Here is a 144,179-nt window from a genome sequence, read left to right on the forward strand (position 1 = left end):
ACACTGGACCACTGCTGTATGCTTTTAGCTGCTACACTGGACCACCGCTGTAGCAGGATGCTTTTAGCTGCTACACTGGACCACCGCTGTAGCAGGATGCTTTTAGCTGCTACACTGGACCACAGCAGTATGCTTTTAGCTGCTACACTGGACCACCGCTGTATGCTTTTAGCTGCTACACTGGACCACCGCTACAGCAGTATGCTTTTAGCTGCTACACTGGACCACCGCTACAGCAGTATGCTTTTAGCTGCTACACTGGAGCACCGCAGTATGCTTTTAGCTGCTACACTGGAGCACCGCAGTATGCTTTTAGCTGCTACACTGGACCACAGCAGGATGCTTTTAGCTGCTACACTGGACCACCACTGTAGCAGGATGCTTTTAGCTGCTACACTGGACCACCGCTGTAGCAGGATGCTTTTAGCTGCTACACTGGACCACCGCAGTATGCTTTTAGCTGCTACACTGGACCACCGCAGTATGCTTTTAGCTGCCACACTGGACCACCGCAGTATGCTTTTAGCTGCTACACTGGACCACCGCAGTATGCTTTTAGCTGCTACACTGGACCACCGCAGTATGCTTTTAGCTGCTATACTGGACCATCGCTGCAGCAGGATGCTTTTAGCTGCTACACTGGACCACCGCTGTAGCAGGATGATTTTAGCTGCTACACTGGAGCACCGCTACAGCAGGTTACTTTTAGCTGCTACACTGGACCACCGCGGTATGCTTTTAGCTGTCTGTTATATGCCCGGTATATGTCCGTTATATGCCTGGTATATGTCCGTTATATGCCCGGTATATGTCCGTTATATGCCCGGTATATGTCCGTTATATGCCCGGTATATGTCCGTTATATGCCCGGTATATGTCCGTTATATGCCCGGTATATGTCCGTTATATGCCCGGTATATGCCCGGTATATGTCCGTTATATGCCCGGTATATGTCCGTTATATGCCCGGTATATGTCTGTTATATGCCCGGTATATGTCCGTTGTTTTACGTCCATTTTACGTCAATCGTTTCACCTCTGTTGTTTTACAACACTTCGTGTGGCTGCTCTCTGAACTTACATTTCTAGGTAATACATTCTGAATCAATGATTTGTTGAACAGCTCACAGCCATCGCCATAACAACAAAACAAATCATCAAAAGGACCCCCCCCCCTAATGAGCACAGTTATACTTAATGAACACCGGCCTACTTAATGAACGCAGGTCTACTTAATGAACGCAGGTCTACTTAATGAACGCAGGCCTACTTAATGAACACCGGCCTACTTAATGAACGCAGGTCTACTTAATGAACGCAGGTCTACTTAATGAACGCAGGCCTACTTAATGAACACCGGCCTACTTAATGAACGCAGGTCTACTTAATGAACGCAGGTCTACTTAATGAACGCAGGCCTACTTAATGAACACAGGCCTACTTAATGAGCACAGTTCTACTTAATGAACACAGGTCTACTTAATGAACGCAGGTCTATTTAATGAACGCAGGCCTACTTAATGAACACAGGCCTACTTAATGAACGCAGTTATACTTAATGAACGCAGTTCTGCTTAATGAACGCAGGTCTGCTTAATGAACGCAGGCCTACTTAATGAACGCAGTCCTACTTAATGAACGCAGGCCTACTTAATGAACGCAGGCCTACTTAATGAACACAAGGCTACTTAATGAACGCAAGCCTACTTAATGAACGTAGTTATACTTAATGAACGCAGGTCTACTTAATGAACGCAGGCCTAGTTAATGAACGCAGGCCTACTTAATGAACACAGTCCTACTTAATGAACGCAGGCCTACTTAATGAACGCAGGTCTACTTAATGAACACAGTCCTACTTAATGAACGCAGGTCTACTTAATGAACGCAGGTCTAGTTAATGAACGCAGGTCTACTTAATGAACGCAGGCCTAGTTAATGAACGCAGGCCTACTTAATGAACACAGTCCTACTTAATGAACGCAGGTCTACTTAATGAACGCAGGTCTACTTAATGAACGCAGGCCTAGTTAATGAACGCAGGCCTACTTAATGAACACAGTCCTACTTAATGAACGCAGGCCTACTTAATGAACGCAGGTCTACTTAATGAACACAGTCCTATTTAATGAACGCAGGCCTACTTAATGAACACAAGGCTACTTAATGAACACAGTCCTACTTAATGAACGCAGGCCTACTTAATGAACGCAGGCCTACTTAATGAACACAAGGCTACTTAATGAACACAATTCTACTTAATGAACACAGGCCTACTTAATGAATACAGGCCTAATTAATGAATACAGGGATACTTAATGAACGCAGGCCTACTTAACGAATACAGGCCTAATTAATGAATACAGGGCTACTTAATGAATACAGGGATACTTAATGAACGCATGCCTACTAATGAACATGCAATGAGTCATACTAATAATAATATAATATGACATAACCTACAGTGCACCTACAGTTCCTGCAGCCCTCCCAATGCAACTCTCTGTTGGTGCACCTACACTCCCTGCAGCCCTCCCAATGCAACTCTCTGTTGGTGCACCTACAGTTCCTGCAGCCCTCCCAATGCAACTCTCTGTTGGTGCACCTACAGTCCCTGCAGCCCTCCCAATGCAACTCTCTGTTGGTGCACCTACAGTTCCTGCAGCCCTCCCAATGCAACTCTCTGTTGGTGCACCTACAGTCCCTGCAGCCCTCCCAATGCAACTCTCTGTTGGTGCACCTACACTCCCTGCAGCCCTCCCAATGCAACTCTCTGTTGGTGCACCTACAGTCCCTGCAGCCCTCCCAATGCAACTCTCTGTTGGTGCACCTACGGTTCCTGCAGCCCTCCCAATGCAACTCTCTGTTGGTACACCTACGGTCCCTGCCCCGCCACAACAGCAGATGGGATAAACCATGAAGTGGAAAATGGACCTCTTGTGTTTTTTTAATGGCAGAGAAGACTTCAAGCAAGACTTTGTGGTCTGCCAAACTCACCGTAAGACTACTGAGGTTATGCCGCGGTGGTGGTGATGGTGGTGGAGGAGAGGGTGGTGGTGGAGGTGGTGGAGATGTTGGTGGTGGAGGAGATGTTGGTGGTGGAGATGTTGGTGGTGGAGGAGATGTTGGTGGTGGAGGAGATGTTGGTGGTGGTGGAGATGTTGGTGGTGGAGGAGGGGGTGGTGGAGGAGATGTTGGTGGTGGAGGAGGGGGTGGTGGAGGAGATGTTGGTGGTGGAGGAGGGGGTGGTGGAGGAGATGTTGGTGGTGGAGGATGGGGTGGTGGAGGAGATGTTGGTGGTGGAGATGTTGGTGGTGGAGGAGATGTTGGTGGTGGAGGAGATGTTGGTGGTGGAGGAGGGGGTGGTGGAGGAGATGTTGGTGGTGGAGGAGGGGGTGGTGGAGGAGATGTTGGTGGTGGAGGAGGGGGTGGTGGAGGAGATGTTGGTGGTGGAGGATGGGGTGGTGGAGGAGATGTTGGTGGTGGAGGAGATGTTGGTGGTGGAGGAGGGGGTGGTGGAGGAGGTGGTGGTGGTGGAGGAGATGTTGGTGGTGGAGGATGGGGTGGTGGTGGAGATGTTGGTGGTGGAGGAGATGTTGGTGGTGGTGGAGGAGATGTTGGTGGTGGTGGAGATGTTGGTTGTGGAGGATGGGGTGGTGGTGGAGATGTTGGTGGTGGAGGAGATGTTGGTGGTGGTGGAGATGTTGGTGGTGGAGGAGGGGGTGGTGGTGGAGGTGGTGATGGGAGAGAGGGAGGGAGTCATATATATAGACTAGTTATTGTTATTTTATTGTATTACTTTTTATTTTATTTTTTAGTTTATTTAGTAAATATTTTCTTAACTCTTGAACTGCATTGTTGGTTAAGGGCTTGTAAGTAAGCATTTCACGGTAAGATGAAAATGCTGTTGTATTCAGTTCATGTGACAATTTTTTTTTTGATTTTTATGTTATTTGACTACATGCAAAGGTGTAGGCCTATAACATGACCAGAACAACATACTATTAATGACTGTACTGATAACAGAAGGCTACTTTATCAGAACTACATTATTGTATTCTGGTTTCAGAGGAAATACCTTACGTTGCACGAATATGCAATTAATTATAAAGTTTTACATTAAATATTTGGTTGAGAGTATCAAAACGGAATCAAATATATCAAATATATATAACGTTTTCATTATTTTGAAGTTGAACAAAATACGGAAATGCAGACAAGTTAGAGGAAACAGAGGATATAAAATAGCTCAAGGCTGCCACCATGTGTTGAGTTTATTATTCTTTTTTATTTTTTATAACAGTAGCCTACTTTCCCTTCTTCCCTCATATCTTGCTGCTTCACACCCCTGTCCCGTGTCCTGCTGTGGCCAGGTGGTTCTTGATTAATTCACTAGTCATCCAGATGAAAGAAATACAACATGGACAAACTATCAGAGAAAGACTTGTAGAGAGAGAGAGAGGGAGAGACAGGTAAAGAGAGAGAGAGAGAGAGAGAGAGAGAGAGAGAGAGAGAGAGAGAGGTAAAGAGAGAGAGAGAGAGACAGACAAAAGTAAAGAGAGAGAGAGAGAGGTAGAGAGAGAGAGAGAGAGAGAGACAGGTAAAGAGAGAGAGAGAGAGAGAGAGAGAGACAGAGGTAGAGAGAGAGAGAGACAGAGGTAGAGAGGGCGAGAGAGAGACAGAGGTAGAGAGAGCGGTAGAGAGAGCGGTAGAGAGAGAGGTAGAGAGACAGAGACAGTTGTGGACATGTCTAAATTGCTCCAAATGTAGTCTAGGTAGCCTATAGGCCTACAGAAACGTATAACAGACATATAACTGACATATACGCAACTACAACGTAGCCTAGGCGGGGACTACTGACCAAATATAGCCCACCTGACTGGATATTCCATAGGACAGGCGTGTTGAGTCAACATGACCTCCATTCTGCAGTCGTGGTCATGGTGACCGTGTTCTATCACCTTCATCATCCCTGACTGATGAGTTACATGGATGGGTCACGTTGTGTATCGGCTTCAATCTAATGCACATGATATAAAACTCTGAGGACATTGATGAAAAGTAGCCTGTCCAGATGCACAGAACAGAAGAACAACATGTTGATCCCATTTCATCCTCTTGTCAGCCCCACCACAAGGTACCTTTCGTAGCCTACTCTCATTGGCCGACCATCCATAAAGTACCAGCCACTCAATCAACGTGCTGCGGGAACTAGCCATGAGCATTCAAAAGAAAGCCCTACCCACAGGGCAAAAACTGGTAGGTACAGTGCCTTGCGAAAGTATTCGGCCCCCTTGAACTTTGCAACCTTTTGCCACATTTCAGGCTTCAAACATAAAGATATAAAACTGTATTTTTTTGTGAAGAATCAACAACAAGTGGGACACAATCATGAAGTGGAACGACATTTATTGGATATTTCAAACTTTTTTAATAAATCAAAAACTGAAAAATTGGGCGTGCAAAATTATTCAGCCCCCTTAAGTTAATACTTTGTAGCGCCACCTTTTGCTGCGATTACAGCTGTAAGTCGCTTGGGGTATGTCTCTATCAGTTTTGCACATCGAGAGACTGAAATTTTTTCCCATTCCTCCTTGCAAAACAGCTCGAGCTCAGTGAGGTTGGATGGAGAGCATTTGTGAACAGCAGTTTTCAGTTCTTTCCACAGATTCTCGATTGGATTCAGGTCTGGACTTTGACTTGGCCATTCTAACACCTGGATATGTTTATTTTTGAACCATTCCATTGTAGATTTTGCTTTATGTTTTGGATCATTGTCTTGTTGGAAGACAAATCTCCGTCCCAGTCTCAGGTCTTTTGCAGACTCCATCAGGTTTTCTTCCAGAATGGTCCTGTATTTGGCTCCATCCATCTTCCCATCAATTTTAACCATCTTCCCTGTCCCTGCTGAAGAAAAGCAGGCCCAAACCATGATGCTGCCACCACCATGTTTGACAGTGGGGATGGTGTGTTCAGCTGTGTTGCTTTTACGCCAAACATAACGTTTTGCATTGTTGCCAAAAAGTTCAATTTTGGTTTCATCTGACCAGAGCACCTTCTTCCACATGTTTGGTGTGTCTCCCAGGTGGCTTGTGGCAAACTTTAAACGACACTTTTTTTATGGATATCTTTAAGAAATGGCTTTCTTCTTGCCACTCTTCCATAAAGGCCAGATTTGTGCAATATACGACTGATTGTTGTCCTATGGACAGAGTCTCCCACCTCAGCTGTAGATCTCTGCAGTTCATCCAGAGTGATCATGGGCCTCTTGGCTGCATCTCTGATCAGTCTTCTCCTTGTATGAGCTGAAAGTTTAGAGGGACGGCCAGGTCTTGGTAGATTTGCAGTGGTCTGATACTCCTTCCATTTCAATATTATCGCTTGCACAGTACTCCTTGGGATGTTTAAAGCTTGGGAAATCTTTTTGTATCCAAATCCGGCTTTAAACTTCTTCACAACAGTATCTCGGACCTGCCTGGTGTGTTCCTTGTTCTTCATGATGCTCTCTGCGCTTTTAACGGACCACTGAGACTATCACAGTGCAGGTGCATTTATACGGAGACTTAATTACACACAGGTGGATTGTATTTATCATCATTAGTCATTTAGGTCAACATTGGATCATTCAGAGATCCTCACTGAACTTCTGGAGAGAGTTTGCTGCACTGAAAGTAAAGGGGCTGAATAATTTTGCACACCCAATTTTTCAGTTTTTGATATGTTAAAAAAGTTTGAAATATCCAATAAATGTCGTTCCACTTCATGATTGTGTCCCACTTGTTGCTGATTCTTCACAAAAAAATACAGTTTTATATCTTTATGTTTGAAGCCTGAAATGTGGCAAAAGGTCGCAAAGTTCAAGGGGGCCGAATACTTTCGCAAGGCACTGTATCAACGTTGTTTCCACGTCATTTCAACAATGAAACGCAACTTGATGACATTGAATCAACGTGGAAAATGATTGGATTTCTTTTTTAAAGTTATCAACGTATGGGAATTATTTTCAAGCAATTTTTAACTTACGTCCAATGTCACGGTGAAATGTATTGCTTATTTCACATCAAATTCCCGTTGACAACTAAACCAAATGTAAATGAAAACCAGGGGTTGAACTGACGTCGTCTGTGCCCAGTGGGGAGGCTATATTTTCACTGATAAAGCTTGGGTTACCAAACGCCGAGGATATCTGAGGACAGTTACAGATTTTTGGTGGCCTGTCCCCATGTAAAGGAGGGTACGTTGACTAAATGTTGCTAGTCATGAGAAATCTGGCAACTCCAGTTATGATATTTAATGGCAGGTTATGTTCACAGACAGTGTTCTATAACTGGTATAGAGAATATATAGACCTAGACAGTGTTCTATAACTGGTATAGATAATATATAGACCTAGACAGTGTTCTATAACTGGTATAGATAATATATAGACCTAGACAGTGTTCTGTAACTGGTATAGAGAATATATAGACCTAGACAGGGTTCTATAACTGGTATAGATAATATATAGACCTAGACAGTGTTCTATAACTGGTATAGAGAATATATAGACCTAGACAGTGTTCTGTAACTGGTATAGAGAATATATAGACCTAGACAGTGTTCTATAAATGGTATAGAGAATATATAGACCTAGACAGTGTTCTGTAACTGGTATATGTATAGAGAATATATAGATCGGACCAAGATGTGGTGTGGTAAGTGTCCATATCGTTTATTATAAAACAGAAACTGAACACTGAGAAATACAAAACAGTAAATGTGAACATGAACGAAAACCGAAACAGTACCGTGTGGTGACAAACACAGACACGGAAACAAACACCCACAAACCAACAGTGAAACCCAGGCTACCTAAGTATGATTCTCAATCAGAGACAACTAATGACACCTGCCTCTGATTGAGAACCATACTAGGCCGAAACAGAAACCGAACATGGAAACACAAACATAGACTGCCCACCCCAACTCACGCCCTGACCATACTAAATAAATACAAAACAAAGGAAATAAAGGTCAGAACGTGACAATGGGGCTTTTCAATTTGTGTGTGTGTGTGTGTGTGTGTGTGTGTGTGTGTGTGTGTGTGTGTGTGTGTGTGTGTGTGTGTGTGTGTGTGTGTGTGTGTGTGTGTGTGTGTGTGTGTGTGCGTGTGCGTGCGTGCGTGCGTGCGTGCGTGTGTGTGTGCGTGTGTGCGTGTTTCTGAAAGTACAATGAAGAGGAATTATAACGAGTAAATGTCAGGATATAGAAATCAACCACATTACAATGAAATAACATTAGTGAAGTGCTATCAGAATAGTAAAGTTCATTGACAATGTGACAGTTATAAATGCACCGTTGATTAATTTTAATTAGCGGTCAATTACCGTGAGACTGGCAGTTATTTCATTGACAGTCACCGGCTGACAAAATTTCATGACCGCCACAGCCCTCGGGGAGTGCAAGGCAATACGAGGAAGCTGTTCCTGAGGTTCGGTTCTCTCAAGAGGAAATGCAACATTGATTTGATAGGAAACAGTAAGTTGAAAGCTCCACAAGATGGCAGGGCAGGAATACAGTGAGCAGGCCAGTGACTAAACATGACAAAGGGCCATGACTGCAACTTCAAAGGAGGCGGCCTTAAGCTACCGATTCCTTGTCTCGTCATCACTAGCATACTGATTATAACTAATGAACTAGTGGGAGAATATACATCAGCACATGGAACATACTAGAGTAATACAAAAGGTTATGACACTACTATCCATAATAATAAAGAACACTGTCTAGGTCTATATATTATCTATACCAGTTACAGAACACTGTCTAGGCCTCCATATTCTCTATACCAGTTAGAGAACACTATCTAGGTCTATATATTCTCTATACCAGTTATAGAACACTGTCTAGGTCTATATATTCTCTATACCATTTATAGAACACTGTCTAGGTCTATATATTCTCTATACCATTTATAGAACACTGTCTAGGTCTATATATTCTCTATACCAGTTATAGAACACTGTCTAGGTCTATATATTCTCTATACCAGTTATAGAACACTGTCTAGGTCTATATATTATCTATACCAGTTATAGAACACTGTCTAGGTCTATATATTCTCTATACCAGTTACAGAACACTGTCTAGGTCTATATATTATCTATACCAGTTACAGAACACTGTTTAGGTCTATACATATACTAGTTAGAGAACACTGTCTAGGTCTATATATTCTCTATACCAGTTATAGAACACTGTCTAGGTCTATATATTATCTATACCAGTTATAGAACACTGTCTAGGTCTATATATTTTCTATACCAATTATAGAACACTGTCTATGTATATATATTCTCTATAACCAGTTATAGAACACTGTCTAGGTCTATATATTATCTATACCAGTTATAGAACACTGTCTAGGTCTATACAGTGCCTTGCGAAAGTATTCGGCCCCCTTGAACTTTGCGACCTTTTGCCACATTTCAGGCTTCAAACATAAAGATATAAAACTGTATTTTTTGTGAAGAATCAACAACAAGTGGGACACAATCATGAAGTGGAACGACATTTATTGGATATTTCAAACTTTTTTAACAAATCAAAAACTGAAAAATTGGGCGTGCAAAATTATTCAGCCCCTTTACTTTCAGTGCAGCAAACTCTCTCCAGAAGTTCAGTGAGGATCTCTGAATGATCCAATGTTGACCTAAATGACTAATGATGATAAATACAATCCACCTGTGTGTAATCAAGTCTCCGTATAAATGCACCTGCACTGTGATAGTCTCAGAGGTCCGTTAAAAGCGCAGAGAGCATCATGAAGAACAAGGAACACACCAGGCAGGTCCGAGATACTGTTGTGAAGAAGTTTAAAGCCGGATTTGGATACAAAAAGATTTCCCAAGCTTTAAACATCCCAAGGGGCACTGTGCAAGCGATAATATTGAAATGGAAGGAGTATCAGACCACTGCAAATCTACCAAGACCTGGCCGTCCCTCTAAACTTTCAGCTCATACAAGGAGAAGACTGATCAGAGATGCAGCCAAGAGGCCCATGATCACTCTGGATGAACTGCAGAGATCTACAGCTGAGGTGGGAGACTCTGTCCATAGGACAACAATCAGTCGTATATTGCACAAATCTGGCCTTTATGGAAGAGTGGCAAGAAGAAAGCCATTTCTTAAAGATATCCATAAAAAGTGTCGTTTAAAGTTTGCCACAAGCCACCTGGGAGACACACCAAACATGTGGAAGAAGGTGCTCTGGTCAGATGAAACCAAAATTGAACTTTTTGGCAACAATGCAAAACGTTATGTTTGGCGTAAAAGCAACACAGCTCATCACCCTGAACACACCATCCCCACTGTCAAACATGGTGGTGGCAGCATCATGGTTTGGGCCTGCTTTTCTTCAGCAGGGACAGGGAAGATGGTTAAAATTGATGGGAAGATAGATGGAGCCAAATACAGGACCATTCTGGAAGAAAACCTGATGGAGTCTGCAACAGACCTGAGACTGGGACGGAGATTTGTCTTCCAACAAGACAATGATCCAAAACATAAAGCAAAATCTACAATGGAATGGTTCAAAAATAAATACAATATATATACAATACTGTACACTTTCTTGAATTTGGTTTTGATTTTTGTGAAAAGACCCCTGGTGGTATGTCTGGTGAGGTAAGTGTGTGTATCAGAGCTGTGTGTAAATTGACCATGTAAACATTTGGGGATTTTCAACACATTAATGGCTAAGGGCGCTGTACTGCAGCGCCAGCTTTGCCACCAGAGACTCTGGGTTCGCTCGCAGGCTCTGTCGTAACTGGCCGCGACCGGGAGGTCCGTGGTGCGACGTACAATTGGCCTAGCGTCGTCCGGGTTAGGGAGGGTTTGGCCGGTAGGGAAATCCTTGTCTCATCACGCACCAGCGACTCCTGTGGCGGGCCGGGCGCAGTGCGCGCTAACCAAGGTTGCCAGGTGCACGGTGTTTCCTCCGACACATTGGTGCAGCTGGCTTCCGGGTTGGATGGCGCTGTGTTAAGAAGCAGTGCGGCTTGGTTGGGCTGTGTATCGGAGGACGCATGACTTTCAACCTTCGTCTCTCCCAAGCCCATACGGGAGTTGTGGCGATGAGACAAGATAGTAGCTACTAAAAACAATTGGATACCACGAAATTGGGGAGAAAAAGGGGTAAAATTCAACAACGAAAAAAAAGGAAAAAAATATGAAAAAAAGAAGAAGTGATGCAGGCAGTCTCTCCTCAACTCTTAGCCAAGAGAGACTGGCCACGAGAGACTGGCCAAGAGAGACTGGCCAAGAGAGACTGGCCACGAGAGACTGGCCAAGAGAGACTGGCCAAGAGAGACTGGCCACGAGAGACTGGCCAAGAGAGACTGGCCAAGAGAGACTGGCCAAGAGAGACTGGCCACGAGAGACTGGCCACGAGAGACTGGCCAAGAGAGACTGGCCACGAGAGACTGGCCAAGAGAGACTGGCCAAGAGAGACTGGCCACGAGAGACTGGCCACGAGAGACTGGCCACAAGAGACTGGCCAAGAGAGACTGACATGCATAGTATTTATAACAGCCCTCTGATTACAGTGAAGAGCAAAACGTGCCGCTCTGTACTGTTGCAGCTGCAGCTTAACTAGGTCTTTCCTTGCATCACTGGACCACACAACAAAATTGGAACCTGCAGAACTTGCTTTTTGGAGTGTGGTGTCAAAAAAGCAGTGCATCTCTTTCTTACAGACAGAACTCTCCTCATCTTTACAAGCATTGAATCTATACGTTTTGACCATGACAGTTTACAATCTAAGGTAATGCCAAGTAATTTAGTCTCCTCAACTTGTTCAACAGCCACACCATTCATTACCAGATTCAGCTGAGGACTGGCACTTAAGGAATGATTTGTACCAATTACAATGCTCTTAGTTTTAGAGATGTTCAGGACCAGATTATTAATGGCCACCCATTCCAAAACAGACAGCTACTCTTTAAGGGTTTCAGTGACTTCATTAGCTGTGGTTGCTGATGCGTATATGGTTGAATCATCAGCATACATGGACACACGTGCTTTGTTTAATGCCAGTGGCAAGTCATTGGTAAAAATATAAAGAAAGTAGAGGGCCTAGAGAGCTGCCCTGTGGTACACCACACTTTACATGTTTGGAATTAGAGAGGCTTCTATTAAAGAACACCATTTTAGTTATATTCAAATCAAATCAAATTGTATTAGTCACATGCGCCGAATACAACAGGTACCTGACAGTGAAATGCTTACTTACGAGCCCCTAACCAACAATGCAGTTTCAAAAATACAGATAAATATAAGAAATAAAAGTAACAAGTAATTAAAGACCAGCAGTAAATTAACAATAGCTATATACAGGGGGGTACCGGTACAGAGTCAATGTGCGGGGGCACCGGTTAGTTGAGGTAATATGTACATGTAGGTAGAGTTCAGAAAGTGACTATGCATAGATGATAACAACAGAGAGTAACAGCGGTGTAAAAGAGGGGGAGGGCAATGTAAATAGTCTGGGTAGCCATTTGATTAGTTGTTCAGGAGTCTTATGGCTTGGGGGTAGAAGCTATTTAGAGGTCTCTTGGACCTAGACTTGGCGCTCTGGTACTGCTTGCCATGCCGTAGCAGAGAGAACAGTGTATGACTAGGGTGGCTGGAGTCTTTGACAATTTTTAGGGCCTTCCTCTGATACCGCCTGGTATAGAGGTCCTGGATGGCAGGAAGCTTGGTCCCAGTGATGTACTGGGCTGTACGCACTACCCTCTGTCAGAGGTGGGACCAAGTCACTGTTTTACAAGTTACAAGTAAGTCTCAAGTCTTAGCACTCAAGTCCCAAGTCAAGTCCCAAGTCAAGACAGGCAAGTCCAAGTCAAGTCTCAAGTCAAGACCGTCAAGTATCAAATCAAGTCTCAAGTCCTAAACTTTGAGTTTCAAGTCCTAAACAAGTCATATGTGCTCTTCACCAAATGTTATACCATTTGATATTTTTAACAAGAGTAATAGTTAGTATATTACATTTACGCAAATCATGAGCTTTTAAAAATATCTATATATTTCTTAGTTTCCAAATAAACGTTATATTTCCATGGAAATACATGGGTAGGCTTGGACACAATCACCCAACCTTAACACACACACACACTCTCTCTCTGTGTGTGGTTACAGTAGGCTAACGTATGTCAATGGTTTTAGGAACAGCAGTAACATCAGGCAGGATTTAGGCTACCAACTGCCTGGCCAGATGTAGCTCAATCTTGGGTGCAATGATCACATTCAAGCACTGACTGACTGTGTGGAGGCTCATTGATTTAACGTTATGTTAGCCTACATGATACACAAGTAAAGTACTAAAATATATACAGTGCCTTGCGAAAGTATTCGGCCCCCTTGAACTTTGCGACCTTTTGCCACATTTCAGGCTTCAAACATAAAGATATAAAACTGTATTTTTTTGTGAAGAATCAACAACAAGTGGGACACAATCTTGAAGTGGAACGACATTTATTGGATATTTCAAACTTATTTAACAAATCAAAAACTGAAAAATTGGGCGTGCAAAATTATTCAGCCCCTTTACTTTCAGTGCAGCAAACTCTCTCCAGAAGTTCAGTGAGGATCTCTGAATGATCCAATGTTGACCTAAATGACTAATGATGATAAATACAATCCACCTGTGTGTAATCAAGTCTCCGTATAAATGCACCTGCACTGTGATAGTCTCAGTGGTCCGTTAAAAGCGCAGTGAGCATCATGAAGAACAAGGAACACACCAGGCAGGTCCGAGATACTGTTGTGAAGAAGTTAAAAGCCGGATTTGGATACAAAAAGATTTCCCAAGCTTTAAACATCCCAAGGAGCACTGTGCAAGCGATAATATTGAAATGGAAGGAGTATCAGACCACTGCAAATCTACCAAGACCTGGCCGTCCCTCTAAACTTTCAGCTCATACAAGGAGAAGACTGATCAGAGATGCAGCCAAGAGGCCCATGATCACTCTGGATGAACTGCAGAGATCTACAGCTGAGGTGGGAGACTCTGTCCATAGGACAACAATCAGTCGTATATTGCACAAATCTGGCCTTTATGGAAGAGTGGCAAGAAGAAAGTATTTTCTTAAAGATATCCATAAAAAGTGTAGTTTAAAGTTTGCCACAAGCCACCCGGGAGACACACCAAACATGTGGAAGAAGGTGCTCTGGTCAGATGAAACCAAAATTGAACTTTTTGGCAACAATGCAAAACGTTATGTTTGGCGTAAAAGCAACACAGCTCATCACCCTGAACACACCATCCACCCTGTCAAACATGGTGGTCGCAGCATCATGGTTTGGGCCTGCTTTTCTTCAGCAGGGACAGGGAAGATGGTTAAAATTGATGGGAAGATGGATGGAGCCAAATACAGGACCATTCTGGAAGAAAACCTGATCGAGCTGTTTTGCAAGGAGGAATGGGAAAACATTTCAGCCTCTCGATGTGCAAAACTGATAGAGACATACCCCAAGCGACTTACAGCTGTAATCGCAGCAAAAGGTGGCGCTACAAAGTATTAACTTAAGGGGGCTGAATAATTTTGCACGCCCAATTTTTCAGTTTTTGATTTGTTAAAAAAGTTTGAAACATCCAATAAATGTCGTTCCACTTCATGATTGTGTCCCACTTGTTGTTGATTCTTCACAAAAAAAGACAGTTTTATATCTTTATGTTTGAAGCCTGAAATGTGGCAAAAGGTCGCAAAGTTCAAGGGGGCCGAATACTTTCGCAAGGCACTGTAGCTGCCGGCTATATTAGCCACGACTTACCGTTCTTTGTGCATTTTCAAATGTCGAACAAAGTTGTAAATTGTTGCACCTCCGTCTGTAATTTTCTTTCCGTATGTTTTGTAAGTTGCAATCCAGTTTTTGTTGATACAGCGTTGTATTTATTTCCGAAAATAATAATTTGGGGTATCATCTTTCCAAGGGCTCCATCTGAATTCACCCGCCGACGTTCCTCTGCAATGCCATGCACAACTTTTTCTCAGCTAGCACAATTTGATTGGCTGCTGTCCGATTCAAACTGTAATCCGTTAAATGAAGAGTTGATGTGCTGCACACATTTTTTTTAATAGCATAATTTGTAATATTTGGGCTTGGGGAGGGTATCAAGTCAGGTCGTGTCATAAGGCTCAAGTCCAAGTCAAGTCACGAGTCATTGGTGTTCAAGTCAAAGTCGAGTTGCAAGTCATCATATTTGTGACTCGAGTCTGACCCGAGTCCAAGTCATGTGACTCGAGTCCACACCTCTGCCCTCTGTAGTGCCTTGCAGTCGGAGGCCGAGCAGTTGCCATACCAGGCAGTGATGCAACCAGTCAGGATGCTCTCGATGGTGCAGCTGTAGAACCTTTTGAGGATCTGAGGACCCATATCAAATATTTTCAGTCTCCTGAGGGGGAATAGGTTTTGTCGTGCCCTCTTCACGACAGTCTTGGTGTGCTTGGACCATGTTAGTTTGTTGGTGATGTGGACACCAAGGAACTTGAAGCTCTAAACTTGAGTGGGTCACTGATGTGATCTTCCTGTCTGGGTTGGCGCCCCCCCCCCCCCGGGTTGTGCCGTGGCGGAGATCTTTGTGGGCTATACTCGGCCCTGTTTCAGGATAGTAAGTTGGTGGTTGAATATATCCCTCTAGTGGTGTGGGGGCTGTGCTTTGGCAAAGTGGGTGGGGTTATATCCTTCCTGTTTGGCCCTGTCCGGGGGTATCATCGGATGGGGCCACAGTGTCTCCTGACCCCTCCTGTCTCAGCCTCCAGTATTTATGCTGCAGTAGTTTATGTGTCGGGGGGCTAGGGTCAGTTTGTTATATCTGGAGTACTTCTCCTGTCTTATCCGGTGTCCTGTGTGAATTTAAGTATGCTCTCTCTAATTCTCTCTTTCTCTCTCTCGTAGGACCTGAGCCCTAGGACCATGCCTCAGGACTACCTGGCATGATGACTCCTTGCTGTCCCCAGTCCACCTGGCCGTGCTGCTGCTCCAGTTTAAACTGTTCTGCCTACGGCTATGGAATCCTGACCTGTTCACCGGACGTGCTACCTGTCCCAGACCTGCTGTTTTCAACTATCTAGAGACAGCAGGAGTGGTAGAGATACTCTTAATGATCGGCTATGAAAAGCCAACTGACATTTACTCCTGAGGTGCTGACTTGCTGCATCCTCGACAACTACTGTGATTATTATTATTTGACCATGCTGGTCATTTATGAACATTTGAACATCTTGGCCATGTTCTGTTATAATCTCCACCCGGCACAGCCAGAAGAGGACTGGCCACCCCTCATAGCCTGGTTCCTCTCTAGGTTTCTTCCTAGGTTTTGGACTTTCTAGGGAGTTTTTCCTAGCCACACATGCATTGCTTGCTGTTTGGGGTTTTAGGCTGGGTTTCTGTACAGCACTTTAAGATATCAGCTGATGTACGAAGGGCTATATAAATGCATTTGATTTGATTAAACCTGCTCCACTGCAGCCCAGTCAATGAGAATGGGGGTGTGCTCAGTGCTCTTTTTCTTATAGTCCACTATCATCTCCTTTGTCTTGATCACGTTGAAGGAGATGATGTTGTCCTGGCACCACATGGCCAGGTCTCTGACCTCCTCCCTATAGGCTGTCTCGTCGTTGTCGGTGATCAGTCAACCACTGTTTTGTCATCGGCAAATTTAATGATGGTGTTGGAGTCGTGCCTGGCCATGCAGTCATGAGTCAACAGCGAGTACAGGAGGGGACTGAATACGCACCCCTGAGGGGCCCCTGTGTTGAGGATCAGTGTGGCGGATGTGTTGTTACCTAATCTTACCACCTGGGTGCGGCTCGTCAGGAAGTCCAGGATCCAGTTGCAGAGGGAGGTGTTTAGTCCCAGGGTCGTTAGCTTAGCGATGAGCTTTGAGGGCACTATGGTGTTGAACGCTGAGCTGTAGTCAATGAACAGCATTCTCACATAGGTGTTCCTTTTGTCCAGGTGGGAAAGGGCAGTGTGGAGTGCAATAGAGATTGCATCATCTGTGGATCTGTTGGGGCGGTAGGCAAATTGGAGTGGGTCTAGGGTTTCTGGGATAATGGTATTGATGTGAGCCATGACTAGCCTTTCAAAACACTTCATGGCTACAGACGTGAGTGCTACGGGGCGGTAGTTGTTTAGGCAGGTTACCTTAGTGTCCTCATGATCTTTCTCTTGCATTTCAAAGATTATGGTAAAAAAATATATTATCTGGTATTATCTTTTACCAGATCTATTGTGTTATATTCTATTACATTCATTTCACATTTCCACAAACTTCAAAGTGTTTCCTTTCAAATGGTACCAAGAATATGCATATCCTTGCTTCAGGGCCTGAGCTACAGGCAGTTAGATTTGGATATGTCATTTTAAGTGAATTTTTTTTTTTTAAAGAGCGTATCCTTAAGAGTTTTTAAGGACTTGTAAGTAACCTGTTGTATTTGGCGCATGTGACCAATATAATGTGATTTGATTTGAATAATATTAAAGGCTGCACTGAATTCTAACAGTACAACTCCCACAATCTTCTTATTATGAATTTCTTTCAACCAATCATCAGTCATGTGTGTCAGTGCAGTACATGTGGAGTGCCATTCTCTATAAGCATGCTGAAAGTCTGTTAATTTGTTTACAGAGAAGTACCATTGTATTTAGTCAAACACCATTTTCCCCAGCATTTGCTAAGAGCTGGCAGCAAGCTGATAGGTCTGCTGTTAGAACCAGTAAAGGCAGCTTTACCACTCTTGGGTAGCGGATATACTATGGCTTCCCTCCAGGCCTGAGGACAATGACTTTCCTCTAGGCTCAGATTAAAGATATGACAGATAGGAGTGACTATAGAGTCAGCTACCATCCTCAATAGCTTTCCATCATGGTAATGTCAGGAGGTTTGATCGATAACAATAATCTTTCCACCTCACCTCTTCAATGTGTCTTTCTGCCCATCATTTAATTTAAAGCACTCCAAAGTTTTTCTTAATTCTTTATATCATTGATCTTGGCTTCACTACAGTCCCTGGTTCGAATCCAGGCTGTATCACATCCTGCCCTGATTGGGAGTCCCACAGGGCGGCGCAAAATTGGTCCAGCGTCGTCCGGGTTTGCCCGGGGTAGGCCGTTATTGTAAATAAGAATTTGTTTTTAACTGACTTAAATAAAAACAATAAAACAATTCACAATATAGTTTATTCTTCTTCTTGTAGAGTTTAGTCACATAATTTCTCAATTTGCAGTAAATCAGCCAGTCAGATGTGCAGCCAGACTTATTAGCCACTCATTTAGCACCATCTCTTTCAACCATACAGTTTTTCAATTCCTCATCAATCTCATCGAGCCTTAAACAGTTCTAACAGTCAGTTTCTTAACAGGTGCATATTTATCAATAATTTATTTTATAAATTCATCAAGTGCAGTGTCTGGATGCTCCTCATTAATCACATCAAATATTTTCAACATTATCCACATCTTTTGTATGATCTCTTATGCACTATTTTAGGCCCAGCTGTTGGAACTTTGGCTTCTCTGGATATAGCCACTATGTTGTGATCACTCCATCCAATGGGTTCGGATACAGCTTCAGAACAAAGTTATACAGTATTAGTAAAAAATTGATCAAATCAAATCAAATTTTATTTGTCACATACACATGGTTAGCAGATGTTAATGCGAGTGTAGCGAAATGCTTGTGCTTCTAGTTCCGACAATGCAGTAATAACCAACAAGTAATCTAACTAACAATTCCAAAACTACTGTCTTATACACAGTGTAAGGGGATAAAGAATATGTACATAAGGATATATGAATGAGTGATGGTACAGAGCAGCATAGGCAGGATACAGTAGATGGTATCGAGTACAGTATATACATGAGGTGAGTATGTAAACAAAGTGGCATAGTTAAAGTGGCTAGTGATACATGTATTACATAAGGATGCAGTCGATGATATAGAGTACAGTATATACGTATGCATATGAGATGAATAATGTAGGGTAAGTAACATTATATAAGGTAGCATTGTTTAAAGTGGCTAATGATATATTTACATCATTTCCCATCAATTCCCATTATTAAAGTGGCTGGAGTTGAGTCAGTGTCAGTGTCAGTGTGTTGGCAGCAGCCACTCAATGTTAGTGGTGGCTGTTTAACAGTCTGATGGCCTTGAGATAGAAGCTGTTTTTCAGTCTCTCGGTCCCAGCTTTGATGCACCTGTACTGACCTCGCCTTCTGGATGATAGCGGGGTGAACAGGCAGTGGCTCGGGTGGTTGATGTCCTTGATGATCTTTATGGCCTTCCTGTAACATCGGGTGGCGTAGGTGTCCTGGAGGGCAGGTAGTTTGCCCCCGGTGATGCGTTGTGCAGACCTCACTACCCTCTGGAGAGCCTTACGGTTGTGGGCGGAGCAGTTGCCGTACCAGACGGTGATACAGCCCGCCAGGATGCTCTCGATTGTGCATCTGTAGAAGTTTGTGAGTGCTTTTGGTGACAAACCGAATTTCTTCAGCCTCCTGAGGTTGAAGAGGCGCTGCTGCGCCTTCTTCACAATGCTGTCTGTGTGAGTGGACCAATTCAGTTTGTCTGTGATGTGTATGCCGAGGAACTTAAAACTTGCTACCCTCTCCACTACTGTTCCATCGATGTGGATAGGGGGGTGTTCCCTCTGCTGTTTCCTGAAGTCCACAATCATCTCCTTAGTTTTGTTGACGTTGAGTGTGAGGTTATTTTCCTGACACCACACTCCGAGGGCCCTCACCTCCTCCCTGTAGGCCGTCTCGTCGTTGTTGGTAATCAAGCCTACCACTGTTGTGTCGTCCGCAAACTTGATGATTGAGTTGGAGGCGTGCGTGGCCACGCAGTCGTGGGTGAACAGGGAGTACAGGAGAGGGCTCAGAACGCACCCTTGTGGGGCCCCAGTGTTGAGGATCAGCGGGGTGGAGATGTTGTTGCCTACCCTCACCACCTGGGGGCGGCCCATCAGGAAGTCCAGTACCCAGTTGCACAGGGCGGGGTCGAGACCCAGGGTCTCGAGCTTGATGACGAGCTTGGAGGGTACTATGGTGTTGAATGCCGAGCTGTAGTCGATGAACAGCATTCTCACATAGGTATTCCTCTTGTCCAGATGGGTTAGGGCAGTGTGCAGTGTGGTTGAGATTGCATCGTCTGTGGACCTATTTGGGCGGTAAGCAAATTGGAGTGGGTCTAGGGTGTCGGGTAGGGTGGAGGTGATATGGTCCTTGACTAGTCTCTCAAAGCACTTCATGATGACGGAAGTGAGTGCTACGGGGCGGTAGTCGTTTAGCTCAGTTACCTTAGCTTTCTTGGGAACAGGAACAATGGTGGCCCTCTTGAAGCATGTGGGAACAGCAGACTGGTATAGGGATTGATTGAATATGTCCGTAAACACACCGGCCAGCTGGTCTGCGCATGCTCTGAGGGCGCGGCTGGGGATGCTGTCTGGGCCTGCAGCCTTGCGAGGGTTAACACGTTTAAATGTCTTACTCACCTCGGCTGCAGTGAAGGAGAGTCTGCATGTTTTCGTTGCAGGCCGTGTCAGTGGCACTGTATTGTCCTCAAAGCGGGCAAAAAAGTTATTTAGTCTGCCTGGGAGCAGGACATCCTGGTCCGTGACTGGGCTGGATTTCTTCTTGTAGTCCGTGATTGACTGTAGACCCTGCCACATGCCTCTTGTGTCTGAGCCGTTGAATTGAGATTCTACTTTGTCTCTGTACTGACGCTTAGCTTGTTTGATAGCCTTGCGGAGGGAATAGTTGCACTGTTTGTATTCGGTCATGTTACCAGTCACCTTGCCCTGATTAAAAGCAGTGGTTCGCGCTTTCAGTTTCACGCGAATGCTGCCATCAATTGCTATGGGAACGACATCTTCAACGCACGTTCTAATGAACTCGCACACCGAATCAGCGTATTCGTCAATATTGTTATCTGACGCAATACGAAACATGTCCCAGTCCACATGATGGAAGCAGTCTTGGAGTGTGGAGTCAGCTTGGTCGGACCAGCGTTGGACAGACCTCAGCGTGGGAGCTTCTTGTTTTAGTTTCTGTCTGTAGGCAGGGATCAACAAAATGGAGTCGTGGTCAGCTTTTCCGAAAGGAGGGCGGGGCAGGGCCTTATATGCGTCGCGGAAGTTAGAGTAACAATGATCCAAGGTTGCGCAATCGATATGCTGATAAAATGTTGGGAGTCTTGTTTTCAGATTAGCCTTGTTAAAATCCCCAGCAACAATGAATGCAGCCTCCGGATAAATGGATTCCAGTTTGCAAAGAGTCAAATAAAGTTCGTTCAGAGCCATCGATGTGTCTGCTTGGGGGGGGATATATACGGCTGTGATTATAATCGAAGAGAATTCTCTTGGTAGATAATGCGGTCTACATTTGATTGTGAGGAATTCTAAATCAGGTGAACAGAAGGATTTGAGTTCCTGTATGTTTCTTCATCACACCATGTCTCGTTAGTCATAAGGCATACGCCCCCGCCCCTCTTCTTAACAGAAAGATGTTTGTTTCTGTCGGCGCGATGCGTGGAGAAACCCGCTGGCTGCACCGCCCCCGATAGCGTCTCTCCAGTGAGCCATGTTTCCGTGAAGCAAAGAACGTTACAGTCTCTGATGTCCCTCTGGAATGCTACCCTTGCTCGGATTTCACCAACCTTGTTGTCAAGAGACTGGACATTGGCGAGAAGGATGCTAGGGAGTGGTGCACGATGTGCCCGTCTCCGGAGTCTGACCAGAAGACCGCCTTGTTTCCCTCTTTTTCGGAGTCGTTTTTTTGGGTCGCTGCATGGGATCCACTCTGTTGTCCTGGGTGAAAGGCAGAACACAGGATCCGCGTCGCGAAAAACATATTCTTGGTCGTACTGATGGTGAGTTGACGCTGCTCTTATATTCAGTAGTTCTTCTCGACTGTATGTAATGAAACCTAAGATGACCTGGGGTACTAATGTAAGAAATAACACGTAAAAAAACAAAAAACTGCATAGTTTCCTAGGAACGCGAAGCGAGGCGGCCATCTCTGTCTGCGCCGGAAGTTGTCAGAGAAGCTCTTATGTCAAGTGTTATTGAAGTGTTGTGGTTGCGATACATGTGGATGATCTTGTTCCTGTAGTGTTTGTAAACACCCTGGTAGGTTGATTAATAACCTGACCCAGATTACAGGCACTGGTTACAGCAAGAAGCTTCCTCTCGAGCGGACACCTTGATGAAAACCAGCCAATATTCAGGGTCCCAAGAAAGTAGACCTCTCTGTTTACATCACATACACTATCAAGCATTTCACACATATTATTTAGATACTGACTGTTAGCACTTGGTGGCCTATAGCAACACCCCAAAAGAAAAGGCTTTAGATGTGCCAAGTGAACCTGCAAACACTTCAATAACACTTGACATAAGATCTTCTCTAAGCATTACAGGAACATGACTCTGAATACAGCAACACCTCCCCCATAAGATCTTCTCTAAGCATTACAGGAACATGGCTCTGAATACAGCAACACCTCCCCCATAAGATCGTCTCTAAGCATTACAGGAACATAACTCTGAATACAGCAACACCTCCCCCATAAGATCTTCTCTAAGCATTACAGGAACATGGCTCTGAATACAGCAACACCTCCCCCATAAGAATTTCTGTCCCTTCTTTCGATGTTATATCCTTGTATTGCTACTGCTGTATCATCACATTAACTATATAAGTGAGTCTCAGAAATGGCTAATTGATGAATGTTATCTGATGTTAGCAAGTTATTTATTTCATGAACCTTATTTCTAAGGCCTCATATAATAATATGGGCTATTTTCAGCCCTTTCCTGGGTATCTTATCAGCGATAGACATAATACTGAAAAGAGCAAACAAAGCAAGAGAAAAAAATTGACATTCAGCAGTCCATTAATCAATTGGTGTGTGTGTGTGTGTGTGTGTGCTTCGGGGTTGAAGCTACGAACCCATAGGCTTGACTCGCTCATCCCTTCCAGGCTTCTGGGAGGGAGGATGGACAATGAGCCTGTCATAGCGGATGTAAGCAATGTCCCCACGCGCACTCGGGCAGCTTTCATGACTGGGATAAGATCTTTCCTCTTCTGGCTTCAGGATAGTCCTCGTTGAGGAAGATATACGTTCCTCTCAAGTTCTTGGCTCTTTCCAGAACAGCTACCTTGTCCTTGAACCTCAGGAACTTGACCACTATCGGCCTGGGCCTATCGGCCTGGGCCTATTGACCTGGGCCTATTGGCCTGGGCCTGTCACCTGGGCCGGTGGTGGGTTTTCAAGTCCTGTGGACACTCTCCACATCAATCTTCCTGTGGCCCATACAGTGCATTCAGCAGACACCTTAACTTTTCACACATTTTGTTTAAGTTACAGCCTTATTCTAAAATTGAGTTAATAGTTTTTTTGCCTCATCAATCCACACACAATACCCCATAATGACATCACAATACCCCATAATGACATCACAATACCCCATAATGACATCACAATACCCCATAATGACAAAGCAAAAACAGGAAATTGTTGAACATTTATTTTAAAAAATACAAAAACTAAAATATCACATTTACATAAGTATTCAGACCCTTTACTCTGTACTTTGTTGAAGCACCTTTGGCAGCGATTACAGCCTTGTGTCTTCTTGGGCATGAAGCTACAAGCTTGGCACACCTGTATTTGGGGAGTTTGTCCCAATCTTCTCTGCAGATTCTCTCAGCTCTGTCAGGTTGGATGGGGAGCGTTGTGGCACAGCTATTTCCGGTCTCTCCAGAGATGTTCAATCGGGTTAAAGTCTGGTCTCTGGCTGGGCCACTCAAGGACATTCAGAGACTTGTCCGAAAGCCACACCTGCGTTGTCTTGGCTGAGTGTTTAGGGTCGTTGTCCTGTTGGAAGGTGAACCTTCACCCCAGTCTGAGGTCCTGAGCGCTCTGGAGGAAACATACACCATCCCTATGATGAAGCATGGTGGTGGCAGCATCATGCTGTGGGGATGTTTTTCAGTGACTAGTCAGGATCGAGAGAAAGGTGAACAGAGCAAAGTACAGAGAGATCCTTGATGAAAACCTGATCCAGAGGGCTCAAGTTCTCAGACTGCTCATGATGCATTTCTAAGTTATTTTCTTGGAGAATGAATGGATCATTCCAAAAAAAGTCCAAAACTGTATGTGGCAACTAAGGATTTTAACTTTAAAGTGAAAGTTTATTAATTAAGTAATCAGATGAATCCCAGAAACCAAAGACGTAACTACAATTCATGTTCACAAGGTAGAGTCAGAGCAGAGATAGTGAAATGTTATCTGTTACCCAGTGTCTTGTTCCCCCAATGTGACCTTTGATCTTCCTGTTGCTCCGTGTCTAGATCCCCCAATGTGACCTTTGATCTATAAAGTCAGCAGGAAGTACATGATAGACTGCATTCCAAATGGTACCACATTCTCTATGCAGTGCACTACTTTAGACCAGACACCACAGGGTTCTGGACAGAATAGAGTGCCATTTAGGACACATACAGAGTGTGTAAACTAGCATATCACCCTACTCTACCTAGCAACATGATGACAACTACTGATCTGTCAAAGTTATTAAAAATTAAACACAAGTGTCTATTATGCGAGAGAGAGAGAGAGAGAGAGAGAGAGAGAGAGAGAGAGAGAGAGAGAGAGAGAGAGAGAGAGAGAGAGAGAGAGAGAGAGAGAGAGAGAGAGATAGATCTATCTATAGAGAAACATACACTCTTACCCTGCTTGTCAGCAATAGGATCAATCTCTGCAGAATCCAGTTTTCTGGGCCCACTGACAGCCCAGAAAGAGGACATTCTAATGACTTGTCAGGACATTCTAATGACTTGTCAGGACATTCTAGTGACTTGTCAGGACATTCTAGTGACTTGTCAGGACATTCTAATGACTTGTCAGGACATTCTAATGACTTGTCAGGACATTCTAATGACTTGTCAGGACATTCTAATGACTTGTCAGGACATTCTAGTGGCTTTTCAGGACATTCTAGTAGCTTGTCAGGACATTCTAGTGGCTTGTCAGGAGATTCTAGAGACTTGTCAGGAGATTGTGGTCCTGATGTTGGAAAAAATGTACACACACACGCGCACTTGACATACCTTCCTTAGCCTTAACCTGGTTGAGCTGGTTTGCCAACAGGAAACCCAGCAGAGTGACCAGCACTAACACACCCTGGCACCTCATCCTTTCCTACACAAAAAAACACCCCCATCCAGGTTGGACAATAAGTCAATCAATTAACCAATCAACCAACCAATCAACCAATCAATCAAATTCATTTCTAAATCATTTTTTTACATCAGCAGTTGTCACAGTCATTGTACAGTAACCCGGTCGTTCCAGACTCCAAAGAACAAGCAAAGCAGAAGCAGACACACATGGTCTAGAAAACCCTTCCTCCTCGGACAACAATAATAATAAAGGTCAACTAACCTGGAGATTGTGGAGTTGGTAGAAACAGAAGCAGACACACATGGTCTAGAAAACCCTTCCTCCTCGGACAACAATAATAATAAAGGTCAACTAACCTGGAGATTGTGGAGTTGGTGGAAACAGTCTGCTAGGAGGTCCAGAGACTGAGTTGCCTCTCTGCTGTTACATCGGTCATCCTACCTGTCCAGGTCATTTCCACACCCCCAACCCCCTAAGAAGTTCCAAACATACCCCAAGCGACTTACAGCTGTAATCGCAGCAAAAGGTGGCGCTACAAAGTATTAACTTAAGGGGGCTGAATAATTTTGCACGCCCAATTTTTCCGTTTTTGATTTGTTAAAAAAGTTTGAAATATCCAATAAATGTCGTTCCACTTCATGATTGTGTCCCACTTGTTGTTGATTCTTCACAAAAAAATACAGTTTTATATCTTTATTTTTGAAGCCTGAAATGTGGCAAAAGGTCGCAAAGTTCAAGGGGGTCGAATACTTTCGCAAGGCACTGTATATATTTCACCTTTATTTAACCAGGTAGGCTAGTTGAGAACACCTTTATTTAACCAGGTAGGCTAGTTGAGAACACCTTTATTTAACCAGGTAGGCTAGTTGAGAACAAGTTCTCATTTGCAACTGCGACCTGGCCAAGATAAAGCAAAGCAGTTCGACACATACAACAACACATAGTTACACATGGAATAAACAAACATACAATCAATAATACAGTAGGAAAATCTATATACAATGTGTGCAAATGAGGTAGGATAAGAGAGGTTAGGCAATAAATAGGCCATGGTGGCAAAGTAATTACAATATAGCAATTAAACACTGGAATGGTAGGATGTGCAGAGGATGAATGTGCAAGTTGAGATACTTGGGTGCAAAGGCGCAAGATAAATAAATAAATACAGTATGGGGATGAGCTAGATTGGATGGGCTATTTACAGATGAGCTATGTACAGATGTAGTGATCTGTGAGCTGCTCTGACAGCTGGTGCTTAAAGCTAGTGAGGGAGGTAAGAGTCTCCAGCTTCAGAGATTTTTGCAGTTCGTTCCAGTCATTGGCAGCAGAGAACTGGAAGGAGAGGCAGCCAAAGGAAGAATTGGTTTTGGGGGTGACCAGTGAGATATACCTGCTGTATGCGAGTATAACAGAACTCATATGGCAGGCAAAAACCTGAGAAGAAATCCAAACAGGAAGTGGAAAATCTAAGGTTGGTGGATTTTCAACCCAGCCCCTATTGAATACACAGTGGGATATGTTGCACTTCCTAAGGCTTCCACTAGATTTCAACCGTCTTTAGAAACTTGTTTGAGGATTCTATTGTGAAGTGGGACCGAATGAGAGAGGAATGAGTCAGAAGTCTGCCAGCAGTCACGCGCTGGTCATGCGCATTTCCCATGAGAGGTAGCTGCATTACTTTGCTTTTCTGAAGACAAAGGAATTCTCCGGTTGGAATATTATTGAAGTTGTATGTTAAATACATCATAAAGATTGATTCCATACATCGTTTGACATGTTTCTACGGACAGTAACGGAACTTTTTGACATTTTGTCTGCAACTAGGGAACGCGCTTCATGACTTTGGATTTGTGCTAACAAAAGTAGCTCTTTGGACAAAAATGATGGACATTATCGAACAAATCAAACATTTAATGTGGAACTGGGATTCCTGGGAGTGCATTCTGATGAAGATCATCAAAGGTAAGTGAATATTTATAATGCTATTTATGACTAATGTTGACTACCCAATATGGCGGGTATCTTTTTGGCTGCTTTGTTGTCTGAAAGCTGTACTCAGATTATTGCATGGTTTGCTTTTTCCGTAAAGCTTTTTTGAAATCTGACACAGCAGTTGCATTAAGGAGATATGTATCTATATTTCCATGTCTAACAATTGTATTTTCATTGACATTTATAATGAGTATTTCTGTAAAATGATCTGGCTCTCTGCAATATCACTGGATGTTTTTGGAACTAGTGAATATAACGCGCCAATGTATACTGAGATTATTTTAATATAAATATGCACTGTATCGAACAAAACATACATGTATTGTGTAACATGATGTCCTATGAGTGTCATCTGATGAAGATCATCAAAGGTTAGTCATTAATTTTATCTCTATTTGTGCTTTTTGTGACTCCTCTCTTTGGCTGGAAAATGGCAGTGTTTATTAGCCTATTTGAAATCGGACACTTTGGTGGGATTAACAACAAGATTACCTTTAAAATGGTATACGCTATGTATGTTTGAGAAATTTTAATTATGACATTTCTGTTGTTTTGAATTTGGCGCCCTGCACTTTCACTGGCTGTTGTCATATCAATCCCGTTAACGGCCCCGTTATCCCGTTATCAGTCCCGTTGCAGCCCTAAGAAGTTTTAACCTCTACATCCCCAGAGGAACAGAGGAGAAGTAGGATAAGGGTACGGCTAAAGGCTATAAGAACTGGCCGTCTAGCACGTTCGGGAACAGAGAGTAAAGGGAGCAGGTTTCTGGGCACGATAGCATAGATTCAAGGCATAAGGTACAGACAAAGGTATGGTAGGAAGAGAGTACATTGGAGGTAAACATAGACATTGAGTAATGATGAGAGAGATATAGTCTCTAGAGATGTTTAAACCTTGTGATGTCATTGCATATGTGGGAGGTGGAACATTAAAGCATATTGAGCAGGGCTAGAGGCTCTACAGTGAAATAAGACAGTAATCACTAACCAGAACAGTAATGGACAAGCCATATTGATATTAGGGAGAGGCATGCATAGCCAAGTGATCGTATGGGTCCAGTGAGTGGTTTGGCTGGCTGGGGACGCGGCGATTCAGACAGTTAGCAGGCCGGGGCTAGCAAGCTAGCAGTTAGCAGGCCGGGGCTAGCAAGCTAGCAGTTAGCAGGCCGGGGCTAGCAAGCTAGCAGTTAGCAGGCCGGGGCTAGCAAGCTAGCAGAAGGGCCTTAGAGGGACGTGTCGAACAACATGTCGAACAGGCTTGTTCTGGCCTGTAGCACCAGGTCAGGTGTAACTGTCGTTTCAGGGCTCCCATGTTTGGCTTACAAGAAAACTCATATTATTGGCTGATCTTGGAAGAGAACACACTCAGGGCCAGGTATAAAAGTGTCATCATACTTCAGATCTGTCTCTAACTGGACATATCAATATATAATGTTGTATTAAATAATTATACAGTATATATATATATTTGTTATTGTCAACCATTTGTAATAAGACCATTTACCCAGCAGCATCCTTCCTGCCCATATTAGAAGTAGACGTGGATACATATCACTCTATACACACAGCCATTAGAGCAACAGGGTGTCCAGACTTTAGGTCCAGATCTGATCCTGGAGGGGTTCAAATAAGCAAACGACAACATTTAAAGGCTTTAATATAGCATACAACATGTCTTCATGAACACAAGATGTTTGACTAATTGTATAGGGATGTCATACTGTATGAAGGAACCTTTAAGTGTCCACTGCTTGTGGTCTGTGTTTAGGACTAGAGCAAAGTAACTGGCGAGGTACTGCTCTGTTTCTCCCGTTATGGGAGCAGCCTAGCTGTGTGGAGGTCAAAACTGTAACTAGGCCCCTCAGGAAGATTCAGTGTCGTCTTGGTATACAACTCCAGTGTGTGTGTGTGTGTTAGGGTATTGTCCAGCTGAAAGGTGAAGTCATCTCCCAGCGTCTGGTGGAAAGCAGACTGAACCAGGTTGTCCTCTATGACTTTGGCTGTGCTTTTAGTTCCATTCTGTTCATTTTTTATCCTGAAAAACTCCAGTCTAGTAGGCAAGTCAGTTAAGAACAAATTCTTATTTACAATGACAGCCTAGGACCAGTGGGTTAACTGGGGTGGCAGGGTAGCCTAGTGTTTAGAGCGTTGCAAGTAACAGAAAGGTTGCAAGTTCATATCCCCGAGCTGACAAGGTCGTTCTGTCGTTCTGTCCCTGACAGAACTGTCCCTGACAGAACTGTCCCTGACAATCTGTCGTTCTGCCCCTGAACAGGCAGTTAACCCACTGTTCCTAGGCCGTCATTGAAAATAAGAATTTGTTCTTAACTGACTTGCCTAGTTAAATAAAGGTAAAAAAAAAATATTTAAAACCGCCTTGTTCAGAACGACAGATTTTTTACTAGGATACCTGCCGCCCCCCAAAATCAAGGTAATATGATGTGCTTTCAATGATGATGTTCTCTCTCTCTCCCCCCCCCCCCCTTGTCATTTCGTGCTAATTTGATGCCTGATCCCAGATAGCACACAAACCTCTGCCCAACGTAGGCACAATGTAACCATTACGCATTGGGAAGATGCAGTTTAGACATAGTTTGTTAATTGGAAAGACGTCTTGCAGACTTTTTTTTTTTTTAATACTACATTTTAAATGATGCAATTCTACATCGTTTCTACATCGTCCAGACATCAACATTCTATTCTCAAAAGCATAACGGGCTACTCTGCCTCCTCGGGCATTAAGCCTTAGCTAACCCACAAGAACACTTCAAAATACACAACATTGTTCATATACAGTATTTGGTTACCTCAGGGACTGTCTCTGTATGTTTGTGCATCTTCCTTCAGATATTTACTGGCATAATATTCCTGTTGAGGTGTAACACTGGGTCCTCCAGCTAGTCAGAGAGCTGTCAGCATGTGAGGGTTCCTGAAGCAGGACCAACAGTGTTAAAAGTTCAAGTTGACTTCATTCAGCTTGTTGTTTGAGTGTTTGCTTGAGCCTGTGTGGGAGTGCCAGATGGGTGAGTGGGGTTTGCCAGATGGGTGAGTGGGGTTTGCCAGATGGGTGAGTGGGGTTTGCCAGATGGGTGAGTGGGGTTTGCCAGATGGGTGAGTGGGGTTTGCCAGATGGGTGAGTGGGGTTTGCCAGATGGGTGAGTGGGGTGTGCCAGATGGGTGAGTGGGGTTTGCCAGATGGGTGAGTGGGGTTTGCCAGATGGGTGAGTGGGGTTTGCCAGATGGGTGAGTGGGGTGTGCCAGATGGGTGAGTGGGGTGTGCCAGATGGGTGAGTGGGGTGTGCCAGATGGGTGAGTGGGGTGTGCCAGATGGGTGAGTGGGGTTTGCCAGATGGGTGAGTGGGGTTTGCCAGATGGGTGAGTGGGGTTTGCCAGATGGGTGAGTGGGGTTTGCCAGATGGGTGAGTGGGGTTTGCCAGATGGGTGAGTGGGGTGTGCCAGATGGGTGAGTGGGGTTTGCCAGATGGGTGAGTGGGGTTTGCCAGATGGGTGAGTGGGGTGTGCCAGATGGGTGAGTGGGGTGTGCCAGATGGGTGAGTGGGGTGTGCCAGATGGGTGAGTGGGGTGTGCCAGATGGGTGAGTGGGGTGTGCCAGATGGGTGAGTGGGGTGTGCCAGATGGGTGAGTGGGGTTTGCCAGATGGGTGAGTGGGGTTTGCCAGATGGGTGAGTGGGGTTTGCCAGATGGGTGAGTGGGGTTTGCCAGATGGGTGAGTGGGGTTTGCCAGATGGGTGAGTGGGGTTTGCCAGATGGGTGAGTGGGGTTTGCCAGATGGGTGAGTGGGGTTTGCCAGATGGGTGAGTGGGGTTTGCCAGATGGGTGAGTGGGGTTTGCCAGATGGGTGAGTGGGGTGTGCCAGATGGGTGAGTGGGGTGTGCCAGATGGGTGAGTGGGGTTTGCCAGATGGGTGAGTGGGGTTTGCCAGATGGGTGAGTGGGGTTTGCCAGATGGGTGAGTGGGGTTTGCCAGATGGGTGAGTGGGGTTTGCCAGATGGGTGAGTGGGGTTTGCACTTTTTTTGGACTATTCCATTGATTGCATTGCAACAGGCAAACTAAATCAAGCACAGCATCTAAAAGACAACAGGCACGGGGTTGGTACCATCCCCCTACTGCCATTGTGGCCTTGAGCAAGGCATTTAACCCCTAAAAACTGTTACAAGGGTAAGGCTGTAAAACTGACCCTGGTTGCATTAACAGTCAGGAGGCCGAGTACTGTGACAGTAAAAAATACCCCCCACTTCTCGATTCGCAGTGAAGCATTGTGGGATAATTAGAAGAACAGTGTCACCTTCCATGCCTGAATTTAAGTACGTTTTCACTTAAAGTTCAATGGCGTGCACATGTACAGCCATCTGTTTGTTACAGGAAGAGAGCATTCCTTCCGGTTGTAATGTTATGTTTACACAAAGAGAAGTCCTGTTCCTTCCAACTGCCACCCAGAGAACGTAGTAAGATAACTAGCAAGACAAAGATAAAAACGCTCATTGGTTATAGATAGTGCTTTATATTCTCAGATAGACATGATTGGATGGTCCCTTATTACACATGGAATACAACTAGTTTCAATACTGTAACTCCTCAGTGGAACAATACAACGTGGGGTGATCACATTAACATAGACTTTACACTGCATGTTCCTCTCATGTTTCTTCCCAGATGTAAAACTGAGATTGTAATATGTGACTATTGAAAAACAAACAGAAACGTGTCCTTCTTCATAGCCTAGCATATGAGAAAGCTTATGGAACTAAAATGTCGTTTTACATTCAACATGGAAAAGCAGATTTCCTGAAGTAAACAGGCAAAAAGGAGGATTTCAAGATCACGGTATCCAGAGTCTTATAACATTTTAAAACGACACATTTTAACAAAATGGTGGGCTGGGCCAAGACTGATCAGCTCAACTAACCATTAAAAAGAATATTGTACGAAGAGAAGAGTTTCAGTCAATGTAAGGTCAATGCAAACACACAATATAAAACATTTATTTACCGAATATAAAACATTTACTTACCTAATATATATAAAAGTTTACCTAGCTAATCTGTATGAGACATTTAGAGGTGTATGTATCGTACATTTAGCAGAGTAACATGTCAATAAACACACAAAAACTCAACAATATGCTCTTATAGTTACGGCTTCTCCTTTGGTTGGAACGGTCCTTTTTTTAAAAGCTATAGATCACAAGACCATCTAAAGTGTTGTTAGTGTGTGATGAGATACAACTTAAATACTGCAGGAATCTTTTGGACTCGTGACAGCGTTACTGAAAAGTGCACGGCTTCCTTCAGTCTTTTCCTAAGTGCATAATTATAATCTGCAACATCACTGTAATAAATAAAAAAGAGACAAGTTTCACAATATATTTGCCATATACATCCGTTTTTGTTTGTTTCTTGAATTGCTTAATTGATGTCCCAGCATACACAGGGTGTGTTTCAATTGAAACAGGTCATTCTCCTAGTGGAGGAAAACCTGCACAAAAAAAAACAATACCTCTGGTTACATAGACTGCAGAACATTAAAGTAGAGTCCAATATTCTGTCCTTTGTCCCTAAGAATGCACTGCTTTTACTGGTAAAATAAATATTGTGGAAACTGTCTAGACCGTACCTACACCTATCCAATACTTTACATATGGGGAGTAGTGAACAAGTGCACACTTCAGGAGATTTGTAGTTACATAGCATTTATACTGCATGAATACATAGGAACACACCTAAACAGGTATTTAGAGCAAAAATACTTAAATATTTAGCTGATTCTGAGAAGTGTTAGCTAGCGAGCTAGCCTACCTGTTTCCAATTGGTTGGATGAGTAATACAGATGTACTTTAGCCTAGCTAGCCTACCTGTTTCCAGTTGGTTGGATGAGTAATACAGATGTACTTTAGCCTAGCTAGCCTACCTGTTTCCAGTTGGTTGGATGAGTAATACAGATGTCCTTTAGCCTAGCTAGCCTACCTGTTTCCAGTTGGTTGGATGAGTAATACAGATGTACTTTAGCCTAGCTAGCCTACCTGTTTCCAATTGGTTGGATGAGTAATACAGATGTCCTTTAGCCTAGCTAGCCTACCTGTTTCCAATTGGTTGGATGAATAATACAGATGTCCTTTAGCCTAGCTAGCCTACCTGTTTCCAATTGGTTGGATGAATAATACAGATGTCCTTTAGCCTAGCTAGCCTACCTGTTTCCAATTGGTTGGATGAGTAATATATGTCCTTTAGCCTAGCTAGCCTACCTGTTTCCAATTGGTTGGATGAGTAATACAGATGTCCTTTAGCCTAGCTAGCCTACCTGTTTCCAATTGGTTGGATGAATAATACAGATGTCCTTTAGCCTAGATCTGGAGGTTGATGAAGGGAGCGAACCCCACCACATCCTGCAGTATCACCAGGGAAATAGACAAACAACAACAATACATTATAGATGATACTTCACATCCTTTCAGATGGAAATTTTGTTTTGTACGGTCCTTACAGTACAATTGCTTTCATCAATGCCTCAGTGAAACAATACAAGACACTGTGTGTTCAGCCATTCACATTAAAACGTATAAGGTACCAGATGTTCTTAAGTGTTAAAACTGAGGGGGGGGGGGGTGATATGTGATTATTCAAATACACTAATTGTTGTGTTATAAATGACAGCAGTAAGTGTACATGAGTGCATCCTTCGCCCTCATACCTGCAGCAGCACAAGGGCCCTCTGTAGTGGTGGCTCCACGTCAATCTCAACGTTCCTCTTCCGCAGGGGGTCCAGACTGGACTCAGTCACGTTGTGACAGTGGTTCACCTTCAGAGACTGCAGCTTGGGGCAGTACTCTGCAACAGTCCTGCACGCACACACACACAGCAGGACCAAAAGGTGTAAGGGCAGGTTTACCAGTGGATATCAAAGTAGGAGTGCCAGTCTCCCCTTCATCCAAAGCAAGCTGGAGCAGGATGTACTCTGCGACCGTCCTGGACACAGCACGAAGAGGGTTCTTACAGGTGTGCCATTGCAGATGATCTAAAAAATGTGTCATGACATTACCCTGTTGGGTGAGGTTTATGACCCCCCCCCCCCCTCCCCTCCCCTCCCCCATAAATACCTTTTCTCTCTCTACTCTACAGAATGGACTCTTGGAAAGCCTTTTTTTAACATAGAGATAGTATGGTAACATCAAAAGGTTGGGGAATGGGACAATATTTCTGTAATCCAACCAGTTGAAAGTGTCCGTTGTTACTTAAAGAATATGATGTCAGATCAGTTGTCGTCTGGGACATTATTACTGATGATAGGATGACATAAATTCTATCTTGGAAAGTCTACACATTCTAGTTATCAGATTCACATGAAATTGTTATGCAATTGAAATGTTTAAATATGAAACTATTTGTGAAAATATTAAAATGTAATTTTATCTTTCTAAATGAGAGAATTGTTTTCATAAGTCATTTTATGCTCACTCAGTGGCCACGCCCAACTGTCTGGAGAGGGATGAAACATGTCCTTCTCTTCCCCAGTATAAAGCCTAGACTAGTATATGAACCTGACTAGAACCTGACTAGTATATCAACTTGACTAGTATAGGATCCTGACTAGAACCTGTACCAGACTAGCATGTGAACCAAACATGGTAATGAACCAGACTAGAACCTGGCTAGTACATGAACCTGGTTAGTACATTAACCTGACTAGTACATGAACCAGACTAGAACCTGACTAGTATATGAACCTGACTAGTATATGAACCAGACTAGTATATGAACCAGACTAGTACATGAACCAGACTAGTACATGAACCAGACTAGTACATGAACCTGACTAGCATATGATCCTGACTAGCATATGATCCTGACGAGTATATTAACCTGCCTTGTACACGAACCTGACTGGTATATCAACCTGACTAGTATATGATCCTGACTAGAAGCTGATTAGTATATTAACCTGACTAAATATATGAACCTGACTAGAGCCTAAATAGTATATAACCCTGACTAGTATATTAACCTGACTAGTATACAGACCTGACTAAGTATATTAACCTGACTAAGTATATGAACCTGACTAGAACCTGAATAAGTATATGAACCTGACTAGAACCTAAATAGTATATATGACTAGTATGTAGATAACCTACATTAGCAAAATACAAACACACACAGACAGAGAGAGATTATACCAATGATTTGAGCAGTCAGTGTATCAAAACAACAGTACCTGATGGAGTCGTTCCTAACCCTCAGGCAGCCTGTCAGGTCCAGCTGTTCCAGCTCCCTGCAGTTCTTGGCCACTTCCTCCACAGACACGTCTGTAATGTTGGCGTTGACCGCCACAGACAGCGACCTCATCTTCAGACACTTCTTGGATAAATAGCAGATGGCCTCGTCTTTGAGCTGGCGGCAGGCAGTCAGGTCGATGGACCTCAGGCCCCCACAGTGGTCAGCCAGGCTGCGTATGGACAGGCTGTCCACCCATTCACAGTGGGCCAGGCCCAGGTACTGCAGGTGTGTGCAGCTCAACGACACCGCTACTAAGGAGTGACGGGTCAGCCGGTCACATCCCCTCATGTCTACTCTCAGCAGGTGCTGGTTCTGGCCAATCACAGGCAGCAGCTCCGTGTCTGTCACCCAATCGGAGCAGTTCTGGACGGACAAGTTCTGTAGGACTTTGTTGTCCCTTAGTATGTTGCAGAATGCCTCCTTGGGAAGGCTAGGCCCTATCTGTGAACATTACAGGAGTGTGATCTAAAACTGAGTATTAGGCTAAATAGTGTATGAGCATTTAAGTACAAGAAACTGTAAGGAAATCCTGAAATAAATAGAATGGGTCATGTGTGGCCTACCTGTGTGAGGTCAAAGGTGCGACAGTTGGCCAGGTACACCTGGATGAGGGCATAGAACTGCTTGCTCACTCTCTGTAGCCGCACCAGCTGGCGTAATGGCAGGTAGCAGAAGATGTGCGTTACCAACACATCCTCCCAGGGCAAATCCAAGAGGTGACATCTGCCAACAGACATTTCAAACTTGATCAACTGATGAACAAGTTAATGGACAAATTTAGCACAGTCACACATCAACGTCTGCCTCGCGTTCGAACTAGCTCTACAAAGATTGATGGCTAGATATGTAGCTAGCTAGCTCAAGCGTAAAGCATGTGATGATTCTGCAGGACATGCATTCTCCAACTGCCGTAGCAAACTACAGTAGTAAGAATAGGTAACTAACGGTTAGCTAGTTCTGCTGACACGTTTTTATTGTAACGTTAAAACAAAAATACGTGCTTACAAAATACATACTTGCAACACTCTGTTTCCGCATCCATTTTGAATCCGCAGAAATATGCGAGATAGCTACATGTACAACGACAGTTTGTTAGCTATCTTGTGAGCCTTGGTTGAAGCTTTCTGGATCAGCGACAGCTTTTTTGTCTGTATTCCCAAACTTCCGGGTTCGGACACTGGGTACGTTCCAGAATGCAGAGTCAACCTCTCTGCGCAGGAATAGGGAATCTATATCTCAGTAAATGTGTTTGTTTTGGGAGAAATAAAGCTGAGAAAAATAATACATTGGAGTAGTTATTGATGGTCTTTGACAAGTATGTGCGATATTTTGGTAAAAAAAAAAATATACGACCGAGCGTTAGGATCCAAGTGACATTCGACGCCTGTGGATTTTACCGATACGCACCCCCCGGTCAATGTCTGTTACACGAGAGGAATATTATCTTTGCTGTAACCGCTCCAAATAAGGAAAAGCATTGCTTTTCTTTTGTCATATTGGCAATCGTAGGAATGACTTGATCAGTTCTTTATCAGAAGGAATTATTTGTATTATCCAATGGTTGCTCACAATGTGAAGAGCTTTGATTCATGTCAGTAAATAAAAAGTGTTCTACAAATGCAATGTATTAATGTATAGCAAACAAAAGGTATAGGCCAATCTTTGACACAGCAATAACCAATAGGCTCAATTAATTAAATATTAAATTCCATCTAAGCTTTGGTTATGTTGATCATACTTATTTCTCTACCATGTATAAAATAATCAATAATATGACGATATAGTACTTTATTTGTTTATTGTAAAATAGATCATATGTCCTATAGTGACCCCAGGAACGGCACCAATATTAGTATTTATTAGTATATTATTAGTATTTCCAAGATATGCATCGATTTTCTTACATACCTGTCAAGTGAATAAGGAGAGATAACCAATGACTAACTGTCACTAACATGATCTGCATACCCATGCAAACTGCTGAACAAATAACCATCCTGTCAATTCATCTCTTAGCATGCCGCGACACAATGGAGTCAACCACGCTGAACAACTGCTGAGCCTATAGTTATGGTTCTCTGAATGAGGAGGACCAACCGGGTGGCTTTAGTGAATACCCACCGCTGACTGCTCTGCTCTGGATAAAGGCTACAAGCTAAAGAAGAAGTAGAACCTCTAATGGCGTGCGTTAAATCAATCTATGATTTCAGCGCTGAGACCTTGAACGGTCAGAGCGTTCCTCTCGGTATCTACAGGGGCAAGGTGCTCCTCATTGTCAACCTGGCCACCTTCTGAGGGTCAACGATAGAGGAGGTAGGCTAACGAGGATTCATGGTGCTAGCCTATACAGGCTAAAAGCCTAATGCGGGCATAGGCCAAACCTTTGATTGTGTTGTAGTATTAGAGATATTCTAGAGTCAGCCCAAGGGGAATGTTGAGGTGGTGTTCTAATTGTATGTGTCATCCTAACAGTACCACAGAATGAACGCACTCATGGAAATGTTTGGTGACCTCAACTTCACTGTCCTGGGATTCCCCTGCAATCAGTTTGGTCTTCAGGCACCTGGTAAGAGAGTCTTTTTGAAATAACAATAAAGGTTTTTGATCTGTTGTAACTTACTTTGTCTCTAGGAGTAATGCTATGTGTCAAAACGCTCATGTGTGGGGCAGCGGTCTAAAGCACTGCATCTTACTACAGACCCTGGTTCAATTCCAGGCTGTATTACAACCAGTTGTGATTGGGAGTCCCAAAGGGTGGCGAACAATTAGCCCATTGTCGTCCTGGTTAGGGGTAGGCCGTCATTGTAAATAAGAATCTGTTCTTAAATGACTTGCCAAGTTAAATAGTGTGCTTGTTTGTCATGCGTGATGACGAGACCAGTCTGTTTTTATAAATGCCTCTGTTTCAGAACTAATAAGCTCACTGGTCTGTTGCATTTGTTGTTGTTTCTTCCTTCAGAGGTAAATCATGAAACCCTCAACCTTCTCAAGTATGTAAGGCCAGGTGGGGGGTTTGTCCCCAAGTTCCCTGTGTTTGGCAAGATCGAGGTCAATGGGTTGAATGAAGAACCTCTTTTCGCCTATCTCAAGGTAGTATATTTGACATGTCCTCTTTTCGCCTATCTCAAGGTAGTATATTTGACATGTCCTCTTTTCGCCTATCTCAAGGTAGTATATGTCCTTATGCACTATTATGTACTGCACTCTGGGGACAAGTTGAATACCTTATGGACATTAGACCTCACTAACAGCATTTGTTAATGTCTTGTACAACAGGAGTCTTTGCCCTATGTGAACCCTGTCATAGGAGATATAAAGAAGTTCTACTGGTCACCCATCAAAGTCAACGATATTCGCTGGAACTTTGAGAAGTTTCTAATCGATTCTGATGGGGCGCCTTTCAGGCGGTAAGTTAAACACATGAATGAAAAATGATTTGACAGTGTATATAACATGTATCAATCATTCATGCATTCATTCATAGAATTAATTAATTAATTAATTAACAAATAAGATTTGAAAATACTTAATGTCCTATTCTATAATGGCCTCTCCTTTTCCCCAGTTATGAACTTCATGGCCCTACTGAGAAAGTGGAAAAAGACATTGCAGGCCTACTATAAATGGAGTCATCTGTTCCCTTTATGGCTGTCAAGAAAGTGGGTCCTTCATCAGCAGAGGCAGAGTGACGATCCCTCAGTAAATGCAGACTAAATGCAGCTGAGCTGGATCTGATGGAGAAGGGAGAAGGACTCTGAGTTTCAGTGCATTCACTCAGAATATTAGATCCCTCCAGCCCCTGTTGGTGACCAGTAGGCATATCACTATGGTCTCAATATAACTAACTACTCCCTTTTGTTATTGTTGCAAAACAGAGGAAGTCAATAAATCTTTTGGCTGAAATCTTACAATGTGTTGTCCATTTAATTGTTTAACATTGTTAAAACAACATGTGTAGGCTACAGTAGGAGAAACCCAAGTCTCCAGCTGCATAGAAACTCAAGCCTACTTGTATGGAAGGATATACAATATACACCATTTAACCGAGCACTGTGGATGTTTGAGAATAAAATAAAAAATTCACTATTTGGATTGTTTTATGTTTGACATTTCTATTCTTTGACATTTTTACGATCAAAGAGACTGCTATTCTGTAAAAAATACCCCCTTTTTTAAAGGTGGTAATGATGGTAGTAGACAAGGAAGAAAAGTGGAATATGTTTTGAGTGAATATGGAATGGAGGATATCACAGAACCTTTGGAAAAGCTACAGAAGAAGGAAATTGAACGTGACGAGAGTGAAGGTTGAATTAACTGCGGTGGCAGGTGGTGTGGTGAGGGAGCTTGGCGTCACGTGTACAAACAGGGACACGTCCTCCAGTAGCTCAGAGATGGAGCCTGAGAGTGAGGTTGAATTAACTGCGGTGGCAGGTGGTGAGGTGAGGGAGCTTGGCGTCACGTGTAAAAACAGGAACACGTCCTCCAGTAGCTCAGAGATGGAGCCTGAGAGTGAGGTTGAATTAACTGCGGTGGCAGGTGGTGAGGTGAGGGAGCTTGGCGTCACGTGTAAAAACAGGAACACGTCCTCCAGTAGCTCAGAGATGGAACCTGGGAGTGAGGATGCAGTATAGGGAGGACCGCCGAGTTTGAATGAAGTAGAATCTGGTCCAGTAGGACTGACATTTTTGGAGAAAGTGGTCGCTTGGCCTCACCCTCCAGTACAGTAGATGGCGGTGTATGCACCTTCAAGTTGGATGCAATCCACCAACCAAATCCCAAAGAAGAAGAAGCGAAGAGAAGAAAAAAAAAAGAAGACATTTCCCGAAGTTGTCACCGGACGCATGCGTATTTCACTGTTCAATGTCACAGCAACAATTGAACATGGCTGCCGTGGGTTTCAGAAATTGGGCTCGAGCTCTTTCCAAGGGGAAACAGCCAGGCTTCTCGGCGCTTTTCTCCCAAATCAGAGCAGGTTGGTTCATGGATCTTTATCGTTGTACTTATGCAAAATGCCTGTATCACGTTGGAATGGAAGTTAGAACATGCCAGGCAAAGTGTCGCTAACCTTGAGCTAGCCTACAACAGAGCTGCATCTCGTTCAGTGGTTTACTAACGTTAGTGAAAGCTTCATTCAGTATTATGTAGCTAACTGTCTACGATCAAATATTAGGCTAGATCCCATACACGGTTACCTGGCCAGCCAACGTTACTGTCTTTGGATAACTTGTGCAAGTAGCTACGCTAGGTATATACACTGTACATTTCTTAAAGCAATTCCTAACGTTACTCTCAAACGGCTAGTTAGCTAACAATCCCACTCTGGTTGATCATGGGGCTAAATGGTACTGTATTAACGTCTTTCCAAATGTTGTATAGCCTCTGGACCTTCCAAGGGCATGCTGCCAGGGCCATACCCCCAAACGCCCGAGGAGAGAGCAGCTGCAGCGAAGAAGTACAACATGAGGGTGGAGGATTATGAACCAATCCCGGATAATGGCGAGGGGTAAGGTAGCGTGGATAAGGAAGGGCACACATGCTATTGTTTTCCTGTCATCTATACACCACCCCATTACAGCAGGAGCTATGTTGCTTTGCCAGACAACTAGCAAATTGATTTGGTAATTCAACCTATGGGGTGAACTCTCACTGAAATGACTGAGGCTCTGCATCCCAAACAGTTTACAATTCCCTACATAGTGCACTAGTTTTGACCAGAGCCCTATGGGATGCACTATATATAAGGTATGAGAACAAATATTGGACAGCAATGGGAGTTTTAACATTTCAGGATATGTGCATTACCTAAGGTTATTCACCTACACACTTTTTTTCCTGTTGTGCTTCGGTAGGTATGGAGACTACCCACAATTGCCAGACAGATCCCAGCATGAGAGAGACCCCTGGTATTCCTGGGACCATCCAGACCTGAGGAGGAACTGGGGAGAGCCGGTAAGATAGAGGAGGAACTGGGGAGAGACGGTAAGATAGAGGAGGAACTGGGGAGAGACGGTAAGATAGAGGACGAACTGGGGAGAGACGGTAAGATAGAGGAGGAACTGGGGAGAGACGGTAAGATAGAGGAGGAACTGGGGAGAGACGGTAAGATAGAGGACGAACTGGGGGGAGACGGTAAGATAGAGGAGGAACTGGGGGGGAGATGGTAAGATAGAGGAGGAACTGGGGGGGAGACTAATAGTGTTGTCTAGATACAGTATCAGATCTCACTCTACTTACACTGAACAAAAATATAAATGCAACATGTAAAATATTGGTTTCATATGCACAAGGTAGTAAAAAAAAAAAAATGCATATTTCCAATTTTGATCATTTATTTACGTCCCTGTTATTGAGCATTTCTTCTTTGCCAAGATAATCCATCCGCCTGACAGGTGTGACATATCAAGAAGCTGATTAAACAGCATGAGCATTACAAAGGTACACCTTGTGCTGGGGACAATAAATGGCCACTAAAATGTAAAGTTTTTTCACACAACACAATGCCACAGATGTCTCAAGTTTTGAGGGAGTGTGCAGTTGGTATGCTCACTGCAGGAATCTCCACCAGTGTTATGTTAATTTCTCTACCATAAGCCGCTTCAATGTCATTTTAGAGAATTTTTGCAGTACTTCCAACCGGGCTCACAACCGCAGACCACGTGTAACCACGCAAGCCCAGGACCACCACATCCGGCCTCTTCACCTGCGGGATCGTCTGAGACCAGCCACCCGTACAGCTGATGAAACTGTGGGTTTGCACAAACAAAGAATATCTGCACAAGCTGTCAGAAACCGTCTCAGGGAAGCTCATCTTCGTGCTTGTTGTCCTCAACAGGGCCTTGACCTGACTGCAGTTTGGTGTCGTAACTGACTTCAGTGGGCAGATGGCCACTGAGAAAGAGGGGGAGGTGTGCTCTTCACGGGTGAATATCGGTTTTAACTGTACCGGGCAGATGGCAGACAGCATGTATGGCGTTGTGTGGGCGAGCAGTTTTCTGTTGTGAACAGAGTGCCCCATGGTGTGGTTATAGTATAGGCAGGCAGGCATAAGCTACGGACAATGAACACAATTGCATTTAATCAAAGGCCATTTTGAATGCACAGAGATACCGTGCTGCAGTCCTGAGGTCCATTGTCGTGCCATTCATCTGCCGCCATCACCTCATGTTTCAGCATGATAATGCACGGCTCCATGTCGCAAGGATCTGTACACAATTCCTGGAGGCTGAAAATGTCCCCGTTCTTCCATTGCCTGCATACTCACCAGACATGTCACCCGTTGAGCATGTTTGGGATGCTCTGGATCCACGTGTACGACAGAGTGTTCCAGTTCCTGCCAATATCCAGCAACTTCACATATCCATTGAAGAGGAGTGGAACAACATTCCACAGGCCACAATCAACAGCCTGATCAACTCTATGTGAAGGAGATGTCGTGCTGCATGAGGCAAGTGGTGGTCACACCAGATACTGACTGGTTTTCTGATCCACACTCCAACCTTTTTTTTTGGTAAGGGCGTTTGTGATCAACAGATGCATATCTGTATTCCCAGGCATGTGAAATCCATAGATCAGGGCTTAATTTATTTCTTTTTCAGTGTATATTAAAAATAAAAGACATCTGCCTACAAGTATTGTGACTACACAACTGACTGCTAAGACTATATATTAGGTCTGGGTCAATACCAGTATCCCGATACTTGTTTAGTATCGCGACTACACAACTGACTAATAAGACTATATAGTAGGTCTGGGACAATACCAGTATCCCGATACTTGTTTAGTATCGCAACAAGAAAACAACACAGCGGATTAACTAATTTATGAAAACAGCACTAATGTTGGAAACAAACATGTTACCCAGAGTCACATTTTGTATTTATTTTCCAAGCTATATACATTTTACACAAAGCAGGTTTTTATAAAGAACCAAAGAGTTTGAGCTGCTTCGTGTAAATGTTTTACCATGGGAAAATATGACAATACTGATATCATTACAGCCCTACTGTATATTATTCACAGTGCGCCACTTGTTGTTTACGGTAAAGTATTGTGTACATTTATGCACGTAGACATTTGAAATGGCAGGACGTGAATGTGTGTAAGCTACGACTCATTATCTGCTCATGTATTTCTCCCTGACTCATTGACAGTGGGTTGCCAGCAGCATACCACCCTGCATACCACTGCTGGCTTGCTTCTGAAGCTAAACAGGGTTGGTCCTGGTCAGTTCCTGGATGGGAGACCAGATGCTGCTGGAAGTGGTGTTGGAGGGCCAGTAGGAGGCACTCTTTCCTCTGGTCTAAAAAATATCCCAATGCCCCAGGGTAGTGATTGGGGACACTGCCTTGTGTAGGGTGCCGTCTTTCGGATTGGACGTTAAACGGGTGTCCTGACTTTGAGGCCATTAAAGATCCCATGGCACTTATCGTAAGAGTGCCATGTGTTAACCCTGGTGTCCTGGCTAAATTCCCAATCTGGCCCTCAAACCATCACGGTCACCTAATAATCCCCAGTTTACAATTGGCTCATTCATCCCCCCTCCTCTCCCCTGTAACTATTCCCCAGGTAGTTGCCGCAAATGAGAACATGTTCTCAGTCAACTTACCTGGTAAAATAACAGATAAATAAATACAAATCAAAAAATGGGTTCTCGTCTGTTGCATGTTTTCATTCTAGATCCACTGGGATTTTGACATGTTCATCAGGAATCGAGTGGACACGTCGCCCAGCCCTGTGGCCTGGCACACCATGTGCAAACATCTGTTTGGTTTCGTTGGATTCATGCTGCTGATGTTCTACCTTGGGGAGAAGTTTCCATCTTACCAGCCGGTGGTAAGTATTGCATTGAGCATCAGTCTTTGTCTCCGTTGTAATCGCTGTTGTAACCCCCTAAGATGTCACAGACCAGAAGATAATATAATTATATGTCTTTCCTGTTGTATTGAAACCCTTTCCCATTTTGGTATCTCAAGACATTTTTTACTATGATATCTGGATTTGAAAAGGGCTTATCCAATAACAGCCTTTGGGTCTACCCCTCATATGTGTCCCGTGGACACTAACATTGGATTTTACAGTTGGAGAAACAGATCTGATCCCTGAATACGGTTTAATGACGGGTGTACACGGAGTCGGAGATGATGCTACTGCTGTTAGTGTTTTCATTTGTTTCCTTGCCTTGCTACCAATTCAATAGTAATTGGTAACTGAAGTGCATTTATCCATATTTTGCTATTTCATTTCCTTATGATATATTTCTGGTATTTATTGAAGACCATTGAGCACCTCTCACACACTCACCAAACACATGTTTTTAAAAAGTACAAAGGTCTTCAAATGTCCTCTTCTGTAGGAAAGGTGAATAGGTACATCCTGTCTGATGCCCCCTGTTAGGTCATCCCTGTTCTCTATTCCAGGCACCCAAACAATATCCTTACAGCAACCTGCACCTAGAGAGAGGAGAGGATCCCGAGAAACAACCTGAAGAAGTCAAACATTTTAACATTTAAATATCTGCTTCTCTAAATGTGTATATTTCTGTCTAATAAAGAGTTATTGGTGTGACTTCAGTCACATTCCTTGATCTTTGACCTAGATCTTATTCTTTGGAAAGCTACTCCTTCTAAATCACTTTTAAGATCGAATGGCTTTTCAAACTTTAAAACGTGCAACTCTGGAATAGGTTGCTTGTGTACAACTTTGATATCACTTATCCGTGTCGTCGCCTGTTTCCCGTGTCGTCGCCTGCTTCCCGTGTCGTCGCCTGCTGAGAGAGAGAGAGATCAGTGGATAGTCCTATAGCCAATTGACATGGTAAATACATGGCCTTTATATAGTCCTTTATATCATAGTGCATTATGGGGCTACGTTATATTTAATTTAGGGTGACTATCATTAAAAGATACTATCCCACTACTGTAAAACGCTGCGCAAGTGGAGTCGTCATACGTCTGGGTCTTGTCCCCTAATATTTTTTGACTGGGTTTGACAATTAAAAAATACAATGTGAAAACGAGGCCGTTTAGGATATCAAATTATATTTTTTTGGTGTGAATGAATTTACTTCTGCCAGAGGTTTTTTCCCTATTGAAGACCATACAAAAAATGACCAGGTTACATCCTTAGATGCTGTGTCACTTTCATAGTGCATACAGTCACTACTACGCTCAATTTCAACTTCTAAACTTCTTTGACTAACATAAAAAAATAGTGCCTTCAGAAAGTATTCACACCCCTTGACTTTTCCCACTTTGTTAGACTGAATTTAGATTGTGTCATGAGCCAACAAGCAATATCCCATAATGTCAGAGAGGAATTATGCATAAAGAGTCATAAGTTGCACGGATTCACTCTGTGTGCAGTAATAGGGATTAACATGGTTTTGTAATGACTACTTCACCTCTGTACCCCACACACACAATTATCTGTAAGGTTCCTCAGTCGAGCAGTGAATTTCAAGCACAGATTCAAACAGATACCCATCTACCAAAAGGTGCAAAGGTCACCTATTGGTAGATGGGTAAAATAAAAAAAAAAGCAGACATTTGAATATTCCCTTTAAGCATGGAGAAGTAATTAATGACACTTTGGAAGGTGTATCAATACATCCAGTCACTACACAGATACAGGCCCCCTTCCTAACTCTGTTACCGGAGAGGAAGGAAACCACTCAGGGATTTCACCATGAGGTCAATGGTGACTTTAAAACAGAGTTCAATGATTGTGATAGAAAACTGAGGATGGCTCTACAACGTTGTAGTTAGTCCACAATATTAACCTAAATGACAGACTGAAAAGGAAGTCTGTACAGAATAAAAATATTATAAAAACATGCATCCTGTTTGCAACAAGGAACTAAAGTAAAACAGCAAGGAAATGAACCTTATGTCCTGAATACAAAGTGTTATGTTTTGCTCAAATTCATCACTGAGTACCACTCTTCATATTTTGCTGCATCATGTTATGGGCAATGTTCCCTCAAAGCAAATTCGGCCCTGAAAAAATATCAGGCCTGCTGAGAGCAAACTTGAATGTTGTGAACATTCTGTGTAACTTCGAGCACGCGTTTTACTGTGAACACTTGAGGCTTTACCCACTTTAAGTTACCGTTTCAGACAGTGGTCAAGCAGGCTACTGTGGCTATTTGATCATGATGTAGGCCTACCATCAAATCTAATTGAGATAATGCCTCCCATAACATTTTAACATGGAAATAGCTGTTTGAAAATTGCCTACAGTACCAGCCAATGTGTGGTGTTCAATGTAGGCCTACATTTCATCAGACTTTTGAAAAAATATACAGGGCTTGACATTAACCTGTTAATCCAAGAAATGACTTTACAAAATAAAATGCATTATTATTCTCATTCCATTATTACAAAGAATCAAACAAATTATGCTACTCTCTGCCTATTGGCTACTTAGCTTATTTAAGCCTGCCTCAAAATACAACACTGGCCCTTTAAGAAATAACAAAGCTCTTTACCAGACTGGCTTTTCAAAGATGTCTAGAAATGCACAAGTTTTGTGCTCTTGTAGGAAGCAATCACTCCCCTATTGTTGACTATTAATGAACTATAACTGGGTTAATAAATCACTAACTAGCAAAGGATATAAACAAATGTACACACATGGCTACATGCAGCTCTCGCTTTGATCTGAAAACGAAACACATCTACTCAAGACCACTCATGCTGTAAACACAGTCCAGTTCAAAGTGAATGGCACAGATCCATATATGGCAATGGTCTATTTGCATATAGGCCTATTGGCAGCTCTGATTGGTTAGGCCTCACCGGTCTGTGTGTAGAGTATGGGCTGAGTGGTGCTTGTCAATGAAATAGAATCTTACACTGATGTGTTCTGCCTACAACACAATGTCTTGACTAGTTCGTTTTGTTTCGGTATGTTGCATTGAAAGTGGCTAATATTGCGTTGATTCAATCACAATTCCCACAGTAAAGGGAAACGTTGATAGTGTTAACTAAGGGAGAAAACTTGACGAAAGTTGAGTGAAGTTCAATCTCATGCATCTCTGCGCAGGCTGTGTGGCAGTCATGGGGAGTGGGTCGCCCGCCCACGCGCGCAGTTTAGAGGGAACATTGGTTATGAGTACGCTTGTCGTCGGCAAGTACTAGGGACTTTTTTTAGGATAAAAATAAATGGAATAGAGTTCAGCGCAGGCAGAATCTTAGAGAAAAACATCTGCTTTCTAACAGACACTGCGAGACAAATTCACCTTTCAGCAGGAAAACAGAAGCTCCCGGGTGGCACAGTGGTGTAAGGCACTGCATCTCAGTACTAGACCCTGGTTCGATCCCGAGCTGTATCACAACCGGCCATGATCGGGAGTCCCATAGGGCGGTGCGCAATTGGCCCAGTGTCGTCCGGGTTAGGGGATGGTTTGACCCGGGTAAGCCGTCATTGTAAAATAAAGAATTTGTTCTTTAACTGACTTGCCTAGGTAAATAAAAGGTCAAAAATAAACTAAAACACAAGGCCAAATATACACGGGAGTTGCTTACCCAAGGTGAGAGAGTAACAATGGAAGCGGAAGTGATGCTTAATTATTTTGGCGTGAGTGAAGATGGAGGAAATCACAGGAATACTGTAACATCTAATGGAGATAAAAGGCCTGAAGTAGTAAATCAATATAAGCCTTGGTATGATAATGCCAGGAGGCGAGAGAGAACAAGAGAGTGCTGGATAGGAGGGAGGATGTAAATGATGCGTTGAATGCACCATTTACCATGGCAGAGGAGAAAAGGGCAATAAGTAATGCTGGGTTAACTTCACCTGGGAAAGATGAGATGTGCTATTTTATGTTGGCCCATCTTAGTGATGAAGCACTGGATAAGGTATTGGTGTTGTACCACAGAGTGTGGGAATAGGGGAAACTACCAGACAGCTGGAAGGAGCACTAGTGGTACCAATCTGGGAATAGGGGAAACTACCAGACAGCTGGAAGGAGCACTAGTGGTACCAATCTGGGAATAGGGGAAACTACCAGACAGCTGGAAGGAGCACTAGTGGTACCAATCCGGGAATAGGGGGAAACTACCAGACAGCTGGAAGGAGCACTAGTGGTACCAATCTGGGAATAGGGGAAACTACCAGACAGCTGGAAGGAGCACTAGTGGTACCAATCTGGGAATAGGGGAAACTACCAGACAGCTGGAAGGAGCACTAGTGGTACCAATCTGGGAATAGGGGAAACTACCACACAGCTGGAAGGAGCACTAGTGGTACCAATCCGGAAGCCAGGGAAGGACAGGACATACTGGGTCAGCATTTGTAGTGCAGGAATGTGGGGTGGCAGTCAGGAAACACAGTACAGATATTCTGTCAAAGTTGATGGCCATACTGTTGGCCTTTCAGTGGGTGGAGGAAGTCAAGCCAGACAGAGTAGTTATTTGCTCTGATTCATGTGCAGTGTTAATGAGTATTCAGTCCGTTAGGTCATGTAGAAGACAAGACCTGCTGTATGAGGTGCTACAAACCCCACGGCAGGATTATGGGACAGATGGGAATACAGATAAGATTTACTTGGTCCCAGCCCATGTGGGGGTGGAGGGGAACGAGGCAGTTGATGTACTGGCTAAACAAGCATTTAGTAGTGGGGATGTTGATGTACTGGCTCAACAAGCACTTAGTAGTGGGGATGTTAATGTTGTAGTTTCAATGAGCAAGGCAGAGGCAAAAAGCCTGATATGGACAGTGATGGTGTAGAGATAACAGGAGCAGGTTAAAGCCTGATATAGACAGTGATGGTGTAGAGATGACAGGCTAAAAGCCTGATATAGACAGTGATGGTGTAGAGATGACAGGAGCAGGTTAAAGCCTGATATGGACAGTGATGGTGTAGAGATGACAGGCTAAAAGCCTGATATAGACAGTGATGGTGTAGAGATGGCAGGTTAAAAGCCTGATATAGGCAGTGATGGTGTAGAGATGACAGGCTAAAAGCCTGATATGGACAGTGATGGTGTAGAGATGACAGGAGCAGGTTAAAACCTGATATGGACAGTGATGGTGTAGAGATGACAGGAGCAGGTTAAAGCCTGATATGGACAGTGATGGTGTAGAGATGACAGGCTAAAAGCCTGATATAGACAGTGATGGTGTAGAGATGACAGGCTAAAAGCCTGATATAGACAGTGATGGTGTAGAGATGACAGGAGCAGGTTAAAGCCTGATATGGACAGTGATGGTGTAGAGATGACAGGCTAAAAGCCTGATATAGACAGTGATGGTGTAGAGATGACAGGCTAAAAGCCTGATATAGACAGTGATGGTGTAGAGACAGCAGGCTAAAAGCCTGATATAGACAGTGATGGTGTAGAGATGACAGGCTAAAAGCCTGATATGGACAGTGATGGTGTAGAGATGACAGGTTAAAGCCTGATATGGACAGTGATGGTGTAGAGATGGCAGGAGCAGGTTAAAAGCCTGATATGGACAGTGATGGTGCAGAGATGGCAGGAGCAGGTTAAAAGCCTGATATAGACAGTGATGGTGCAGATATGACAGGTTTAAAGCCTGATATAGACAGTGATGGTGTAGAGATGACAGGTTTAAAGCCTGATATGGACAGTGATGGTGTAGAGATGACAGGCTAAAAGCCTGATATAGACAGTGATGGTGTAGAGATAGCAGGAGCAGGTTAAAAGCCTGATATGGACAGTGATGGTGTAGAGATGACAGGAGCAGTGGAATAGAGATACTAAGGGCAAGCATTTATTTCAAGTACAGAGGAAAGTCGGAGGGGAGGACGGCAGGAAGGGACAGAAAATATCAGGCTATTTTTACAAGATTAAGGGTGGGACACAGCCGGTTGAATAAGAACTTAAGCGTGATGGATGGAAGCATCCAACAGGAAAGTGTGATTATTGCCAGGAAACAGAGACCGTGGAGCATGTATTGCTAGTGTGGGCAGTATCAGAGGGAAAGAGAGGCTGAGATCTAGTATGAGGGAGGAGGGGATACAGGAAATTAGTTTAAAGAGTGTATTGTGTAGAACATCATTAGATATAGTCTCAAATATTTTCGATTTTTTTTTCAAGAGTAATGGGGCTGGCAGGTAAGATTTAGTTTCTCCGTCTCTGGCTCACACTCCAGTACAGTATGTGGCGGTAATGTACCATCATGTTGGATGCCAACTGTCGATAAACCCCCACAGAAGAAGAAGAAGAAGAAGAAGACGAAGAAGAAGAAGGGCTGTGACTGGCCTCACACTCCACTACAGTAGGTGGCGGTGATACACCTTAAAAGTTGGATGCGATCTGCCAACCCTATCTCAAAAAAAGAAGAAAGAGTTGCCTACCAAGACGTCAATGAATCGAATATTTTATAAGTAAACCAAGATAGACCACACCCTCTCGTTTCCAATGGGAACAAATGAGCCAAGCATGAGCTAGCGAGATCCTATTGGCGTGTTCTTGCACACATCTGCGTTATGTCCGTTAGGGACCCACTACCCTGTGAGGTGCGCGTGTGCAATAACTCAATTCGCCTTTGCGCCCCTTTTAAAAAACGCACATTTCCCCAAAAAATTTGCAAACTGCAAAGTCTGCAATACCTAGGCCACTCTTTTCATAACATATAGTTTTGGGAAAAAAAACTGTATCGAGATCAAACGTTTCATCGATAAGAAAATGTGTAGAATATCGGCTAAAATCCATCTGGTTCCATCTTCTCCCGCTGCCCGCAATCGGGCTTCCTCTCACTACCATAATATTGTACAATCCAGGTGTGCAAAACTCTTACAGATTTACCCAGAAAGATTCACAGCTGTAATCACGTTCAAATGTGATTCTAATTTGTATTGACTCAGGGATGTGAATATTTATGTAAATTAGATATCTGTATTTTTTTATTTTCAATACATTTGTAAAAAGGTCTAAAACATGTTTTCATTATGGGTATTGCGTGTATAAAAAAAACAAATGTGGACAAAATCAAGCGGTATGAATACTTTCTGAAGGCACTGTATGTTTGTCTGGCTGAAGCTAGTTGCAACATTGTTCATCAGGAAATTAAAATGTATAGTTATAGATGTAATACTATTTTGGAAAAAAAAGAAAAATAATCTATTCAGTACTTTCAACTACTAACATATGAATAGGCTAGACAATCTTTACTGAACTGAAAACATTGCAAAACACAGCTACAGGTCAAATCAAGACACTGACTGCTGTGATATTTGATACCATGTCGGCCACCGTAGACGACGATAAACATCCAGGATTACGTTGGGAGTGCCCGGTGGTTTTCTACATCATTTGTAAGCTAGAAAGATTGATAATCATCAATTCCGACGTAAGTATGTTATATGAAGATATGGGGGTACTAACAATATAGTGTTAGAATATATTTATTCTAGCTTTTAGCTAGCTTGCTACATTTATAAACTGAACGACACGTCTGCATGATTTAGCTGTCAAGCGCTAGCAGAAGCCAACGACACGTATCGGTAACTAGCCTAGCTAGCTACCGTTAGCTAACTAAAGATACTGGTTGAACCAGGGATGGTTTATTGCTAATAGCTCAACCAGCATTAACTACCTATCTATTCATAGAACATATACGTTAAGGCGAAGAAAAGCCGTTGGCAGACGTGTATTACTAGCTAACCAAATGATGGGTGTTAGCTAGCTCAACGTTTTCTCATCACCCAGCAGCTCTCCATCTAACGGCTCGCTTCCTTCTCGTGTTGTTGATTCATGAGACGTGATTGAAATTGATTCTTCTAACGTTTAGTAAATTGTTTCAGCTTATTAACCATCCCTACATGTTACGTAGCTACCTAGCTACTGTAACGCCCTATAATATGTTGTTTTGATTATTCAGAAACTATTAACGTTTGCTAGTTAGCTGCAGGTGGGTTCATAGTGTTTAGAAAACGGCTATCCCCATATGACGCCCATTACTGCCCAATGCAATGCGCTTACCTTGGGTTTATTCCTTACGTCTTGCAACGGAAACTTTGTACCGTTTAAGAAGTCAACTGAGACAGACCTACCTGAGTTTTTTTCGATAGAATCTCTCGTTTTCGTTGCAAAACTTTTTCAGTTTGAAGGAAACGTTTTGCAACAGAATTTGCGTAATGAATACACTCAAGGGGTCATAACGTCAGGGGTATGTTTAATATGACAAAACTTTGTTCAACATAGCCAAAACATTTCGAAATGTTTTTGGCTATGTTCAACGTTTTAGTCAATGGAAACGGTGCTGAAGAGAAGAACGGTGGCTCAGAGGGCTATTGTGTACGGTTGGCTGCACAATATTGTGCGATTAGCTACAAATGGTCACACTGGTGATTTATGTATCTCAATGTGTCACACCCATATTGATCAGGGTACACCCACCAAACAGAAGCAAACAGACCTCAAAAGCTGTTGAAGAATGCTGCACACGTTGAACTGAACTGAATGCACCCCAGTATTGAAACGTCATTAAAAGTGCTTGTTTTTCATTTTTTTTAGGCCTTTGATAGAGGCATCCTAGCCCAATAGAGGAAAGATGAGGCTGAAAGAGATCCAGAGGACCGCTCATCCAGCATGGAGCCCTGCCCCCCACCACCCTATCTGCCTGGCTTTAGGTAGGGCACCAAATGTTACCTGTATCAGGCCTGTCCATACCTGTCCTACACTAACTCTAACCCTTCTACCTAATCTTAGGTAGGTCAGAACTGTTTTGTGTATCAGGACTGTCATGCACTTATACAGTAGATAGTTCCAGATGTTTAGGCATTCTTGCCAGTAGCCTCCCAGATCTGTTTATGCCATCTAGCCAACCTGCCTAACTTGGCAAACATGCATAAACAGACTTGGGAGCAGGCTTCTAAAAATCAGGAGTTGTGTAACTGATGATAACAGGCTTGACTTTTAATTCTGAATAACCTACTTCTTGAGTTCTTGTGATTTATTAGATGTCTTTGTTGGTCTGTTTTGTTGTTGTTGTTGTTGAGGAACAGGCACGTCAGCTCAGCAGCTGGATGCGTCATTCAACACCACTGCCGCCTTGGAAATATTCCAGGTGGATTTTGCCGATCCTTCCCTGAGCATGAAGCTCAAGGGGTCCCTACCTACTTCTAACAGGTAAGCAACAACAATGACCCGCTAACCCAATACTATACCAGTTATCAAGTTAATATATTATTGTATCAATACATACGATTCAACCTATAACATTTTGATTTTTGATATCTGTGCCCTAGGCTCCATAGTCTGGTGTGGGTGAACTTTGGAGAAGGAGAAGACGGTTTGGGAGGGAGACTGATTGGAGGCAGTGATAATGGCACGGTAACGGTGTATAGCCCAGAAGCCATCGTAACATCAGGGGCAGAGGCAATAATAGGACAGTCTGACAAACACACTGGGCCTGTCAGAGCACTAGACTTCAACCCCTTTCAGGTAATACTGGTAGCAGCCAGTCAAGGCTTTGGCCCTTTTCTCACTTGTAGTTTGACATGCAATTTAAAATGGCTACTAAATTACATTAAATGAAGCTTTTAATATGAACTCTTAAAGGATATGTTCAATCCAATGTTCTCTATCATATTCCTCACATGTATTTTTTTTCTCTCATTTGAATGTACTCCACTCTCTCTCTCTCTCTCTCTCTCTGTCTCTCTCTCTCTCTCTCTCTCTCTCTCTCTCTGTCTCTCTCTGTCTCTCTCTCTCTCTCTCTCTCTCACTCTCTCTCTCTCTCTCTCTCTCTCTCTCTCACTCTCTCACTCTCTCTCTCTCTCTCTCTCTCTCACTCTCTCTCACTCTCTCACACTCTCTCTCTCTCCTCTCTCTCTCAGAGTAATCTGTTGGCGTCAGGTGCAAACGATTCAGAGATCTACATCTGGGATTTGAACAATTTTAGCAATCCAATGACACCCGGGACAAAGTCACAGGTAAATGTCTCTGGGGGGAAGTTTGTCCAGTTCTCTTCTATTTCCATTCAACTTCTTCTCTAAATCAAAATGGTGGGTAATTCCAGCTGATTTAAATCCCTGGAATGAGTCTTAATTTAATTTTGAACCGTTTTCTCCATGTTTTCCCCTCTTTGTAGCTTTGTGAGGTAAGAGTGAAAGCCTGTGTGTGTGTGTGTGTGTGTGTGTGTGTGTGTGTGTGTGTGTGTGTGTGTGTGTGTGTGTGTGGTTGTTGTCTGGTGTGTGGTGGCTTTAACATGTGTGGGCTGGTGGGAATCTTAAATAACCTAACACTTCCCCCTATCAAGATATTACTGAAGTCTCAGAGGAATAGCCTGTGACGATAGTCTTCCACAGTGTGGCAGTGTTGGGAATTTTGGCTTTGCTTTTTGATGTGAAATAACACTTTTTTTTATATATATATATATATATATATTTTTAATCTCTAAAATGTGTGCCGTGACATTCTCCACTCAATAATTCCTGGAGGAATATCTATATTTGTAACAGTGCTGTTCCTTCTCTCCCCATCCACCTAGCCTCCTGAAGATATCAGTGTAGTGTCGTGGAACAGACAGGTGCAACACATCCTGGCCTCTGCAAACCCCAGTGGGAAAGCAGTGGTCTGGGACCTGAGGAAGAACGAGCCCATCATCAAGATTAGTGACCACAGCAACAGGGTGAGTACAGTAGATTGGTGACCACAGCAACAGGGTGAGTACAGTAGACTAGTGAGTACAGTAGATTGGTGACCACAGCAACTGGGTGAGTACAGTAGACTAGTGAGTACAGTAGATTGGTGACCACAGCAACCGGGTGGGTACAGTAGACTAGTGAGTACAGTAGATTGGTGACCACAGCAACAGGGTGAGTACAGTAGACTAGTGAGTACAGTAGATTGGTGACCACAGCAACTGGGTGGGTGCAGTAGACTAGTGAGTACAGTAGATTAGTGACCACAGCAACAGGGTGAGTACAGTAGACTAGTGAGTACAGTAGATTGGTGACCACAGCAACAGGGTGAGTACAGTAGACTAGTGAGTACAGTAGATTAGTGACCACAGCAACAGGGTGAGTACAGTAGACTAGTGAGTACAGTAGATTGGTGACCACAGCAACTGGGTGGGTGCAGTAGACTAGTGAGTACAGTAGATTAGTGACCACAGCAACTGGGTGAGTACAGTAGACTAGTGAGTACAGTAGATTGGTGACCACAGCAACTGGGTGGGTGCAGTAGACTAGTGAGTACAGTAGATTAGTGACCACAGCAACAGGGTGAGTACAGTAGACTAGTGAGTACAGTAGATTAGTGACCACAGCAACAGGGTGAGTACAGTAGATTAGTGACCACAGCAACAGGGTGAGTACAGTAGACTAGTGAGTACAGTAGATTAGTGACCACAGCAACAGGGTGAGTATGGTCTGGTGTGTTGTAGATGCTCTGGTGTGTTGTAGATGCACTGTTTAGGGGATGCTCTGGTCTGATGTAGTGTGGTGTTGTAGATGCACTGTTCAGGGATGCTCTGGTCTGATGTAGTGTGGTGTTGTAGATGCACTGTTCAGGGATGCTCTGGTCTGATGTAGTGTTGTAGATGCACTGTTTAGGGATGCTCTGGTCTGATGTAGTGTTGTGTTGTAGATGCACTGTTCAGGGATGCTCTGGTCTGATGTAGTGTTGTAGATGCACTGTTCAGGGATGCTCTGGTCTGATGTAGTGTTGTGTTGTAGATGCACTGTTCAGGGATGCTCTGGCACCCCGAGGTGGCCACCCAGTTGGTCCTGGCCTCAGAAGATGACCGCATGCCAGTCATTCAGATGTGGGACCTGCGCTTTGCCACGTCCCCTCTCAAAGTCCTGGAGAACCACACAAGGTGAGCCTCTGGGACATTGTGCCACACATCACTTTAACTGGAATTGTTATGTGTGATGATGGTGATGATATGGTCTCTGTTATGGCAGGTGCAGGTACACACTTCATGTTTCTAGCTCCAACAGTGCAGTAATATCTAACCATAGTAATTCACATAATAAGACATTATTATTTTAATTTTTTTATATGTTGGTGTTGTGCCACTTTTTAATTGTCTGTATGTCGTTGGTTGTGTTTTTAGTGGTGTTGTATGTGTTACGTGGTTCAAACACATTTTCCTTCTTTAAATGGATTAATAAAGTACAATGAGTTCTTCTAGCTCGGCGGCTGTTGTTGTTTCATAGTTGAAGTTAAAAGAGAGAGAGCCTCGACCGTCGGTGATGAAGGCTTGGTGTTTTTCCTCCTCAGGGGACTTCTGTCCATAGCGTGGAGCCAAGCAGACCCGGAGCTGTTGCTCAGTAGTGCTAAAGACAACAGGATCCTCTGCTGGAACCCAAACACTGGAGAGGTACCTGCTTTTCTGCTCTGTTCTAAAGGCCTCATGGCGTCATGTGGTGCATATGGCCTCCCATCTTTCCCTGCCCAGGGCTTCTTCAGATGCCTCTGTTGTCTAGGTGATCTGTTTCTACAATGTCGTGGTGATCCAATCTCTCTCTCTCTCTCCCATCACAAGGCCCTCGCCATCTTTCCCTGCCCAGGGCTTCTTCAGATGCCTCTGTTGTCTAGGTGATCTGTTTCTACAATGTCGTGGTGATCCAATCTCTCTCTCTCTCCCATCACAAGGCCCTCGCCATCTTTCCCTGCCCAGGGCTTCTTCAGATGCCTCTGTTGTCTAGGTGATCTGTTTCTACAATGTCGTGGTGATCCATTCTCTCTCTCTCTCTCCCATCACAAGGCCCTCGCCATCTTTCCCTGCCCAGGGCTTCTTCAGATGCCTCTGTTGTCTAGGTGATCTGTTTCTACAATGTCGTGGTGATCCAATCTCTCTCTCTCTCCCATCACAAGGCCCTCGCCATCTTTCCCTGCCCAGGGCTTCTTCAGATGCCTCTGTTTTCTAGGTGATCTGTTTCTACAATGTCGTGGTGATCCAATCTCCCTCTCTCTCCCATCACAAAGCCCCCGCCATCTTTCCCTGCCCAGGGCTTCTTCAGATGCCTCTGTTGTCTAGGTGATCTGTTTCTACAATGTCGTGGTGATCCAATCTCTCTCTCCCGTCTCTCTAGGTGATCTATGAATTACCAACGACCAATCAGTGGTGCTTTGACATCCAGTGGTGTCCCAGGAACCCAGCGCTGCTGTCGGCGGCCTCGTTTGACGGCTGGATCAGTGTTTACAGCGTGATGGGAGGAAGCCTGGAGGCCCAGCAGCAGAGCAGGGCTGATCAGGTAGAGAGCCTCCATCTGTGACCCATGTCTGTTTACTGTCGAAAGGAAACCGCCCACAATCCAGTGTTGGGAGTCGTTCTGGATAAGAATGTCTGCTAAATGCTAAAACGTCAAAGGCTCCCTGTTTCCTATGTAGTGCACTATTTCTGACCAGGGGACAAAAGTGGTTTACTATTTATGGAATAGATATGATTGTAGTAACATTTTGGCGTAGTCGGGTGTCTAGCCTGGTATGGTTGTAGACCTCATTTGGGCGGAAGCGTAGCCTAGTGGTTAGAGAGTTGGACTAGTAACTGAAAGGTTGCAAGTTCAAATCCCCGAGCTGACATGGTACAAATATGTCGTTCTGCCCCTGAACAAGGCAGTTAACCCACTGTTCCTAGACCAGTTAACCCACTGTTCCTAGACCAGTTAACCCACTGTTCTTAGGCCGTCATTGTAAATAAGAATTTGTTCTTAACTGACTTGCCAAGTTAAATAAAGGTACAAATATAATAATAATTTAAAGACCTCTGCTCATTTATCTTTCCTTTATATAATATTTAGATTGGAATGCAGTCTTTGTGTGGTGCTTTCCCACAGATCTCCTCGTCCTTTGACACCATGGATCCGTTTGGGACAGGCCAGGTGCTGCCCCCTCTGCAAGTTCCCCAACCCACCCCTCAGACCACCCTCGTCGCTCCGCTGAAGAAGCCCCCCAAGTGGGTTCGCAGGCCCGTAGGAGCCTCATTCGCTGTAAGTGCAATGGATTTGACCTTTAAAAATAATATATATATATATATATATACATTTTTTGTATTTCAGAAGGTAAATGCCTATTGTGAGGAACCCCAATATGTTTAATCAGTAAGGCATGACAACCTGCGGATTATGGTGGAAACACACGGTTAAAGTCTATTCTTAGGCATGACAACCTGCGGATTATGGTGGAAACACACGGTTAAAGTCTATTCTTTAGGCATGACAACCCGTGGATTATGGTGGGGACACACGGTTAAAGTCTATTCTTAGGCATGACAACCTGCGGATTATGGTGGAAACACACGGTTAAAGTCTATTCTTAGGCATGACAACCTGCGGATTATGGTGGAAACACACGGTTAAAGTCTATTCTTTAGGCATGACAACCCGTGGATTATGGTGGGGACACACGGTTAAAGTCTATTCTTAGGCATGACAACCTGCGGATTATGGTGGAAACACACGGTTAAAGTCTATTCTTTAGGCATGACAACCCGTGGATTATGGTGGGGACACACGGTTAAAGTCTATTCTTAGGCATGACAACCCGTGGATTATGGTGGAAACACACGGTTAAAGTCTATTCTTAGGCATGACAACCCGTGGATTATGGTGGGGACACACGGTTAAAGTCTATTCTTAGGCATGACAACCCGTGGATTATGGTGGAAACACACGGTTAAAGTCTATTCTTAGGCATGACAACCCGCGGATTATGGTGGAAACACACGGTTAAAGTCTATTCTTAGGCATGACAACCCGTGGATTATGGTGGGGACACACGGTTAAAGTCTATTCTTAGGCATGACAACCCGTGGATTATGGTGGGGACACACGGTTAAAGTCTATTCTTAGGCATGACAACCCGTGGATTATGGTGGGGACACACGGTTAAAGTCTATTCTTAGGCATGACAACCTGTGGATTATGGTGGAAACACACGGTTAAAGTCTATTCTTAGGCATGACAACCCGTGGATTATGGTGGAAACACATGGTTAAAGTCTATTCTTAGGCATGACAACCTGCGGATTATGGTGGAAACACACGGTTAAAGTCTATTCTTAGGCATGACAACCTGTGGATTATGGTGGAAACACACGGTTAAAGTCTATTCTTAGGCATGACAACCCGTGGATTATGGTGGAAACACATGGTTAAAGTCTATTCTTAGGCATGACAACCCGTGGATTATGGTGGAAACACATGGTTAAAGTCTATTCTTAGGCATGACAACCTGCGGATTATGGTGGAAACACATGGTTAAAGTCTATTCTTAGGCATGACAACCCGTGGATTATGGTGGAAACACATGGTTAAAGTCTATTCTTAGGCATGACAACCCGTGGATTATGGTGGAAACACATGGTTAAAGTCTATTCTTAGGCATGACAACCCGTGGATTATGGTGGAAACACATGGTTAAAGTCTATTCTTAGGCATGACAACCTGCGGATTATGGTGGAAACACACGGTTAAAGTCTATTCTTAGGCATGACAACCTGTGGATTATGGTGGAAACACACGGTTAAAGTCTATTCTTAGGCATGACAACCCGTGGATTATGGTGGAAACACATGGTTAAAGTCTATTCTTAGGCATGACAACCTGCGGATTATGGTGGAAACACACGGTTAAAGTCTATTCTTAGGCATGACAACCTGCGGATTATGGTGGAAACACACGGTTAAAGTCTATTCTTAGGCATGACAACCTGCGGATTATGGTGGAAACACACGGTTAAAGTCTATTCTTAGGCATGACAACCTGCGGATTATGGTAGAAACACACGGTTAAAGTCTATTCTTAGGCATGACAACCTGTGGATTATGGTGGAAACACACGGTTAAAGTCTATTCTTAGGCATGACAACATGCGGATTATGGTGGAAACACACGGTTAAAGTCTATTCTTAGGCATGACAACCTGCGGATTATGGTGGAAACACGCGGTTAAAGTCTATTCTTAGGCATGACAACCTGTGGATTATGGTGGAAACACACGGTTAAAGTCTATTCTTAGGCATGACAACCTGCGGATTATGGTAGAAACACACGGTTAAAGTCTATTCTTAGGCATGACAACCTGTGGATTATGGTGGAAACACACGGTTAAAGTCTATTTCTTAGGCATGACAACCCGCGGATTATGGTGGAAACACACGGTTAAAGTCTATTCTTAGGCATGACAACCCATGGATTATGGTGGAAACACACGGTTAAAGTCTATTCTTAGGCATGACAACCTGCGGATTATGGTGGAAACACACGGTTAAAGTCTATTCTTAGGCATGACAACCTGCGGATTATGGTGGAAACACGCGGTTAAAGTCTATTCTTAGGCATGACAACCTGCGGATTATGGTGGAAACACGCGGTTAAAGTCTATTCTTAGGCATGACAACCTGCGGATTATGGTGGGGACACACGGTTAAAGTCTATTCTTAGGCATGACAACCCGTGGATTATGGTGGAAACACACGGCTAAAGTCTATTCCTAGGCATGACAACCCGGGGATTATGGTGGAAACACACGGTTAAAGTCTATTCTTTGGCATGACAACCTGCGGATTATGGTAGAAACACACGGTTAAAGTCTATTCTTAGGCATGACAACCTGCGGATTATGGTGGAAACACACGGTTAAAGTATATTCTTTGGCATGACGTAAAGTGCTACTCTTTGGTCACGCTCTACTCTTAAAGGGACAGTAAGTGCTTATGACAAGTCTTACAATGTATTATAACTGCATCATAGTAATAGTACCCCCTCCCTATTCTCTTCTCCTTGTAGTTTGGTGGGAAGCTGATCACCTTTGAGAGTCCTATGGTTCCAGTCCAGAGCCCACAGCCCGTCCCTGTCCCCAGGCAGGTGTTTGTGAGCCAGGTCACCACGGAAACAGAGCTCCTCCAACGTTCCAGAGAGCTGCAGGCTGCTCTGCAATCTGGATCCTTGTCAGACTACTGCCAGGCCAAGATCCACAAGGCCCCCACAGACTCTGAACAGGACATATGGAGGTTTCTCCTGGTAGGTGTTATGACACTGCACAGTGGCACGAAAGGTTCATATTAAAGGAATAATGGACGATTTTTGGCAATTAAGCAACTTTTCTACATACCCCAGGGTCAAACAATGTAACATTATAGAGACGGTGTGACATTTTTGTCATTTAATCCCTTTTTCTCCTTACCCAGGGTCATATGATCTCATGGATACCATTTTTTGCCTCTGTATGCAGTTTTGAAGGTAGTTTCGGTAGCCATTGCTAACTGGCGTTAGCACAATGACTGGAAGTCTCCTGGAACTGTTCGCATGCTAAAATAGTACCCATGAATTCATCTGACCCTCGTTAAGTAGAAAAGTTGCTTCATTGCCAAAATGTTTTTAAAAAGTCCAGTTATCAGTGTCCCTGTCTGTCCTTCCGACTGGACAGTAGTGGGACTCACAGAACACCTATGGAGAGGACGCATTTCCATGGACAGTAGGCCTCTCTGTACAATGTATTTGGATAGAAAGGCCAAGACCAACATATGATGAACACAAGTTCTGTAAGGGTTGTGTAGGTTTCTAATGTCGTCCACCTCCTGATGTTTGCAGGTCAACTTTGAAGATGAAGCCCGGGTCAAATTCCTGAGACTTTTGGGTTTCAGCAAAGAGGATTTAGAGAGGAAGATATCCACCTGCTTGGGGAAGAACCTGCAGCCTAACGGACACGGAGTGGATGCCAACGATCTGGCTGAGAAGATACAGCTTCTCTCTACTCAGGTCAGTCCAGGAACAAACCTCTTCATAGCTCATTTCTCTTTTATAGTAGTCCTACTGCTCGTCTAGACTGCAGTTCTTCCACCGTCCACTAGAGGGCAGTGACGGGTCTCAGAAGCGATATGTGGTCTCTGTTCATAACAACATGAATCCTGTCACGTTTTTATATTATCACCGCCAACCTTCCGTAAAAGTACGTTGTTCTCGTTTCGTTTCCAGAGGTCAGAAGAATCCGGGGATGAGGTTGACTGCACCAAGACTCCGGGTTCATCCTCGCCCTCTGACTTTTTCAGTCAGATCCCACCACAACCACAAGACAAGGAGAAGAAGATCAGCTTCCCGATCCCTGTCTCAGCAGGTACTGCTCGTCTTCCGTTCAGTATCCCAGCAGTAGGACGTGACTTCAGCTCTCTCTTCCTGTGAAATCTAAACAGTACGGACTGGTTTCCCGGACACATAACAAATAGAATGTTCAACGTAAAACCTTTTTTTTAAAGTCTTAATATGAATCTGTTGTCCTGGTAACTGGCCCTTTTGTATGACTAACTCTCCCGTATCTCATTCAGTTGCTTTATGCTCCTGTTGTATTAGATGCAGATGGTCTGATCAGCCAGGCTCTGCTGGTGGGAAACTTTGAGGGAGCGGTGGACCTGTGTCTGAACGAGGGGCGCTACGCTGAGGCCATCCTGCTGGCGATCAGTGGAGGACAGGAGCTACTGCAGAAGACCCAGCAGACATACCTGGAGAAGCAGAGGAACAGCATCTCTATGGTAAGACAGGGGGGGACATACCTGGACGAGCAGAGGAACAGCATCTATGGTAAGACGGGGGACATTTGGGACTTACCCTCGCGGCTATTTGATTTATATCATATTTGTATGACTTGATTACTAGCTAGCAAAGTTAGTTTAGTTCAGAATATAGTTATTTTATATCAACAGTGCAAAATAATCTGATTTTACTGAGTCAACATGAATACATACAACCTGGTTAAGTTTACTGTCGACCGTCCTCAGCTGATCTCATCCGTGGTGACCCAGAACTGGGGAGACATCGTGCAGAGCTGTGCCTTGGATAACTGGAAGGAGGCTCTCGCTGCACTCCTAACCTACGCTCACCCCAAAGAGTTTGCTCATCTGTGTGGTAAGAACCAGATGTTGAGGGGGTCGTACGGCTCACCCCAAAGAGTTTGCTCATCTGTGTGGTAAGAACAAGATGTTGAGGATCGTAACAAAGGCATCAGTAAACCCAGGCTTGTTTTTACCTTGAGTTCAGCACTTATTTCTGCAAGTCACTAGAAATCTATTTCAGAAGAGAGACCTGATTGTACCTGATGGTCTCTTCAGCTTCTTGTTCCTAACCCCTCCCTCCCTTTCCCCTGGTAGAAGATGTAACAGAGGTCAGTTATAGTCCTATCTAACCCCTCCTTCCCTTTCTCCTGGTTGGACTATAACTGATCTCTGTTACATCTTCTATCTAACCTCTCCTCCTCTCTCTCCCACTCTTCCTTGCTCTCCCGCCCTCTCCTGGTACTGTAGAGACCCTGGGGTCGCGTCTGGAGGGGGAGAGGACAGAGAAACGCTGTCTGCAGGCATGTCTCTGTTACATTTGCTCTGGGAACATTGAGAAACTAGTGGAATGCTGGGCCCTGCAGAGGGACTGCTCATCTCCCCTGGTTTTAGAGGTAAGAAATCATTTTTTTATATATCTATATATTTATCCTTAATTTAACCATGGAAGTCACTTTTCCAAGTGAACCCAAGCGTTATGATGATGTGATAACTGGCCACAGATACCATCTGTATTGACGTGGTAGTAACCAGGTAGTTACATTATGTCGTCTGTGTGATTGACCGCCAGGACTTGGTAGAGAAGATGATGGTTCTGCGTAAGTCTGTGGAGCGTCTGAGGAACAGCGAGGTGGCTGTACAGAGTCCTATCCTGGCTGACAAGCTGACGCACTACGCTGGTCTCCTAGCTTCACAAGGCAGCCTGGCTACAGCCCTGTCCTACCTGCCAGACACCTCAGACCAGGTAAACACAACCTCCCACTCCTCTTCAAGATACCTTATCAACCAGGAAGTGTTTTAAACATGTCCTCGTTCTTCAAAGACACTGTTTTCTCTCTCCTGGATCGTGTTCAGACCTGCATTTTAATATGTAAGTTGTGCTTCGTTGATCTTGCCTGGTGAAAGAGAACTAATGTTGTTGTCGTCCAGAAAGGGGTTTTTCCTACCATCTGTTACTCCAGAGGGCTGTACTGCAGAGCAGGATCAATGAGTTAGTCAGCTTACTTTGATCAACAACCAGAAATTACTACACAGTTTCTGGTTCATTAACAAAGCTAAACATCCATGTGTTCTTGGCTGTTGAGTCAATAAAACCATGCCTAAATATTATGATTATTATTATTATTATTATTTGAGAAGCTTGAAATGGGTAAGTTAGCCTGCTAACTCCCTGGTTTATAGTTTACCCCCTCGGGCAGGCTGAAGCATCAAACTGTTGGAAATATTTCCAGTACTATTATATCTGTGTTGTGGTGTTTGTCCTCCTGCAGGCTGACGCATCAAACTGTTTGAAATATTTCCAGTACTATTATAACTGTGTTGTGGTGTTTGTCCTCCTGCAGGCTGAAGCATCAAACTGTTGGAAATATTTCCAGTACTATTATATCTGTGTTGTTGTTCTGTGGTGTTTGTCCTCCTGCAGGCTTGCATCATGATGATGAGAGACCGGCTGTTCCACGCCCAGGGAGAGGGAGGAGCTGCAGGGGGGCAACAGCCCCCACCGTGCCCTTACAACAGAGTCAGGGTGACTGGGGGCGACCCTGCCCCCGCTCAGGCCCCTGCTGTCCCCGTCCAAGCACAACCACCAACACAGACACCGGTATTTAGGAATGAATGCAACAATAAACACACGTAAAAATGATTGAGGATTCTAAAACACAAAGTAAACAGATGTATTTCCATTGATTTTATACATTGATGAATCTAATCTCCACTTGAAGATATCATAGCAGTTGCTAGTGTTCATGTCGTGGAACATCAGCTTGGTAAAGTGTTATTCTCTCGTGTGTGTTTCTGTGGCTGCGTTCCAGTCTACTGTTGAAGTAGTTCACTATAAAGGGAATAAGGGTGCCGTTTGGGACGCCGGCTGTGTGTAAATTATGTTCCTCTCCAGGGGCCCTACCAGCCTCCTCTTCCTGTGATGTCAGTGGGTGGCCAGCCTCCTCCTCCTGTGATGTCAGTGGGTGGCCAGCCTCCTATGACGACAGTCTTCACTCCTCAAGCTGCTGCTCTCTCCAGAGGGCCGCCTCCTCCTTCGTATGGCGGTCTGCCACCCTCCTCCCCTGCTCCTCCACCGAGTGGGCTGCCACGTACAGGACTACGGCCAGCCTACCCTCAACATCCTGCCACTGCCCCAGGTAGGCACTCGCCCTCCGTCCAGGGCCGTGTTCAGCAGGTGTTATGTCTGGAACTGACCCTGTGTGTGTAGTATGCTTACTGACTTCATCTGGTTGGTTTTCTATCCTGTGTGTTTGTTCTACCTTGTTATTTTTAGTGCTACATTTGATATTGATTGCTGCATTGTTGGGTTTGAAGCTTGTAAGAAAGGCATTTCATTGTACTTGTGTATGTGACATAGAAATATATAATGTAGAACAAACATGTTTCAATCTGAACGTAATATACAAGCTGTGCCCTGCTGAACCAGGTACTGTCACCTGCCAGACACTACTCCAGACTGGTCTTGATGTAACATGTCTGTCTCCTGTCTGCTCAGGGTTCTCTCCACTCCAGCCATTCCAGCCACAACAGCAGCCCATGTCTGCAGGACTAGGTGGCCCCGGCCTCTCTGCCTTTCCTCCAGGACCTGCTATGCCAGGCTCCAGCCTATCTGGACACCCCCTGCCTCCGTTCTCTGCCCCTGGCGGCCTCCCCACCATGCCCAGCCCAGGGCCACCTCCGTCAGGCTTCACCCCCACCTCGCTCCCTTCAGGCCCCATGCCACTCAGCTACCAGCAGCCTGGGGCCCCCGTCGGCATGTACCCACCAGGGGGGTCTCACCTTCACAGCCAGGGCCCACCTGCAGGTCCCCCCTCTGGTCCGTACCCACCCCTGGGACCTGGGTACCCACAAGGAGGTCCTGGAGCCCCGGCCGTCAAGTCCTTCTCTGCTCCGTCGGTTGCTCCTCCTCCTACAGGTACTGACCATGATGCAATTCATGTGTTGCTTCCCAAATGCCATCCTATGCCTGGTATAGTGCACTACTGTTGACCTGGGCTCATACCGTCAGTAGGACCCTACTGTTGACCTGGGCTCATACCGTCAGTAGGACCCTACTGTTGACCTGGGCTCATACCGTCAGTAGGATCCTACTGTTGACCTGGGCTCATACCGTCAGTAGGATCCTACTGTTGACCTGGGCTCATACCGTCAGTAGGATCCTACTGTTGACCTGGGCTCATACCGTCAGTAGGATCCTACTGTTGACCTGGGCTCATACCGTCAGTAGGATCCTACTGTTGACCTGGGCTCATACCGTCAGTAGGATCCTACTGTTGACCTGGGCTCATACCGTCAGTAGGATCCTACTGTTGACCTGGGCTCATACCGTCAGTAGGATCCTACTGTTGACCTGGGCTCATACCGTCAGTAGGATCCTACTGTTGACCTGGGCTCATACCGTCAGTAGGATCCTACTGTTGACCTGGGCTCATACCGTCAGTAGGCTCCTACTGTTGACCTGGGCTCATACCGTCAGTAGGATCCTACTGTTGACCTGGGCTCATACCGTCAGTAGGATCCTACTGTTGACCTGGGCTCATACCGTCAGTAGGATCCTACTGTTGACCTGGGCTCATACCGTCAGTAGGATCCTACTGTTGACCTGGGCTCATACCGTCAGTAGGATCCTACTGTTGACCTGGGCTCATACCGTCAGTAGGATCCTACTGTTGACCTGGGCTCATACCGTCAGTAGGATCCTACTGTTGACCTGGGCTCATACCGTCAGTAGGATCCTACTGTTGACCTGGGCTCATACCGTCAGTAGGATCCTACTGTTGACCTGGGCTCGTACCGTCAGTAGGATCCTACTGTTGACCTGGGCTCATACCGTCGGTAGGATCCTACTGTTGACCTGGGCTCATACCGTCAGTAGGATCCTACTGTTGACCTGGGCTCATACCGTCAGTAGGATCCTACTGTTGACCTGGGCTCGTACCGTCAGTAGGATCCTACTGTTGACCTGGGCTCGTACCGTCAGTAGGATCCTACGGTTGACCTGGGATCGTACCGTCAGTAGGATCCTACGGTTGACCTGGGATCGTACCGTCAGTAGGATCCTACTGTTGACCTGGGATCGTACGGTCGGTAGGACCCTGCTGTTTGACCTGGGATCGTACGGTCGGTAGGACCCTACTGTTGACCTGGGATCGTACGGTCGGTAGGACCCTACTGTTGACCTGGGATCGTACCGTCGGTAGGACCCTACTGTTGACCTGGGATCGTACCGTCGGTAGGACCCTACTGTTGACCTGGGATCGTACGGTCGGTAGGACCCTGCTGTTTGACCTGGGATCGTACGGTCGGTAGGACCCTACTGTTGACCTGGGATCGTACGGTCGGTAGGACCCTACTGTTGACCGGGGATCGTACCGGTCGGTAGGACCCTGCTGTTTGACCTGGGATCGTACGGTCGGTAGGACCCTACTGTTGACCTGGGATCGTACGGTCGGTAGGACCCTGCTGTTTGACCTGGGATCGTACGGTCGGTAGGACCCTACTGTTGACCGGGGATCGTACGGTCGGTAGGACCCTACTGTTGACCGGGGATCGTACCGGTCGGTAGGACCCTGCTGTTTGACCTGGGATCGTACGGTCGGTAGGACCCTACTGTTGACCTGGGATCGTACGGTCGGTAGGACCCTACCGTTGACCTGGGATCGTACGGTCGGTAGGACCCTACCGTTGACCTGGGATCGTACGGTCGGTAGGACCCTACCGTTGACCTGGGATCGTAACGGTCGGTAGGACCCTACCGTTGACCGGGGATCGTACCGTCGGTAGGACCCTACTGTTTACCTGGGCTCGTACTATAAAGGGAATGGGGTGTAATTTGGGACACGGGCCTGTAACACCACTGTTTATCTGTTATGATAGTCATCTTTAATCATATCTTTATTAATTTATGCTTAAAGAAGAAATGGTGGATTCTTGTTTAACACTTGTCTCTTTTATAAATACTAAATCATGTGTAGTGAGATTTGAGACGTGAATAACGTAATGTTAATTTATACATGCTTCTGATTGAGCTGTCCCCCTTTAACTTTCAGGGTACTTCCCTTGGCTGAGTACTCCCCTTGTTGACGATGATGAAGGTGACAGTGAGAGTGACAGACAGGGATAGGTTTAGATGTGTTGGGATAAGACTGTTAATGCAGACAGAGATATGGTGGGATAAGACTGTTAATGCAGACAGGGATAGGTTTAGATATGGTGGGATAAGACAGGGCTAGGTTTGGATATGGTGGGATAAGACTGTTAATGCAGACAGAGATATGGTGGGATAAGACTGTTAATGCAGACAAGGTTTAGATATGGTGGGATAAGACAGGGCTAGGTTTAGATATGGTGGGATAAGACTGTTAATGCAGACAGGGTTAGGTTTAGATATGGAGGGATAAGACTGTTAATGCAGACAGGGTTAGGTTTAGATATGGTGGGATAAGACTGTTAATGCAGACAGAGATATGGTGGGATAAGACTGTTAATGCAGACAGGGTTAGGTTTGGATATGGTGGGATAAGACTGTTAATGCAGACAGAGATATGGTGGGATAAGACAGGGCTAGGTTTAGATATGGTGGGATAAGACAGGGCTAGGTTTAGATATGGTGGGATAAGACAGGGCTAGGTTTAGATATGGTGGGATAAGACAGGGCTAGGTTTAGATATGGTGGGATAAGACAGGGCTAGGTTTAGATATGGTGGGATAAGACTGTTAATGCAGACAGGGATAGGTTTAGATATGGTGGGATAAGACAGGGCTAGGTTTAGATATGGTGGGATAAGACTGTTAATGCAGACAGGGATAGGTTTAGATATGGTGGGATAAGACTGTGTTAATGCAGACAGAGCTAGGTTTAGATATGGTGGGATAAGACTGTTAGGTTTAGATATGGTGGGATAAGACTGTGTTAATGCAGACTGGGATAGGTTTAGATATGGTGGGATAAGACTGTGTTAGGTTTAGATATGGTGGGATAAGACTGTGTTAGGTTTAGTTATGGTGGGATAAGACTGTTAATGCAGACTGGGATAGGTTTAGATATGGTGGGATAAGACTGTTAATGCAGACTGGGATAGGTTTGGATATGGTGGGATAAGACTGTGTTAATGCAGACAGAGCTAGGTTTAGATATGGTGGGATAAGACTGTTAGGTTTAGATATGGTGGGATAAGACTGTGTTAATGCAGACTGGGATAGGTTTAGATATGGTGGGATAAGACTGTGTTAGGTTTAGATATGGTGGGATAAGACTGTGTTAGGTTTAGTTATGGTGGGATAAGACTGTGTTAATGCAGACTGGGATAGGTTTAGATATGGTGGGATAAGACTGTTAATGCAGACTGGGGAAGGTTTGGATATGGTGGGATAAGACTGTGTTAGGTTTAGATATGGTGGGATAAGACTGTTAATGCAGACTGGGATAGGTTTGGATATGGTGGGATAAGACTGTGTTAGGTTTAGATATGGTGGGATAAGACCGGGCTAGGTTTAGATATGGTGGGATAAGACTGTGTTAGGTTTAGATATGGTGGGATAAGACTGTGTTAGGTTTAGATATGGTGGGATAAGACCGGGCTAGGTTTAGATATGGTGGGATAAGACTGTGTTAGGTTTAGTTATGGTGGGATAAGACTGTGTTAATGCAGACTGGGATAGGTTTAGATATGGTGGGATAAGACTGTGTTAATGCAGACAGGGATAGGTTTGGAGGGATAAGACTGTGTTAATGCAGACATGTAGAAAGGTGTTTGCTTGTGCCGTCACATGATTTTACAGGAACGCGTTGAGCCGGTCTTTGATTTATAACAAACAATGTAACGATGTAGTGAAATAATCCATGCTAAATCACTGTTGTTGGTGATTTACACTTTACTAATTTAATACCGAAATATCTGTTTTAAGTTTATGATATTTGAGTACTAAAAAATGTAAATTTACCACAGTATTAGGCTATGCCATGTAGTGAAGATAATGCAACAACAATGTGTTATTCTTGTCAGTCAGTGTGTTCAATCTAACTGCACTGTGATGCTGCCTGGCCGTGGCCTGCTGTCTGAAGTGACCTGCTGCCTGGCCTGCTGTCTGAAGTGACCTGCTGCCTGGCCGTGGCCTGCTGTCTGTTGAAGTTACCTGTTTGTTGCTACTCAAGTGGAAATTGCTTTTTTTGTTTTTCAGAGTTGAAAGTGATTTTTAAGACTAATTTATCCTCCTAAGAGATTGAGAAATAACCCTGCTCAACTTAATGTCCCAGAACTTTCCATGGATCTCCAGGTCTCTAGGCTCTTGGCTTTGGCTGCTGTCTGGATTCTTAAAAAGCGTCAGGTGTCTTGTGGCTGACTATTCATCTTTCACTATCTATAGGACAAGATGGCTGGAATGACCCACCAGCAGTACGAGGGGGTTCTAGGAAGAAAAAGGTATCTCCTCTGGATAAATGACCTTCATACCGGATTCCCCATCCTCTCTGATAACATGGACTAGCTCAGACTGGATAAATGTGGACCAGTTCCAATTTGTCCAATCCAGGACCAGTTGACCATCTTGGAAATGTTAATAGCTACAATCTTAGTTGTATGTAAACCAGTATTCAGTGAATCCATGTTCTCCAGATGTTGTAGACGGGTCTTTGCTATTTCAGTACTTTCACGTGTTTAAACATGCAGTAAGATCTTAGCTGTATGTTAACCAGTATAAGGTGAAGCTTTTATGTCTGTAATAATAAACCTCCCAGTGTGTGAATCTGTGTTCTGTCCGCGTCTCAGGTTGTCCCAGACAACTACACCCCTCCGGCTCCCATCACCGCCCCTGTTATGGGGGGTTTCCCCATGGAGGGCCATCATCATCAGCCCCAAGGACAGCAGGGCCACGACCCCAGCCGCACGCAGCAGTTCCCCCCAGGGGCCCCTCAGGAGCCCAGCGTACAGGTCAGTGACAATCTCGTCTCTTCTGTGTTTCTCCATGCCAGTTCTGGAGCCAGAATACAGTGGGATTTCTGGTAGCATGAGACTAGTGCCAACCTAACCCAGTACCATTTACTTTCGAATTAAAGGCCTGCCAGGCCGACCTCTAACCCCTAAAGTCAGGCTACCATTTACTTTCTTATTAAAGGCCTGGCAGCCTGACCTCTAACCCCTAAAGTCAGGCTACCATTTACTTTCTTATTAATGGCCTGGCAGCCTGACCTCTAACCCCTAAAGTCAGGCTACCACTTACTTATAGGTAGGCAGATCTCTAACCCCTAAAGTCAGGATACCAGTTACTTATAGGTAGGCAGATCTCTAACCCCTGTGTGTCCCTTCAGCTCCTCCAGGCGCTGCCGGCTGAGAGGGTGGAGCAGAGAGAGATCCCTGCAGAGCACATGGTCCTCAAGCAGACCTTCGACAGCCTGGTTCAACGCTGCCAGCTAGCCGCACAAGACCCAGTAAGTCTTTACACAAGACGGTAGTTTCGGCTCTAGTGATTCAAAAGACAGAATTTCTACCCGTCTATCTGCATAAGACACACAGAGCCATTCTGAAGGTGCTGCTGTTCGAGTCTGACATCCTAATATTCAATTTATTTATTTATTTTCCTCAGCAAACAAAGAGGAAACTTGACGATGCATCGAAACGCCTTGGGTACCTGTATGACAAGCTGAGAGAGCATTCGGTGAGAACACAGAGCAGATACTCTACCACAGGGCCCCAGCCTTAGAGTTCACAAATCTACTGTTTAAAAACACACACACCTTCAAAAAAAATAATCTGTGTTTTTAAAACATTTCACCTGCGTTTTTATATTGAAAGTCAGCTGTTTTTAGATTTTTTGCTTCAATAGAGTGATCAGGGACATGTAGCTATGGTTTTCCTTCACAGAAAATACATTAGTGCAACACATTCTGGCAGAAAATAGCTTCGTTTTCATCAGATGACAACAGAAGTGGAACGCCATTTGGCTGGCAGCCACACAAGTAAATGAGTTTACAATTAAAAAGCACTGTCTTTTTTTTTGTTGCAAAAACGATGCATGGCCATCATATTTCTGTTTAGCATAGAGACAATGTAGCCAGCTACATTTCCCAATGTTTTGCTTGAAGTTAATCTTGTATTTAACCAGAGAAAAGTTGGCTACACGGAAAAGTAGCTACACATCAGTCAGAGCGCTATCTGCTGATAGAATGCCGTTCCTGAAGTCTCATCCGAGTGGAGAAGTGCAACTGAAGCACAAAATTAGTCTGATGCAGAGCAGAAATTACAATAAGAAGCATTTTAGATTTGCTGTACAAAACGCAGCAAGATATTTCTTATTCGTTTTATCTTCTTTCTTTTCTGTGTGAAAATCACACAATTCTGTATTAACGCAACTCCTGTACCATGATGTCAGTTAGTTCTCATTTTAATCCAGTCATGGTGCTCCACTCCATAACAGACCCAGTCACGGTGCTCCACTCCATAACAGACCCAGTCATGGTGCTCCACTCCATAACAGACCCAGTCATGGTGCTCCACTCCATAACAGACCCAGTCATGGTGCTCCACTACATAATAGACCCAGTCATGGTGCTCCACTACATAACAGACCCAGTCATGGTGCTCCACTACATAACAGACCCAGTCATGGTACTCCACTCCATAACAGACCCAGTCATGGTGCTCCACTCCATAACAGACCCAGTCATGGTGCTCCACTCCATAACAGACCCAGTCATGGTGCTCCACTCCATAACAGACCCAGTCATGGTGCTCCACTACATAACAGACCCAGTCATGGTGCTCCACTACATAACAGACCCAGTCAAGTTAGTCCACTACATAACAGACCCAGTCAAGTTAGTCCACTCCATAACAGACCCAGTCAAGTTAGTCCACTACATAACAGACCCAGTCAAGTTAGTCCACTACATAACAGACCCAGTCATGGTGCTCCACTACATAACAGACCCAGTCATGGTGCTCCACTCCATAACAGACCCAGTCATGGTGCTCCACTCCATAACAGACCCAGTCATGGTGCTCCACTACATAACAGACCCAGTCATGGTGCTCCACTACATAACAGACCCAGTCATGGTGCTCCACTACATAACAGACCCAGTCATGGTGCTCCACTCCATAACAGACCCAGTCATGGTGCTCCACTACATATCAGACCCAGTCAAGTTAGTCCACTACATATCAGATCCAGTCATGGTGCTCCACTCCATAACAGACCCAGTCATGGTGCTCCACTACATATCAGACCCAGTCATGTTACTCCACTACATATCAGACCCAGTCAAGTTAGTCCACTACATAACAGACCCAGTCATGGTGCTCCACTCCATATCAGACCCAGTCATGGTGCTCCACTCCATATCAGACTCAGTCTTGGTGCTCCACTCCATAACAGACCCAGTCATGGTGCTCTACTCCATAACAGACCCAGTCATGTTGCTCCACTCCATAACAGACCCAGTCATGGTGCTCCACTCCATAACAGACCCAGTCATGTTAGTCCACTACATATCAGATCCAGTCATGGTGCTCCACTCCATAACAGACCCAGTCATGTTAGTCCACTCCATAACAGACCCAGTCATGGTGCTCCACTCCATAACAGACCCAGTCATGGTGCTCCACTCCATAACAGACCCAGTCATGGTGCTCCACTCCATAACAGACCCAGTCATGTTAGTCCACTCCATAACAGACCCAGTCATGGTGCTCCACTACATAACAGACCCAGTCATGGTGCTCCACTCCATAACAGACCCAGTCATGGTGCTCCACTCCATAACAGACCCAGTCATGGTGCTCCACTCCATAACAGACCCAGTCATGGTGCTCCACTCCATAACAGACCCAGTCATGGTGCTCCACTACATAACAGACCCAGTCATGGTGCTCCACTACATAACAGACCCAGTCATGGTGCTCCACTACATAACAGACCCAGTCATGGTGCTCCACTACATATCAGACCCACTCAAGTTAGTCCACTACATATCAGATCCAGTCATGGTGCTCCACTCCATAACAGACCCAGTCATGGTGCTCCACTACATATCAGACCCAGTCATGTTACTCCACTACATATCAGACCCAGTCATGGTGCTCCACTACATATCAGACCCAGTCAAGTTAGTCCACTACATAACAGACCCAGTCATGGTGCTCCACTCCATATCAGACCCAGTCATGGTGCTCCACTACATATCAGACCCAGTCAAGTTAGTCCACTACATAACAGACCCAGTCAAGTTAGTCCACTCCATAACAGACCCAGTCATGGTGCTCCACTCCATATCAGACCCAGTCATGGTGCTCCACTCCATAACAGACCCAGTCATGTTGCTCCACTCCATAACAGACCCAGTCATGTTAGTCCACTCCATAACAGACCCAGTCGTGGTGCTCCACTCCATAACAGACCCAGTCATGGTGCTCCACTCCATAACAGACCCAGTCATGTTAGTCCACTACATATCAGATCCAGTAATGGTGCTCCACTCCATAACAGACCCAGTCATGTTAGTCCACTCCATAACAGACACAGTCATGGTGCTCCACTACATAACAGACCCAGTCATGGTGCTCCACTCCATAACAGACCCAGTCATGGTGCTCCACTCCATAACAGACCCAGTCATGGTGCTCCACTCCATAACAGACCCAGTCATGTTGCTCCACTCCATAACAGACCCAGTCATGGTGCTCCACTACATAACAGACCCAGTCATGGTGCTCCACTCCATAACAGACCCAGTCATGGTGCTCCACTCCATAACAGACCCAGTCATGGTGCTCCACTCCATAACAGACCCAGTCATGGTGCTCCACTCCATAACAGACCCAGTCATGGTGCTCCACTCCATAACAGACCCAGTCATGGTGCTCCACTCCATAACAGACCCAGTCATGGTGCTCCACTCCATAACAGACCCAGTCATGGTGCTCCACTCCATAACAGACCCAGTCATGGTGCTCCACTCCATAACAGACCCAGTCATGGTGCTCCACTACATTACAGACCCAGTCATGGTGCTCCACTCCATAACAGACCCAGTCATGGTGCTCCACTACATTACAGATCCAGTCATGTTAGTCCACTCCATAACAGACCCAGTCATGTTAGTCCACTCCATAACAGACCCAGTCATGGTGCTCCACTACATAACAGACCCAGTCATGGTGCTCCACTCCATAACAGACCCAGTCATGGTGCTCCACTCCATAACAGACCCAGTCAAGTTAGTCCACTACATAACAGACTCAGTCAAGTTAGTCCACTACATAACAGACCCAGTCATGGTGCTCCACTACATAACAGACCCAGTCATGGTGCTCCACTACATAACAGACCCAGTCATGGTGCTCCACTCCATAACAGACCCAGTCATGGTGCTCCACTCCATAACAGACCCAGTCATGGTGCTCCACTCCATAACAGACCCAGTCATGGTGCTCCACTCCATAACAGACCCAGTCATGGTGCTCCACTACATAACAGACCCAGTCATGGTGCTCCACTACATAACAGACCCAGTCAAGTTAGTCCACTACATAACAGACCCAGTCATGGTGCTCCACTCCATAACAGACCCAGTCATGGTGCTCCACTCCATAACAGACCCAGTCATGGTGCTCCACTCCATAACAGACCCAGTCATGGTGCTCCACTCCATAACATACCCAGTCATGGTGCTCCACTCCATAACAGACCCAGTCATGGTGCTCCACTCCATAACAGACCCAGTCATGGTGCTCCACTCCATAACAGACCCAGTCATGGTGCTCCACTCCATAACAGACCCAGTCATGGTGCTCCACTCCATAACAGACCCAGTCATGGTGCTCCACTCCATAACAGACCCAGTCATGGTGCTCCACTACATAACAGACCCAGTCATGGTGCTCCACTCCATAACAGACCCAGTCATGTTAGTCCACTCCATAACAGACCCAGTCATGGTGCTCCACTCCATAACAGACCCAGTCATGTTAGTCCACTCCATAACAGACCCAGTCATGTTACTCCACTACATATCAGACCCAGTCAAGTTAGTCCACTACATAACAGACCCAAAGGAAATCTGTACATGCCTATAGTAACTTTAAATTCTCCCCTCATCCTGTAGCTGTCTAACAACATCCTGGGGGGTTTACATGAGATCAGCCGCTGCGTGGCGGGCCAGAACTACCAGCGTGGCCTGGAGGTCCACACTGCTGTGGTCACCAGCAGCAACTTCAGCGAGATCCAAGCCTTCATGCCCATCCTCAAAGTGGTCATGACCATCGCCAACAAGCTGGGCGTCTGACCACTGATCCCACACCAAGGCAGGCTTCTAGAATAAACCTTATTTCCTATAATGCTCTACTTTTGACCAGACCCTATGGGCTCTTTACGGGCCCCGTGGGCCCTATGATTTATGAGGGCCCCCGAGGGCTCTTGTCAAAAGTAGTGCTCTATATAGGGAGTAGAGTGCCATTTGGAACACTCAAAACACACCAAGATAAAAAACAGCCTTCAGTGTTATCATATGGATGGATCACAATGTTATAGATTAGATATGTATTTATTTTTCAGCTGTTGAAATGTGCTTTGATAAAGAACATGATTGCAGATGTGTGGTTTTCGCTTGACTAAAGCCGACTCATTGAAAAGGTTTCAGACTTGGCTGATGACGAGAGGTGTTCTTCTCTCCTGAGGAGACGAGTCACTGGGGTGGTTATCAACAGCAAAACACCCAATAGTACTAAAGAAGTTGAGTCCATTTAGCTTTTCGATGGGAAGATACCTGATGTTAAATATTAAAGAGGTGGGGGTTTACTGATGTGGGAGGATTGTAGATCGCTGAGGATTTTAATGTCATATGTTTGAGAGTGGAGAAAGATACGCAAATGTGACTGAACAATGTGGGCTTGGATTCTCTGGCTGTCAGTAGTTCTAAACATGGTAACACATCCAACTAAGGGAAGACTTTGGAGAGCGAGGTTGTTTTCGTCCACCTTCCTACCTCATCTTTCCTTAACAAACCACACAACGTCCAGCTGATTTTTACAATAGTTAGGATGAGTGAATGAGTTATATACACTTTTGTAATGCATACTGTACCACAGCGCTGAAATTTTTACTTTTCACTGACAGACCAGTGTGCTCTACAGACCAGTGTGCTCTACAGACCAGTGTGCTCTACAGACCAGTGTGCTCTACAGACCAGTGTGCCATCTTACTTTGTTCCGTTTTTCAGGCCAAAGCACTGCAACGACTAGCTCTGATCCAGGGTGTTACGTGCAGCTTGTTGACTCAGAGCTGTGTCAGAGCCTGCACATTACGCCCTGGTCCAGAGCTATGCAACAACAGAATGTAATTTGATGATTCTTGTGGAGTTGCTGGATGTTTTTTATAGTCAGTCCGCGTTAATCACTATAGAGCGGCCCACTGCTGTCAGCTAGCTTGTGTGATTGAGATACTGTATGAGAACTGTGTGTGTCCTGGTTGTTGGCTTTGCCCCCTGTTTATAGTGTGCTGGCTTCTGTTGTGTATAAACTGTAATGAGCACACCAGTGTAAACAGCTTTGGCGTGGTTACACTCGACATTTCATGCTGATTGAAGAACGTGGCGGTTATCGACTGAAATATGAATTATGGCAAAGAAACCCATGAATAAATATCTTGAAATATCTTTGTGAATTGTAAGTGGTGCGTAAGCTACACTCCCCCTATTTTTTTTTTGTCGTTGTTGATGATTTCCCTGTTTTAATAATTAATTAGTATTTCCCCATTTTTTTTTAAATCATGAAATAATAATTTCCTGTGTTTAAGGAATTAGCAATTACCCCTGTTTTACTAAGGAATTAGATATTTCTTATTTGACCTGTTGCATCCTATATTTAGTTTCTAATTGTGCGTAGCCATAGAAACGACCTTCCCACGTCACCTTGTTCATTTTCAGGAGGGGGTTTGTGCACAAAAAATGATCACACCAGAGCTGATCCATTCTAGTGTTTTGTTCTCATTGGGAGTGGCCTATGATTACGTATGTACTTAATATTAGTCGATCTAATGTGCTAAATCAAATGTTTGAGAGCTGGAGCAGTGTAAAGGCGTTCTCTAGAGTGATGAATCCCGCTTCACCATCTGGCAGTCCGACGAACGCATCTGAGTTTGGCGGATGCCAGGAGAACGCTACCTGTCCTACTGCATAGTGCCAACTGTGAAGTTTGGTGTAGGAGGTATAATGGTCTGGGGCTGTTTTTCATGGTTCGGGATAGGCCCCTTAGTTCCAGTGAAGGGAAATCTTAATGCTACAGCATGCATTCTAGACAATTATGTGCTTCCAACTTTGTGGCAGCAGTTTGGGGAAGGCCCTTTCCTGTTTCAGCATGATAACAATGCCCCCGTGCACAAAGCGAGGTCCATACAGAAAGGGTTTGTTGAGATCGGTGTGGAAGAACTTCACTGGCCTGCACAGAGCCCTGACCTCAACTCCATCAAACACCTTTGAGAAAAATTGGAACGCCGACTGGGAGCCAGGCCTAATCGCCCAACATCAGTACCCGACCTCACTAATGCTTTTGTGGCTGAATGGAAGCATGTCCCCGTATTGATATTCCAACATCTAGTGGATAAGCCTTCCCAGAAGAGTGGAGGCTGTTATAGCAGCAAAGGAGGGACCAACTCCATATTAATGCCCATTATTTTGGAATGAGATGTTCAACAAGCGGGTGTCCACATACTTTTGGTCATGTAATTGACTATCTGATGTGCTATGTTACACCCTGTTGTGTATTGGTTTAGTTCTGTACTATAGGTTGGTTGAAGAGATGTCAGTCAGTTAAACAGGTTGGCCAGAGAGAGCGAACAGAGAACATCATGTGGCAACAGAAGGCATTGAAGCACCTCACCCAGTGCTCATTATTTGTTGCACAAATATTTATCCAATCCATTGATGCTTACTTTGCCATCCTTTGCTGTATATATTGTTGTTTTCAAATAAATAAATAATTCAGACTTGTATAAATAAGGAAGTGTCCATGTTTAGTGCAGAAAGTGTATCAAGGGATTTATGATTGTGTACGGTTGATTCCTCAGCAGAGTAGGCTGATGTACATGTGGGTCTACAGGAGAGAAGGCGAATGAATGAATGAATGGCGCGAGAGACTTAACAGCAGGTCAGGCTGAACTGAGTGGTGAGTATGGAGCGGACCAACAGCATGGAACCAACTAGTATGGAACCGCTTGTAGTGTCAACTTAAAATATAATATATATATTCTTCTTCTTTTTTTTTATATATAAAATCCCCAAAATTGACCTGACATGGAAATGCCCGTAGTTGCAGAATCACCCAATTACGAGACCGTGATACTACGAATGTTCTGCCTTGTCATGTTATGTCTTGACAGGTAGGTGGCGCCAAAACTCAGCTATAGCCATACAACAAAGCTGGAGGTTTTAAGGTGGGAGGGAACACGTCACCCCACTATCAAAGATTTCTATAACTAACCCAAGATATACCAGAGCCTGTCCTTTCCAATGAGAGCAAATGAATCATAGTGGGCAGAACAAGGAAGGAGGTGGGCAGAGCCAAGCACGAGCTAGTGAGATCCTATTGGCGTGTTCTAGAGTTTATTTGCATATTTCTGTTAAGGGAACGCCTACTCTGAAGAGTACGTGTACAATAACCAAATTCGCTCTTGCACTCCTAAACAACGCATTTTTTTTAAACATTTGGCAAAGCGTAAAATCTACAAAACATCTACTATGTTTGTTACAGACTCTAGTTTTGGAAACAGAAAACCGTATGGAGATCAAATGTTTCATCGATGAGAAAATTTTGCAGATTGTAGGCCAAAATCCATCTGGCTCCATCTTCTCCCACAGCCGGCTATTGGGGTTCCTCTTATCACCATATTAGGTAGTGAGTGGAAACGCCAACCGGTTTCTTCACATTTATACAGCCAGTGAAAGATCTGGCTCATTGTTCCATCTGTGCCACTATCATCTAAGGGGAATGTAAATTATAGGTAAGGTTCGGGTTTAGGGTAGGGACGTCCCAATGAGCTCATATAGGAATGACTGTAATTTATAGGTTGGATTATTTTTTTTCATTTACTTCAGACGTGATGTCTTGCTAAGGTTTTCACTCACTTTGCAGGCATGTCATAGGATTGGTCAGAGGGGAACACATGTTGAAGAACTGCTGCTGATTGGTTGTGTTGAATCAGACGACGTAAGCTGTTGTGCGGGTGATTTTACCAGGTGAACCGCCCTAGTGCCATTATGACCTAAAGTAACCTCTTCTTGACAAGGTGATGTAACCATAACCTCCATCAAACACAATGCATATGTAATTATCCTACATTCACCAATGGGAAATGAACACAGTCTTATTGTGTTGGCGGGGTGTGTCAGAGTCATATGGGATATATCCCAAATGGCTCCATATTCCCTATATAGTGCACTACTTTTGAAAAGAGAGCCCTGGTCAAGTTAAGCACTATATCGGCAATAGGGTGCCATTTGGGGAGCAGATTATATCTACATTCATAGTTCTACCCAGACATGATTCCTAGAGCTCTAGCCAGCTTTGCATTTTAGGGAAACCCTTCACTTGCAATTTACTGAGAGCTTTGGCCTCAAAGACAAAGATAGAACAGCCATGGATCTGTTAAGTAAATCAAATAAAAATGTATTTGCTCCGAATACAACAGGTGTAGGTAGACCTTACAGTGAAATGCTGAATACAACAGGTGTAGTAGACCTTACAGTGAAATGCTGAATACAACAGGTGTAGTAGACCTTACAGTGAAATGCTGAATACAACAGGTGTAGTAGACCTTACAGTGAAATGCTGAATACAACAGGTGTAGTAGACCTTACAGTGAAATGCTGAATACAACAGGTGTAGTAGACCTTACAGTGAAATGCTGAATACAACAGGTGTAGGTAGACCTTACAGTGAAATGCTGAATACAACAGGTGTAGGTAGACCTTACAGTGAAATGCTGAATACAACAGGTGTAGGTAGACCTTACAGTGAAATGCTGAATACAACAGGTGTAGTAGACCTTACAGTGAAATGCTGAATACAACAGGTGTAGTAGACCTTACAGTGAAATGCTGAATACAACAGGTGTAGTAGACCTTACAGTGAAATGCTGAATACAACAGGTGTAGGTAGACCTTACAGTGAAATGCTGAATACAACAGGTGTAGTAGACCTTACAGTGAAATGCTGAATACAACAGGTGTAGTAGACCTTACAGTGAAATGCTGAATACAACAGGTGTAGGTAGACCTTACAGTGAAATGCTGAATACAACAGGTGTAGTAGACCTTACAGTGAAATGCTGAATACAACGGGTGTAGTAGACCTTACAGTGAAATGCTGAATACAACAGGTGTAGGTAGACCTTACAGTGAAATGATGAATACAACAGGTGTAGGTAGACCTTACAGTGAAATGATGAATACAACAGGTGTAGGTAGACCTTACAGTGAAATGCTGAATACAACAGGTGTAGTAGACCTTACAGTGAAATGCTGAATACAACAGGTGTAGGTAGACCTTACAGTGAAATGCTGAATACAACAGGTGTAGTAGACCTCACAGTGAAATGCTGAATACAACAGGTGTAGGTAGACCTTACAGTGAAATGCTGAATACAACAGGTGTAGGTAGACCTTACAGTGAAATGCTGAATACAACAGGTGTAGGTAGACCTTACAGTGAAATGCTGAATACAACAGGTGTAGTAGACCTCACAGTGAAATGCTGAATACAACAGGTGTAGGTAGACCTTACAGTGAAATGCTGAATACAACAGGTGTAGGTAGACCTTACAGTGAAATGCTGAATACAACAGGTGTAGGTAGACCTTACAGTGAAATGCTGAATACAACAGGTGTAGGTAGACCTTACAGTGAAATGCTGAATACAACAGGTGCAGGTAGACCTTACAGTGAAATGCTGAATACAACAGGTGTAGGTAGACCTTACAGTGAAATGCTGAATACAACAGGTGTAGGTAGACCTTACAGTGAAATGCTGAATACAACAGGTGTAGGTAGACCTTACAGTGAAATGCTGAATACAACAGGTGTAGTAGACCTTACAGTGAAATGCTGAATACAACAGGTGTAGGTAGTCCTTACAGTGAAATGCTGAATACAACAGGTGTAGTAGACCTTACAGTGAAATGCTGAATACAACAGGTGTAGTAGACCTTACAGTGAAATGCTGAATACAACAGGTGTAGGTAGACCTTACAGTGAAATGCTGAATACAACAGGTGTAGTAGACCTTACAGTGAAATGCTGAATACAACAGGTGTAGTAGACCTTACAGTGAAATGCTGAATACAACAGGTGTAGTAGACCTTACAGTGAAATGCTGAATACAACAGGTGTAGGTAGACCTTACAGTGAAATGCTGAATACAACAGGTGTAGGTAGACCTTACAGTGAAATGCTGAATACAACAGGTGTAGTAGACCTTACAGTGAAATGCTGAATACAACAGGTGTAGTAGACCTTACAGTGAAATGCTGAATACAACAGGTGTAGTAGACCTTACAGTGAAATGCTGAATACAACAGGTGTAGTAGACCTTACAGTGAAATGCTGAATACAACAGGTGTAGGTAGACCTTACAGTGAAATGCTGAATACAACAGGTGTAGTAGACCTTACAGTGAAATGCTGAATACAACAGGTGTAGTAGACCTTACAGTGAAATGCTGAATACAACAGGTGTAGGTAGACCTTACAGTGAAATGCTGAATACAACAGGTGTAGTAGACCTTACAGTGAAATGCTGAATACAACAGGTGTAGTAGACCTTACAGTGAAATGCTGAATACAACAGGTGTAGGTAGACCTTACAGTGAAATGCTGAATACAACAGGTGTAGGTAGACCTTACAGTGAAATGATGAATACAACAGGTGTAGGTAGACCTTACAGTGAAATGCTGAATACAACAGGTGTAGTAGACCTTACAGTGAAATGCTGAATACAACAGGTGTAGGTAGACCTTACAGTGAAATGCTGAATACAACAGGTGTGGTAGACCTCACAGTGAAATGCTGAATACAACAGGTGTAGGTAGACCTTACAGTGAAATGCTGAATACAACAGGTGTAGGTAGACCTTACAGTGAAATGCTGAATACAACAGGTTTAGGTAGACCTTACAGTGAAATGCTGAATACAACAGGTGTAGGTAGACCTTACAGTGAAATGCTGAATACAACAGGTGTAGGTAGACCTTACAGTGAAATGCTGAATACAACAGGTGTAGGTAGACCTTACAGTGAAATGCTGAATACAACAGGTGTAGGTAGACCTTACAGTGAAATGCTGAATACAACAGGTGTAGGTAGACCTTACAGTGAAATGCTGAATACAACAGGTGTAGTAGACCTTACAGTGAAATGCTGAATACAACAGGTGTAGGTAGTCCTTACAGTGAAATGCTGAATACAACAGGTGTAGTAGACCTTACAGTGAAATGCTGAATACAACAGGTGTAGTAGACCTTACAGTGAAATGCTGAATACAACAGGTGTAGGTAGACCTTACAGTGAAATGCTGAATACAACAGGTGTAGTAGACCTTACAGTGAAATGCTGAATACAACAGGTGTAGTAGACCTTACAGTGAAATGCTGAATACAACAGGTGTAGTAGACCTTACAGTGAAATGATGAATACAACAGGTGTAGGTAGACCTTACAGTGAAATGCTGAATACAACAGGTGTAGTAGACCTTACAGTGAAATGCTGAATACAACAGGTGTAGTAGACCTTACAGTGAAATGCTGAATACAACAGGTGTAGGTAGACCTTACAGTGAAATGCTGAATAGAACAGGTGTAGTAGACCTTACAGTGAAATGCTGAATACAACAGGTGTAGGTAGACCTTACAGTGAAATGCTGAATACAACAGGTGTAGTAGACCTTACCGTGAAATGCTGAATACAACAGGTGTAGGTAGACCTTACAGTGAAATGCTGAATACAACAGGTGTAGTAGACCTTACAGTGAAATGTTGAATACAACAGGTGTAGTAGACCTTACAGTGAAATGCTGAATACAAGAGGTGTAGTAGACCTCACAGTGAAATGCTGAATACAACAGGTGTAGTAGACCTTACAGTGAAATGCTGAATACAACAGGTGTAGGTAGACCTCACAGTGAAATGCTGAATACAACAGGTGTAGTAGACCTTACAGTGAAATGCTGAATACAACAGGTGTAGGTAGACCTTACAGTGAAATGATGAATACAACAGGTGTAGTAGACCTTACAGTGAAATGCTGAATACAACAGGTGTAGGTAGACCTTACAGTGAAATGATGAATACAACAGGTGTAGTAGACCTTACAGTGAAATGCTGAATACAACAGGTGTAGGTAGACCTCACAGTGAAATGATGAATACAACAGGTGTAGTAGACCTTACAGTGAAATGCTGAATACAACAGGTGTAGTAGACCTTACAGTGAAATGCTGAATACAACAGGTGTAGGTAGACCTCACAGTGAAATGCTGAATACAACAGGTGTAGTAGACCTTACAGTGAAATGCTGAATACAACAGGTGTAGGTAGACCTTACAGTGAAATGATGAATACAACAGGTGTAGTAGACCTTACAGTGAAATGCTGAATACAACAGGTGTAGGTAGACCTTACAGTGAAATGATGAATACAACAGGTGTAGTAGACCTTACAGTGAAATGCTGAATACAACAGGTGTAGTAGACCTTACAGTGAAATGCTGAATACAACAGGTGTAGGTAGACCTCACAGTGAAATGCTGAATACAACAGGTGTAGTAGACCTTACAGTGAAATGCTGAATACAACAGGTGTAGGTAGACCTTACAGTGAAATGCTGAATACAACAGGTGTAGGTAGACCTTACCGTGAAATGCTTACTTACAAGCCCTTAGCAACTAGCCCAGTGGTTAGAGCATTGTGTTAGTAACCAAAAGGTTGCTGTATCGAATCCCTGAGCTGATGTCACGGTGTTTGACACAGTGTCTGATCCCCTGTAGGCCGTTGTGCCATTGATCAAGGCACTTAACCTCCACAAAGTAGACCTGCACTCTTGGTCGCATGTTGTCAACACGTGGTCAACCCTCCATCTGGAGACCTTCTGGGTGTTCAGGCTTGACTTTTGATCTATCCCTGAAACACCCAAGTCTGCTTATCAAGGTCCTGTTGAGCAACTGATGTTTAGGCTACAATGTGGTTAGAGCAGGGCTTGAACAAAAGCCTGCACACCCAGTAGCTCTCCTGCAGTGGTGAAAAGTACTTCAGTAAAAAATACTTTAAAGTACTACTTCAGTTGTTTATTGGGGTACTTTATTATTTATATTTTTAACAACTTTTACTTTTACTTCACAAAATTCCTAAAGAAAATGATGTACTTTTTACTCCATACATTTTCCCCTGACACCCAAAAGTACTTGTTACATTTTAAATGCTTAACAGGACAGGAAAATGGTCCAATTCGCACACTTATGAAGAGAACATCCCTGGTCATCCATACTGCATACATACTCTGATCTGGTGGACTCACTGAACAGAGAACATCCCTGGTCGTCCCTACTGCCTCTGATCTGGAGGACTCACTGAACAGAGAACATCCCTGGTCGTCCCTACTGCCTCTGATCTGGAGGACTCACTGAACAGAGAACATCCCTGGTCGTCCCTACTGCCTCTGACCTGGTGGACTCACTGAACAGAGAACATCCCTGGTCATCCCTACTGCCTCTGATCTGGAGGATTCACTAAACAGAGAACATCCCTGGTCATCCCTACTGCCTCTGATCTGGAGGATTCACTAAACAGAGAACATCCCTGGTCCATCCCTACTGCCTCTGATCTGGAGGACTCACTAAACAGAGAACATCCCTGGTCATCCATACTGCCTCTGATCAGTACTGATCAGTTCGGCTTCTTCACCTGCTGGATCGTCTGAGACCAGCCACCAGCCACCTGGACAGTTGACTGTCAGAAACCGTCTCAGGGAAGCTCATTTGTGTGCTCGTGGGCGAGCCGTTTGCTGATGTCAACGTTGTGAACACAGTGTCCAATGGTTGCGGTGGGGTTATGGTATGGGCAGGCATAAACTGTGGACAACGAACACAATTGCATTTTATCGATGGCAATTTGAATGGACACAGATACCGTGACGCAATCCTGAGGTCCATTGTCGTGCCATTCATCCACCGCCATCACCTCATGTTTCAGCATAATAATGCACAGCCCCATGTCACACGGATCTGTACACAATTCCTAGAAGCTGAAACTGTGTTTGTTCTTCCATAGCCTGCATTCTCACCAGACTTGTCACCCATTGAGCATGTTTGGGATGCTGTGGATCTATGTGTACGACAGCGTGTTCCAGGTCCCGCCAATATCCAGCAACTTTCCACAGCCATTGAAGAGGAGTGGGACAGCATTCCACAGGCCACCAACAGCCTGATCAACTCAATGAGATGTGTCTTGCTGCATTAGGTAAATGGTGGTCACACCAGATACAAGGGGCACAACTTTGGTTTTAGAAGTGAGGGGGAGACATACAGTTGAAGTCAGAAGTTTACATACACCTCAGCCAAATACATTTCAACTCAGTTTTTCACAATTCCTGGCATTTAATCCTAGGAAAAATTCCCTGTCTTAGGTCAGTTAGGATCACCACTTTATTTTAAGAATGTGAAATGTCAGAATCATAGAAGAGAGAATTATTTATTTCAGTTTTTATTTCTTTCATCACACTCAATTAGTATTTTGGTAGCATTACATGTTTTAACTTGGGTCAAATGTTTCAGGTAGCCTTCCAGAAGCTTCCCACAATAAGTTGAATTTTGTGAATTTTGGACCCTTCCTCCTGTCAGAGCTGGTGTAACTGAGTCAGGTTTGTAGGCCTCCTTGTTCGCACACGCTTTTTCAGTTCTGCCCAAAAATGTTCTATAGGCTTGAGGTCAGGGCTTTGTGATGGCCACTCCAATACCTTGATTTTGTTGTCCTTAAGCCATTTCGCCACAACTTTGGAAGTATGCTTGGGGTCATTGTCCATTTGGAAGATAAATTTGTGACCAAGCTTTAACTTCCTGACTGATGTCTTGAGATGTTACTTCAATATATCCCCATAATTTTCCTCCTCGTGATGCCATCTATTTTGTGAAGTTCACCAGTCCCTCCTGCAGCAAAAGCACCCCCACAACATGATGCTGCCACCCCCGTGCTTCACGATTGGGATGGTGTTCTTCGGCTTGCAAGCCTCCCCCTTTTTCCTCCAAACATAACGATGGTCATTATGGCCAAACAGTTCTATTTTTATTTCATCAGACGAGGATGTGTCTCCAAAAAGTACGATATTTGTCCCCATGTGCAGATGCAAACTGTAGTCTGGCTTTTTTATGGCGGTTTTGGAGCAGTGGCTTCTTCCTTGCTGAGCGGCCTTTCAGGTTATGTCGATATAGGACTCGTTTTACTGTGGATATAGATACTTTTGTACTTTTTCGCAACAAAGTTCATTAATCTCTAGGAGACAGGCCGTGTCTCCTTCCTGAGCGGTATGACGGCTGCGTGGTCCATGGTGTTTATACTTGGGTACTATTGTTTGTACAATGAACGTGGTACCTTCAGGCGTTTGGAAAATGCTCCCAAAGATGAACCCGACTTGTGGTCTACAATTTTTCTTCTGAGGTCTTGGCTGATTTCTTTTGATTTTCCCATGATGTCAAGCAAAGAGGCACTGGGTTTGAAGGTAGGCCTTAAAATACATCCACAGGTACACCTCCAATTGACTCAAATTATGTCAATTAGCCTATCAGAAGCTTCTAAAGCCATGACATCGTTTTCTGGAATTTTCCAAGCTGTTTAAAGGCACAGTCAACTTAGTGTATGTAAACTTCTGACCCACTGGAATTGTGATACAGTGAATTATAAGTGAAATAATTTGTCTGTAAACAATTGTTGGAAAAATTACTCGTGTCATGCACAAAGTAGATGTCCTAACCGACTTGCCAAAACTATAGTTTGTTAACAAGAAATTTGTGGAGTGGTTGAAAATCTAGTTTTAATGACTCCAACCTAAGTCTATGTAAACATCCGAGCACAAATATATATTTAAAAAAAATATATATATATATATAAAAAATATATATATGTAAAATCCAGACAGATAAACACTCCAAACGTCTGCATGGTCCTAAAGCACACCTTTTCCTAGGTTTGTATCACATTCCAATGATAAAATAGGGGAATGTGGTGGGGACTTGTTGCGCCCCTGCCAGATACTGGTTTTCTGATCCACACGGTATCTGTGACCAACAGTTGCATATTTGTATTCCCAGTCATGTGAAATCCATAGATTCGGGCCTAATGAATGTATTTCAATTGACTGATTTTCTTATATGAACTGTAAACTCAGTAAAAATCTTTTAAATTGTTGCATGTTGCGTTTATATTTTAGTTCAGGGTAGTTAGTCTGTTGTCTGTCATTATGTTATACCTGCTGCTGAATTGCCGCGCTGTCTCTCCTCGGGCAACAGACCACTCATACTGGCACACGTGCAGTGTACAGCAGTCACGCAATGAATGGTCCTTCCGGTAATGGCTGATATGTCGATTTTTAAGTGATTGATCATATTTAAAAGTGTGCCTTCATTAATTAATTATATTAACAAAAATTATTCAACTCATTTCAATTACCTTTCATGACCTTAAAAACCCTAATTTGACACCATGCCATTCAGGCTGGCGCATTTTCAATCTGCACAATCTGGAACAGCCTACAGTCATGCATAGTTTCACAGAATAGCGGCAAATCAATTTCAACAAAGCGGAATCAGGAAATGAATGCCCAATTTTCATTGCTATTCAATGCAGATCCCGCCTTCCATTCCGTTTTGATCACCGTGTTCTGCCTCGGTGTGTGAATCAGCGCCGGCGACATGCTACTTTGTTTTACAGAGGAGCTGGTTTGCAATTACCAAAAAATGTGAAGTCCGGGTACGGAGCTCGTCGGGACAGCTCCGGCCCAAGTCAAGCAATCTTAGACATCATCTCTCACTGCATTCCCATCATTGCAGGGCAACCGTGTGGGTGTGGGTGTGGCTGTATCAATGGACAAAGTATTCTTCTCCTCTTTCTTCAGTGTTTGAATGAAAGTGGTGATATTAAAAAAAAGATATGATGAATGAATCAAGCACATTAAAGACATGCCTATTTTCACAAAGCGCATGAACCACCGAAACCACTGAAATGTGGTGTGACATTGAGGCTTCCTGTTGAATTCATCATATAGGTGTGGAAAGCACAGCACTAGAGACGTGGTAACATCACATGGCAAAGCTGAAGCAGAGAGCGCAGGAACGACTGTAGCCTATCTACTATCTAATGGCTGAAGATAGTTCCATCATGCTGACAGTGTCGCGATCACTGATGATCCAAACCAACCGTTTGATGTTTTTAGCATGGACTACTGGTATTGTCAGTATTGCACTCAATTTCTAGAGTGCCAATCCAATAAAACATCTAAACTGTTTGTGTAAACCTGTACAATAGATTATTATTGATCAATATCGTATTAATGAGATGTGACTAAAGTAGGCCTACACTTTCTCCATCCAATATCCAATCTTTCATCTTTCATCTTTGTACTGTAGTCATAAATCAAATCCAACTTTATTTGTCACATGCGTCAAATACAACATGTTTAGACCTTACCGTGAAATGCGTATTTACAAGCTCTTTTAACCAACAGTGCAGTTCAAGAAATAGTTAAGAAAATATTTACCAAAAAAAATCAAAAGTAACACAATAAAATAACAATAACGAGGCTATAAACAGGGGGTACCGGTACCGAGTAAATGTGCGGGGGTACAGATTAGTCGAGGTAATTCGTACATGTGACTATGCATAGACATGAAAACCAGACTGTAGTATATTATTATGTAAATGATGAGAATATTCTATTAACAAGTTATTGTAACAACGTGAACATCAGATAACAGGGCAACCAATGAAACGAGGCGAGAAAGGTGGTATTAAACCCAGCTTGTCCAATTACAGTCTCGCAAATATCTTCTCCAAACCCCGGAGCACCTAGCAAGGTAAACGGCTTCAGCAACACTGGAACTTAGGTCATCGCAGTGTTATTATATTATTTTCAATTCAGTGCCGTTTACCACCATTTGAAACTGGATTCTGTCATATTTGTTCGCATCAATTAACCGAAGTAGTCTTCATAAGGTACGTTTGATATTTAATTGAATATAATACGGGGATGTTTCATCCAACATTAGTTAACTAACGTACGCGGTGTCTTGATGCCAGTGTTCAGCATCACCCAGCAACAGACAGGTTTTGTCACCATCGTGCAACGTTTAACCACAATTTCGAGTGACATTAGTTACAAATGTCAATTTCTGCAGAAACATTACATTTAATTCACATTCACGCCACTATTTTATGACTGTTGTGTTGTCTCGTTATTTTGAAGGTAACAAAATGTCTGCTTTCGTTGCCAGTTTCATTCATCAACAAAATCACGGCGAGGATGACTGACACGGAGATAGAGGGTCCGGGGAGACACAGGAACGGTGATGTGCTCGCAGAATCGGCGACAAAAAGAGATGATGTGTTTGATGAAACGTACAAAGAGAAAGAAGGTCCTAAACCTTCCATGATAATCGTGTGGAGAAATATCATATTGATGACTTTATTGCACATTGGAGCCGTGTACGGCATCACCCTCGTCCCATCTGCTCACGTTTTGACCTGGGCTTGGTGTAAGTATGATAAAGCTAACCCACTTGTTATTTCAAATGAACTGAGTTTTCATATTGTTTTCTATGGCGTAGTTAATTTTCACCTCGGATTGGGCACACAGCACAGCTGGATTCGCCAGTCTTCAGTGCTGCGTAGCGCAAGCTCCCCTGCCTCTTTCTCTCTCCCCTGCTGGTGAACACGGATGGTTGTCATTTCTCTGCAAATGTAATACTATAATAACCAGACATGTAGAAAGTTCTAGAAACAGTTGTTATTATGCATTCATTAAAAAAACTCTTACTCCAAATATGATTATTGTATCCCGGAGATAAACTCCAAATGAATGATTCTATGGAAAAGAGACATTCTAATCTGTGAAACCTTCCACTCCGTTTGACGTGTCTATTATTATTCACTATCGCTCGTTTATACTCTGTTATGGAATAGCAGACTCTTTTTCTGGATTAGATGGCAAACAAATGAATGAATGTTTTTAGGAAAAACAGAGTACAGGACCCATTCTTTGCCACCTGATGCTATTCATGATTATGGTTGTGTTTTCTCTGTTTATCATGCAAATGATTCTGCGCGCGAGGAGCTGTTGTCATATGACCATTTCAATATATTTTGTTCCTCTATCTTCCTTGTTCTCTCTCTTTCCACACAGTTGTGTTTTGCTTTTTAACAAGTGCTTTAGGAGTGACTGCGGGGGCTCACCGGCTATGGAGCCACAGGTCCTACAAGGCCTCGTTACCTCTCAGAATCTTCCTTGCTACTGCCAACTCCATGGCCTTTCAGGTACAACATGGGTCTTTCCCACCTCACCTTTATTGAACCGGGTTGAACATCAGAAGACAGACGATAAGCGGTACACACACACAAAAACCTCTTCCATTGTTATGATGAACAAACTTTCCCGAAGTATCGGTCTGTTAGCCTGGTCAAGCAGACGACTGCATGCACTCAGAATGTGAGCTGTCGCGAGATCAGGCTGTAATGTAGAATGTTCATTCAAATTGTGCTAATTTACAGGGCCTTTGGAAAGGATTCAGACCCCTTGACTTTATCCACATTTTGTTACGTTACAGCCTTTATCTAAATTAGATTAAATATACTAGTATACACGATACCCCATAATGACAAAGCAAAAACAGGTTTTGAGATATTTTTGCTAATGTATAAAAAATTATTATAATATAATATATAAATATACTTATTTACATAAGTATTCAGACCTTTTGCTATGAGACTCAAAATTGAGCTCAGCTGCCTCCTGTTTCCATTGATCATCCTTGAGACATTTCTACAAGTTGATTGGAATCAACCTGTGGTAAATTCAATTGATTGGACATGATTTGGAAAGACCCATACCTGTCTATATAAGGTCCCACAGTTGACAGTGCATGTCAGAGCAAAAACCAAGCCATGAGGTGGAAGGAATTGTCCTTAGAGCTCCGAGACAGGATTGTGTTGAGGCTCCGATCTGGGGAAGGGTACCAAAACATCTCTGCAGCATTGAAGGTCCCCTTAAACACAGTGGCCACCATCATTCTTAAATGGAAGAAGTTTGGAACCAACAAGACTCTAGTTGTAGCTGGCCTCACGGCCAAACTGAGCGATCGGGGGAGAAGGGCCTTGGTCAGGGCTGTGACGACGAACCCGATGGTCACACTGACAGAGTTCCTCTGTGAAGATGGGAGAACCTCCAGAAGGACAATCATCTCTGCAGCACTCCACCAATCAGGCCTTTATGGTAGAGTGGCCAGATGGAAGCCACTCTTCAGTAAAAGAGACATGACAGCCCTTTGTGCTGTTGTCTGTGCCCAATAATGTTTGTACCATGTTTTGTGCTGCTACCATGTTGTGTTGCTACCATGTTGTGCTGCTACCATGTTGTGCTGCTACCATGTTGTGTTGCTACCATGTTGTGTTGCTACCATGTTGTGTTGCTACCATGTTGTGTTGCTACCATGTTGTGCTGCTACCATGTTGTGTTGCTACCATGTTTTCTGCTGCTACCATGTTGTGTTGCTACCATGTTGTGTTGCTACCATGTTGTTTTGTCATGTGTTGCTGCCTTGCTATGTTGTTGTCTTAGGTCTCTCTTTATGTAGTGTTGTGTCCTTTTGGTAGGCCGTCATTTTAAATAAGAATTTGTTCTTAACTGACTTGCCTAGTTAAATAAAGGTTCAATACTAAACAAATACATAAAAACAGCCTGCTTGGAGTTTGCCAAAAGGAACTTAAAGACTCAGATCATGAGAAACAAGAATCTATGATGAAACCAAGATTAAACTCTATGGCCTGAATAACGTCTGGAGGAAACCTGGAACCATCCCGACAGTGAAGCATGGTGGTGGCAGCATCATGTCTGGAGGAAACCTGGAACCATCCCTACGGTGAAGCATGGTGGTGGCAGCATCATGTCTGGAAGAAACCTGGAACCATCCCTACGGTGAAGCATGGTGGTGGCAGCATCATGTCTGGAGGAAACCTGGAACCATCCCTACGGTGAAGCATGGTGGTGGCAGCATCATGTCTGGAGGAAACCTGGAACCATCCCCACGGTGAAGCATGGTGGTGGCTGCATCATGTCTGGTGGAAACCTGGAACCATCCCTACGGTGAAGCATGGTGGTGGCAGCATCATGTCTGGAGGAAACCTGGAACCATCCCTTCGGTGAAGCATGGTGGTGGCAGCATCATGTCTGGAGGAAACCTGGAACCTTCCCTACGGTGAAGCATGGTGGTAGCAGCATCATGTTGTTGGGATGTTTTTCAGCGGCAGGGACTGGGAGAATAGTCAGGATCGAGGCAGAGATGAACGGAGCAAAGTACAGAGAGGTCCTTGATGAAAATCTGCTCCAGAGCGCACAGGAGCTCAGACTGGGGCGAACGTTCACCTTCCAACAGGACAATGACCCTAAGCACAGCCAAGACAACGCAGGAGTGGCTTCGGGACAAGTCTCTGAATGTCCTTGAGTGGCCCAGCCAGAGCCCAGACTTGGACCCGATCGAACATCTCTGGAGAGACCTGAAAATAACTGTGCAGCGACACTCCCTATCCAACCTAACAGAGCTTGAGAAGATCTGCAGAGAAGAATGGGAGAAACTCCCCAAATACAGGTGTGCCAAGCTTGTAGCGTGATACCCAAGAAGAGTTGAGGCTGTAATCGCGGCCAAAGGTGCTTCAATAAAGTACAGAGTAAAGGGTCTGAATACTTATGTAAATGTGATATTTCCGTTGTTGTTTTTTTCATACATTAGCAAAAATGTTTTTGTTTTTTTTAATCTATACACTGTACGTATATATATTTTTGCTTTGTCATTATGGGGTATTGAATGTAGATTGATTATAATTATTTTTCAAATCAATTTTAGATTAAGGCTGTAACTAACCTAACAAACGTTTGGAAGAAGTGAATGGGTCTGAAAACTTTCCCAAGGCACTGTGTATGTCACATGCAATGGATTTTTGTCATGTAATTTCCTGTTTTTATTTCCTGGATTGGTCTAGTTTGAAGCTAACAACGTTTCGGCCAATGTAATAATTCCATGCAGAAGCGTTTGAAAATGAACAAATTCATTGGACCAGCGTCGCGTCGCTGATTCTACAGGATTAGCGACTAAAAAAAGGACTGGGAAGTGAATTTTAGCTGTACTGTAAGTTCGCCATGAATGTGGAGAATAAACACAATCGTAGTTAATTTCAGCGAACTACTCAGTAAACACAGAATAACTGTCGTTCTGGTCATTTAAAACGTTTTTTCAAATGATCTACATCCACTTTTATTACTTGATGTCCCGACCGCTGGTCACGTGTTCAATGCTCGTCCTGTAGAATCGGCACCGGCACTGAATGCGGTGCCGATTCGTTATCCTAGGAGGACCAGACCACTGCCCTGCCGGTGTGTGTGTGTGTATACTGTCATTATCCTAGTGAGGACCAGACCACTGCCCTGACTGTGTGTGTGTGTATACTGTCATTATCCTAGTGAGGACCAGACCACTGTCCTGACTGTGTGTGTGTGTATACTGTCATTATCCTAGTGAGGACCAGACCACTGCCCTGACTGTGTGTGTGTGTATACTGTCATTATCCTAGTGAGGACCAGACCACTGCCCTGACTGTGTGTGTGTGTATACTGTCATTATCCTAGTGAGGACCAGACCACTGCCCTGCCGGTGTGTGTGTGTATACTGTCATTATCCTAGTGAGGACCAGACCACTGCCCTGCCGGTGTGTGTGTGTATACTGTCATTATCCTAGTGAGGACCAGACCACTGCCCTGACTGTGTGTGTGTGTATACTGTCATTATCCTAGTGAGGACCAGACCACTGTCCTGACTGTGTGTGTGTGTATACTGTCATTATCCTAGTGAGGACCAGACCACTGCCCTGACTGTGTGTGTGTGTATACTGTCATTATCCTAGTGAGGACCAGACCACTGCCCTGACTGTGTGTGTGTGTATACTGTCATTATCCTAGTGAGGACCAGACCACTGCCCTGCCGGTGTGTGTGTGTATACTGTCATTATCCTAGTGAGGACCAGACCACTGCCCCTGCAGCTCTGCTAGATTACGTCTCTATCTGCTCTGCCACTTGGGATATTGGATCTGATCTGACCAATGAATGTGTTTCCTTTCAAACGCTCCGCATGGAATTTTTCCGCTGTCTTAACCAGTATATTAACGACCTCGACATGGGTACACTCAAAATGGCTGCCAAGTCCACCCATTATGCCATCAGGCCCGTTCTATGGATTCCATGTTTAAATATTTTGTCTTTGTGCCCCCCACTACAGAATGATATCTTTGAATGGGCTCGGGACCACAGAGTTCACCACAAGTTTTCAGAGACCGATGCCGACCCGCACAACGCCGTCCGAGGGTTCTTCTTCGCCCACATCGGTTGGCTCCTGGTGCGTAAACACCCGGACGTCATTGAGAAGGGGAAGAAGCTGGAACTCAGTGACTTGAAGGCTGACAAGGTCGTCATGTTCCAGAGGAAGTAGGTGTTCCTTCCTGACGATCCATTTCAACCGTATTCCTTGAATTCTCTTTTTCCATAACTAAACCTGTCCTGTTCATAGTTAGATCACCAGTATGACTCCCCACTAAACCTGTCCTGTTCATAGTTAGATCACCAGTATGACTCCCCACTAAACCTGTCCTGTTCATAGTTAGATCACCAGTATGACTCCCCACTAAACCTGTCCTGTTCATAGTTAGATCACCAGTATGACTCCCCACTAAACCTGTCCTGTTCATAGTTAGATCACCAGTATGACTCCCCACTAAACCTGTCCTGTTCATAGTTAGATCACCAGTATGACTCCCCACTAAACCTGTCCTGTTCATAGTTAGATCACCAGTATGACTCCCCACTAAACCTGTCCTGTTCATAGTTAGATCACCACTAAACCTGTCCTGTTCATAGTTAGATCACCAGTATGACTCCCCACTAAACCTGTCCTGTTCACAGTTAGATCACCAGTATGACTCCCCACTAAACCTGTCCTGTTCATAGTTAGATCACCACTAAACCTGTCCTGTTCATAGTTAGATCACCAGTATGACTCCCCACTAAACCTGTCCTGTTCATAGTTAGATCACCAGTATGACTCCCCACTAAACCTGTCCTGTTCATAGTTAGATCACCAGTATAACTCAGTAGGTTGGAGAAGCCTCTTAACAATGGAGACCTGGAACGTCCATGTTGTGTATTTGTAACGGAATAATGTGATCATCTGTCAAAGAAGATGCTGCCAGCCGAGACAGTGTTACTGTGTTGGGTCCTGTAGAGAGAGGTCTGTTAGACTGATAGTCTATCTGCTGTGTTGGGTCCTGTAGAGAGAGGTCTGTTAGACTGATAGTCTATCTGCTGTGTTGGGTTCTGTACAGAGAAGTCTGTTAGACTGAAAGTCTATCTGCTGTGTTGGGCCTTGTAGAGAGAGGTCTATCTGCTGTGTTGGACCTTGTAGAGAGAGGCCTGTTAGACTGATAGTCTATCTGCTGTGTTGGGTTCTGTACAGAGAAGTCTGTTAGACTGATAGTCTATCTGCTGTGTTGGGTCCTGTAGAGAGAGAGGTCTGCCAGACTGATAGTCTATCTGCTGTGTTGGGTCCTGTAGAGAGAGAGGTCTGCCAGACTGATAGTCTATCTGCTGTGTTGGGTTCTGTACAGAGAAGTCTGTTAGACTGTCAGTCTATCTTCACAGATACATGGATATATACACGCCATGATAACATACACACTATACACACGTACACATGGATTTTGTATTGTAGATATGTGGTAGTGGAGTAGGGGCCTGAGGGCACACACTCAGTGTGTTGTAGATATGTGGTAGTGGAGTAGGGGCCTGAGGGCACACACTCAGTGTGTTGTAGATATGTGGTAGTGGAGTAGGGGCCTGAGGGCACACAGTGTGTTGTAGATATGTGGTAGTGGAGTAGGGGCCTGAGGGCACACACTCAGTGTGTTGTAGATATGTGGTAGTGGAGTAGGGGCCTGAGGGCACACACTCAGTGTGTTGTAGATATGTGGTAGTGGAGTAGGGGCCTGAGGGTACACACTCAGTGTGTTGTAGATATGTGGTAGTGGAGTAGGGGCCTGAGGGCACACACTCAGTGTGTTGTAGATATGTGGTAGTGGAGTAGGGGCCTGAGGGCACACACTCAGTGTGTTGTAGATATGTGGTAGTGGAGTAGGGGCCTGAGGACACACACTCAGTGTGTTGTAGATATGTGGTAGTGGAGTAGGGGCCTGAGGACACACACTCAGTGTGTTGTAGATATGTGGTAGTGGAGTAGGGGCCTGAGGGCACACACTCAGTGTGTTGTAGATATGTGGTAGTGGAGTAGGGGCCTGAGGGCACACACTCAGTGTGTTGTAGATATGTGGTAGTGGAGTAGGGGCCTGAGGGCACACACTCAGTGTGTTGTAGATATGTGGTAGTGGAGTAGGGGCCTGAGGGCACACACTCAGTGTGTTGTAGATATGTGGTAGTAGTGGAGTAGGGGCCTGAGGGGACACACTCAGTGTATTGTAGATATGTGGTAGTGGAGTAGGGGCCTGAGGGCACACACTCAGTGTGTTGTAGATATGTGGTAGTGGAGTAGGGGCCTGAGGGCACACAGTGTGTTGTAGATATGTGGTAGTGGAGTAGGGGCCTGAGGGCACACACTCAGTGTGTTGTAGATATGTGGTAGTGGAGTAGGGGCCTGAGGGCACACACTCAGTGTGTTGTAGATATGTGGTAGTAGTGGAGTAGGGGCCTGAGGGGACACACTCAGTGTATTGTAGATATGTGGTAGTGGAGTAGGGGCCTGAGGGCACACACTCAGTGTGTTGTAGATATGTGGTAGTGGAGTAGGGGCCTGAGGGCACACAGTGTGTTGTAGATATGTGGTAGTGGAGTAGGGGCCTGAGGGCACACACTCAGTGTATTGTAGATATGTGGTAGTGGAGTAGGGGCCTGAGGGCACACACTCAGTGTGTTGTGAAATCTGTTATGACTGTATTGTGATGTTTTTTGTATAACTGCCTTCATGTTGCCAGACCCCACGGAGAGTAACTGCTGTTACACTGACAGTTTGAATAGACATGTATCTTCTGTTGCTGCCTCCGTACCACAGGTATTACAAGATGTCATAGAGGATATGTCTCTGGTCTTCTCCACGGGTATTACAAGATGTCATAGAGGATATGTCTCTGTTCTCTGGTCTTCTCCACAGGTATTACAAGATGTCATAGAGGATATGTCTCTGGTCTTCTCCACAGGTATTACAAGGTGTCATAGAGGATATGTCTCTGTTCTCTGGTCTTCTCCACGGGTATTACAAGATGTCATAGAGGATATGTCTCTGTTCTCTGGTCTTCTCCACAGGTATTACAAGATGTCATAGAGATTATGTCTCTGGTCTTCTCCACAGGTATTACAAGATGTCATAGAGATTATGTCTCTGTTCTCTGGTCTTCTCCACAGGTATTACAAGATGTCATAGAGGATATGTCTCTTGTCTTCTCCACAGGTATTACAAGATGTCATAGAGGATATGTCTCTGGTCTTCTCCACAGGTATTACAAGATGTCATAGAGGATATGTCTCTGTTCTCTGGTCTTCTCCACAGGTATTACAAGATGTCATAGAGGATATGTCTCTGGTCTTCTCCACAGGTATTGCAAGATGTCATAGAGGATATGTCTCTGTTCTCTGGTCTTCTCCACAGGTATTACAAGATGTCATAGAGGATATGTCTCTGTTCTCTGGTCTTCTCCACAGGTATTACAAGATGTCATAGAGGATATGTCTCTGTTCTCTGGTCTTCTCCACGGGTATTACAAGATGTCATAGAGGATATGTCTCTGTTCTCTGGTCTTCTCCACGGGTATTACAAGATGTCATAGAGGATATGTCTCTGTTCTCTGGTCTTCTCCACGGGTATTACAAGATGTCATAGAGGATATGTCTCTGTTCTCTGGTCTTCTCCACGGGTATTACAAGATGTCATAGAGGATATGTCTCTGGTCTTCTACACAGGTATTACAAGATGTCAGTGGTGCTGATGTGCTTCTCCATCCCCATGTTTGTTCCTTGGTGCCTGTGGGGAGAGAGCCTGTGGCTGGGCTACTTCGTGCCGGGTCTGCTGAGGTACACCCTGGTACTGAACGCTACCTGGCTGGTCAACAGTGCTGCCCACATGTGGGGAAACCGGCCCTACGACACCAACATCAACCCCAGAGAGAACAAGTTTGTCACCCTTAGTGCCATAGGTATGTTAGCTACCTCTTGCCATTTTAAAAGATCTTAAGATCTTTCATTAAGTCGCTCCTTTATAACATGGTAGTTATATCGTAGATGACTCTATACTGGGGTCTCCTGAGTGGCGCAGTGGTCTAAGGCACTGCCTCGCATTGCTAGCTGTGCCGCTAGAGATTCTGGTTTCGAGTCCAGGCTCTGTCGCGACCGGGAGACCCATGGGGCAGCGCACAATTGGCCCAGCGTCGTCTGGGTTAGGGGAGGGTTTGGTCGGCAGAGATGTCCTTGTCCCGTCACGCACTAGCGACTCCTGTGGCGGGCCGGGCACAGTGCACGCTGACACGGTCACCAGGTGCACGGCGTTTCCTCCGACACATTGGTGCGACTCGCTTCCGGGTTAAGTAGCCGTTGTGTCAAGAAGCAGTGCGGCTTGGGGCCGGGTTGTGTTTCGGAGGACGCACGGCTCTCGACCTTCGTCTCTCCTGAGTCCGTACAGGAGTTGCAGCGATGAGACAAGACTGTTAACTACCAATTGGATACCATGAAATTGGGGAGAAAACGGGGTAAATAAATAAATAACTGACTCTATACTACACAATTATCGCAGAACAGTAGCCTAACAGAACGAGCGTTGACTTCTGTGCTTGTAATTACCTTCCTGGGTGATATTGAACATGTGATATGTGTTTAACTTGTTTGTCAAAGAGATCCAAAGGGGGATTGGTTGTTCATTGTCGATGAAGAGCAAGTTTATGCAGACCATGAATTTTAGGTTTTTTGAGTTGACAGAAAATAATATTTATAGTAGCTCTATATCAAACCATGTGTGGGTGTTCACATCTTACAAGGTATCTTGAATGTATGATTGTGTGTAAATAACGGCCAACGGTTACCCTGACTGTGGTTTCCTGTTACTTTCAGGTGAAGGGTTCCATAACTATCACCACACCTTCCCATATGATTACGCATCAAGTGAGTTTGGCTGCAAACTGAACCTGACCACCTGTTTCATCGACTTGATGTGTTTCCTCGGCCTGGCAAAGGACCGCAAGAGAGTGTCCCCTGAAATAGTGCTGGCCCGGGCTCAGCGCACTGGGGACGGAAGCACCCGGAACCGGAGTGGCTAGGAGGTTTTCCCCCAATCTCAAAAAATCTCCAAAACAAAACCAATCTAATAAAAAATACATAAGATATAAAACCGACAGAAGTTTAGTTTGCAGTGTAATTTTGAGAGATGCTTCTCTATCTTGTAGCTACAGTCACAGCTTCACTCTTCTCCTTTGTGAGCTTTTTACGGGTTTCCTAAAGAGTTCTTAAAGATTCATGTTAGCTTTTAAAATAAGGACTTTAATGAACTTTACGTTATACTGTTTCATTTCTTCTTCGCTGCAGCAAATAGTCTGTTGTGTGAAATGGTACAAATCTGTCTGTTGCCAAAGCTGGTATGCTGCCATTGGTCGAGCCTCCCTCGTGCTGCCATTGGTCGAGCCTCCCTCATGCTGCCATTGGTCGAGCCTCCCTCATGCTGCCATTGGTCGAGCCTCCCTCATGCTGCCATTGGTCGAGCCTCCCTCAGTAGGCTGGAGGAGGTGTTCATGAGCTGTGAATGCTTCTTCTGCTGTAATGTTACATTGATGTTGCAAAGGCAATCAATCCACAGTTTCTCTTTAATATTGCTGTCAAATATTAAAGGAGAGATTTGAAAAATAAGAAAGCTTTTTAAAAAAAAAAAAAAACATTTTAAACTTGTTTGTTGTGACACCTTTTAAATCTCCCGTCTTGAAGTGAAGCTGTCAGTTGTGTCCATAGCTTTCATGTAATGTGGGTCGTGCAACCAACACAGATACTTTTCTATTCTTAAAGTAACTGTCCAGTGAAAGTCTCACTTTTAAAAGGTCATGTTCTGTTTACTCAAACCCAAAGAATGTTGCGGACTCGTCCTAGACTTGTATTTGTGGACAAAAACATAAATTGGGAGGAAGAGAAGACAAAAAAACACTTCAAAAACTCAAACTTCAAAGTTATATCTCAAACAGACGGTTTAAAAAAGCCTTGCTATTTCCTCATAGAGTATGAAGTGCTGGCCAATCAGCGGTTTACTCACATGAATATTTTTACTGACCGGTAGATACGCCCACACCATTCCAACACAGAAAAGATGCTTCATTTTTTTTTTAAATTGAAAGGAAAACTATTTCATATTTCATAAAAATCTGGAAGTAACTTTAATACTTAAATGATTTACTGGATATTAATGAGGAATAGAGTCCTGAAACGTGGTAAACCATGTTCCGTTTCATAGAGTATATGAGATTTATTAGGTTTCAACTGACTTGGTTGTTATTCAACATTGTTACAGTTTACAGCACAGTGTTTTTAAATGATACGGAAGGAGTCTTACTTTACTGAGAGGGGTCACAGGGGAACTGGATAAATGAGAGGGGTCGCAGGGGAACTGGATAAATGAGAGGGGTCGCAGGGGAACTGGATAAATGAGAGGGGTCACAGGGGAACTGGATAAATGAGAGGGGTCACAGGGGAACTGGATAAATGAGAGGGGTCGCAGGGGAACTGGATAAATGAGAGGGGTCGCAGGGGAACTGGATAAATGAGAGGGGTCGCAGGGGAACTGGATAAATGAGAGGGGTCACAGGGGAACTGGATAAATGAGAGGGGTCACAGGGGAACTGGATAAATGAGAGGGGTCGCAGTGCAACTGGATAAAGCAGAGGCATGGCGGTACTGTCACAAAAAGAGATTTTATACATCTTAGAAAACAAATGAAGAATACATGCTCCCCCTCACTAGATTGTCAACCAGGTTAGAGCTATACAAAAAAAACATATATAGTAAACAAATATTTTTTTATGTGCTGTTTCTTATAGAAGCAGGGCTGACAAACCACATCTGGGGCCCTAGGCAATAATATTTTGAAGCCCCCCTCCCCTCTCCTCATGGCAGTGGAGCAAGACATTTTTTAAAGCTAACTTCCTGCAATTGTACACATTTTGCCATGGGGCAGAGATAAAAAAATGTTCCGTTTTAAAGCTAATTTCCCAGTTGGTAATCCGGCCATGAATATGAAACAGTTCTCTGTCTATGCCATGGCCATTCTACTGTAGGCTGTGTGTACTCTTTTCACAAGCTATTTGTAGTCTACAGCACTTTTGAATTGCATTGACAAAAAGACAACTCAATAAAAAATGATTTGTTGATAAAACGTAAACTAGTAAAAGGTGAATGTAAAATGTAGTTGTTAGGATTATGGCCATAAAATGTACTTCTGAATCCCTGAAGAGGAACCTGCAGTATTTATATTTCCCTTTATTTAACTAGGCAAGTCAGTTAAATAATACATTTTTATTTTCAATGACGGTCTAGGAACAGTGGGTTAACTGGTCTAGGAACAGTGGGTTAACTGGTCTAGGAACAGTGGGTTAACTGGTCTAGGAACAGTGGGTTAACTGGTCTAGGAACAGTGGGTTAACTGGTCTAGGAACAGTGGGTTAAACTGGTCTAGGAACAGTGGGTTAAACTGGTCTAGGAACAGTGGGTTAACTGGTCTAGGAACAGTGGGTTAACTGGTCTAGGAACACTAGGAACAATGCCTTGTTCAGGGGCAGAACGATAGATTTTTACCTTGTCAGCTCGGGATTTGATCTAGCAACCTTTCGGTCACTGGCCCAACGTTCTAACCACTAGACTACCTGCCCCAGTATCCCCAGTATCATAATATTATATTATATATAATATATTTAACTTATTGATAACACGGTTAAATAAGGAGTTAATACACATTTAGTTTAAAACATTCACCAACTACTTTACGGTACATTTCTTCCATACCTTCCTCTCTGCCATAACATGAAAATGTTAGATTTATTATCAAATATTACGAGAAAATCAACTAACTGCCAAAATAATAACACTGGAGTAAATGAGGGATACAAAGTGTATTGAAGCAGGTGCTTCCACACAGGTGTGGTTTCCTGAGTTAATTAAACAATTAACATCCCATAATGCTTAGGGTCATGCATACAAATGGCTGGGCAGGCCATTTATTACGGTTACCATGGCTACGTCCCCATAAGATGACAATGCCCCCCATCCCACAACAGGGCACGAGTGGTTTGATAAGCATGAATACGATGTAAACCATGTGCCGTCTCAGTCACCAGATCTCAACCCAATTGAACACTTTACGGGAGATTCTGAAGCGGCGCCCTGAGACAGCGTTTTACACCGCCGCCACCAAAACACCAACTGGTGGAATTTCTCCTGGAATAATGGTGTCGCAAGCCCTCCCAACAGAGTTCCAGACACGTGTAGAATCTATGCCACGGTGAAGCTGTTCTGGCTGGTGGTGGGCCAGCGTTCTATTGAGACGATGTTGGTGTTGTTTTTATTTTGCCAGTTACCTCTATGTGCCCATAATGTGGTTGGACATGTCTAGTTAGTGCAGCCTTACCATAGAGACGTTATTAGCCGCTTGTAGCTGGATAATGCTGTTTAGCAAGCTACTTAGGTCATAAGATTGTACAAGATTTTAAAACTTTTTCAGACATTTAGCAGACGGCTCTTATCCAGAGCAACTTACTGGAGCAATTAGGGTTAAGTGCCTTGCTCAAGGGCACATCGGCATTTTTTTTTTCTTTTTTCACCTAGTCAGCTCTGGGATTCGAACCAGTGACCTTTCGGTTACTGGGCCAACGCTTAAAAGTGTGGTCTTTGTCATAACCTAAACTGCCGCCCTGATTTCCCTGACACTAGCTACATAAAGTCAATTAGTTGTTACCTGAGACAGTCATATAGCATGCAAACGATAACATTGACACGGAAGCATTCTCGGTGATGTGTTTGTCTCAGTAAGGAAGTAACACCATGCAGTGAGGCCCAGGTGTTATTTGGTCGATAGAAGATCCAGGGGCTGTTTGGATGTTCTACAGAGGCACAGATTGTGACTTAGGATCTTGTTCAATAGGGGAGTTACTTTTCATTCAACTTGAAAGATTCTGTTTGTATGTTAGCTTGACAAAATGTTCTGTAAGCATTTATTGTGTATTTTTTTCGCCATTTGTGGTTTTCATTTACTGAAAGAAAATGGCATGAAAATGTATTGCTTTAAGTACTTTTTTCCTTAATAAAATGAATTATTTGAGCACCTTTTTAAACCATTTTAAAGGTCGAAAGCAGCTATTTTTATCGCAATGTCTAGCATTTCTGGGTAACAATTTAACTACCTTAGTGTGATTGTTTTCAATTAAAATGGTCAAAAAGAAAAATAGCTTTGTAGCAAAAAGCAATTTCTCAAGCAACTGTCTGGAAGTGGTTCTGAGTGAGGAGGGGGAAACTGAAGACGAGCTGTTATTGGCAGAGAGGTCTGGAACTCTCTTTCTTATTGGTCTATATTAACTCATTTACCACATGGTGATGTCACCATGTGAGGCCAAAACTCCCTCTCACCAAAACAGGCTGAAATTTCAGGCAGTCTTTTCAAACAGCTCTTACCACTAAAAGGATATATATATATATATATAAAAAACACAGGAAATCACATTGTTGACTGTACTTAAAAAGACTGAGTCAGGATACTCTACTACTGCCCAATGCCTTATGATTACTTTAATCCATTCCTGATCCTTTCTGTGTTCACATCCCATTTAGTCTGGTTAAAAACAGCCAAAGGCCGTGAAAGGCAGAAATGACACGTACCACAATGCAGATCTAAGTGTTTTAGTTCCATCAGATATGAATGAATTGGTGGTTTACTGTATTTAATGCACTTTAGTGGACCATGGCTGAGTCCGATAGACGTGCCAACCTGAAGGAGGTACAGAGACAGGACATGACATCTGCATGGAACTTTTGAACAAAAAAAGGGGCTTTCATGTTAGCCTGGTCCCAGTTCCGGATCGGTTTGTGCTGTACATCGAAACAGCTGTAGGAGTTGGATATACAGCACACGTTGATCTGGGGACAGAATACTTTAATGTGAAATGCTACTGAGAACTAATTGTAGAGTTTTACTGAACTGCAAATTATTACAACGAGTCATTCAAATACTTCTCTTGCAGTATTATTCAACAATCCCAAAAATAAATATTGTTAATTCTGTCATGTTGAGGGAAGCAAAACTGTTATCATTCTTATGTTCTGGTACATGTAAAATGTGAAATATATTCTGAAGTAAAATTCAGAGATATTTTCAATAAATGTATAATTAAATGAATTGTTGTTGCTCGACTGTTTTGCAGTGCAGTTATTTTTTTCCAGTATTCTTGAAATGCCTTAGCAACAGTCTGACACATTTTGCCTTAGCAACAGTCTGACACATTTTGCCTTAGCAACAGTCTGACACATTTTGCCTTAGCAACAGTCTTGACACATTTTGCCTTAGCAACAGTCTTGACACATTTTGCCTTAGCAACAGTCTTGACACATTTTGCCTTAGCAACAGTCTTGACACATTTTGCCTTGGCAACAGTCTGACACATTTTGCCTTAGCAACAGTCTGACACATTTTGCCTTGGCAACAGTCTGACACATTTTGCCTTGGCAACAGTCTGACACATTTTGCCTTAGCAACAGTCTTGACACATTTTGCCTTGGCAACAGTCTGACACATTTTGCCTTAGCAACAGTCTGACACATTTTGCCTTAGCAACAGTCTTGACACATTTTGCGAGGAATGTTGTAATGCACTGTAAATAGAAGATTTTCTACGGGTGGGAAATATACTGTGTTGAAGATACTGTATGTTCCTGTATTTAAATGCCACATTGATATGAATTAATATATTGTTCAAATGCCCAGTCAAATAAAAAATACAATTGTACCTTTTGCCTAATCTGTAAGTAAAGTTGTAAATATTATATAATAATCACAATAATAACAGACCTGATAATAAGCCAAAGCACAATCAACACGTCAAAGACGAGGGGAAATTAACTGAGTCGTGTATTCTATCCCTCTCAGCACTGCCTGGACTGCGCAAAAAATGCAAATGCTTTCCGTTTGAGTTATATTAGGTTTTATTTTAATCATTTTCATCGAACTTAACTAAACGACGGAGAGTTTTGACTGTGTGATATTAGATTGCTTCTTGTGTAAATATTTTCTGTCTGGATTTTAATGACCTGAATGTTGCAAACCATTGACCTACTGCCAAACAAACTATTTTGTGTGTCTGTCTAATGAATGAGTATGCATGCACCTTTTCCAGCAAGAACCTCTCCGTGGATGCTGCAGTGTACCCAAGTGGCGTCGGGAGCAACTGCTGGCACGCGCGTTACGACTCCACTATGTCTCCCTGTCATGGCTTTTGCTCCACCATCATCGGGGGGGTGTAACGGATGTGAAACGCTATTTAGCGCGCACCAACTAGTGGTGGTGCGGGCTAAATAGCGTTTCAATCGGTGACGCCACTTGCTCTGAGACCTTGAAGTAGTGGTTCCCCTCTGTTTCAAAGGTCAGTGAAACGAGGCTACTCAGGCGAGAAAAAAACTCACCCAAATGTTTAGCCCCGTTGGAAAATATTATAATTATTATTTTAAATGTGAATCACATTTTTATTTTGCGTACCCCCGACGGCATTGCGCGTGTACCCCAGTTTGGGAATACCTGCCTGTTTCAGCCCAACATTAAACCACGGTATCTAGGATTTCACAACACGCCTCTGTTAGCTATCCCAACCAGACAATTCTCATCGGACCCGGGATTCAAACCTGCAACCCGTATTATTTTATTAAAGTAATAATAAGGGATTCCGGTTGAAATCCATAGACAAATATACAGGTCAGTTTGCTTATCTCTCCCTCAACTTCAACACAAGGAAGGAGCTGATCGTGGACTACAGGAGACAGCAGAGAGACCAGGTCATGAGATCAGGAAAAACTCCAGGCCCGAAAAAAGACACTAACTCATTTTTCCACACGTGGTGCCACCTCTGGCTCATTCTGACGTCTTAATATCTTGTTCTTTATTATTATTATTAAACCTTTGGATTATGTGCGTATTGTTATTTTGTATTGCTAGATATTACTGCACTGTTTGAACTAGATACATAAGCATTTTGCTGGAACTGCGATAAAACGGTACGTAGCCGTACTTCAATGAGATTTGATTCCACTTAAAACACCATCTGGCTCAATCATGGGGCTCCATAAGGGCAATTCAATTCAAAGGGCTTTATTGTCAAAGCAAGTGAAATAGATAATAAACAAAAGTGAAATAAATAATATAAAATGAACAGTAAACATTACACTCGCAAAAAGTTCCAAAGGAAATAAAGACATTTCAAATGTAATATTATGTCTATATAAAGTGTTGCAACGAATGCAAAAGGGAAAATGAATAAAAAATAAATATGGGTTGTATTTACAATGGTGTTTGTTCTTCACTGGTTGCCCTTTTCTTGCTGCTGGGATGGTAAACTGGTATTTCACCCAATAGATATGGGAGTTTTCAAATTCTTTGTGGGTCTGTGTAATATGTGACTGACTTGCCTAGTTAAATAAAGGTAAAGAAATAAAATAAAAAATATGGTCATACATTTGGCAGTTGGTTCGGAAGTGCAGCTCAGTTTCCACCTCGTTTTGTGGGCAGTGAGCACATAGCCTGTCTTCTCTTGAGAGCCATGTCTGCCTATGGCAGCCTTTCTCAATAGCAAGGCTATGCTCACTGAGTCTGTACATAGTCAAAGCTTAAGCTTAAGTTTAGGTCAGTCACAGTGGACAGGTATGCTGCCACTGTGTACTCTCTGTTTAGGGCCAAATAGCATTCAAGTTTGCTCAGTTTTTATGTTAATTATTTCCAATGTGTCAAGTAATTATATTTTTGTTATCTTATGATTTGGTTGGGTCTAATTGTGTTGCTGTCCTGGGGCTCTGTTTGTGTTTGTCAACAGGACCAGCCTGCTTCTCCAGGTTCATCTCTCTGTAGGTGATGGCTTTGTTATGGCAAGTTTGGCTCCATCTAGTAGGCAATACCAGCGTGACCCCACCACCTCGTCCCTACTCACTGCGTGGCGTCATTAGAAAGCGCCCTACAACGGCTATTATAGCGTTATTTTTTTATTTACCTCAAGCTGCGTCCCGCAATGGAAGTAAACAGGGACGAAGCAGAGCGTTGCATTGACATTGCAACTGCTGCATTAACAAATAATCAAGCAGAGAAGGCTGTTAGATTTCTAGAAAAGGCACAGAAACTTTTTCCGACGGATAAGGCGAGAGGTAAGAGACGGCCGCTTGGGAAGCGACATGAATGCCAGCTAGCATCCAGGCTATATTTTTTCTTGGGAAATTGAGGGCCCTCTATAGTTACGGAAATACGTTACCCATCTCGCTGCTATAGCTAGCTAATTATCGCCGAGTTTTCATATAAAACATCTAATCTGTCTGGATGTTGCATTGTCACTGTTGTAGTATACACAGTCCGTTTAATTCTGCTGGTTATATTAGCGAGCTACCTAACGCTAGTTATGTAGTCAGTACATTCAGTTGCACCCAATCTCATGTTGCTAGTTAAATACAAACGGTGTAGCTGCATAGCTAGCGGTCTTTGACGCTGTTACTTCGAATAACTCACTCCGTGTGCTTCTGACTGTACAAGAGGGAGATGTCATCAGAGATTTGCCCCAATGGGCCTGCTCAGTGGAGACGTTTCTGGGGGGATACTACGATACTCTAATGTTCCTCTCCATCTGTATTTCCAGCACTGCTGGACTTGATTGCAAAAAATGGTTTCACCCCTGGTCACGACAACCAGTCAGGAGGAACCAGTGATGGCACTGGGCCGAGGCAGCGAAGACCTGGGGAGGAGGACCAAGGAGAGAAGGCCTCGCAGACAGCCAAATCCTACACCTCAGATCAACTGGATGCTGTCAAGAAGTAGGATGCGTGGAATTTAGTATCATTGCAATTATTATCATATATAATGTAATTGCAAGGAAAGTGAAGGGAAAGGATAGTTAGTCAGTTGCATAACTGAATACATTCAACCAAAATGTGTCTCCCCTCATTTAACCCAACCCCTCTGAATCAGAGAGGTGCGGAGGGTTGCTTTAACCCAACCCCTCTGAATCAGAGAGGTGCGAGGGGTTGCTTTAACCCAACCCCTCTGAATCAGAGAGGTGAGGAGGGTTGCTTTAACCCAACCCCTCTGAATCAGAGAGGTGCGAGGGGTTGCTTTAACCCAACCCCTCTGAATCAGAGAGGTGAGGGGGGTTGCTTTAACCCAACCCCTCTGAATCAGAGAGGTGAGGGGGGTTGCTTTAACCCAACCCCTCTGAATCAGAGAGGTGCGGGGGGTTGCTTTAACCCAACCCCTCTGAATCAGAGAGGTGAGGGGGGTTGCTTTAACCCAACCCCTCTGAATCAGAGAGGTGAGGGGGGTTGCTTTAACCCAACCCCTCTGAATCAGAGAGGTGCGAGGGGTTGCCTTAATCGACATCCATGTCATCCCTGCCCGGAGAACAGTTGTTGGGGGTTAAATGCGAAAGGTCGCTGGCTTGGATTCAAACAGATTTTTCATCCAACACTCTTACCTGTTAGGCTACCTGCCGCCCAACGTTCCTGCTGAGCTGGGACCATATATATATATATATATTTGTTGATAAAAGCATCTGCTAAATGGCATGTTATATTGAAACTGCGTCAAGGCTTCTAAAACATTAACATCAAACATCTTTTTAACTCCCACTTTCCACAATGAATCTTCCTTATCAGAACATGAAAATATCTTGATGTTTTTATAGTTTTCTTCTTCTTTGTTTCCAGAATAAAACAGTGTAAAGACTTCTATGAGATTCTTGGAGTGAAGAAAGATGCGTCCGAAGATGATCTCAAGAAGTCATATCGAAAATTAGCGTTGAAATTCCATCCCGACAAAAACCACGCACCGGGTGCCACTGAGGCGTTTAAAGGTACGCCCCTCAAACCATACTTATTTTCTTAATTATTAGAATGTGATAACCAGTCAAAGGATCCGGTTTGACGGACACAGATTAAGCCTAGTCCTGGACTAAAAGGTGTTAAACTGAGAATGCTTTCTAGGCTAATCTGTATCCAGGAAACCGGTCCAATGAATTGTATATCATTTAATGTAATTTGAAGGTACCCAAAAAGGTGTTTGTTTCCCCCCAGCTATTGGAAATGCCTATGCCTGCCTGAGTAATGCTGACAAGAGGAAACAGTATGACCAGTGTGGTGAGGAGAAGAGACATCCGTCAAGACAGGGCCAGACCAACGGCGACTTCCAGGCCGATATTTCACCAGAGGACCTCTTCAATATGTTCTTCGGAGGGGGTTTTCCAGCAAGTGAGTGACACACACACACACACACACACACACACACACACACACACACAGTCATTAGAGACCATTACATCTGCATATTTTACTGCCACCTCCACTGCTAATGCTTTATTTATTGGTCGTCTGTTTTGCTTCTCAAGGCAACGTTCATGTATACAGAAATGGGCATCAGAGGCCAGCGGGGCAACGGGGACAACAGAGAGAGGTATGCCAGTGTTTTTTTTTTTTCGTGATTGCACATTTTCCAGTTCAGGTCTTTAAGTAGATACATTTAGCCATTTTCTAATGGCTTTCTAATGTACTGCTGCTGTACAGCAGGGGGAGTCCTTGTTGTTTTTGCACTGCAAACTGAGAATGATCTACTTGGGTAGAACTGTGTTGTTACACTACGTGACCAAAAGTATGTGGACACCTGCTTGTCCAACATCTCATTCCAAAATCATGGGCATTAATATGGAGTTGGTTCCCCCCCCCTTTGCTGCTATAACAGCCTCCACTCTTCTGGGAAGGCTTTCCACTAGATGTTGGAACATTGCTGCTATAACAGCCTCCACTCTTCTGGGAAGGCTTTCCACTAGATGTTGGAACATTGCTGCTATAACAGCCTCCACTCTTCTGGGAAGGCTTTCCACTAGATGTTGGAACGTTGCTGCTATAACAGCCTCCACTCTTCTGGGAAGGCTTTCCACTAGATGTAGGAACATTGCTGCTATAACAGCCTCCACTCTTCTGGGAAGGCTTTCCACTAGATGTTGGAACATTGCTGCTATAACAGCCTCCACTCTTCTGGGAAGGCTTTCCACTAGATGTTGGAACGCTGCTGCTATAACAGCCTCCACTCTTCTGGGAAGGCTTTCCACTAGATGTTGGAACATTGTTGTGGGGGCATGCTTCCATTCAGCCACAACAGCATTAGTGAGGTCTGACACTGATGTTGGGTGATTAGGTCTGGCTCCCAGTCGGCGTTCCAATTCATCCCAATGGTTTTTGATGGAGTTGAGGTCAGGGCTCAGTGCAGGCCAGTCAAGTTCCACTTTCGCACCGATCTCGACAAACAATTTCTGTATGGACCTCGCTTTGTGCACAGGGTCATTGTCATGCTGAAACAGAAAAGGGCCTTCCCCAAACTGTTGCCACAAAGTTGGAAGCACAGAATCGTCTTAAATGTCATTGTATGCTGTAGCGTTAAGATTTCCCTTCACTGGAACTAAGGGGCCTAACCCGAACAATGAAAAACAGCCCCAGACCATTATTCCTCCTCCACCAAACTTTACAGTTGGAACTATGCATTGGGGCAGGTAGCGTTCTCCTGGCATCTGCCAACACCAGATTCGTCTGACGGACTGCCAGAAGGTGAAGTGTGATTCATCACTTCAGAGAACGTGTTTCCACTGCTCCAGAGCCCAATGGCGGTGAGCTTTACACCACTCCAGCCGACACTTGGCATTGCACATGGTGATCATAGGCTTGTGTGTAGCTGCTCGGCCATGGAAGTCCATTTCATGAAGCTCCTGACAAACAGTTCTTGTGCTGACGTTGCTTCCAGAGGCAGTTTTGAACTCTGTAGTGAGTGTTGCAACCGAGGACAGACTATTGTTATGCTCTATGGGCTACATCGCTCGGCAGTCCTGTTCTGGGAGCTTGTGTGTCCTACTACTTCACGGCTGAGCCGTTGTTGCTCCTAGACGTTTCCACTTCAATATAACAACACTTAGTTGCCCGGGGCGGCTCTAGCAGGGTAGACATTTGATGAACTGACTTGTTGGAGAGGTGGCATCTTATGACAGTGCCATGTTGAAAGTCACTGAGCTCTTCAGTAAGGCCGTTCTACTACAAATGTTTGTCTGTGGAGATTGCATGGCAGCGTGCTCAGTTTTGTATACCTGTCAGCAATGGGTGTGGCTGAAATAGCCGAATTCACTAATTTGAAAGTGTGTCCATATACTTTTGTACATATAGTGTGTGTGAAATTAGCCTGTGCAAAGTGGATTGCTAGGCTTAAGGTCAGTAGTTGGTTTTGCAGTGTTACCAGTTAACTCTAACTAACCTGTATAGTTTACCATGTCAGTTTGTCATTGTTGTTGTTGTCTAACTAACCTGTATAGTTTACCATGTCAGTTTGTCATTGTTGTTGTTGTCTAACTAACCTGTATAGTTTACCATGTCAGTTTGTCATTGTTGTTGTCTAACTAACCTGTATAGTTTACCATGTCAGTTTGTCGTTGTTGTCGTCTAACTAACCTGTATAGTTTACCATGTCAGTTTGTCATTGTTGTTGTTGTCTAACTAACCTGTATAGTTTACCATGTCAGTTTGTCATTGTTGTTGTTGTCTAACTAACCTGTATAGTTCACCATGTCAGATTGTTGTTGTTGTCTAACTAACCTGTATAGTTTACCATGTCAGTTTGTCATTGTTGTTGTTGTCTAACTAACCTGTATAGTTTACCATGTCAGTTTGTCATTGTTGTTGTCTAACTAACCTGTATAGTTCACCATGTCAGATTGTTGTTGTTGTCTAACTAACCTGTATAGTTTACCATGTCAGTTTGTCATTGTTGTCGTCTAACTAACCTGTATAGTTTACCATGTCAGATTGTTGTTGTTGTCGTCTAACTAACCTGTATAGTTTACCATGTCAGATTGTCATTGTTGTTGTCTAACTAACCTGTATAGTTTACCATGTCAGTTTGTCATTGTTGTTGTCTAACTAACCTGTATAGTTTACCATGTCAGATTGTCATTGTTGTTGTCTAACTAACCTGTATAGTTTACCATGTCAGTTTGTCATTGTTGTTGTTGTCTAACTAACCTGTATAGTTTACCATGTCAGATTGTTGTTGTTGTTGTCTAACTAACCTGTATAGTTTACCATGTCAGTTTGTCATTGTTGTTGTTGTCTAACTAACCTGTATAGTTTACCATGTCAGTTTGTCATTGTTGTTGTTGTCTAACTAACCTGTATAGTTTACCATGTCAGATTGTTGTTGTCTAACTAACCTGTATAGTTTACCATGTCAGTTTGTCATTGTTGTTGTTGTCTAACTAACCTGTATAGTTTACCATGTCAGTTTGTCGTTGTTGTTGTTGTCTAACTAACCTGTATAGTTTACCATGTCAGTTTGTCATTGTTGTTGTTGTCTAACTAACCTGTATAGTTTACCATGTCAGTTTGTCATTGTTGTTGTCTAACTAACCTGTATAGTTTACCATGTCAGGTTGTTGTTGTTGTTGTCTAACTAACCTGTATAGTTTACCATGTCAGGTTGTTGTTGTTGTCGTCTAACTAACCTGTATAGTTTACCATGTCAGATTGTCATTGTTGTTGTCTAACTAACCTGTATAGTTTACCATGTCAGTTTGTCATTGTTGTTGTCTAACTAACCTGTATAGTTTACCATGTCAGTTTGTCATTGTTGTTGTCTAACTAACCTGTATAGTTTACCATGTCAGATTGTTGTTGTTGTTGTTGTTGTTGTTGTCTAACTAACCTGTATAGTTTACCATGTCAGATTGTTGTTGTTGTCTAACTAACCTGTATAGTTTACCATGTCAGATTGTTGTTGTTGTCTAACTAACCTGTATAGTTTACCATGTCAGATTGTTGTTGTTGTCTAACTAACCTGTATAGTTTACCATGTCAGATTGTCATTGTTGTTGTTGTCTAACTAACCTGTATAGTTTACCATGTCAGTTTGTCATTGTTGTCGTCTAACTAACCTGTATAGTTTACCATGTCAGATTGTCATTGTTGTTGTTGTCTAACTAACCTGTATAGTTTACCATGTCAGTTTGTCATTGTTGTTGTTGTCTAACTAACCTGTATAGTTTACCATGTCAGTTTGTCATTGTTGTTGTCGTCTAACTAACCTGTATAGTTTACCATGTCAGTTTGTCATTGTTGTCGTCTAACTAACCTGTATAGTTTACCATGTCAGATTGTCATTGTTGTTGTTGTCTAACTAACCTGTATAGTTTACCATGTCAGTTTGTCATTGTTGTTGTTGTCTAACTAACCTGTATAGTTTACCATGTCAGATTGTCATTGTTGTTGTCTAACTAACCTGTATAGTTTACCATGTCAGTTTGTCATTGTTGTTGTCTAACTAACCTGTATAGTTTACCATGTCAGATTGTCATTGTTGTTGTCTAACTAACCTGTATAGTTTACCATGTCAGATTGTTGTTGTTGTCTAACTAACCTGTATAGTTTACCATGTCAGATTGTTGTTGTTGTTGTCTAACTAACCTGTATAGTTTACCATGTCAGTTTGTCATTGTTGTTGTTGTCTAACTAACCTGTATAGTTTACCATGTCAGTTTGTCATTGTTGTTGTTGTCTAACTAACCTGTATAGTTTACCATGTCAGATTGTTGTTGTCTAACTAACCTGTATAGTTTACCATGTCAGTTTGTCATTGTTGTTGTCTAACTAACCTGTATAGTTTACCATGTCAGTTTGTCGTTGTTGTTGTTGTCTAACTAACCTGTATAGTTTACCATGTCAGTTTGTCATTGTTGTTGTTGTCTAACTAACCTGTATAGTTTACCATGTCAGTTTGTCATTGTTGTTGTCTAACTAACCTGTATAGTTTACCATGTCAGTTTGTCATTGTTGTTGTCTAACTAACCTGTATAGTTTACCATGTCAGTTTGTCATTGTTGTTGTCTAACTAACCTGTATAGTTTACCATGTCAGATTGTTGTTGTTGTTGTTGTTGTTGTCTAACTAACCTGTATAGTTTACCATGTCAGATTGTTGTTGTTGTCTAACTAACCTGTATAGTTTACCATGTCAGATTGTTGTTGTTGTCTAACTAACCTGTATAGTTTACCATGTCAGATTGTCATTGTTGTTGTTGTCTAACTAACCTGTATAGTTTACCATGTCAGTTTGTCATTGTTGTCGTCTAACTAACCTGTATAGTTTACCATGTCAGATTGTCATTGTTGTTGTTGTCTAACTAACCTGTATAGTTTACCATGTCAGTTTGTCATTGTTGTTGTTGTCTAACTAACCTGTATAGTTTACCATGTCAGTTTGTCATTGTTGTTGTCGTCTAACTAACCTGTATAGTTTACCATGTCAGTTTGTCATTGTTGTCGTCTAACTAACCTGTATAGTTTACCATGTCAGATTGTCATTGTTGTTGTTGTCTAACTAACCTGTATAGTTTACCATGTCAGTTTGTCATTGTTGTTGTTGTCTAACTAACCTGTATAGTTTACCATGTCAGTTTGTCATTGTTGTCTAACTAACCTGTATAGTTTACCATGTCAGGTTGTTGTTGTTGTCTAACTAACCTGTATAGTTTACCATGTCAGTTTGTCATTGTTGTTGTCTAACTAACCTGTATAGTTTACCATGTCAGGTTGTTGTTGTTGTCTAACTAACCTGTATAGTTTACCATGTCAGGTTGTTGTTGTTGTCTAACTAACCTGTATAGTTTACCATGTCAGGTTGTTGTTGTTGTCTAACTAACCTGTATAGTTTACCATGTCAGGTTGTTGTTGTTGTCTAACTAACCTGTATAGTTTACCATGTCAGTTTGTCATTGTTGTTGTTGTCTAACTAACCTGTATAGTTTACCATGTCAGATTGTTGTTGTTGTCTAACTAACCTGTATAGTTTACCATGTCAGTTTGTCGTTGTTGTCTAACTAACCTGTATAGTTTACCATGTCAGGTTGTTGTTGTCTAACTAACCTGTGTGTTGTGATTTTCAGGGAGGCTTTGCGCTCTTTGTCCAGCTGCTGCCCATCGTCATCCTAGTGGTTGTGTCAGCTCTCAGTCAGATGATGGTCTCCGCCGCCCCCTACAGCCTCAGCTTCAGGCCGTGAGTCTAACCCCTGACCCCCCCCCCACACCTGGATAATCACCTCATGGAGTAGCCTGGTCTTTATTTATTTCACCTTTATATAACCAGGTAGGTCAGTTGATAACAAGTTCTCATTTACAACTGCGACCTGCCCAAGATAAAGCAAAGCAGTGCGACAAAAACAACAACAGAGTTACACATGAGATAAACAAACGTACAGTCAACAACACAATAGAAAAATCTATATACAGTGTGTGCAAATGTAGAAGATTAGAGAGGTAAGGCAATAAGTAGGCCGTAGAGGCAAAATAATTACAATTTAGCATCAACACTGGAGTGATCGATTTGCAGATGACGTTCAAGTAGAGATACTGGGGTGCAAAAGAGCAAGAAGATAAATAACAATATGGGGGTGAGGTAGTTGCGGGTGCCATTTACAGATTGGCTATGTACAGGTGCAGTGATCGGTAAGCTGCTCTGACAGCTGATGCTTAAAGTTAGTGAGGGAGGTAAGAGTCTCCAGCTTCAGTCATTTTTGCAATTCGTTCCAGTCATTGGTAGCAGAGAACTGGAAGGAAAGGTGGCCAAAGGAAGTGTTGGCTTTTGGGGGTGACCAGTGAGATATACAGTGGGGCAAAAAAGTATTTAGTCGGCCAACAATTGTGCAAGTTCTCCCACTTAAAAAGATGAGAGAGGCCTGTAATTTTCATCATAGGTTACCTGCTGGTCAGGATGATATCTAAGAGGGTGCCCATGATTACGGATTTAGGGTTGTACCTGGTAGGTTCCTTGATAATTTGTGTGAGATTGAGGGCATCTAGTTTAGATTATAGGATGGCCGGGGTGTTAAGCATATCCCAGTTTAGGTCACCTAACAGTACGAACTCAGAAGATAGACCGGGGCAATCAATTCACATATGGTGTCCAGGGCACAGCTGGGGGCTGAGGGGGGTCTATAACAAGTGGCAACGGTGAGAGACTTGTTTCTGGAAAGGTGGATTTTTAGAAGCTCGATTCGTTTGGGCACAGACCTGGATAGTAAGACAGATCTCTGCAGGCTATCTCTGCAGTAGATTGCAACACCGCCCCCTTTGGCAGTTCTATCTTGTCGGAAAGTGTTATAGTTAGGGATGGACATTTCAGGGGTTTTGGTGGTCTTCCTAAGCCAGGATTGAGACATGGCAAGGACATCCAGGTTGGCAGAGTGTGCTAAAGCAGTGAATAAAACAAACTTAGGGAGGAGGCTTCTGATGTTAACATGCATGAAACCAAGGCTTTTACGGTTACAGAAGTCAACAAATGAGAGCGCCTGGGGAATGGGAGTGGTGCTGGGGGCTGCAGGTCCTGGGTTAACCTCTACATCCCCAGAGGAACAGAGTAGGATAAGGGTACGGCTAAAAGCAATTAGAACTGGTCGTCTAGTACATTCAGAACAGAGTAAAAGGAGCAGATTTCTGGGCGTGGAAGAATAGATTCAAGGCATAATGTACAGACAAGGGCATGGTAGGATGTGAGTACAGTGGAGGTAAACCTAGGTATTGAGTGACGATGAGAGAGGTTTTGGGAATGTTCCAACCAGGATTAATGGACATCTGGAATTTTGGAAAATTTACCGGAGTTTTGCAACCCTAGCTGTGCTGTCTTAAACTCCTATAGTCAGATATCTGACTATGCTGTATTATTACACAACTTCCCCCAGAATAATGCAATCATTTGATGAGTCTTCTTTCCTTGTATTACAAAATGCTGAACTGTCTTTGATTATCCTCCAGTTGCTATGTTATCCTGCTATGACAATGGATTTCACAATTTGGAAATTTTTTGGAAAGGTTGGTTTTCAGCAGTTTTTTTTTGTGTTTGCTAGCTGTATTAGTTTGACTTGGGTGGTGAGATGGCACCCTATTCCCTATATAGTGCATTATCCCTATGGGCTCTGTTCAATGGTAGGACACTAAATAAGGACTAGGGTGCCATTTGGAACACCGCCTGGTAGTCTTTAGGGAGGTCACAGGTCATAGATTGACTTTAGGGGAAAGTAGTCGTCAGCATGGACTCTTTGTCCCGTGTTTAAGGCCCGGTGATGAATGGCCCGTGTTTAAGGCCCGGTGATGAATGGCCCGTGTTTAAGGCCCGGTGATGAATGGCCCGTGTTTAAGGCCCGGTGATGAATGGCCCGTGTTTAAGGCCCGGTGATGAATGGCCCGTGTTTAAGGCCCGGTGATGAATGGCCCGTGTTTAAGGCCCGGTGAAGGCTGGCCCGTGTTTAAGGCCCGGTGAAGGCTGGCCCGTGGTGAAGGCTGGCCCGTGGTGAAGGCTGGCCCGTGGTGAAGGCTGGCCCGTGGTGAAGGCTGGCCCGTGGTGAAGGCTGGCCCGTGGTGAAGGCTGGCCCGTGGTTAAGGCTCAGTGATGGCTGGTAGGCTTGAGCAGTATACCAGGGTATTTGGAAAAAGCCACGGTATGGTTTTTCAATACCGTTAAAACTATTTATTTGTAATTTCTCAATAAATGTGAATATGTGTAGCTACTTTTTAAATTAATACCCACAGTCAACTTGTGCACTAAGGGAAAGTGTGATACCTAGTCAGTTGTACAACTGAATGCCTTCAACTGAAATGTGTCATCCTTATTTAACCCTCTGAATCAGAGAGGTGAAGGAGTCATTTAACCCTCTGAATCAGAGAGGTGAAGGAGTCATTTAACCCAACCCCTCTGAATCAGAGAGGTGAAGGAGTCATTTAACCCAACCCCTCTGAATCAGAGAGGTGCGGGAAGCTACCTTAATCAACATCCACGTCATCGGCGCCCGGGGAACAGTGGGTTAAACTGCCTTGCTCAGGGGCAGAATGACAGATTTTTACCCTGTCAACTCCGGGATTCGATCCAGCAAACTTTTGGTTACTGGCCCTACGCACCTAACCACCAGGCTATCACCACCAATACCCTACTCCTCTGTCTGTCTGTTATCACCACTGTTACTGTCGTGTGGGAGACTATAGTGATTGTGTCAGAGAGTAGTTGAAGGGATTGGTGTTGGTGGGTTGGATCATGTGAAGCTGCTTCACTGGGATGGCAGGTAGCCTAGTAGTTAGAGCGTTGGGCCACTAACCAGCAGGTAGCCTAGTGGTTAGAGCATTGGGCCAGTAACCAGTAGGTAGCCTAGTGGTTAGAGCGTTGGGCCAGTAACTAGCAGGTAGCCTAGTGGTTAGAGCATTGGGCCAGTAACCAGCAGGTAGCCTAGTGGTTAGAGCATTGGGCCAGTAACCAGCAGGTAGCCTAGTGGTTAGCGCGTTGGGCCAGTAACCAGCAGGTAGCCTAGTGGTTAGAGCGTTGGGCCAGTAACCAGCAGGTAGCCTAGTGGTTAGAGCGTTGGGCCAGTAACTAGCAGGTAGCCTAGTGGTTAGAGCATTGGGCCAGTAACCAGCAGGTAGCCTAGTGGTTAGAGCATTGGGCCAGTAACCAGCAGGTAGCCTAGTGGTTAGAGAGTTGGGCCAGTAACCAGCAGGTAACCTAGTGGTTAGAGAGTTGGGCCAGTAACCAGCAGGTAGCCTAGTGGTTAGAGCATTGGGCCAGTAACCAGCAGGTAGCCTAGTGGTTAGAGCATTGGGCCAGTAACCAGTAGGTAGCCTAGTGGTTAGAGAGTTGGGCCAGTAACCAGCAGGTAACCTAGTGGTTAGAGAGTTGGGCCAGTAACCAGCAGGTAGCTTAGTAGTTAGAGCATTGGTCCAGTAACTGAAAGGTTGCAAGATCGATTCCCCGAGCTGACAAGGTAAAAAAAAATAATCTGTTGTTCGGCCCCTGAACAAGGCAGTTAACCCACTGTTCCCTGGTAGGCTGTCGATGTAAATAAGAATTTGTTCTTAACTGACTTGCCTAGTTAAATAAAAATAATTTTAAAAATTCACTCACTACTCTCTCTGTCTTTCTGTCTCTGTCTCTCTGTATCTCTCTCTCTGTCTTTCTCTCTGTCTTTCTGTCTCTCTATCTCTCTCTCTGTCTTTCTGTCTCTCTCTGTCTCGCTGTCTCTCTCTCTCTGTCTCGCTGTCTCTGTATCTCTCTCTCTGTCTTTCTCTCTGTCTTTCTGTCTCTCTATCTCTCTCTCTGTCTTTCTGTCTCTCTCTGTCTCGCTGTCTCTGTATCTCTCGCTGTCTCTGTATCTCTCTCTCTCTGTCTCGCTGTCTCTGTATCTCTCTCTCTGTCTTTCTGTCTCTCTATCTCTCTCTCTGTCTTTCTGTCTCTGTCTCGCTGTCTCTCTCTCTCTGTCTCGCTGTCTCTGTATCTGTATCTCTGTCTTTCTCTCTGTCTTTCTGTCTCTCTATCTCTCTCTCTGTCTTTCTGTCTCTCTCTGTCTCGCTGTCTCTCTCTCTGTCTCGCTGTCTCTGTATCTCTCTCTCTGTCTTTCTCTCTGTCTCTGTATCTCTCGCTGTCTCTGTATCTCTCTCTCTCTGTCTCGCTGTCTCTGCATCTCTCTCTCTGTCTCGCTGTCTCTGCATCTCTCTCTCTGTCTTTCTCTCTGTCTTTCTGTCTCTCTATCTCTCTCTCTGTCTTTCTGTCTCTCTCTGTCTCGCTGTCTCTCTCTCTCTGTCTCGCTGTCTCTGTATCTCTCTCTCTCTTTCTCTCTGTCTTTCTGTCTCTATCTCTCTCTCTGTCTTTCTGTCTCTCTCTGTCTCGCTGTCTCTGTATCTCTCTCTCTCTGTCTCGCTGTCTCTGTATCTCTCTTTCTCTGTCTCGCTGTCTCTGTATCTCTCTCTCTCTGTCTCGCTGTCTCTGTCTGTATCTCCATCAAATTCAGGTCTATTGGACACACCCACAAGAGGTACACGGAGACCTTGAGGGTGCCGTACTATGTGGGAGACCACTTCTCCAGGGAGTACAACGGACTGAATCTGAAGACTGTGGAGAGGAGTGTGGAGGATGACTACATCTCCAACCTCAGAAACAACTGCTGGAAGGAGAAACAACAGAGTACGTTCACTTTGTAGTGTGAGAATAACATGGTCATTTAGCAGACACTTCCAGAACGGTCAGCGTGGACAGTGACACCTAATTCAGTATGTTGATCCATGTGGGAATCGAACCCACAACCCCATACTCTTAGAACTACAGCTGCTGGAAGGAGAAACAACAGAGTACGTTCACATTGTAGTGTGAGAATAACATGGTCATTTAGCAGACACTTCCAGAACGGTCAGCGTGGACAGTGACACCTAATTCAGTATGTTGATCCGTGTGGGAATCGAACCCACAACCCCATACTATTAGAACTACAGCTGCTGGAAGGAGAAACAACAGAGTACGTTCACATTGTAGTGTGAGAATAACACGGTCATTTAGCAGACACTTCCAGAACGGTCAGCGTGGACAGTGACACCTAATTCAGTATGTTGATCCGTGTGGGAATCGAACCCACAACCCCATACTCTTAGAACTACAGCTGCTGGAAGGAGAAACAACAGAGTACGTTCACATTGTAGTGTGAGAATAACATGGTCATTTAGCAGACACTTCCAGAACGGTCAGCGTGGACAGTGACACCTAATTCAGTATGTTGATCCGTGTGGGAATCGAACCCACAACCCCATACTATTAGAACTACAGCTGCTGGAAGGAGAAACAACAGAGTACGTTCACTTTGTAGTGTGAGAATAACATGGTCATTTAGCAGACACTTCCAGAACGGTCAGCGTGGACAGTGACACCTAATTCAGTATGTTGATCCGTGTGGGAATCGAACCCACAACCCCATACTATTAGAACTACAGCTGCTGGAAGGAGAAACAACAGAGTACGTTCACATTGTAGTGTGAGAATAACATGGTCATTTAGCAGACACTTCCAGAACGGTCAGTGTGGACAGTGACACCTAATTCAGTATGTTGATCCGTGTGGGAATCGAACCCACAACCCCATACTCTTAGAACTACAGCTGCTGGAAGGAGAAACAACAGAGTACGTTCACATTGTAGTGTGAGAATAACATGGTCATTTAGCAGACACTTCCAGAACGGTCAGCGTGGACAGTGACACCTAATTCAGTATGTTGATCCGTGTGGGAATCGAACCTACAACCCCATACTATTAGAACTACAGCTGCTGGAAGGAGAAGTAGGTAGACTTTTCTAACAAGCTTCTTCTCCGTTGACCTTTTTGTCTGTCTTTGGGATGATGAAGTTGTACTATTGATGAATCAATATTCTCCAAATCAGATGTTATTGGTCACGTACACGTGTCTAGCAGATGTTATTGGTCACGTACACGTGTCTAACAGATGTTATTGGTCACGTACACGTGTCTAACAGATGTTATTGGTCACGTACACGTGTTTAGCAGATGTTATTGGTCACGTACACGTGTTTAGCAGATGTTATTGGTCACGTACACGTGTTTAGCAGATGTTATTGGTCACGTACACGTGTTTAGCAGATGTTATTGGTCACATTCACATGGTTAGCAGATGTTATTGGTCACATACACATGGGTAGCAGATGTTATTGGTCACATTCACATGGTTAGCAGATGTTATTGGTCACGTACACATGGTTAGCAGATGTTATTGGTCACGTACACGTGTTTAGCAGATGTTATTGGTCACGTACACATGGTTAGCAGATGTTATTGGTCACGTACACATGGTTAGCAGATGTTATTGGTCACGTACACGTGTTTAGCAGATGTTATTGGTCACGTACACATGGTTAGCAGATGTTATTGGTCACATTCACATGGTTAGCAGATGTTATTGGTCACATACACAGGGTTAGCAGATGTTATTGGTCACATACACATGGTTAGCAGATGTTATTGGTCACGTACACGTGTTTAGCAGATGTTATTGGTCACATTCACATGGTTAGCAGATGTTATTGGTCACATACACAGGGTTAGCAGATGTTATTGGTCACATACACATGGTTAGCAGATGTTATTGGTCACATACACATGGGTAGCAGATGTTATTGGTCACATTCACATGGTTAGCAGATGTTATTGGTCACGTACACATGGTTAGCAGATGTTATTGGTCACGTACACATGGTTAGCAGATGTTATTGGTCACATTCACATGGTTAGCAGATGTTATTGGTCACGTACACATGGTTAGCAGATGTTATTGGTCACGTACACGTGTTTAACAGATGTTATTGGTCACGTACACGTGTTTAGCAGATGTTATTGGTCACGTACACGTGTTTAGCAGATGTTATTGGTCACGTACACGTGTCTAGCAGATGTTATTGGTCACGTACACGTGTCTAGCAGATGTTATTGGTCACGTACACGTGTCTAACAGATGTTATTGGTCACGTACACGTGTCTAGCAGATGTTATTGGTCACGTACACGTGTTTAACAGATGTTATTGGTCACGTACACGTGTTTAACAGATGTTATTGGTCACGTACACGTGTCTAGCAGATGTTATTGGTCACGTACACGTGTTTAACAGATGTTATTGGTCACGTACACGTGTCTAGCAGATGTTATTGGTCACGTACACGTGTCTAGCAGATGTTATTGGTCACGTACACGTGTCTAGCAGATGTTATTGGTCACATTCACATGGTTAGCAGATGTTATTGGTCACATACACGTGTCTAGCAGATGTTATTGGTCACGTACACGTGTTTAGCAGATGTTATTGGTCACGTACACGTGTTAACAGATGTTATTGGTCACGTACACGTGTCTAGCAGATGTTATTGGTCACGTACACATGGTTAGCAGATGTTATTGGTCACGTACACGTGTTAACAGATGTTATTGGTCACGTACACGTGTCTAGCAGATGTTATTGGTCACGTACACGTGTTTAACAGATGTTATTGGTCACGTACACATGGTTAGCAGATGTTATTGGTCACGTACACGTGTCTAGCAGATGTTATTGGTCACGTACACGTGTTTAACAGATGTTATTGGTCACGTACACGTGTTTAACAGATGTTATTGGTCACGTACACGTGTTTAACAGATGTTATTGGTCACGTACACGTGTTAACAGATGTTATTGGTCACGTACACGTGTTTAACAGATGTTATTGGTCACGTACACGTGTTTAACAGATGTTATTGGTCACGTACACGTGTTAACAGATGTTATTGGTCACGTACACGTGTCTAGCAGATGTTATTGGTCATGTACACATGGTTAGCAGATGTTATTGGTCACGTACACGTGTTAACAGATGTTATTGGTCACGTACACGTGTTAACAGATGTTATTGGTCACGTACACGTGTCTAGCAGATGTTATTGGTCACGTACACGTGTTTAACAGATGTTATTGGTCACGTACACGTGTTAACAGATGTTATTGGTCACGTACACGTGTCTAGCAGATGTTATTGGTCACGTACACGTGTCTAGCAGATGTTATTGGTCACGTACACGTGTCTAACAGATGTTATTGGTCACGTACACGTGTCTAACAGATGTTATTGGTCACGTACACGTGTCTAACAGATGTTATTGCGGATTTAGTGAAATGCTTGTGTTTCTCGCTCCAACAGTGCAGTAATATCTAACAATACACACACATCTAAAGTAAAGGAAGGGAATTAAGAATATATAAATATTTAGACAATCAATGTCAGAGCGACATAAACTAAGATACATTAGAATAGGATAGAATACAGTGTGTACAAATGAGACGAGTTATGCAAAATATGTCAACATAAAGTGACTAGTGTTCCATTATTAAAGGGGCCAGTGATTTCAAGTCTATGTACAGTAGGGCAGCAGCCTCTCTGTGTTAGTGACGGCTGTTTAACAGTCTGATGGCCTTGAGATAGAAGCTGTTTTTCAGTCTCTAGGTCCCTGCTTTGATGCACCTGTACTGACCTCGCCTTCTGGATGGTAGCGGGGTGAACAGGCAGTGGCTCGGGTGGTGATGATGCACCTGTACTGACCTCGCCTTCTGGATGATAGCGGGGTGAACAGGCAGTGGCTCGGGTGGTGATGATGCACCTGTACTGACCTCGCCTTCTGGATGGTAGCGGGGTGAACAGGCAGTGGCTCGGGTGGTGATGATGCACCTGTACTGACCTCGCCTTCTGGATGGTAGCGGGGTGAACAGGCAGTGGCTCGGGTGGTGATGATGCACCTGTACTGACCTCGCCTTCTGGATGGTAGCGGGGTGAACAGGCAGTGGCTCGGGTGGTGATGATGCACCTGTACTGACCTCGCCTTCTGGATGGTAGCGGGGTGAACAGGCAGTGGCTCGGGTGGTGATGATGCACCTGTACTGACTTCGCCTTCTGGATGGTAGCGGGGTGAACAGGCAGTGGCTCGGGTGGTGATGATGCACCTGTACTGACCTTGCCTTCTGGATGGTAGCGGGGTGAACAGGCAGTGGCTCGGGTGGTGATGATGCACCTGTACTGACCTCTCCTTCTGGATGATAGCGGGGTGAACAGGCAGTGGCTCGGGTGGTGATGATGCACCTGTACTGACCTCGCCTTCTGGATGGTAGCAGGGTGAACAGGCAGTGGCTCGGGTGGTGATGATGCACCTGTACTGACCTCGTCTTCTGGATGGTAGCGGGGTGAACAGGCAGTGGCTCGGGTGGTGATGATGCACCTGTACTGACCTCTCCTTCTGGATGATATCGGGGTGAACAGGAAGTGGCTCGGGTGGTTATTGTCCTGGATGATCTTTATGGCCTTCCTGTGACATCGGGCGGTGTAGGTGTCCTGGAGGGCATTTAGTTTGCCCCCCGTGGTGCGTTGTGCAGACCTCACCACCCTCTGGAGAGCCCTGCGGTCAATTCCACGTGGCTGGCTACTTTTAAAATGAATGTGTACTGGAGGAGTGTTTTAATGATTTAGTTTGGAGGCTTCGGGTGTTCTGATCCGACCTTAACCGGTTGTGTTCTGTTTGCTGTAACGTAAGATGGATAACACGGTACCAGAAAGTGATATTCTCTGTGAAGAAATAGCACTACTTCACATGCAGAGGAGGCTGGTGATGGGAGGACGGCTCATAATAATGGCTGAAATACAGTGACTGGCATGTAGGGACCTAAAAAAACATATATATATTTTTGTTGCCTGATTCTGTTTTTTCCATGTTGTTTTCCCAGGTTTCAATTTCCTACAGTTTCATGTTTTTGCTCTCAATCAAGTCCACAACACTGCTTAAACCACATCAGGAGAACACTTAAGGTCTGGGATTATGTTGATAAATGTTTGGGTCTAGTTACCATTTTAATTCCAGTGTACTGAGGCTGTTTGTTTTAGAGGTGTTTTTGTAAAACCAAATAGCCACAATAATCATCCTCATATGGTTCTGCCAGGTCAGCACAGCCTACTTCCTAGATGACATTTAATGTGAGAAGGATTTTGGATAAGGAAAGGATTTCCCATGTCCAGAAAGATCATCGCTAGCGGCGACACACCACACATACAGACGGGGAATTCTCATTGGCTCTTCAGAAAGTTGCAGGAAATACCAATCACTGATTCATTCTGTTCATGTCTTATGATAAACTTAATTTTCAATTAATTTATTTGATTCCCTACTAAGTTTAGTACATTGTTGGATTCCGTTTTAATGTCTGGATTCCGTGATTCCGTCCTCATTCTCATCATTGCGGATTTTCTCAAACCCTAGGAATGGTACAATTCCATTTATTCTGTTCCAGACATTACTATGAGCCTGTCCTCCTATTTTAAAGTGCCAGCCACCGCTGTTTCCATGGCAGGGGGAAAGACACACAGCAGTTTTACATTACAACACATCATTCAGATGATTGGTTGTCTGGGCAAAATGCAAAGGAATTAGGATCCTCTTTTCAGCCTCTATTGTACTTCCTGTTATCTTATTTAACTTGTATTGTACTGGATGCCCAAGTAGGCGTTTGTCTTAGACTACATCACAGTTCTGCTCCCTTCTCCCAAGGTGTCCACTTGCTCAGTTTTGTGCATGGATTTAACGATAGTGGAAACTCACTCCAGACAATGCTTACAACAATCATATGCTTTTAAATCCACGACAGGGAGCGCAGACTTCTGGGAAATATTGGGGACTGAGCCGTTGTACTTTTGTTGTTGTGTTCCAGAGGAGGGCCTGCTGTATCGAGCTCGCTATTTTGGAGACAATGAGTTGTACCAGAGGGCTCAGAAGATGGGCACACCGAGCTGCTCCAGGCTGTCTGACATCTCCGTTTCCTTGGGTGGTTAAATATAAAGGAAGGCTGTTGATCGCCACACTGATAGGTAAGAGCTCACCACTAAAACAACCCAAAATGGCACCCTATTCCCTTTCTAGTGCACTACTTTTGACCAGGGCCCATAGGACACTATAGGGAATAGGATGCCATTATGGACACAGTCAGGCACAGTCTGTCTCTATATAAGGCTCTGTTGTTGTAGTGTCCCCATTGGGTTAGTTATGAAGTCCTACTGAACTATGTACAATGGCAAGAAGAAGTATATGAACCCTTTGGAATTACCTGGATTTCTGCATAAATTAGTCATACAATTTGATCTGATCTTTATCTAAGTCACAACAACAGACAAACACAGTCTGCTGAAAGTAATAACACACAAACAATTATACTTTTTCATGTCTTTATTGAACACACCGTGTAAACATTAACAGTGCAGGGTGGGAAACGTATGTGAACCCTTGGATTTAATAACTGGTTGACCCTAATTTGGCAGCAATAACCTCAACCAAATGTTTTCTGTAGTTGCGGATCAGACCTGCACAACGGTCAGGAGGAATTTTGGACCATTCCTCTTTACAAAACTGTTTCAGTTCAGCAATATTCTTGGGATGTTTGGTGTGAACCGCTCTCGAGGTCATGCCACAGCATCTCAAATGGGTTGAGGTCAGGACTCTGACTGGGCCAATCCAGAAGGTGTATTTTCTTCTGTTGAAGCCTTTCTGTTGTTGATTTACTTCTGTGTTTTGGGTTGTTGTCCTGTTGCATCACTCAACTTCTGTTGAGCTTCAATTGGTGGACAGACAGCCTTACATTCTCCTTCAAAATGTCTTGATAAACTTGGGAATTAATTTTTCCGTTGATGATAGCAAGCTGTTCAGGCCCTGAGGCAGCAAAGCAGCTCCAAACCATGATGCTCCCTCTACCAGACTTTACAGTTGGGATGAGGTTTTGATGTTGGTGTGCTGTGCCTTTTTGTTCTCCACACATAGTGTTGTGTCTTCCTTCCAAACAACTCAACTGTAGTTTCATCTGTCCACAGAATATGTTTCCAGTACCGCTGTGGAACATCCAGGTGCAATTATGCAAATTTCAGATGTGCAGTAATGTTTTTATTGGACAGCAGTGGCTTCTTCCGTGGTGTCCTCCCATGAACACCGTTCTTGTTTAGTGTTTTACGTATCGTAGACTCGTCAACAGAGATGTTAGCATGTTCCAGAGATTTTTGTCTTTAGCTGACACTCTAGGATTCTTCTTAACCTCATTGAGCATTCTGCGCTGTGCTCTTGCAGTCATGTTTGCAGGACGGCCACTCCTAGGGAGAGTAGCAACAGTGCTGAACTTTCTACATTTATAGACATTTTGTTTTACTGTGGACTGATGAACATCAAGGCTTTTAGTGATACTTTTGTAGCCCTTTCCAGCTTTATGCAAGTCAACAATTCTTCATCTTAGGTTTTCTGAGGTCTCTTCTGTTCGAGGCATGGGTCACATCAGGCAATGCTTCTTGTGAATAGCAAACTCACATTTTGTGAGTGTTTTTTATAGGGCAGGGCAGCTCTAACCAACATCTCCAATCTCATCTCATTGATTGGACTCCAGGTTAGCTGACTCCTGTTTTAGCTTTTGGAAAAGTCATTAGCCTAGGGGGGTTCAAATACTTTATCCAACCTACACTGTGATTATTTAAATGATGTATTCAATATAGACAAGAAAAATACCATGTGTGTTATTAGTTTAAGCAGACTGTTTGTCTATTGTTGTGACTTAGATGAAGATCAGATCAAATTTGATGACCAATGTTTGAGAAATTCCAGGTAATTTCAAAGGGTTCACACACTTCTTCTTGCCACGGTATGTTATGAAGGTCTACCTAACTATGTAACTTATGAGTCCCATGAACAGAGTGCACATGTCCAAACTGAATTGTTTTTTGCTCTCTCTCTTTTAGGTAGTTATATCGAAACCGCAAAAAAACAAAACAATTTTATTGCCTGTAAATACGTACGCTTTTCAACATTCGGGACTGTGACTTCACTGCACACCAAAACTCGGACAGACTCTCTCTCTCCTTGAGTTGGAGATCTCGTATGGCGAAGAAGAAGAGAATGACCTAAAGTCTTGTTGAGGAAGAATGAAAGCCCTCTGTGTTGATGATCATGGTGATGTGTCATGAAGTGACTGTGCTCTGTTACAAGCTGACTGTTTTACAAATGCACTGTTAGGGACTCCTGCTTTTACCCTCTTACGTCCTAAATGCCACACTATTTACTATATAGTGCACTACTTTTTTTGTTTTTTTTAAATCCGGGCCCATAGGGCTCTGGTCACAAGTAGTGCAGCATATAGAGAATAGGGTGCTATTTTAGGATGCACCCTCGAGTCAGATGATGTAAGGGCGGTGTTATAATCAGGAAATACTCCGATCAGAAGTGGTTCGTTATAGACGTCCTCCTTTTAGCAAGTGATACTTCCGAGATATTCATCTTTTATTTCGATCTGGTGAAAACATCGAAGACAGTTGGTTTCCTGATTTTATACTTTATACGTAAATTATGATTTTCACTATGCAGGGATTATATATATTCTCCTATCAGAGTCAGTAAGGTAAACATACACCTCTCGGAGACATGTACTGAGCAATTTTAATTTTGCAGACCTATGTATTTACAATGAGTGAACCCAGTGACTGAGAAAGTAATTTTATTTATTGTTGGAATTCTAAAATATAAAAAATGTTTTTAATCAAGATTTTCTTCATTAGAACACAACGGCTATCTAATAAAGTAGGTCTTGCTCACGATGACACGTCCATATTATGTTTTTACTCAAACAGGGAAAATAAATATTCTACGTGCCCCATCTGTCATTCTTCCTCTCTCTGTGTGTGTGTGTGTGTGTGTGGGAGAGCTGGGAGCTGGACAAGTGCCCAGACCAGTGAGTGCATTACTCATCAAAAAAATTGGCTTGTACAACAGTGACTAGCTGTAGCAAAGACGTGAAGATGTGCACGTTTTCTACCAAACCAGGTGGCCGCTGTTGTGCACGTTTCCCAGGGACGGCTTCATTCCACAACGCTTCAGTATCTACAATATGTATTTAAAACCACAAGCAAATCAATGGTGAGGAACTAGAAGTAATAACAATGAACATCTACCCTGGGGCCGGTCGGTTTTTATATACTTCTCAGTACTCGACTGCCCCTTTTAGAACAGACGTCTTCCAAGGAAATGTGTCTCATATACACAGGCCATTTCTTGGGATACTGCAATATATTTCTCAGTTTATGGTCAACACCTGTAGTTCACTTGCTGTATCGCTAGAGGGCGCTAACGCAAGGAAAAAAACACGTCTGAGAAAAACAAGTGGAGACAAAGGCCCTGCAATGAATGGAGAAAAACAAAAAAAATGCGCCTGTGTTGCAAAGAATCCTAGTATCTAATGCTGTGTTGCTTCATGATCCTTCAGAACTATTCATGTTCCAGTTCATCTAATGATGAGCCTTTCCTACTCTGGCTACTTTTACACAATACACAGGCAGATAAATGTGGATCATTTGTCCCAATTAGATATAAGATCTAAAGAAGAATAAAGATCTGATCTAACTGATCAAAAGTCAAGCCCAATCAGTGGGGGGGGGGGGACAGAATTTTGTTGCCTGTGTAAAATGCAGCCACTGTGTGCAACCTACATATGGTGTTCTTGATTCAATGAGGTAAAAGTGGAGTTTCATTCAGTGATAGGTCTCATAAGACAATCTGAAAGGTTTGGTCAAAGCAACAATGAGTTTTGTAAACAAAAAATATTTTATTGTCCGAGGTTCATAAAATGGAAAGTATCAAGACAGTACAGATATTTGAATATCAAATAAAATGATGCACAGATGAGTATGCAGGAGGACAATCCAGTCGAAACCGGAAATAAAGAATCAAGTAAACTGACCTGTGGTGCACAGAATGGACGCTACAGACGGAGAAGCCAGTACTGCTAAGTAATGTTGGTCTCTAACCAAACATGTCAATCTGGTCCCCTCACCATAGTGTACAATGAAATGCCATGAAGAAAAAATTATATTACCACAGTTTCTAAATGGCCACATACAAACATTACCACACAGCTAGCTGCCATTGTCTGGTTTCAATAGAAACAGGTAAACATTTTTAATAATAAATGGAAAACCAAACCACCCATCTTGTATAAAAATAGATATTAGTGGTTTGCAAAAGTGCCAGAAACTTCATTTTTCAGTGTTTGAGTTAACACCATTCTCTTAAGCACACTAAACTACTCACGTACCATTTACTGTGTGGCTCCCTGTTCCATTCTCTTAAGCACAATAGTTGTTCTTATTAACTTTCCACGTACCATTTACGGTGGCTCCCCTACACAGGAACGCCAATCGGCAAATAATGAACATAGCAAAGTAATCGGCGATTCATCTTAACAGTTAAGAAAATGTCCTAGAAAATCATACATTTGACTAGAATCCCAAACGTTGATCACTAGGGCTCTGATGAGCGTTGTAGGTAGGACACTTGGTACAAGGTTTATTAGAAAAATATCTAAAGAAAGTCTCTTTGGTTTCTTTCAGCATTCTTCAATGAGCAACTCTTCAGAGCTGTACAGTTTCTTCTTGATCACTCTGAAGCCCGTGCTCAGTCTAATTGCCTGTCTCTTTACGGGACTGGATGGAGACTTTGTGGAGAAAAGCCCTTGGATTTTGGGCCACAGTCCTCCAGAATCGAGCCTCAGCACCAGTGTGAGCTGGAAGGTAGGGACGAGATATGGGTCCACGGCGATCTGTTCCATACTCTGACACACCTCCCCCTGTTCCACACAGAGGTCTATGAGAGCCCCCCTCAGGCCACAGGGCTCGCTGGCCGCCAGGTGAAGGAGCTCTTGGCCTATGTGTTCTAGAAGCTTCTCAGGGATGAGTAGTTTCGAACATCTAAGGGCACCGTCTTTGGCTTCCCTTAAGCTACTGGCAATTAGGTGCACAAGTTCTTTCAGAAGGGTCTCCTCCATTGAGAGGAGATCCTCATATAGCACGTTGCTGAAGTCATCAGATGAGGAGATAGAGGGAAAGTCAAACCCTGAAAAGGCAGAGGACAGTTTTAGTCATACAGAAGAACATCAGATTGACAACAAAAAAATAGATCTAACTAGCAATAATAACCTGGTCTCAGATCTGTTTGTTTCTGTATTAAATAGCCAACTCCTATCCTCAATAAGACAGCACAAACAGGTTAGGGGACCAGGCTAGGTCGAGTTATTAAATATTTACCGGAGTCTGAGAGATCAGTCCTGCTGCCATTGTCTGAGTCGGAGTCTAAACTGTGACGGCTGCTCTGGCCGTCTCCACTGAAGTCCGTTAACTTCTGCACCAGTTTCCCCCATGAAGACCTTTTGGCGGTGGCGTCCATTGGAGAAGGAGATGAGCTGAAGATATCTAAATCATGGACCATCATGGTTGTAGGAAGTGCATGCATCATTTCCAACTGGTCAAGTGTTCAACTTCTTGTAACTTTCCAAGTCTCAGGGATCATAGATCAGGTTCTGTGGAGAGAAATAAGGGCAAAAGATGAGACCACTGAATTTGAAATGAAGAGTAGCTCGCTAGGTACAGTAACGTTGACTAGCTAGAATTTACACATCAGACAATCTAACAATACAGCTAGTTATCTATTGTAATAAACGTTTACCGAGTGGAGGAAAGGCAGTTGACTAAGCTAGCTAACGTTAGTCCTTTCATTCCCTTGTTCAAAGTTGACGGTCGAGACAATAGGTTGAAACAATAGCCAGTGACAGTAATGATACTTACAAAGATATGTTGCTAACGTGGAAATGTTCTTTCTGTTGCTAATCCAGTTTATTTATTTTTGTTGCTGCGATTGAGGACAAAGACTTCCCAGTCAAGCCGACTATACATGTAACTCTACCGTCGCACAGCTGCTCAGCTCTGCAGATATTCTGCAACGACGAAACTGTTTAAATATGCAGACGGGAGAATAGCACGCCCAGTTCTCACTTTTCAGCCAATCAGAGGCAGGACAGCGCGCCCAGCTCTCACTCTTCAGCCAATCAGAAGCAGGGGCACGTCATCGGTGTTCTATCTTGCCTGGTAACATGCGGTTAATCACAGAGGGGGCAGAAGGAAGGACACAGACATGGTGAAGGGGGGGTGGGACCCTCAAAATGTATTTTCTGATCGGGAAAAACACCAGCTACAGTCTTTGTTGCACGTAGTACTAGCCCGGACATAGCCAGGACATCTTAAAACTCCGTGCACTTGTTCATTTCCAAAAGAATAGGACGCAATACATTGACTAAGCAGAAAGTGTAACATTACGTCATGGGTTTGGAACCATGTATCTGATTTAAACTGAGCGTATTACATTGTACCAGCTGAGTAGGCATAGTCCACTGCTTACTACACTACACATAGTTCTAGATACAACATGCATTTTACCTGATACCCTAAAAATAACTTACAACAGCAGGGTCATCAATTTGGTGGTGCGTAGTTATGATTTTACTTGCAAGAATAACTGTCGAAAATGTTTTGTCATCATTTGGTGGTGCATAGCTATGATTTTACTTGCGAGAATAACTGTCGAAAATGTTGTTTTGTCATCCCATGTACCCCCCTCCCCCCCAAGCCCCCCAAACCACAGGCAATAGGCATAGAAACTGTCCACTGCAGATAAACAAGAGAACCGCAGACAATGGACACACTTCTGGTTATAATACAGCTCGACTTTATACGTTTTCATGTTGTCTTTACATTATGTCAATTCATCAGTTGGTTACAGTAACAGCTCTTTGTGTTATTCAGTCCAGGTATGTTACTATGTTATGCTCAGCTGCTGTTGTAGTACATACTGTATATTGTAACTTTGCATCTTCCACTCCCCACAGGATAGAATATTCTCTGTTACCATTTGTACAGCAAGGCAGAGAGCATTTACAGGTATACTGATCCTTTATCAACAAACGACATTATATTAGTCTCAGACGTATTGCTGAACTGTCTGTAATACCTTATCTGTTGATCATGTTGCTGATGTCACTATAAAAAGGATAACATGGTGACTATTGAGTGTGAGGAACTGTTTTCAGGAAGTGGGTTGGAACATTATCTTCATGTCGTGAACATCATGTTCTTAATGCAGATAAACAAATTAGTTGGTTTTGTGTTTGGAGGATGCAGGGACACGTTTTGCATTGTTCTGTGGTTTAAAAAAAAAATAATTGTCACATACACCGGATTAGGTGCAGTGAAATGTGTTGTTTTACATTGTCAGTCATAGTAGTATGATAGGTGTTGTTTTACAGGGTCAGTCATAGTAGTATGATAGGTGTTGTTTTACAGGGTCAGTCATAGTAGTATGATAGGTGTTGTTTTACAGGGTCAGCCATAGTAGTATGATAGGTGTTGTTTTACAGGGTCAGTCATAGTAGTATGATAGGTGTTGTTTTGCAGGGTCAGTCATAGTAGTATGATAAGTGTTGTTTTACAGGGTCAGTCATAGTAGTATGATAGGTGTTGTTTTACAGGGTCAGCCATAGTAGTATGATAGGTGTTGTTTTACAGGGTCAGTCATAGTAGTATGATAGGTGTTGTTTTACAGGGTCAGTCATTGTAGTATGATAGGTGTTGTTTTACAGGGTCAGTCATAGTAGTATGATAGGTGTTGTTTTACAGGGTCAGTCATAGTAGTATGATAGGTGTTGTTTTACAGGGTCAGTCATAGTAGTATGATAGGTGTTGTTTTACAGGGTCAGTCATAGTAGTATGATAGGTGTTGTTTTACAGGGTCAGTCATAGTAGTATGATAGGTGTTGTTTTACAGGGTCAGTCATAGTAGTATGATAGGTGTTGTTTTACAGGGTCAGTCATAGTAGTATGATAGGTGTTGTTTTACAGGGTCAGTCATAGTAGTATGATAGGTGTTGTTTTACAGGGTCAGTCATAGTAGTATGATAGGTGTTGTTTTACAGGGTCAGCCATAGTAGTACAGCACCCCTGATGCAAATTAGGGTTAAGTGCCTTGCTCAAGGGCACATCGACATATTTTGCACCTTGTCTGCTCGGGTATTTGAACCAGCAACCTCTCGGTTACTGGACCAACGCTCTAACCGCTAGGCTACATGTCATGTTGCATAGTATTATTACAGTTATTATGTCAGGGAAGTCATGCTGAGACTAGGGCCTCTTTTTCAGATGAGCCCTGCATAAATACAGCAAACATACACTGCTCAAACAAATAAAGGGAACACTAAAATAACACATCCTAGATCTGAATGAATGAAATATTCTTATTAAATACTTTTTTATTTACATAGTTGAATGTGCTGACAACAAAATCACACAAAAATTATCAATGGAAATCAAATGTATCAACCCATGGAGGTCTGGATTTGGAGTCACACTCAAAAATGAAAGTGGAAAACCACACTACAGGCTGATCCAACTTTGATGTAATGTCCTTAAAACAAGTCAACATGAGGCTCAGTAGTGTGTGTGGTCTCCACGTGCCTGTATGACCTCCCTACAACGCCTGGGCATGCTCCTGATGAGGTGGCGGATGGTCTCCTGAGGGATCTCCTCCCAGGCCTGGACTAAAGCATCCGCCAACTCCTGGACAGTCTGTGGTGCAACGCCACGTTGGTGGATGGAGCGAGACATGATGTCCCAGACGTGCTCAATTGGATTCAGGTCTGGGGAACGGGCGGGCCAGTCCATAGCATCAATGCCTTCCTCTTGCAGGAACTGCTGACACACTCCAGCCACATAAGGTCTAGCATTGTCTTGCATTAGGAGGAACCCAGGGCCAACCGCACCAGCATATGGTCTCACAAGGGGTCTGAGGATCTCATCTCGGTACCTAATGGCAGTCAGGCTACCTCTGGCGAGCACATGGAGGGCTGTGCGGCCCCCCCAAAGAAATGCCACCCCACACCATGACTGACCCACCGCCAAACCGGTCATGCTGGATGATGTTGCAGGCAGCAGAACGTTCTCCACGGCGTCTCCTGACTGTCACATGTGCTCAGTGTGAACCTGCTTTCATCTGTGAAGAGCACAGGGCGCCAGTGGCAAATTTGCTAATCTTGGTGTTCTCTGGCAAATGCCAAACGTCCTGCACGGTGTTGGACTGTAAGCACAACCCCCACCTGAGTCTGTTTCTGACCGGTTGAGCAGACACATGCACATTTGTGGCCTGCTGGAGATCATTTTGCAGGGCTCTGGCAGTGTTCCTCCTGTTCCTCCTTGCACAAAGGCGGAGGTAGCGGTCCTGCTGCTGGGTTGTTGCCCTCCTACCGCCTCCTCCACATCTCCTGATGTACTGGCCTGTCTCCTGGTAGCGCCTCCATGCTCTGGACACTACGCTGACAGACACAGCAAACCTTCTTGCCACAGCTCGCATTGACGTGCCATCCTGGATGAGCTACACTACCTGAGCCAGTTCTGTGGGTTGTAGAGTCCGTCTCATGCTACCACTTGAGTGAAAGCACCGCCAGCATTCAAAAGTGACCAAAACATCAGCCAGGAAGCATAGGAACTGAGAAATGGTCTGTGGTCCCCACCTGCAGAACCACTCCTTTATTGGGGGTGTCTTGCTAATTTCCTATAATTTCCACCTGTTGTCTATTCCATTTGCACAACAGCATGTGAAATGTATTGTCAATCAGTGTTGCTTCCTAAATGGACAGTTTGATTTCACAGAAGTGTGATTGACTTGGAGTTACATTGTGTTGTTTAAGTGTTCCCTTTATTTTTTTGAGCAGTGTATATACACAACATACAATATACAAAATATATTAAGAAAAATGTATTACATTTATCAACATAGAGGAGAACTGACCAATGGGGGACCAGAACTTCTCATTTCAGAGAGCTCTGATCATGACTCTGAACTGACCAATGGGGGACCAGAACATCTCATTTCAGAGAGCTCTGATCATGACTCTGAACTGACCAATGGGGGACCAGAACATCTCATTTCAGAGAGCTCTGATCATGACTCTGAACTGACCAATGGGGGACCAGAACATCTAATTTCAGAGAGCTCTGATCATGACTCTGAACTGACCAATGGGGGACCAGAACATCTCATTTCAAAGAGCTCTGATCATGACTCTGAACTGACCAAGGGGGACCAGAACATCTCATTTCAGAGAGCTCTGATCATGACTCTGAACTGACCAATGGGTGACCAGAACTTCTCATTTCAGAGAGCTCTGAGTTGTTCCACATAAAGGGCACAGAAAAAAAACAAAAGCATCTTTCTCCAACTCTGTGGAGACCGAAGGGGCCTCCAGTGTTATCCAAGCCTGTAACCGGGTTTGGTCATTTGTAAGTCTAAGTGTAATTAATGACGACAGATACATAGGAGGTTTCTGCACGAGTGCTTTGTAAATTCACACAAGATAATGCTACTCTCTCCTTACCAGCAAAGAAGCCCTACCCACTTTTTTGAAACAAAGCACAACGTTGAGTTCTAGAACCATCCCCAGTAATAAACCTAATGGCACAACGTTGAGTTCTAGAACCATCCCCAGTAATAAACCTAATGGCACAACGTTGAGTTCTAGAACCATCCCCAGTAATAAACCTAATGGCACAACGTTGAGTTCTAGAACCATAACCATTAATAAACCTAATGGCACAACGTTGAGTTCTAGAACCATAACCATTAATAAACCTAATGGCACAACGTTGCGTTCTAGAACCATCCCCAGTAATAAACCTAATGGCACAACGTTGAGTTCTAGAACCATCCCCAGTAATAAACCTAATGGCACAACGTTGAGTTCTAGAACCATCCTCAGTAATAAACCTAATGGCACAACGTTGAGTTCTAGAACCATCCCCAGTAATAAACCTAATGGCACAACGTTGAGTTCTAGAACCATCCCCAGTAATAAACCTAATGGCACAACGTTGAGTTCTAGAACCATAACCATTAATAAACCTAATGGCACAACGTTGAGTTCTAGAACCATAACCATTAATAAACCTAATGGCACAACGTTGAGTTCTAGAACCATCCCCAGTAATAAACCTAATGGCACAACGTTGAGTTCTAGAACCATAACCATTAATAAACCTAATGGCACAACGTTGAGTTCTAGAACCATAACCATTAATAAACCTAATGGCACAACGTTGAGTTCTAGAACCATAACCAGTAATAAACCTAATGGCACAACGTTGCGTTCTAGAACCATCCCCAGTAATAAACCTAATGGCACAACGTTGAGTTCTAGAACCATAACCAGTAATAAACCTAATGGCACAACGTTGAGTTCTAGAACCATAACCAGTAATAAACCTAATGGCACAACGTTGAGTTCTAGAACCATAACCATTAATAAACCTAATGGCACAACGTTGAGTTCTAGAACCATAACCATTAATAAACCTAATGGCACAACGTTGAGTTCTAGAACCATAACCATTAATAAACCTAATGGCACAACGTTGAGTTCTAGAACCATAACCATTAATAAACCTAATGGCACAACGTTGAGTTCTAGAACCATAACCATTAATAAACCTAATGGCACAACGTTGAGTTCTAGAACCATAACCATTAATAAACCTAATGGCACAACGTTGAGTTCTAGAACCATAACCATTAATAAACCTAATGGCACAACGTTGAGTTCTAGAACCATAACCATTAATAAACCTAATGGCACAACGTTGAGTTCTAGAACCATCCCCAGTAATAAACCTAATGGCACAACGTTGAGTTCTAGAACCATAACCATTAATAAACCTAATGGCACAACGTTGAGTTCTAGAACCATAACCAGTAATAAACCTAATGGCACAACGTTGAGTTCTAGAACCATAACCATTAATAAACCTAATGGCACAACGTTGAGTTCTAGAACCATAACCATTAATAAACCTAATGGCACAACGTTGAGTTCTAGAACCATCCCCAGTAATAAACCTAATGGCACAACGTTGAGTTCTAGAACCATAACCATTAATAAACCTAATGGCACAACGTTGAGTTCTAGAACCATCCCCAGTAATAAACCTAATGGCACAACGTTGAGTTCTAGAACCATAACCATTAATAAACCTAATGGCACAACGTTGAGTTCTAGAACCATAACCATTAATAAACCTAATGGCACAACGTTGAGTTCTAGAACCATAACCATTAATAAACCTAATGGCACAACGTTGAGTTCTAGAACCATCCCCAGTAATAAACCTAATGGCACAACGTTGAGTTCTAGAACCATAACCATTAATAAACCTAATGGCACAACGTTGAGTTCTAGAACCATAACCATTAATAAACCTAATGGCACAACGTTGAGTTCTAGAACCATAACCAGTAATAAACCTAATGGCACAACGTTGCGTTCTAGAACCATCCCCAGTAATAAACCTAATGGCACAACGTTGAGTTCTAGAACCATAACCAGTAATAAACCTAATGGCACAACGTTGAGTTCTAGAACCATAACCAGTAATAAACCTAATGGCACAACGTTGAGTTCTAGAACCATAACCATTAATAAACCTAATGGCACAACGTTGAGTTCTAGAACCATAACCATTAATAAACCTAATGGCACAACGTTGAGTTCTAGAACCATCCCCAGTAATAAACCTAATGGCACAACGTTGAGTTCTAGAACCATAACCATTAATAAACCTAATGGCACAACGTTGAGTTCTAGAACCATCCCCAGTAATAAACCTAATGGCACAACGTTGAGTTCTAGAACCATAACCATTAATAAACCTAATGGCACAACGTTGAGTTCTAGAACCATCCCCAGTAATAAACCTAATGGCACAACGTTGAGTTCTAGAACCATCCCCAGTAATAAACCTAATGGCACAACGTTTAGTTCTAGAACCATAACCATTAATAAACCTAATGGCACAACGTTGAGTTCTAGAACCATAACCATTAATAAACCTAATGGCACAACGTTGAGTTCTAGAACCATAACCATTAATAAACCTAATGGCACAACGTTGAGTTCTAGAACCATAACCAGTAATAAACCTAATGGCACAACGTTGAGTTCTAGAACCATAACCATTAATAAACCTAATGGCACAACGTTGAGTTCTAGAACCATCCCCAGTAATAAACCTAATGGCACAACGTTGAGTTCTAGAACCATAACCATTAATAAACCTAATGGCACAACGTTGAGTTCTAGAACCATAACCATTAATAAACCTAATGGCACAACGTTGAGTTCTAGAACCATAACCATTAATAAACCTAATGGCACAACGTTGAGTTCTAGAACCATAACCATTAATAAACCTAATGGCACAACGTTGAGTTCTAGAACCATAACCAGTAATAAACCTAATGGCACAACGTTGAGTTCTAGAACCATAACCATTAATAAACCTAATGGCACAACGTTGAGTTCTAGAACCATCCCCAGTAATAAACCTAATGGCACAACGTTGAGTTCTAGAACCATAACCATTAATAAACCTAAGGGCCCAATGGAAAACAGCATCTACTTGTTTAAGTATAGTTGCTGCTGCAGGCATTTAGAGAATATCCCCAGAATCTTAAATCGACATAAAAGTGGCCTGGACAATATCCTTCCTGATATCAAGTCAGACATGCTTTGTTTTGCTTTGTTTCTGTAAAAGAAACCAACCTTGAACTTTCATCTTTTTTAAATTACATTTTGTCATCAAGCCAGATACCAAGATATTTGGTTTTGTTTGTATTTACCACCAACTGTAGATCCAACAGTGACCTCTGCAGTGCTAGCAAATCAGATTTGTGAAAAGACTTGGCCAACTGATGCAGTTGTAACGAACTTCTTCGTCTGATGAGGAGTAGGAAGGATCGGACCAAAATGCAGCGTTGTAAGTGTCCATGATAATTTATTATATCAGAACACGAAAAAATACAAAATAACACCGTGAAGGAAAGAAATGAAAATCGAAACAGTTCTGTATGGTGAAAACAACTACCCACAAATCATAGCGGGGAAAACAGGCAACCTAAGTATGGTTCTCAATCAGAGACAACGATAGACAGCTGCCTCTGATTGGGAACCTTACCAGGCCAAACACATAGAAAAGCAAACCTAGAAAAACAACATAGAATACCCACCCCAACTCACGCCCTGACCAAACTAAAATAGAGACATCAAAAGGAACTCTAAGGTCAGGACGTGACAGCAGTAATGGAATACAACACTATCGTCTGCACACAAAATTAATATTACAATTGTTTACATTGTAATTAGCATTACTAATGTTTTTTTTTATTTCTATATAGATTGTAAACGTTAGCAGGCCGAGGTATGTAACTCAAGGATCTCGGATTTGACCTCATCTACCTTGATGGCCTGAGTTCTGTCATTGAGATAATTACGAAATCATCAGCAAGCATCAGTACCCAAGCCTATCAGGACAGCTTATTCAACAGAATGACATGGTCTATATTACCCTATCAGGACAGAATAACATGGTATATATTACCCTATCAGGACAGGAATAACATGGTCTATATTACCCTATCAGGACAGAATAACATGGTCTATATTACCCTATCAGGACAGAATAACATGGTCTATATTACCCTATCAGGACAGAATAACATGGTCTATATTACCCTATCAGGACAGAATAACATGGCCTATATTACCCTATCAGGACAGAATAACATGGTCTATATTACCCTATCAGGACAGAATAACATGGTATATATTACCCTATCAGGACAGAATAACATGGTCTATATTACCCTATCAGGACAGAATAACATGGTCTATATTACCCTATCAGGACAGCTTATTCAACAGAATAACATGGTCTATATTACCCTATCAGGACAGAATAACATGGTCTATATTACCCTATCAGGACAGAATAACATGGTCTATATTACCCTATCAGGACAGAATAACATGGTATATATTACCCTATCAGGACAGAATAACATGGTCTATATTACCCTATCAGGACAGAATAACATGGTCTATATTACCCTATCAGGACAGAATAACATGGTCTATATTACCCTATCAGGACAGAATAACATGGTCTATATTACCCTATCAGGACAGAATAACATGTTCTATATTACCCTATCAGGACAGAATAACATGGTCTATATTACCCTATCAGGACAGAATAACATGGTCTATATTACCCTATCAGGACAGAATAACATGGTCTATATTACCCTATCAGGACAGAATAACATGGTCTATATTACCCTATCAGGACAGCTTATTCAACAGAATAACATGGTCTACAGTATAAAAAGCTTTTGACAAGTCTACAGACATGGCAGTACTATTCCTTCTATCATCTAAGACAACTGCAACCAGCATGGTAGCCATAGTGGTGCTATCTAAACCCCAGTATGCCTTAGTCATATGTTTAAAATACTTCTGACACCCTCCACATGTACACTAAACATGCTACTTGAAAAAGAAAATATGAGTAATCATAAAATATCGGACTCACAAAAATACCTACTGATTAGGAACTAACTTAAGTTGTGTTGCATCGGCTCAGTAAAGTCACTTTTTACTGTCCCAAAATTGGCAGAATAAAGTGATCGGCTGGTAAACTAGTGTGTTCTGTATCAGGCCTTGCTGCTAGTAGGAGAACACATTCTCAACCAGGCTTTTGTGGTCTGCCAGAGGAAGAAAAGAACAGTTTTTGGATGGCAGCCAGGTATCACATATGCAGTGAAACAACACATGACGAGAGATGGACGGACTGTACTAGTCAAGGAGATTGAACTGCTAGACAAGGCACAATGCACACAATGTGAACTGCAGCAAGACAAACAATGTGCTGTCATAAAATGACTTTTACCTTCAACAACCTTTGTCTCTATCTGATCA

General features: G+C 43.6%; 6 protein-coding genes, 1 long non-coding RNA gene and 1 pseudogene across 13 annotated transcripts; 6 read left to right on the forward strand and 2 right to left on the reverse strand.

Annotated features, from left to right (window-relative positions):
• Nucleotides 1-31,725: 31,725 nt before the first annotated feature.
• LOC110531557 (F-box/LRR-repeat protein 15) lies at nt 31,726-36,699 on the reverse strand. 2 transcript variants are annotated; one of them, XM_036960135.2, is made up of 6 exons: nt 36,531-36,699; nt 36,078-36,237; nt 35,453-35,955; nt 33,932-34,079; nt 33,542-33,626; nt 31,726-32,719 (listed from the first exon to the last, which is right to left on the reverse strand). In XM_036960135.2, the coding sequence occupies exons 1-5, from the start codon at nt 36,554-36,556 to the stop codon at nt 33,585-33,587; spliced, it is 879 nt and encodes a 292-aa protein (XP_036816030.1). In that variant the 5' UTR covers nt 36,557-36,699; the 3' UTR covers nt 31,726-32,719; nt 33,542-33,584. The 2 variants fall into 2 exon arrangements, with proteins under 2 accessions (XP_036816030.1, XP_090073846.1); XM_090217720.1 differs by having other exon boundaries at nt 36,520-36,675.
• A 5-nt stretch (nt 36,700-36,704) lies between these two features.
• Nucleotides 36,705-39,422, forward strand: LOC110531553 (glutathione peroxidase 1-like; annotated as a pseudogene). The gene is made up of 6 exons (XR_016491176.1): nt 36,705-36,965; nt 37,531-37,827; nt 37,987-38,080; nt 38,474-38,604; nt 38,791-38,921; nt 39,080-39,422. The product of XR_016491176.1 is annotated as a glutathione peroxidase 1-like (transcript).
• A 918-nt stretch (nt 39,423-40,340) lies between these two features.
• On the forward strand, nt 40,341-45,097 carry LOC110531574 (NADH dehydrogenase [ubiquinone] 1 beta subcomplex subunit 8, mitochondrial). The gene is given in 6 exon segments (XM_090217721.1): nt 40,341-40,466; nt 40,468-40,486; nt 40,891-41,017; nt 41,364-41,463; nt 44,191-44,346; nt 44,931-45,097. Coding segments are annotated over 6 exon segments (606 nt in total). The 5' UTR covers nt 40,341-40,355; the 3' UTR covers nt 45,024-45,097.
• A 5,647-nt stretch (nt 45,098-50,744) lies between these two features.
• Nucleotides 50,745-78,131, forward strand: LOC110531576 (SEC31 homolog B, COPII coat complex component). 3 transcript variants are annotated; one of them, XM_090217722.1, is made up of 26 exons: nt 50,745-51,831; nt 52,998-53,113; nt 53,489-53,612; nt 53,732-53,927; nt 54,323-54,418; nt 54,976-55,116; nt 56,165-56,307; nt 56,715-56,814; nt 57,530-57,691; nt 58,274-58,426; nt 61,224-61,457; nt 62,028-62,195; nt 62,412-62,550; nt 62,784-62,962; nt 63,209-63,335; nt 63,731-63,876; nt 64,053-64,226; nt 64,905-65,081; nt 65,376-65,619; nt 65,979-66,398; nt 68,533-68,577; nt 70,850-70,905; nt 71,251-71,412; nt 71,790-71,909; nt 72,065-72,136; nt 76,584-78,131. In XM_090217722.1, the coding sequence occupies exons 2-26, from the start codon at nt 53,035-53,037 to the stop codon at nt 76,761-76,763; spliced, it is 3,837 nt and encodes a 1,278-aa protein (XP_090073848.1). In that variant the 5' UTR covers nt 50,745-51,831; nt 52,998-53,034; the 3' UTR covers nt 76,764-78,131. The 3 variants fall into 3 exon arrangements, 2 of the variants coding, with proteins under 2 accessions (XP_090073848.1, XP_090073849.1); XR_016491177.1 differs by lacking the exon at nt 68,533-68,577 and having other exon boundaries at nt 63,209-63,396; nt 76,584-77,068; XM_090217723.1 differs by lacking the exon at nt 68,533-68,577.
• On the forward strand, nt 69,163-69,687 carry LOC149972639 (uncharacterized). Of its 2 annotated transcripts, XR_016491179.1 has the most exons (4): nt 69,163-69,249; nt 69,294-69,368; nt 69,477-69,520; nt 69,611-69,687. It is a non-coding gene; the product is annotated as an uncharacterized LOC149972639 (long non-coding RNA). The 2 variants fall into 2 exon arrangements; XR_016491178.1 differs by lacking the exon at nt 69,611-69,687 and having other exon boundaries at nt 69,477-69,548.
• A 12,408-nt stretch (nt 78,132-90,539) lies between the features above and the next one.
• LOC110513904 (acyl-CoA desaturase) lies at nt 90,540-101,209 on the forward strand. Its single transcript, XM_090217724.1, has 6 exons — nt 90,540-90,718; nt 90,997-91,257; nt 91,905-92,035; nt 96,044-96,249; nt 99,784-100,016; nt 100,924-101,209. Exons 2-6 carry the CDS (start codon nt 91,026-91,028, stop codon nt 101,127-101,129), a joined length of 1,008 nt encoding a protein of 335 aa, XP_090073850.1. The 5' UTR covers nt 90,540-90,718; nt 90,997-91,025; the 3' UTR covers nt 101,130-101,209.
• Nucleotides 101,210-108,881: 7,672 nt separating this feature from the next.
• Nucleotides 108,882-131,158, forward strand: LOC149972640 (dnaJ homolog subfamily B member 12-like). Its single transcript, XM_090217725.1, has 9 exons — nt 108,882-109,232; nt 109,715-109,889; nt 110,778-110,923; nt 111,144-111,317; nt 111,455-111,519; nt 117,040-117,149; nt 121,921-122,093; nt 128,187-128,343; nt 130,246-131,158. The coding sequence occupies exons 1-8, from the start codon at nt 109,100-109,102 to the stop codon at nt 128,306-128,308; spliced, it is 1,098 nt and encodes a 365-aa protein (XP_090073851.1). The 5' UTR covers nt 108,882-109,099; the 3' UTR covers nt 128,309-128,343; nt 130,246-131,158.
• A 923-nt stretch (nt 131,159-132,081) lies between these two features.
• LOC110531799 (DNA-damage-inducible transcript 4) lies at nt 132,082-134,271 on the reverse strand. Of its 2 annotated transcripts, none has more exons than XM_021615231.3 (3): nt 134,116-134,271; nt 133,579-133,850; nt 132,082-133,387 (listed from the first exon to the last, which is right to left on the reverse strand). In XM_021615231.3, exons 2-3 carry the CDS (start codon nt 133,784-133,786, stop codon nt 132,882-132,884), a joined length of 714 nt encoding a protein of 237 aa, XP_021470906.2. In that variant the 5' UTR covers nt 133,787-133,850; nt 134,116-134,271; the 3' UTR covers nt 132,082-132,881. The 2 variants fall into 2 exon arrangements, with proteins under 2 accessions (XP_021470906.2, XP_036816080.1); XM_036960185.2 differs by having other exon boundaries at nt 133,997-134,257.
• Nucleotides 134,272-144,179: the final 9,908 nt, after the last annotated feature.

The sequence above is a fragment of the Oncorhynchus mykiss genome, chromosome 23, assembly GCF_057628025.1.
Source record: "Oncorhynchus mykiss isolate SJ-2025 chromosome 23, ASM5762802v1, whole genome shotgun sequence".
Lineage (NCBI taxonomy): Eukaryota > Metazoa > Chordata > Actinopteri > Salmoniformes > Salmonidae > Oncorhynchus > Oncorhynchus mykiss.

Coding starts and splice junctions, on each gene's coding strand:
- LOC110531557 (XM_036960135.2), bottom strand. CDS start 36,556: ATGGATGCGGAAACAGAGTGTTGCAA. Junction 35,956..36,077: donor GCACCTTTGACCTCACACAG/GTAGGCCACACA, acceptor TAATGTTCACAG/ATAGGGCCTAGCCTTCCCAA. Junction 34,080..35,452: donor GTTAGGAACGACTCCATCAG/GTACTGTTGTTT, acceptor GTGTGCGTGCAG/GACTGTTGCAGAGTACTGCC.
- LOC110531576 (XM_090217722.1), top strand. CDS start 53,035: ATGAGGCTGAAAGAGATCCAGAGGACCGCTCATCCAGCATGGAGCCCT. Junction 58,427..61,223: donor CCGTAGGAGCCTCATTCGCT/GTAAGTGCAATG, acceptor TTCTCCTTGTAG/TTTGGTGGGAAGCTGATCAC. Junction 64,227..64,904: donor TGCCAGACACCTCAGACCAG/GTAAACACAACC, acceptor GTCCTCCTGCAG/GCTTGCATCATGATGATGAG.
- LOC110513904 (XM_090217724.1), top strand. CDS start 91,026: ATGACTGACACGGAGATAGAGGGTCCGGGGAGACACAGGAACGGTGAT. Junction 96,250..99,783: donor GTCGTCATGTTCCAGAGGAA/GTAGGTGTTCCT, acceptor TCTTCTACACAG/GTATTACAAGATGTCAGTGG. Junction 100,017..100,923: donor TGTCACCCTTAGTGCCATAG/GTATGTTAGCTA, acceptor TGTTACTTTCAG/GTGAAGGGTTCCATAACTAT.
- LOC149972640 (XM_090217725.1), top strand. CDS start 109,100: ATGGAAGTAAACAGGGACGAAGCAGAGCGTTGCATTGACATTGCAACT. Junction 110,924..111,143: donor TGCCACTGAGGCGTTTAAAG/GTACGCCCCTCA, acceptor GTTTCCCCCCAG/CTATTGGAAATGCCTATGCC. Junction 111,520..117,039: donor AACGGGGACAACAGAGAGAG/GTATGCCAGTGT, acceptor TGTGATTTTCAG/GGAGGCTTTGCGCTCTTTGT.
- LOC110531799 (XM_021615231.3), bottom strand. CDS start 133,786: ATGATGCATGCACTTCCTACAACCATGATGGTCCATGATTTAGATATC. Junction 133,388..133,578: donor GACTGATCTCTCAGACTCCG/GTAAATATTTAA, acceptor CTGCCTTTTCAG/GGTTTGACTTTCCCTCTATC.